Here is a 144,179-nt window from a genome sequence, read left to right on the forward strand (position 1 = left end):
TATTATCGGTCAAAATTATAAAAAAATAAAAATTGAGTTCGGCCAAGCCTAAGCATGAAACGCTTCTCTTCCCCACACTGCCGCCGCTATTTTTTATTCTGGCACATTGTGTTACAGTTGCATAGCAGGTTTAGTCCCTCATGTCTTCCTGCAGTGTTTGCTCCCAGCAGAGTTTGCCAGAACAGAGCCCTAATTGATACAAGACCTGGGCTGGAGCAGTTAAAGACCTTGTCACAGAGCAGAGGCCAATGGCTGCTAGGCCTGCACGTGTAGTCGGAGTGTAAAAGGACACTCTGGAATGAAATGAGAAGAGGGTGGGGGAAAAGAAGCGCTTTGGTGGTGGTTGGGGAATTGAGGGCGGGGGCATCATTTCCAGGCAGGAAGCGGGAGGAGGAAGGCAAGCGGAGAGAATAAGACGTGTGGGAGCAGCATGCTGACTAATAAACCCATTGTCGTGATCTCTGCTGTTGAAGGGATAGGAGACCACAAGCAGTTCCTACAGCTGATCTTTGATACATACAGTAAATGTATGGCATTTTACAGTCTATATTTTATACTGTATCTGTTGTGTTCATTCAAAATTTCCAGTCCTTTCACACATTAAATTGTTAACCCGTCAAAGGGCAACACCTGTCTGGCTTGCAAAAAAGAGCCAGTATTCTAGTCAACAGGACTACCTGTGTGTGAGGAAGGCATGCAGGATCTGACCCAAAGTGTCTGAATCAAATTCAAAGGTGAGTCTGAGGACAGGTCTACACTACCGCTTAAGTTGACCTAACTTAAGTTGGTCAGAGGTGTAAAAAAGACACCTCCCCAAACAATTCTAGTTACAGCGACCTAAGCACTGTCCACATGGTGCTATATTGGCAGGAGACGCTTTCCTGACAGCATAGCTTCTGCCTCTCTTGGAGGTGGAGTAATTATGCCGACGGGAGAGTGCTCTCCCATTGGCATAGAGCGTTTTCACCAGATGTGCTACAGCCAGGAAACCACATCAGTGCAGCTGCTGTGCGCTGCTTCTAGTGTAGACCTGCCCTAAGATAGTGTCATTATACATTCTTCCCTTAACGTTGGCTGCAGCCTCTGGGTGAAATTCACCCCCAGGTACAGGACAAGCACAAGGGCCTATGTACCATTCAATCCCCCTGAAGCCTTGAGGCTCTCAATTCACAATGTGTTGGTTAGATACATAGCTCCTCCAATCACAGATCAGAAACCATACCACACAACTTCTGTATCCAGCCAGCAGCTTGAGAAATTAAGATAATCCCCCTGAAATGTGATGAATGATTTATGGACCAAGAATTATTCTTAGAAGAAATTCAAATAATGAATAAATGTGTACATTTTGCAAACAGGAAAAATGCAAAATTCACAGATTAAATTAATCATTTCAAGTTCTTTACTCAGCTCTGTCTGTAGTGTATTTCCTATTCTTCTTTTAGTTTATTTCTTGGTTCGTTGTGATTTCTTCAGTGTTTCTTGTTATTAGGCACAGCTTTGCCAGAGTCCTGTGAAACGCAGTGGCTAGCCCTAGCCCTAACAAACAGGTCAACTTGCAACTTCATTTAAAACACTTTTTGAGAAACGCCTTTCTTCCTCTCCCTCCAACCCCAGTTTGCTAACAAGCAGAGCCTATTTCTGATAGCAAAGGAGGTAGCCATGAAGCCCTTTTGTAACCCTCCAGATCTGCTTGGATTGCTGCTGCAGATGTATGGAATACTTCCGGCTCCACCCTTTCCTTCTTTTCCCCTCTCTTTTCCTCCACTTCAGCACGTTCCCATGATCCCAGGGACCCAAATGAATTCTAAAACCTAAGTGCTGTATCCTGTTTCCTGCAATAGAACAACATCAGTGTGCTTATATTTTCAGTTCTATTTTAGGTGCAGGTTATGATGCTTTAGTCGTGGGACATATGAATGTGCATGCTATGCCATTAGAACCTCTGCCATGTTGTAAAATTCTGTTAAGGAAATTAGCTGGGTATAACTATTGCATCATCCATGGAATATACCGAAAAATATAAAGAAGAAAATATAGGGGGGAAATATGATGAGGTAGAGAAACTGCCTGCCAGCACGGAAGGGGTTAAAGAGACCCTTTGGGCCTAGCTACCCCTCCCCGTCATACCTGCAGCCAGTGCCAGGCCTGGAGGGGAGAGAAAAGGAGGGAACCTGGTTCAGTTTGGGGCTGACTGGCGAAGAGGCGGGAGCTAGCTGCCTCCCTACCTGGGAGAAGGAGCACTAGCCTGCAAGCCAAGGGAGCCACCAGGAGACAAGCACCATCTCCCGGGCTAAAGGAGAGGGTGTGGAAGAGGCCTAGGAGCACCGGGCCTTAGAGAAACCTGGGTGACGAAAGCATAGAGACCCTGGGAGGTTGTGACCCTGCCAAACCTATGGCTGCCCCACCCAGAGGAAACTGGGGCCTCAACAGGATGCTGTCCAAGGTCCACGAGAGAGCGCAGCTAGAGACAAGCCGCCACAGTGACTTGGACTATACGGGCCAGGCCCCAAACTGAAGGGACAGTGGGAGGAAGTAGCCCAGGGCAGTGGATGTAGACTCCCAGCTGGGAGGTCCCATACTCAGAGATTGACTTACACATAACCCTGGACTGGGACCTGGTGGAGAGGGAAGGCCTGGGCCTCAATTCCCTGCCTCCCCCGCAGGGGCGGCTCTACCAATTTTGCCGCCCCAAGCAGTCGCCGCTGAATTGCCACCGCCGCCAGAAGAGCGGGGGATCTGCCTCCGAATTGCTGCCGCGGGACACGGACTGCTGCCCCTTTCTCAATGCCGCCCCAAGCAGCTGCTTGGAAAGCTGGTCCCTGCTCCCCCACACCTTAAAGGCTGAGGCACCTTGACCAAGCCGGGGGCTGGAAATCAAGCACTCCAACCACTAGGCTACCAGGCCCTCCAAGCCCCCTGTTAGACTGACTGATGTTCTGAAGTTGTGAATCACTTACAAGTCAGGAGCACTAGAATTTAATCTAGAATAGCTCGAATAGCTCAGGATCGTTTTAATTGGGTGATGTATTTAGTCTGAATGATCACAAGATGACTCTGAGCTGTGATTAAATAATGGGATTAACGCTGGAGATGGGTTGAAACCAGAACCATTTCTCTAAACTCCCTACAATCCAGGAAAGTAGACAAAATGAGAACTGCAGCCGCACCATCCTCAGTTTGGGTAGTGTGGAACAAAACCCCACCCGATAAGGTTTTTGCAAAACCCAAACACACACACTCACCTGGCTCCCTGTTTTGTGCATTCATGCAGCACGGGGTCAGGATTTGGGTTTGCCTGTCTGTAGGTCTCTCTGTCATGCTGAATTTCTGGCACTTACTCCCAGTTCTCCTCTCAACGTTCTGTCTTACCAAACAGGCACACAGATTTACTGTCCCTTTGCCAGCATCCCAGAGGAGCTCCAGGGCAAGGCTCAAGCATATCTACCAGCTGGGCCTCTTCCCATTCAATGCTAAGCATACTGTTAGCGTATAGCCTAGTTCCCTTCCCAGATGGAGCTTTCAACTGACAACTGAAAACAATCTACATCATCTGCCTTGCCATCACTGCTCAAGGCTGTCCTGACGTATTTTCAGGATCCAGTACATCTTTGTCCCCACCTGTAATGGCTCTCACCCAGATTTGCTCACACCACTCCACCCAGGCATCTCTGGCTTGCCTGAAACCTTGCCTCATGCTTTGCCAGTTCATGAGGGTCCATGGCCTCTGGCGACCTCCTTCCCCAAATATGAATTGATAGGCTGAGCCAAAGCACAATTTATAGAGTGAGGGAGGAGGTCAGAGTGGGGATTCACTTCCTTCTGTCTGGCAGGTCACAGACAGGGCTACAGCTGGGGAGCTGAAGATGACACATTGACTGGTGAATCAGGCATGTGTGAGATGTGGGGGATTCCTAGAAGAGCAAGACCGCACATGACTGTATGGCTCACCCACTGTAAACCTTAGGCTGCCCACCTGCCTTCTTCTTGTCACTGTCAGTGACATGAAATCAGTGTTCAGTGTGCAAAGTCTTTGCCAAATGTGCTCCATCTACTTTATTGCTAATACAACATATGACTTTGCTCGGCATGCCACTGGTCAGGCCGATGACATCAATGGAAGTAAGCAATGTTATTTGACTAGATATTATCAAACTTACTTCCTCACCAGCACCAAAATCCCCACCTGCAACTGATATATGTTTATTTTCCATAGTCTCCCTTGCACTAAGGAATAAGGAGGGAAACCCTATAGTTATCTGTTCAGAATTTAGGAATGGAAATATCCCCTCCTTGCCCCAAACACCAGGACTTCAGATGGTGGTGTAGTCACTGGAGCTGTCCCGGGAGTAGAGTTGCCAGTTTTGGTTGGACGTATTCCTGGAGGTTTTCTCACATGACATAATCTTTAATTAAAGATTAATCTTTAATTCCTGGAGACTCCAAGATAATCCTGGAGGCCTGGCAACCCTACACATGAGTGACAGGATCAGAAGAGCTGGTGGAAAATGGCTTTTTCAACCAAACGGAAATTTTTGTATAAAATGTCCATCTTCGTTGAGAGATTTTGTTGATAAAAGAGAAAAAACAGAAATGTTTGGTTTTAAACTGGAAAAAAATATATCGGATTTTCAGGTTTTCAATGACACTTTTTTGACAGGAAAAAATATCATGTACCAACCAGCTCTTATAGTAAGACTAGAATTTGGCTTGAGAGTAAATGAAAGAAGAATTTTGTTCCTCTGTAAAGAAGAGCAGAGCAGTTTATAAGAGATACTGACAGAAAATCATCCCATAACCTCATGTATCCAGCCACTTCACCCCTGTTGTTTTCATATGGAAGTCAAGGGGAGTTTTGTCTTAGCAGGTAAGCATTCCCTTCTTCTGCAGGTTGTGGAGGGGAGCAAAGATGTGGAAATGCATTAAGAAGACTATTATTCTGCAAAACTGAGGAGCTAAATATTTCAACCATACCATTGTATTCGTGCTAGGATAATTTTTTGGTGTTTTATAACTATGTTGTATTTCCTTAGGACACTCCAGGAATGAATTATTTCACTGCTATTCCTCCAGGAAAAGCTAGCAGGAAGCTTTTGTTTCCTTTTTCTCTCTGTGATTACAGGGATTTATTTATTACAATTGAGAGGCAGAGCTCCCTGGTGAGAGTAGAAATGAGGGCCCCCGGGGCTCAATTTCTAGCTCTGCAACTGATTCAACATAATAAAAGAATACAAATGTAAAGATAACTGAATATATATTTATGGTGGTGGTGTATGTAACCTAGGAAAAGACTTAGGGTTATATCCAAAAATAATACACATACAATACAGTACCTTACTTTTCAGTCTACCTCTGTACTTGTTGTTAGCACAATAAAGAATAGCTGATTTAAAAGATGATATATATGTGAAGTAACTACAGTGAGACCGTCTGGCTTTACATCCAACATTGTAAAGGCCCAGAATTTAGCTAGATGGGAGGTACACTCATGTCAATGAGGACAAAGCATTTTATTGAAGCTATTTGTTTCTGTAATTGCTCATAGCCAGGGCTGTCCTGATTCACTATTCATTAGCATTTGTCATTCCTTGAGATATCTGTATGAATAAGGTCCAGTTTCCAGGTGAAATGAATATCATGGTGCTTTCTTTTAGACTGAGAAAATATTACAAATCCAAAACAAAGGGGAGAGTAAACCTTGCTTTGAGTAGTCACATTAAGTTTTAGAGTCTCTCTATATATTCAGGATAATCTTATATGGCAGTGAAGAATATGGGCTTGATCCAAAGCCCATTGAAGTCAATGGAAAGGCTCCAGTTAACTTGGATGGGCTTTGTATTAAACGTTATGGTTTAGCTCCTTCATCATTGAAGTCAACGAGGTTTCTCTTCCATGGCTGTAGGATCAAGGTTTCCATGAGGAAATTTGTACTAAGTATTAGTATTTATTTATAAAAGCTCATTTCCTATCAGTAGTAGTTCCATCATATAGTTAGATTTTTTTCAGGGAGTTATAAACTGGACCAATGGATTCTCCTCAGTATTGATACAGTTTGATCTCTTCTTGGATCGGAATGTTCCCTATACATTGCAACGCCTGGGATGCTATAATGTCAAAGACACACTTTCTCTTTCCAGTTCCCTTCTGACATTCATTTGTCTCATAAATTAAATGCATTACTTGTAATTTGGACTGAACGTCAGGCTTCTCCCAAGGCTTTATCCTGCCTGTAGTAAAGCAAAGAAGAAACAGACTGACCTTTGGAAGAGAGCAGCCTATCTAGTATTTTTCCCTTGGGTTGCCACTAGGATATTGATTTGTCATACACATAATTCCTAGAAGTGGAAGTATTTGTTTGTGGGCAGCCCTATTGCTAGGCAGAAAGGCATCGAGTTTTTCACTCGCTTTTGTGGTGACGTAGCAGTCAACATGAATGGGACTGGTGATGTGTTATTTAACTGAAAGCTGCACATGACTGTTTGTGACGGAAGCTGGGTTGGAAGTGTTAAGCCATACTCCTGAGCATTTGTGTTTACCATACTTAGTAATTTATCTCACTTGTGCTCATTGGGAATGCCACTTCTGAAATTGCACAAAACATGCAGGATTTGATTAGGTTTTATTATGAGGGGAGAACAGCCATGGGGCAGATGCTTGTAGGCAGAGGATATATAATTTACCAGCAACCTCAGCTGTGATATGGTCAGTCAACAGTAAAGCCTCAAAGGACCTAAGAATGGCCACAATGTTGCTCAGCCTGCTGATTTCTTTATAGGGAATGTCAGCTGGTTACTAAAATGGTTGGGGGAGAGATAGAAACATGGCAAACTGGGTATAATGATGATTAATTCCAAGGGAAACCAGGAATACATATTTAAAAACTGTTTAAAAATTTAGAATTTCTCATAGCTTCTACTATTATGGTGGTGCAGAGATCAACTGAGATCAGGGCCCCGTTTTGCTAGGTACTGTGCAAACATAGGGTATGTCTACACTACGAAATTAGGTCGAATTTATAGAAGTCGGTTTTGTAGAAAGCGTTTTTATACAGTTGATTGTGTGTGTCCCCACACAAGTGCTCTAAGTGCATGTATCGGCGGAGTGTGTCCACAGTACCGAGGCAACCGTCGACTTCCGGAGTGTTGCACTGTGGGTAGCTATCCCACAGTTCCCGCAGTCTCCACCGCCCATTTGAATTCTGGGTAGAAATCCCACTACCTGATGGGGCTAAAACATTGTCATGGGTGGTTCTGGGTACATATCGTCAGGCCCCCGTTCCCTCCCTCCCTCCGTGAAAGCAAGGGCAGACAATCGTTTTGCGCCTTTTTTCTTGAGTTAACTATGCAGACGCCATACCACGGCAAGCATGGAGCCCGCTCAGCTCACCGTCACCGTATGTCTCCTGGGTGCTGGCAGACGTGGTACTGCATTGCTACACAGCAGCAGTTAATTGCCTTTTGGCAGCAGACAGTGCAGTAGGACTGGTAGCCATCATCGACGTAGTCCTGGGTGCTCTTTTAATCGGGCGCCTGGGCAAACATGGGAGTGACTCAGCCAGGTCATTTCCCTTGTTTCGTCTCGTGGCGATTCACTCCTACCGGCAGTGTGCTGTCTTTTAACCTCCAGCCAGCAGAAGATGATGGCTAGTCGTCATGCTGCACCGTCTTCTGCCGAGCACCCAGAAGATGATGACGGCTAGCGGTCGTACTGCACAGTGTGCTGCCAGCAAGATGTATAAAGATAGATGAAGTGGCTCAAAACAAGAAATAGACCAGATTTGTTTTGTATTCATTTTCTCCTCCCTCCCTCCTTCCCTCTGTGAAATCAATGGCCTGCTAAACCCAGTTTTGAGTTCTATCCTTGAGGTTTCGAGTTCTATCCTTGAGGGAGCCATTCAGTTTCTCGCAAAGCCACCCCCTTTGTTGATTTTAATTCCCTGTAAGCCAACCCTGTAAGCCATGTCTTCAGTCGCCCCTCCCTCCGTCAGGGCAACAGCAGACAATCGTTCCGCGCCTTTTTTCTGTGCAGACGCCATACCATGGAAAGCATGGAGCCCGCTCAGATCACTTTGGCAATTAGGAGCATATTAAACACCACGCGCATTATCCAGCAGTATATGCAGCACCAGAACCTGGCAAAGTGATACCGGGCGAGTAGGCGACATCAGCGCGGTGACGTGAGTGATGAGGACATGGACACAGACTTCTCTCAAAGCAGGGGCCCTGGCAATGTGGGCATCATGGGTCTAATGGGGCAGGTTCATGCGGTGGAAGGCCGATTCTGGGCTTGGGAAACAAGCACAGACTGGTGGGACCGCATAGTGTGGCAGGTCTGGGACAATTCGCAGTGGTTGCGAAACTTTCGCGTGCGTAAGGGCACTTTCATGGAACTTTGTGACTTGCTTTCCCCTGCCATGAGGCGCAAGAATACCAAGATGAGAGCAGCCCTCACAGCTGAGAAGCGAGTGGCAATAGCCCTGTGGAAGCTTTCAATGCCAGACAGCTACTGGTGAGTCAGGAATCAATTTGGAGTGGGCAAATCTACTGTGGGGGCTGCTGTGATGCAAGTAGCCCACGCAATCAAAGATCTGCTGATATCAAGGGTAGTGACCCTGGGAAATGTGCAGGTCATAGTGGATGGCTTTGCTGCAATGGGATTCCCTAACTGTGGTGGGGCCATAGACGGAACCCATATTCCTATCTTGGCACCGGGCACCAAGCCGGCAAGTACATAAACCACAAGGGGTACTTTTCAATAGTGCTGCAAGCTCTGGTGGATCACAAGGGACGTTTCACCAACATCAACGTGGGATGGCCGGGAAAGGTACATGACGCTCGCATCTTAAGGAACTCTGGTCTGTTTCAAAAGCTGCAGGAAGGGACTTTATTCCCACACCAGAAAATAACCATTGGGGACGTTGAAATGCCTATATGTATCCTTGGGGACCCAGCCTACCCCTTAATGCCATGGCTCATGAAGCCATACACAGGCAGCCTGGACAGTAGTCAGGAGCTGTTCAACTACAGGCTGAGCAAGTGCAGAATGGTGATAGAATGTGCATTTGGACATTTAAAAGCGCGCTGGTCGCAGTTTACTGACTCGGTTAGACCTCAGCGAAACCAGTATTCCCACTGTTATTACTGCTTGCTGTACGCTCCACAATATCTGTGAGAGCAAGGGGGAGACGTTTATGGCAGGGTGGGAGGTTGAGGCAAATCGCCTGGCTGCTGGTTTCACACAGCCAGACACCAGGGTGGTTAGAAGAGCACAGGAGGGCGCAGTGCGCATCAGAGAAGCTTTGAAAACCAGTTTCATGACTGGACAGGCTACGGTGTGAAAGTTCTGTTTGTTTCTCCATGATGAAACCCACCGCCCCTTGGTTCACTCTACTTCCCTGTAAGCTAACCACCTCCTCCCTTCGATCACTGCTTGCAGAGGCAATAAAGTCATTGTTGCTTCACATTCATGCATTCTTTATTCATTCATCACACAAATAGGGGGATAACTACCAAGATAGCCCAGGAGGGGTGGTGGAGGAGAGAAGCACCAGGAGGGCTGGTGGAGGAGGGAAGGACAAGGCTACACAGCACTTTAAAAGTTTAAAACTTTAAAACTTATTGAATGCCAGCCTTCTGTTGCTTGGGCAATCCTCTGGGGTGGAGTGGCCGGGTGGCCGGAGGCCCCCCCACCGCATTCTTGGGCGTCTGGTTGAGGAGGCTATAGAACTTGGGGAGGAGGGTGGTTGGTTACACAGGGGCTGTAGTGGCAGTCTGTGCTCCTGCAGCCTTTCCTGCAGCTCAACCATACGCTGGAGCATATTGGTTTGATCCTCCAGCAGCCTCAGCATTGAATCCTACCTCTTCTCATCACGCTGCCGCCACATTTGAGCTTCAGCCCTCTCTTCAGCCTGCCACTTACTCTCTTCAGCCCGCCACCTCTCCTCCCGATCATATTGTGCTTTCCTGCTCTCTGACATTGTCTGCCTCCACGCATTCGTCTGTGCTCTGTCAATGTGGGCGGACAGCATGAGCTCAGAGAACATTTCATCACGAGTGCATTTTTTTTGCCTTCTAATCTTCACTAGCCTCTGGGAAGGAGAAGATCCTGTGATTTTGAAACACATGCAGCTGGTGGAAAAAAAAAAAGGGACAGTGGTATTTAAAAAGACACATTTTCTAGAACAATGGCTACACTCTTTCACAGTAAACCTTGCTGTTAACATTACATAGACAGCACATGTGCTTTCGGTCCAAGGTTGCATTTTGCCTCCCCCCACCACGTGGCTAGCTCCTCCCCCCCTTCCCCCCCATGGCTAACGGCGGGGAACATTTCTGTTCAGCCACAGGCAAACAGCCCAGCAGGAACGGGCACCCCTGAGTGTCCCCTGAAGAAAAGCACCTTATTTCAACCAGGTGACCATGAATGGCATCACTCTCCTGAGGATAACACAGAGAGATAAAGAACAGATGTTGTTTGAATGCCAGCAAACATACAATGCAATGAACTTTGTTCTACAGTGATTCCCAAGTACATGCTACTGGCCTGGTGTGGTAAAGTGTCCTACCATGGTGGGTGGAATAAGGCTGCCCTCCCCAGAAACCTTTTGCAAAGGCTTTGGGAGTACATCCAGGAGAGCAGCAAATGCCAGGGCAAATTAATCATTAAACATGCTTGCTTTTAAACCATGTATAGTATTTTAAAAGGTATACTCACCAGAGGTCCCTTCTCCGCCTGGCAGGTCCGGGAGGCAGCCTTGGATGGGTTCGGGGGGACTGCCTCCAGGTCCTGGGTGAGAAACAGTTTCTGGCTGTCGGGAAAACCGGTTTCTCTGCTTGCTTCCTGTGAGCTATCTACAACTTCATCATCATCATCTTCCTCGTCCCCAAAACCTGCTTCTGTGTTGCCTCCATCTCCATTGAAGGAGTCAAACAACATGGCTGGGGTAGTGGTGGCTGAACCCCCTAAAATGGCATGCAGCTCATCATAGAAGCGGCATGTTTGGGGCTCTGACCCGGAGCGGCCGTTTGCCTCTCTGGTTTTCTGGTAGGCTTGCCTCAGCTCCTTAAGTTTCACGCGGCACTGCTTTGGGTCGCTGTTATGGCCTCTGTCCTTCATGCCCTGGGAGATTTTTACAAATGTTTTGGCATTTCGAAAACTGGAACGGAGTTCTGATAGCATGGATTCCTCTCCCCATACAGCGATCAGATCCCGTACCTCCCATTCGGTCCATGCTGGAGCTCTTTTGCGATTCTGGGATTCCATCATGGTCACCTCTGCTGATGAGCTCTGGCCAGCGTGGCAAGCTGCAGGTGACCATGCAAACAGGAAATTGAAATTCAAAAGTTTGAGGGCCTTTTCCTGTCTACCTGGCCAGTGCATCTGAGTTGAGAGTGCTGTCCAGAGCTGTTACAATAGAGCACTCTGGGATAGCTCCCGGAGGCCAATACCATCTAATTGCGTCCACAGTACCCCAAATTCAACCCGGCAAGGCCGATTTAAGCGCTAATCCACTTGTCAGAGGTGGATTAAGGAAATCAATTTTAAGAGCCCTTTAAGTTGAAAAAAAGGGCTTCATCGTGTGGACGGGAGCAGGTTTACATTGATTTAACGCTGCTAAATTCGACCTAAACTCCAAGTGTAGACAAGGGAATAGAGTATGAGACAGTCCATGCCAGAAGTATAGTTCATGGATGAAATTCCCACAGAGTTCAGTGGGGCCAGGATTTCATCCCACATGTTCAAGTATATTTCACTGAGAACTATGAGGAAAGAAAAATGAAAACACACTGTGAAATATTTGTACATATTATATGTGAGCATAAAGTGAGTGGGGTGTGTGTCTTGTAGTTAGACTATGGAAGGGGTTCTCGAACTATGGGTCCGGACCCCAAAGTGGGTCGCGACCCCATTTTAATGGGGTTGCCAGGGCTGGTGTTAGACTTGCTGGGGTCTGGGGCTGAAACCCGAGCCCCACTGCCCAGGGCAGAAGCCGAAGCCTGAGCCCCACCATCGAAGGCCGAAGCTGAAGCCAGAGGGCTAAAGCCCTGGGCAGTGGGGGCTCAGGCTTCGGCTTTAACCCTGGGTATCGGGGCTCAGGTTACAGGCCCCCTGTCTAGGGCTGAAGCCCTTGGGCTTCTCCCCCGGAGCGGTGGGGCTTGGGCGGGTTCAGGCTTCAGTCCCCCCTCCTGGGGTCATGTAATAGTTTTAGTTGTCAGAAAGGGGTCATAGTGCAATGAAGTCTGAGAACTGCTGGACTATGGGACTGGGAGTCAGGAGTTCTGCGTTTTATTCTGAGCGCTGTCACCAATTTACTGTAGGTAAACCACTTAGGGCCTAATTTCCACATGGACTGAGCTGTACAGCTCCCACTGATTTCAAGTGGAGTTGAGTGTTCAGCCCTTCAAAAATCAGGCCCTTAACCTCAGTTTCCCCATATGTTAAACTGTTGTTCAGATGCTGTGATGATGGGCACACTGGAAAGAAGTTAGATAGAAGTTATATACCTGCTTTGTATGAGTGCTGAGGTTTAACCAAGGTTTGTAAAGTATTTTGAGAGTGTTAGATGAAAGATGCTAAAGAGCCCTAATCCACCAAAGCACTGAAGTGAATGTTTAACTTTAAGCATGTGAATAATCCCATTGAAGTCATGGTAGTGTAATGGTTACGCTGAGGAAAGGTGGGGGAAGAGGACTCAAACTGTTTGACAGATGTTGTTACATTTTTAAAAACCGTGTTTTTAGGAGCGTTGTGGAGGGGGATGTTTGATTATTTTCCCCTCCCTGATGGACTGAGCTGTTGATTGTTTTAGTGGGAAATTATGTGAAATTGTCAATTTTAATTGCTGTAAAGGCACCCACAGCACAGACAGTTAATGAAGTAACATTTTTAATAAATAAAATAACCAAGAAAACTAACAAAACCCACACCCACCCACCCACCCACTCCGGCCTGCATTACAGCCCAGATGTGTAATGACTAGATGTACAGATTGGAACTTCTCAGAGGCTATAGTGGAATATTAACATTTATTATTTAACATTTTATATTTTGATAGTACATAAAGGCCAATCAAATGAAAGCCCTATTGTGCTAGGCATTGTACAAACATTTAGTAAATTACAGCCTCAAATTGCAATGCATTGCAATTTACATATTACAGTTCTGGTTATAATGGGCACTCCCTTACCACATATTACAGTTGTTCTGTTGAAGAACTTGATTTCATGATTTTATGAGTGTTCCACGGGACCATATGCTGTACATTTATGGGATGTGCATTGTGTCTAGAGAGAGATCACTCATACATTCAGTACCAAACCCATATATAGTCTCAGAAATATAGACTTTCTTTATAGGAGTGTATCTCCCTCTGTTTGTCATGCTCAGTGTTACAATTTATGGTGCTATAACAATTTTGAATAATGACAACAAGAGAAGGCAAACATTAAAATGATTGTGTTAACGGGCAGTAACTAGATATGTACAAGTAACAAATACAAGATAAGAAGGAAGGTGCAGAAAAAAATTCAGAGCATAGATGGCATACAGGACCTAATCCTATGAATAATAATACCCATCTCTTATATTGCACTCTTCAGTATTAGATCTCAAACTGCTTTACTCAAGAGGTCAGTATTATTATCCCCATTTTATCCCTCATCTAGTGGGGTCCTGCAGGTGTCTGTCCTGGGTCTATTATTAGTCAATATTTTCATTAATTACTTGGATAGTGGAGTGGAGAGTAAGCTTATAAAATTTACAAACGACACCAAGCTGGGAGGAGTGGCTAGCACTTTGGAGGACAGGATTATGGTTCAAAATGGCCTTGACAAATAGAGGAATTCGTCCAAAATCAACAAGATGAAATTCAATAAAGACAAGTGCAAAGTACTATATTTAGGAAGGAAAAATCAAATGCACAGATACAAAATGGGGAATAACTGTCTAGGCAGTGGTACTGCTGAAAAGGATCCGAGGGTTATAGTAGATCACAAACTGAATAAGTCAACAATGTGATGCAGTTGCCAAAAAGGCTAATCTTATTCTGGGGTGTATTAAGAGGAGTGTTACTTTTAAGATACAAGAGGTAATTATCTCACTCTACTTGGCACTTGTGAGGCCTCATATGAAGTGCTGTGTCCAGCTTTGAGGGCCACATTTTAAGAAAGATGTGAACAAATTGTAGAGAGTCCAAAATAGGGCAACAAAAATGATAATTTTTTTTAGAAAACTTGACTATGAGGAAAGGCAAAAGGTCTTGGCGTGTTTAAATCTTGGGAAAGGAAGACTGAGGGGGGAGTCTGAGGAAGACTGATAACAGTCTTCAAGTATGCTAAGGGCTGTTATAAAGATGATGGTGATCAAGTGTTCTCCACGTCCACTGAAGGTAGGACAAGAAGTAATTTGCTTAATCTGCAGCAAGAGAGCTTGAGTTAGATATGAGGAAAAACTTTCTAACTATAAGGATAGTTATGAACTGGACTAGGCTTGCAAGGGAGGTTGTGGAATCCCCATTATTAGAGGTTTTTAATAACAGGTTAGACAAACAGGGATGATCTAGGTATAGTTGGTCCTGCCTCTGCATGGGGGATGACTAAATGACCTCTCGAGGTCCCTTCCAGTCCTACATTTCTATGATTCTGTGATTTTACAGATGGGGAAACTGAAGCACAGAAAGTGACTTGCCCAACATCACCCACCAGGCTAATAGCAGTGACAGGAACAGACCCCACGTCTTCTAAGTCCCAGTCGAAGGAGTACCGACCGAGTATCTGTTAAGGTTCTCAGCATAATAGAGCCCAATATGTAGGTAGTGGTCAGAATGATTTCTAAAGCAGTTATCAAATAAAATTCTGCTGTAAATAGAATCCCCCTTTGTCCTGCAGCCTGTGGAACAAACATATTTTGTATCCAGCTGTGTAGCATTAATCACAATATGGATTATTTGAGCTGTAGGTCAACCACAGGGTCCAACTATTAACATCTGGGATGTATCTATTATCCCTCCTACATAAAGATACAGTATAATAGATAATTAAGCTTCTGAATGACTGCATGTGCAGTATTCTGGTTTTTCCAGTTCTCTTTGTGATTTGATCCAGAATCATTTCCTTTCACTGAATGCTTAGAAAAAGAGGAAACCAAGGTGGCATCCCGATCTTAATTTCAAATACACAGGAAAACTCTGAGGAAATCCCTTTTATGCCCCAGGCTTTATGTAAAGAAAAAAAGAGAACTAAAATTTCATGTTGTTCATATCCTGTATATATGTGTATAGCAGATGTTTGTTCAGATACAAAACTGATGTCTCTGCTAAGTTGTAGCACAGAAAAATGACCATAGAAACCTACAGTCATATTGTTTTAGTTTATGAAAAGTCTAGACAACCATTTTAAAAATAAACAAATTCGAACACAGAGGACTAGATCCTCATCTGATGTAAATCAGTGTTGCTCCTTTGAACTCAATGGAATGACACTGGTTGACACAAGCAGCGTCTGTTGCAAAAACATGGGGAAGATAAAATACATTATGATTATTTAATATCTTATTGCAGTAGCATGTAGACACCCCAACTGAAACCAGGACCCCATTTTTCTGGGCACTATGCAGACATCCATTAAGAAACAGTTCCCACCCCAAAGATTTTACAGTCTAAATAATATAATATTGTTTTTTATTGTTTCTTTTTAACAAAATATAAACACAAACAGATAAGAAAAATCAAGATATGTAATAGAAACCATTTGATTTATATGGTAACAAGCATGCCAAGTGATCATGTCACATCATGTTTATAAAATGAAATGACCGTGTACTTTTGGCCATAAATGTTAATAAAAAAGAAGGCATATCTTGTTAAATATTTCCAGTGTATCTTTCAGTCTGAGAGATGCTCTGAAGTGCAGCCAGCTCATTCATGGCTGGGATTCCAATAAACTATTTTTGGTAAAAAATGATATCTTACGTTTGTATAGTGCCTTTTACCCAGAAGCGTCCCTAAGAATTTTGCCAGTGCTGTCTAGAGTTCACTACACCCATTACTTCAAGAGGCAGTGTAATTTACTGGAAAAGGCACCAGACGAGGAGTTAGGACAGTAGGGTTTCATTCCTGACTGCTGCTGATGTGCAACCTTGGGAAGTCATTTCACGCCCCGCGCCTCTCTCACCCTTTGTCTGTCTTGTCTATAGAGACAGTGAGAGCTTCATGGAAGGAACTGTCTCTCACTATGTGTTTGTGCAGTGCGTAGCACAATGCAGACTCAATCTTGGGCCTCTAAGTGCTACTGAATTACTAATAATTATATACGAAAATTATGTGAAAAGGATATTAAGGTTGCAAGTCAAGCACTCAAAAGTTAGGAAATGCCACAGTTAGGGTTGCTTGTGCAGCCTTAATTTATTACCCTTGTGCATATGCATTACAAGAGTCTTTAATTACATGATCACATACTATTTTTCCACCGACATCTGCTTCATTCAGTGCTCCTCATTCAGTGTGTGGTCCTACGCCAAGTTTACTGCATACTATCTAAACCCTGCACTCAATACAGAATTGTTAATTTCCTCCTAGACATTTCTATGGTGCTCTCTCTGTAGTGTATGAGTGCTCCAGAAACATTAATAAATTTATCTTCACAATGCATTGGTATTATCAGCCCCCTTTTACAGATGAGGAGCTGAGGCATTGAATGACTGAGGCTGAAATTGTCAGAATTGTCCATTAATTTTGGGTACCCAACCTGAGATGCCTGTGGGCAGATTTTTCAGAGGACATAGTATTTTATAGTACTTTGTTCACAGCACAGCTCCAGTGGACTTCAGTTGTAGTTGTGAGCATTCAGCAGATCTGCAAATCTGATCTTTGGTGTCCTAAGTTCAGGGCACCCAGAAAATAAGGAACACACAATTTCATGGCCACCCACAAAAAATGTTGTTTTTGGTGGCTTGCCCAGCATCACAGCCTTTTCTCTGAGTGAAGACATGGCCTCACAGAAAGTGCCAAGCAATCCTTAATAACCACAAGTGGTCATGGCTTCAGCTTTACATCTTACCCTTGAAAAAACAGTACTGAGGTGGCATGGCTGAGTGCCATAAAGATATCCATAAGAACATAAGAACGGCCACACTGGGTCAGACCAAAGGTCCATCCAGCCCAGTATCCTGTCTACCGACAGTGGCCTATGCCAGGTGCCCCAGAGGGAGTGAACCTAACAGGTAACGATCAATCATCATTTGTATGATTCAAAATTCTGCTGTCATTGCAATCATCCTTCACTGCTATCCAAGTCGTTTGCTAAAGAAAAGTTTCCTTGTAATAAATATACAGAGTGACTGGGTGAATCCAAATATGTAAAACATGCATTCCAATTAACACTTCATCCAAGAAGGCTCATTTATGATTTGTGCATTCTCAAAGTATCCGTACCATTGTTCCAAATTGTCTTTCACTTCTCCTGCATGTCTTACTTGTACTGAAACAGATTTCCATCTGATCTTTTGCAGTTTCAGATACACTATAATGATCAGTTACACCCTCATGCTTCAGTTGGATCTACATGGACGTATAGGTCTGTCCGCAGGGATCCAATGGCAGGACTGGGGCCTCAACTCGCATGTAGTGATTGGCAGAAATATAAATGGGGGATGGGATGGAGTTGTTATGTTTTTGGATAAAGAAAAGAGAAGAAATAAATGGGTGGGGGAAGGGAAATTAAACCAAAAATACAGTTTGAGATTACCCTCTGACAAAGAAAGGAATGAGTCACTTTCTTGGACGAATGAGGTCACCCAAAGGATTTAATGCCTTGATAACTTTAGAAAATATCTACAATTAAAGCAAGCCATGTTTTCCCCCTGCTCTAAGGTTCAATCCACTACAGTTTGATCTGTTTCCTCTTTTAAGAGAGAAACAACCACAAAATTAAGGAGCCCTAAATCACAGCTCTTAACCGGTGAGTGAAACTGGAAAGCCTGGGAATTATACAATTGACATGAAACCCTTTCTTCCATAGCCGCCTCTTTTCCCACTCTCCTTCCTTACCCTTTTTGTTATGCATTATTTGTATTATGGTACTGCCTAAAGCAGTGGTCCCCAAAATTTTTACCTCATGCCCCCCACTTATCCCTGTCCATGCCCCCTCCCTGAGCTGAGGCCAGGAGTGGGGCTGCGGCTCCTGGAGGGCTGGGGCGGGGGAGAAGACATGGGCAGGGGTAAGGGATCTGGGAGCCATGGCCAGCAGCCGTAGCCAGGAGCAGAGCTGGGTGATGCTCCCTCTCCGCCCCCCGAGGGGCTGGCCTGGGCCCAGCTGCGCCTCCCCAAACATTCATCCACACCCCCCGTAGAAGGGCACGCCTCACAGTTTGGGGACCTAGAGACTTGGGCTCTATTGTGCTAGGGGACCATAAAAATACATATTAAGAAACAGCCCTTGCCCTGTCTAAATAGACAAGATAGACAAAGGATGGGAGGGAAAAAAATTAATCCCCATGTTACAGATAGAGAAACTGAAGCACAAAGAGATGAAGGGCATGTCTACACTGCCATGGCAGAGCTACAGCTTCAGCAGCATTGCTGTAGCATTGTAGTGGAGATGCTTCTTACGTTGATGGAAGGAGTTTTTCTGTCGCTGTAGTATGCTACGCCTGGCTCATGAGACAGCTCATGGAACACATCACAGGACATTGACAGTACCACGTCGAGTAACCGAGAACGATGACCAGGGAAATAACCCACTTCCTTCCCTGACGAACCGAGGGACACACCCCACCCATGTACTTATTCTCTACACCAATACTGACTCAGACTCTTAATACATTCCATGGGTGGCATACCCGAGCCCATTTATCCACTGATGCACTAAAAACTCCCGCACCCCAATCTGGATCTATGCTGGTATTGTGATATGTATGTACCTCGTGAACCTTGTAACCGATACTTGCAATCCCCCATAACCCAAGCCAAACCCCAGATGTACAGTACCTTCCCTCTTAACTTGTGTAAATTTGATTTTAAACATTAACTTTAATAACATTTTTAAATCTGCCTCCCTTAGGGTGGGAGGTAGGTCGGCGGAAGAATTCTTCCGTCAAGCTAGCTAGCTGAGCCTGCAGGGGGGATAGGTAGGTCGACCTAACCATGTTGCACAAGGGTGTGACATTTTTCTAGGTCGATCTAATGTTGAGGCGTGGCCCAGGCCTAAGTGATTTCCCCAAGGTCATCAGAGGGTCTGTGGCAGAACCATTCCAGGATCCCATATCACCTGAGTCCCAGTCCAAAACTTTAACCATGCACAACAAAGCCCTCTCCTGGCCTATCACCAACACAACACCTCTCCGACCCAGAGGGGCACTGTGGTGTGGGACAGAGTGGCCCATAGGGTTTTTCTCTCTTAGAATCATAGAATATCAGGATTGGAAGGGACCAGGTCATCTAGTCCAACTCCCTGCTCAAAGCAGGATCCCCAATTTTTGTCCCAAATGGCCCCCTCCAGGATTGAACTCACAACCCTGGGTTTAGCAAGCCAATGCTCAAACCACTGAGCTATCCGTGTGGGGCTCGGGCTCTTCGTCACAACTCCCTCTCATTCGCCCTTCCTCCCAAACACAACCCTCTCTCACCCCCCACTAGCCCCCTTCTTCGGAAACTCACAGCAGCGAGTGAGCCGCCCCCCGACCCACCCCTCTCTGCAGACCCCTTCCCCCCTCCTCCCGGGGACCGTGACAACAAAGGAGGCGCTGGCTGGCTAGGTGCAGAGCCACGGCACAGCCAGCGGGGCGGGGAGCCGAGGAGGAGGAGGAGGAGGAGGAGCAGCAGCTGTGACTCAGCAGCCAGCCCCGTGCAGCTCCCCCCGCCCCCGTGCAGGCAGCAGCCAGGGCTTGCCTGGGTGTGCGGGCAGCGCAGCAGCGGCAGCGCGAGCCGGCGGGGCTGCGCGAGCGCGTGGGGCAGGAGCCGCGGCCAGCGCCGCGCGTGGAAGCCCCTCTCCCCGGGCGGCAGGGCGCAGCGCGGGAGGAAGGTGCCTTTTGTGGCAGCTCAGGGGCAGAGCCGCCCAGAGGGGCGAGGTAGGTGTCTGTGTCTGGGGCTCGCGCTCTCCTTTGCATTGCACACAAAGACGCGCTGCTGGGGGCTGGTTGGGGGTGTGTGTGTGCGCATTGGCGGGGGGGGGGGGGAAATAAAACCCAGGGGTTTTGTTTTCTAAAGGGAGGCTCAGGGCCGGGGGGGGAGGGAAGCCCCCTCCCTTCTCCCAAATTGTTCTAACTTAATGAATAGCAAAGACAGATATTTAAACCGCCCCCCCCCCTCCGCCGCCGCCTTGTGCTGGAAATCTGCTCGTGTGAGTCAGGGAAGCGGCAGCTCCAGGGCTTTCATTGAGGAAAAGTTCCCTCTGGCAGCCCCATGTGGGGTGCAAATGCCGTAGGGTGCGATCAAGGGAGCTGAGCTGGGGGTGGGGGGCAGAGTGAGTGCCCCTTCTCTGCTCCCAGAGAGAAAACGAAGAGGGTCTCTGTGCCTCGGTTGTAGGGTTTTTCGTAAGTGCGATAAAAAGGGAATTAAAAAACAAAAACCTCACGGAGAGTTAATTGTTCCTTTAAAAGGAAGGATGCATCGTGCTCAGTGAATCATGTGGTTCCCTGGACAGATACTGAGCTAAGTCTGGGTCTGAAATCAGGGTTCTTGGCCATGAGGCATTTTTAATCTGGAGCAGAACAGTTATGTGTGTTTCCAGATAATGGTAGGTTTCCTCTGCATTTGGCTACCACGCTTTTTTTGAGCTTGTGGGGTATCTTTGTTCGCCAGCATGTGTCTCCGAAGTAACTTCTTCTCGTGACTATTTCCTGAGTCTCTTTCCAGCGTCTCTTTTCTGTGTTAACAGTTCATTGCTGTGCCATACAGCTTCTGTCTGCTAAAGGAAGGTGTGTGCTGCTTGCATCCTCTTTCCATTATTCACAGACGTCTAACATGTCTAGGAATGTATGTATGTGTCCTTGGATAGACAATCAGAGATACTGTAGGGTGGCAAGACCTATTAGATCATCCTAGCATTGCAGAATTATTCCCTATATTGTCTACCTTTTAAAATGTGAAAATAGTGTTCAGCCTTGAAATTCTGATGGGTAGGAGGATGGGCTGCGAATGTCCTGGGCCAGTCATACCAAACCTATGGTAAAAAATTGTGTAGCAAACCACAGAGATTTGTTCTTTCTTTTTCTCTCTCCTTGGTTCCAACTCTTACAGTTTATGATTTTGTCAAAATTTCCCCTAGTTGCCTTGAGGCTGTAATCTACTAGATTTTCATAGTGCTTTGGGTTAAAACCCTGTACAAAAAGTTAACAGCCCAGATATATTTTTGCTAATAAAATCTTTGTGTTCATTTGATTGAGAGTGTAGGGGGAAGGATATATATATAACTTTACATATAAAGTTTTTACTTCTGTTACATCATTTGATATTGGGTCATCAGATATACGTAGTTTGACTAAAAGAAAAGGAGTACTTGTGGCACCTTAGAGACTAACGAATTTATTTGAGCATGAGCTTTCGTGAGCTACAGCTCACTTCATCAGATGCATACCGTGGAAACTGCAGCAGACTAGTTTGACTAGTATACAGTACATGTGTGCTTGACTGGATTGTTAGAGTTTGTGGGACAAGGCACAGGATCTCAGTTCTGTGTAATGAATCTCATGCCTGAAAGTTTTAGTATACGTGCATATATGTTTGTAGCAAACTCTCAGGAATGGGACAGGAACACATGAACATTTGGTTTCACTGAGACTTTGTATAGTAAAATTAAAACACAGTAAAGAGAGAGGTATTTCTGAATGACATAGCTAGGGCCCTACCAAATTTGTGGCCATGAAAAACATGTCACGGACCATGAAACCTAGTCTTTTGTGTGCTTTTACCCTATACTATACAGATTTCACGGGGGAGACCAGCATTTCTCAAATTGGGAGTCCTGACCAAAAGGGAGTTGCAGGAGGGTTGCAAGGTTATTTTGGGGAAGGGGGGGGTGGGTGTTTCATGGTATTGCCATCCTTACTTCTGCACTGCCTTCAGAGCTGAGCGGTCGGAGAGCGGCAGATACTGGGTGGGCACCCAGCTCTGAAGGCAGTGTCCTGCCCGCAGCAGTGCAGAAGTAAGGGTGGCAATACCGTACCATGCCGCCCTTACTTCTGCACTGCTGCCTTCAGAACTGGGCGGCCGGAGAGTGGCGGCTGCTGACTGAAGGCCCAGCTCTGCAGGCAGCAGCGCAGAAGTAAGGATGAGAATACCATATTATCCTTACTTCTGTGCTGCTGCTGGCAGTGGCTCTGCCTTCAGATCTGGGCTCCTGGCCAGCAGCCACTGCTCTCCAGCCTCCCAGCTCTAAAGGAGGCACTGCCGCCAGCAGAAGTAAGGGTAGCAGTACCGCAACCCCCCCTACAATAACCTTGTGTTCTGCCCCCCCCAACTCAGGTCATTTTGGGGGGGGGGGTCATTTTTGGGTCATGACTCCTACAATTACAACACCATGAAATTTCAGATTTAAATAGTTGAAATCGCAAAATTTGCTATTTTAAAAACCCCGTGACTGTGAAATTGACCAAAATGGACTATGATTTTGGTAGGGCACTAGATATAGCTGCTGTATATAGTCAAGGATTGTTCTTTGAGTCACTTTTGGCAGTAGTGCTATTATACTTTGGGGGGGGGGGCGGGTATTTTTACAAGCTGATACATGTGATAGCAAAGTCTGTGTACATTCGCTAAGGTGGCAGATTTTTAAAATAAAATTGCCTAATGTAACAGCCAGGCTTAGAACAGTTTGGGTGAGTAAGTCAAAGGTGCAATTCAATGTATTTTTGTATAGCATGATGCATATAAGGTATCGATGCTTCTCAGCGAGGTCAAGGAGCAGTATTGGTTTACAGAGTTGGGTACAGTGTTCTTCAGAAGAACAGAGGCAGAAAAGCGATATACAAAGATGGAGCAGAGGAAGAAACAGTCAACAGATATTTTTGTATGTTAGCTACAAGAAGGGGAAGATGGAAGGATGTAACAGTGTGGCTGAGAATCAGTCCTAAGCTAAATGAAAAAGGGCGGTGTAAAACTGAGTTCAAGCAAGCGTCTCTTCTTTAAGGAAGGCCATTCTAGATAGATGGGACGATTTAAGGGAAAGGGGGACTCTATCTTAGGTACTTTTTTGGCCTCCCCTTAGTGAAGAATGTGAGCAGCTCACAATCTTTTAATTTATTGATCCTCACAACATCCCCGTGGAATAGGAAAGTGCTATTTTTTCCCATGGGGAACTGAAAGGCAAAGAAACTAAATGACTTACCCAATGTCACAGAGGAAATTGGTGGCGGAGCAGGTCTCCCAATTCTTAGGCTGATGTCCTAACCACTGGGCCATCCTTTTCTCTCTCTGCAAACCATGAGGAGTGAAGCAAAGAGACATGGACAAGACTGACTGAGCAGAGGGGCATGAAAACGACTTTTTCATTGGGATTTGGTGCCAGTTAATTGTGGTGTATGTAGTTGTTATCTAAGGTACAAATTTATGTGGGCCTTTGGTAGAGAGGCCATAAAACCAGGAGAGACCTGTAGAGTATGAAATGGGTGTATAGATGGGACTCTTACCCTAGTCTCAACACAGAAACCCAATTCTGTTCAAAATCTTAGGAAAAGAGCCGCTCCACTGCCTGGCACTGTGTGTAGTCACTACATGGGTATAAAACAGGACCATTCTCATTGGGTTTTGCACCTGCTTTGTGTCAGTGTTAACGAGCATGCATAGTGCGTGGTAGTGAAGAGCTGAGTCAGTGACTTCCTACATGAGGGAAATAGCATGAAGATTAACTCAGCTTGACAGCAGAAAGTCCTGACATCTGTGAGAGGGGAAGGACGTGGGTTAACCAGACCAAAACTTCCTCTCTAACTGTAATCTTAAAACCCCTCAGAATCTCCCATCTGGGCTCTTTGCTTGCTTAATGACTAGACATTTTATTAAAGCTAATGTTAAAAAATTATATAATACACAGGTTAAGAAAAGAGTATCTGTACATCTGGGTATAGTGCTTAGATTATCCACAAATTACTAACGTCCAAAACAACATTTTCTTACGACATTGAGATTGGTAGTTGGCAGTTCTGTGGGCAAAATTAATGTAATCCTGGATGTATTGTTTTGCACAACCCTACAATAACAAATCTGTGTGTAAATGCAATGCAGAAAAGACTTTTTGATGAGGGAATAGATTTTTACTTTCAGGCTTCCAGCTGGTGATTATAAATGAATAATCCAAAAGGGTTTGGGCTGCTGTGTGTGTAGAACCCCCACTGGGCCATATATATATATATATATATATATATATATATAAGAACATCTCAAATAGGCTATCAAAAATCCAGAGTAGGGTAAAGAAAGTAGTAAGCATGCCAGTGTTTCTAATGGCCTAGTGGAGTTTACATTCTAATACAGAGCCGAATCTGGCTTGCTTTACATTCAGAATGAGGCCTGTAGTCCATCATAAGCCTAGGCAGATGTGTCCAGAATTGTAGTTTCATAACCAGAGCAAGGACTATAAACAGTTTCCTGTATGTCTCGTTTCTTGGTTTTTCATATATTATTTTCTAACACTTCTGGTTTCATGTTGTTAGAGAATGCATAGGTGTATGCTCTCAATGAAAGGGAGAAACAAGGCAGTCAGGAATTGAGGGTGAAATTCGTTTTACCCACATAGTCCAAGAAACCAGGATTCGTGCCGTTGAGGAAGAGAAATTCCCCCCCTCCCCCCGCCATGTCTTTATTCCAACCTATAGGAAGCACCTTTGCTTCCATGATGTATTGCAGATTCTGTATTTCCCTTCCCTTCCCTGGGATATCCTAGCTAGCTACCATTGTTGGCCTTTGGTACAATCCACGTGGGAAACCTCTCTGTGGCATGAAAGGGTGTGGAAGAGGTTCTAACTGTTGGGAGGGTTCAATGGTTTCACCAGTGACTTCTCCCCTATCCCACACTCAGCCTCAAAGTGGGGAGATGGGAATTGTTTTTGTCCTCTGTGCCTGAGTGAATTTTACCCGCAGACAATACAACAAGTTAAGAATCTGAAATCTACAGGACAATTCTGCAGGAGTATCCTCAATGGGTGAGTGTGAAGTGATTGGTCTCTCAGCTTCACGGTCAAAGTATATTTGTTTCAGTGATGTATATTTGATCCTTGAAACAGCTTAATATAATCGTGGGTTTCCCTTTGTGCCCATAACTTTGTTTGTTTGAATATTAAGGGGTTTCCCCCTCTGGTGAAGGACACAGACTTCACCACCCCTGTGCCAGCTGGGGCTAGCTAATACATGGAGTCCAGTTTCATCTGCTCCAGAAGGAGGCTGTGCCACTCAGAGGTAGCTTATAGTGATAACATCCACTAAAGTCTTTTTTGATGAGAGGGAGGGTTCTGGGGAGAGTGTGCTTCTATGAGGGGGAGATAATGGAATGATTCTTTCAGTGCCTTGTGTGTACAATGAATAGGCATTCATGTGACCTCATGTTTATACACTGTCCTTTGTTCTACTGAAAATAATAAATACCCAGGGATGTTAATTCTATTTTAAGAGGACGTGACAAGAAGTGGGTCAAGAATGTTCTGCTGTACATAAATACAACCTAGATCTAGGCTGGCATGTATGTATGATATTTCTATACAAACTTAAATGATTTCTAAGGCGTTAATTTACACTTTTTGATGTGCTGTTGGACCCCTGCTGAGCAAAGCACTTACGTATGGGGATCAAAATTGTTTAGTTACCTTTTGAATTCAGATTCAAAGTAAAGTGGAAATCTTATTGTCAGGTAGCTTAGGAAGGCAAGGAACCTGTTTTGGACCAAGTGAAATTTTATTACTTACTGGCAGGCCAAGGGGCATGGATCAGCGTTCATGTTGCTCTCCCCATCAGTACCCGGCCTGGGTTGGGGAAGTTAATGATCCAACCAGCAGACCAAATTCGGTGATGAATCCTGGTCACGTGCCACCTTAGGCACATTCCGCATATGCTAAGAAGATGACTGGTAGGTTAGGTTATGAGCAGCACTTAAAAGTAAATCCTGTATACGTTGACTTGCTATTTAATTTGAAAATGGGTGACAGGGGATGGATGACTTGATGATGACCTGTTCTGTTCATTCCCTCTGGGGCACCTGGCATTGGCCACTGTCGGAAGACAGGATACTGGGCTACATGGACCTGTGGTCTGACCCAGTATGGCCGTTCTTATGTAAAAATGTCTTTGCTACCTCAGTTTCCTTGTAAGTGTAAGCGCCAGGGAAATGGACGGTTTACTGAACAGTCCTGTTAACTTGCTAAAGTCCTCTTCTAGGTTTTCTCCCTTAGTTGTGCCCCCTGAGGTACTTCAAGAAAGAGTGTATGTGGTTAATCATGTCTGTGCTTTCCCTGAGATGCAGGATGGGATACAGTTGTCTCTTGGAGGTCAGTTCATGAGGTAACTGAGGCAGGAGGCCAATGTTCACTTGCAGCATCAGGATTTTATTTTTTATTTTTTTATTTTGGGTCAGTTTGGATTATGATAATTTTGCATTATATGGTGCCTTTCATTCAGAAGGTTTCCAATGCAACTTGTCCTTGAAGGAGAGCTGTATTGAATAAAGTACTGAAAACAACTTATATTTTAAAAAAACCCTGCTTGCTACCCTCCCACCCCAACACACACAATTGCCCAGAAGAACTGCCAGAAATTTGGAATTCAGGTTTTCTTCTGACAGTTTCAAATACAGGAATACAGAAGATGGAGAAAATTGGTTTTGTTTGCACCTTTTGATTTGCTTCTTTATAATGTATAACAGGGATTGGCAACCATTGGCACACAGCCCGCCACGGTAACTTGTTTACCTGCCGCTTCCGCAGGTTCGGCCAATCGCAGCTCCCACTGGCCACGGTTTGCCGCTCCAGGACAATGGGGGCTTTGGGAAGCTGGGGCCAGCACATCCCTCGGCTCGCGCCACTTCCCGCAGCCCCCATTGGCCTGGAACAGCGAACCGTGGCCAGTGGGAGCTTCGATCAGCCGAACCTGCGGACGCGGCAGGTAAACAAACCGGCCCGGCCTGCCAGGGGGCTTATCCTGGCGGGCTGTGTGCCAAAGTTTGCTGATCCTTGATGTATAAGAAGGCCTGAAAGGTATTTTCAAGGGTGTTTTAAAAATGTTCACTTTTAGAAATATCAGTAACATCAAATCTGGTCATCTCCCATCATGCTGGAAGTGTCTGGAGAATCCAGAGATACCCCTTGCAAGCAATTCTTAGGGTCCGATCCTGCATGGTCGTGCATGAGGATCTTTACTAAAATGAGTACTAAATCCAGTGGGACTACATGCATATGAAAAGTTACTTGTTTTTGTGTTTACAAGATTGGGCCCTATGGCCTTAACTGAAGGGGTGAGAGTGACCTTTAACAAAAGTGCTTTTCTTCTAACGGTTTCTCGGGCTGTTGAGTCAAATGGACGTTAACAGGAATGCAAAATCTCAATAAAAATTACTTCCCTTCTCAATTAACCAGGTTTCACCTTCCTTTGGTGCCTGTGATGTCATAGCCTTACTAGTTCTCCAGTTGTCCCTATATTCTTTCAAGAAAAACAGGCTAGACAAGAGCTAGATTTCTAATGTAAAAGATGACCAATTCTCTCCCCCGCCCCCCCCACCCAACCCCCCAAATTTCAGGCTGCCTTAATAGTAGCAAAAAAACTACAAATCCATTGTTCCCATTTGAATGTCACTTTTGTAAAGGTTGATTGTTTTAAAAAAAACAAAAAACAAACCAATAGCTTACCTAAAATAGTAGAGTGGTAGTAGTCACTTCACAGATAAAGCTGCAAGTGAAGTTGTCCCGCTGAACGCACATGCTTCTTTAAGACCGTTCAGAGAATACTACTCTGTTGCAACTGAGTTGGGGTTGTGGTTTACTTGGGTGTGACTGGCTTTTTGTGGAAGTGCAACCTTAACTCTGAATTTCCTAGGATTCTGTTTTTCTTTCTTAAACTAATATCCTTTAAAAAGTAACATACACCTCAAAAACGGAGGTGCCTGGAGCTGTAGCACCAGGTTTTGTGAAGTAAATTATAGTCATTTAATCATTTCTCTGTTGCATGTTACTTATTTATGGCTGTAAACGTATATGGTGCTTTACAAACACAAAGCAAGACATCGTGCCTGATCTACCAAGGAGCCTGCAATCTACTGTTAGAGAAGACTAGTAATAATAAGATGATTGTGGCCCTACAAAAGCACTTATTTTCTTACAGTTGAGTTGTGTGTTATTCATGTATAATTTGCCTTTGTTTTCTAAAGTTGAAAATACAGTTAACTCATCTCTAGTAGCTTTGAATTCCTTGATATATGTAGAGCTCAGGGGTCAGATAATCTCAGATTGATATTTGCTCATTTGTAGCTCTGAATGAATGGCGTCCAAGGATAACAAGAATAGGAACATACGAACTACCATAACAGATCCGACTATCTAGTTCAGTATCCTGTATAATGTTGGTGCAGTACAGTGTCATAAAATGTATGCTGGCTGCATAGAATTCCCTAATTCCTATTTAACTGACAGAATAATTTTAATTCTCAGTATTTTTTTCCAGTCTGTTCTTGAGCAATTATACAAGTTGAAACTATACGGTGGGACATACAGTTAGCTTCCCACTATTGTTATAGAGATGAAAATGAAGAAGCCTAGCATACGTTTATTTTGGTCCACCCATTCCATACATGCTTTCCTCTCATTTCCTTGTGGGGATCATTGCCGGTGCACCCTTTCTTTCATTGTAATTATATTTTTCAGCAAATACCTTTTTTAAAAAAAAGTGATTGCTGGAACTAAAGAATCCCCGCTCTCTGAAAAGCAGCAACTTGGTGCTCTATAGATAGGGGATTGTTTCCTTACGCATAGTTGAATTGGAAGGATGTGCAAAGATACTTCTGTAAATTTCCAGCAACTAAAAGCAACACTGTTATTGCTTGTAAAATGAAAGAACTAGCTAGATACCACTAAGCTTCGATTCTGGAGGGAATGTCACTTAAGATTTCATACCAACTTCGTGTGTGTGAGGTTTTTTGAAAAACAGCATAGTTTCCTATCATTCATAATACTCCTGCAGATCTTCATAACAAGGTTTTAGGGATGCCACTAGCTGCATTGTGTTATGAGGAACATCCAGCTGAGAAGTGTTCTGGTAAGGTGTGTGTTTCCTCTCTCTGCAATGCACTTGGTGTGTGTGATCAGTCCCTCCTTGTGAGTGATTGAATGAATGAATGAATGCATGCATGTACAGAATGCCAGTAATCCCCCAATTAAATGTGGGGATTGGTGAGCTGCTGGAACCCTGTAATGATTCTGAAAATGTAATGTTGTAGCTTAGTAACATGCCAAGTATAGAGTACACTTGTATTACACATAATACTTTGGTAAGCTATTTTAATATATTGTCTCGTCTATCTTAAATCTTGCAGTCTATTTTGAAAAACTTGGTAAATGTCCCTGTAAATCATTTTGTGTGGAAGGTTTTGTGAAAGGGCTATTAAGCAACAAATCACACATTTGAGATGAGCCTGATCCAAACCCCCCTTCAATTTTGGGAAAGTTAGACCCAAGTCTGCACTCTTCAGCTTGAGTGCATTTCTACTGTCTTACTACATGTGTGGAATTGTGGTTTATCAACAAAAGAGACTTTTGCTGAAAGAAAAGGCAGCCTGTAAGTTCAGGCTGGATGTGTTTTATACTTTCTGTGATACCTTTTTCACTATGGTTGCATAATCCAAAGATTCATACCTCATAAATCCAGGAATTTACTGAGCATTCACTAGACTGTGCTTACATACTAGAATTGTCAGTATGTCAGAATACGTAATAAAACAGATCTCTCTTGCTTTGAGGAAGGTAAAATCAACCAATGCCTTTAACAAAAAAATTTACACGCCAACTGTTAATAATTATTTGCCTTACAGTAGCGTCTAGAGACTTTACCAGCCATCAGGGCCCGATAGTGTTAGACGCTGTTTAAACACTGATAAGAAACAGTCCCTGTCCCAAAGACTTTACAGTGTAACTACACAAGAGGGACAATGTGTGGAGGGGAATCAGAGGCCCTGAGAGGTGAAGTGACATGCCCATGGTAAAAAAGCAGATAAGTGGCAGAGTCAGACATTGAACCCATGTCTCTTGTATCCTAGGCCAGGTCTATACAGTCTTTGTACTGATTTAACTGTTTTGGCGAGGGCTGTGATCCACCCCACACCCCACCAAAATAGTTAAAGTAGTGTAGCCTCTAGTGGGGATGTAGTTACATTGGAATAAAGGTGCCTTGTATCGGTTTAGCTCATTCACTATTCCTTACAGGAATAAGCTATACTTATAGTAAAGCACCTTTATACCAGTGTTACTATGTTCACACTAGGGAGTTGCATTGTTTGAACTATGCTGGTACCATTTTTTGTGTGCAGACAAGCCCATATTCTAGCACCCGCTCCTCTGAACCATGCTTATCACCTCCTCCCCGTCACATGCAACAGTCTCGTTATCAACTTTGAAAATCTGGTATGAGATTTTTAATAGAGCTCAGCACCCAGCAACTGCTGTTCCTTTCTTTGGGCACTTCTGGGAGCTGAACTTCTGTGAAAATCTAGCCCCCTGTTGTGGATTCTATCCATTTGTGCCAAAGCTGAATGAGTAACGCTGTACAGTCCTCATCAGAACTTTGAGAGTAGTTCAGAGATGCTGGGTCTTCTAGATGAAGTATAATGAAGGTGCCGTTCACTGGTTGTCTTTAAAGAGACGATTGCACTGTATGCAATATTACAGGTATTGGAATCCATATCCTGTGATAGAAGAAGGGTTATGTTCAGTGGTTAGGGCATTGTCCTGGGACTCAGGAGACCTGGGTTCAATTTTACTGCTTCACCACAGACTCCTTGCGTGACCTGGGACATGGCACTTAATCTGTCCGTGTCACAGTTCTTCATCTGTGAAATGGAAATAGCAGTATTTCCCTACTCCCAAGGGAAGTTGTGAGGATAACATAGGCCTGGTCTACACTGGGGGGAGGGGACGGATTGATCTAAGATACGTCGACTTCAGCTGCGCTATTCTCGTAGCTGAAATTGCGTATCTTAGATCAACTTAGAATCACTTACTGCACGTCCTCGCGGTGCGGGATCGACAGCGGCCCCTCCCCCGTCAACTCCTGCTTCCGCCTCTCGCCGTGGTGGAGTTCCGGAGTCGACAGCAGAGCGATTGGGGATCGATTTATCGCGTCTACACTAGACGCGATAAATCGATCCCCGATAGATCACTACCCACCGATCCGGCGGGTAGTGTAGACGTTGGCCATACATTAAAGGATGGTGAGATACCCAGATACTATGGTGAGGGGCCATATTAGTATGTCACAGAGAGAGTCAGAGGGATCCTGGCCAAATTGTAATTCAGGTATTTACATTGTGCCTCTCCAAAATCTGCTGCTTATGATTTCCTATTGCTAAGTTGTTGTTCCCTTCCTGAAAGCTGTCCTGGGTGTTGCTGGCATGGAATTGCTTCTGCATTCTACTGCAGAGGTCTTTCATTTTCTGTGGTGTACACATAAAGACCACTTCAGACATTATGCTTCTGGATGGAAAGTGCTAAATAAGTAAGAAAATGCCAAGCTAATGAAGTGCTTCATGTCAGCAATCTGAGAATCCCAATCAGATACGTATTTTACTATTCAGTTGTGGTGGGTGAGGTTTTCTAAGCCGTTTCTCTTGTTGTGCGGAAAACTCTACAATTAAAACTCTTTTGCTGCTGAAGAACAGTTTAACTTATCATGTGTGAATGTCATTTTTCAGTTCATCCTCCAGGAATGGAAAGCTTTGTTATGACTTTCCAACAAATTAAGTGTCAAAACTGAATAACACCCACTTGAATGAAGTAGATGCAGATTTAAAGTACTATTCTGTGCATTGAAACAGATTATTGTTAAATCCTTTAAAGAAATATATACTTAAAATAAGTTTATTTTTCCAAATGCTTAGAGAAATTGAACTGATAAGAGTGCTATCAAACAGAACACATAATCTGTGTAACAAACCATGTTTTGTGAAATGATAGTTTTTAAAGGGATGATCCAACTCTCACTGAAATGTAAGTACAGGTCCATCTGTATGCTGGTGCCCCTTTAGATGTACTATTCATGTTTGAAAACACTATAGATTTCAGAGTTCTTCTTGTTTTATTTACAGAATCAGTCATTGATATAGGATTTTTTCTTTTTTAAAGAAAACTGGCTAGCTTTCTGTCAAAATGACAACAAATATGCAACATTTACTTTCTAAACCCAGACACTGAAAAACAACGTTGTTATATCAGGCAAAGATTGCATTTGGGAAGTACCACACTACCAATACTCGTCAAATTCTGTCATGTATGGATAATTAGGCATCACTATAAGAGGAATGAAATAAAGAATTCCCATTCCTATTGCCACAAAAGGGGGACAAAAGTTACATGCTGTCAGGTACAGTGGTTCAGAATATTTTTAAGATTAAATTTCTTTGTAATCAATGCACAGATTTTCTAATGCACCCTCTTTAAGATGTGCAAACCCAACTTAGAATAACATGGTTATTTCAAATGAGAGACTCAGAAATGTAGTGTTGGAAACCACATATACAGAAAGAAAACAAAAAATATTCAAGGTTTACAAACACCAAATAAATTAATTGACAGAAAAGAATGTAGATCAGAGTATTCATTACTTCGTACTTACATAGAGCTTTCCATATGTTGAAAGCTGCACAAATACAAATTAATCCTCTCAACATCCCTCTGAAGTAGAGAAGTATTTGTTTTTATTTTTCAGATGCGGAAAAGAAGGCAGAGAGCTTGTCCAAGGCCATATATAATTGGAGGCAGAGCTAGCTAGAATTTGAACCCTGGACTTCGTGAATTCAGTAGGATTTTTAAAAGGATTAGACATTTATATGGGAACAGAATGAGATAATATATAAGTAAGATACAGTCTTATGTTTCAGGGCATAAACTAACTGCTAACTGGCAAAAGTGAGGTCGAAACTTACCTAATGGATAGTTTAGGCAGTTATGTGTTTAGAGATCTATCAGTTAGTGAGTTTTTAATGCATTTAATGTATGCTATTTTGATTTTATGTAGTACTAATTTTTAAAATCAGAATGTCAGGTTAGTAGAACATAACAACCATACTGGGTCAGACCAGTGATCTATCTTGCACCTTATTTTGAAACATCTGATACCGACCAGAGGGTGCTGGACTAGATGGATAACTGGTCTGACACAATTTAGTGATTTCTCTGTCAACTCTCTGCATGTTACTCTAGATCATGTCACCTCTACACTGCTTATTGCTGAGTTGAATGCCCAGAAGGGGAAGTTAGTTTGTGCCATTCCTAAATTGCCTCATTTGCTCCAATCTCAAGATTATGCAGACACAGAAAAACAACCTGGGGGTAATTCCACTTTGTCTTGAAAAATTGTAACAATTGCCTGGTGGCAGCAACATAAATAAAGTAAAGGAAACCATCCCGAGTTTCTCCTAGACAGATCCAGTATTTGCGACAGTTGTCCACGGTGGCTTTACTGAACACTGAAATGCAGCCAACTCAGGGGTGTGATGTGGCATTTTTTCATTAGATGTCACACAAGAGTTTTAGGACAGAAAGTGAAGTGAATTCATTAAGTTAAAATTTTCCTTGTTCATTCAAGTACACAGAGTGTAACTACCTATATTAGAATTTGGAGTGGGTGTAGAGGATAAACATGCCTTACTCTTGTGAAAAGTGCCTTGGGGTCAGTAAAGAACACAAGTACTCAGGATGTTGGTTTTTATGACTCATCCCCATAAGTAACACACTTAACACATAAGTAACACATAATGTCCCTACACTATGCTGGGGGCTCAGAGAAAATTCGAACTGGAGTCTGCCACCTGCAGAATTACCAACACCACTTTTTATTTGACCCTGTTTAAGCTTGAGAGATCAGATGTGATCACAGCACCAGAGGCCAGTCCTGAGATGGTACTAAGATTGAGGATTGGTGGTTTTAATCACAGAATGTTTTAGTTACATTTTTAACTCTTCTTTGTTCTTGAGCTCCAAAACCTTTTATACAAGCAGTTCTCAAACTTGAGAACCTGGATTTGTGCAGGAAATGGCCCACCTTGATTATCATACACATTGTGAAGAGAGTTGTCACTTTGGATGGGCTATTACCAGCAGGAGAGTGAGTTTGTGTGGTGGGGGGCGGGGGGGCGGAGGGTGAGAAAACCTGGATTTGTGCTGGAAATGGCCCAACTTGATGATCACTTTAGATAAGCTATTACCAGCAGGACAGTGGGGTGGGAGGAGGTATTGTTTCATGATCTCTGTGTGTATATAATGTTTGCTGCAGTTTCAACGGTATGCATCCGATGAAGTGAGCTGTAGCTCACGAAAACTCATGCTCAAATAAATTGGTTAGTCTCTAAGGTGCCACAAGTACTCCTTTTCTTTTTGCGAATACAGACTAACACGGCTGTTACTCTGAAACCTCTCAAACTTCAGCAACCCTGAGGACCCACATTTTGATTTAAAAATATTCATGGACCTCCAAACCCCCTGCTCAGCCCCAAGACCCACCACTGTCCCTCCTCTTCCCGCGCCTGGTCCACCCTGCCCCTCCTCTTCCCCACCTCTTTCCGCCCCCTCCCTCCAGCACGCCCCGTCCCTGCTTCGCCTCCTGATTGCCAGGGAACAGCTTTTCACCGGCGTGCAGGAGGCACAAGGGAGGGGGAGGAGTTGATCAGTGGGGCCCACGGACCCCCTGGAGGAGGTCCATGGACTCCAGTTTGAGAAATACTGCCTTATACAAACGAAGGGTACTTTCTCTTGCTCTAAATCTGAGTGCAAGTTGAGATCTGGCTCTTAGAAATATGCAAACTTCAAAGTGTAACTTACTTGTTACATGTCAAATAATATAAATAGGAGGGTGAAATCCCAGCCCCTTTGAAGTCAATGGGAACTGCTTGTATTGATTTAAATAGGGTCTGGATTTCACAGTAAGTCACCAGTGCAACTATTCCATTCAAATAATTTGGAGTTCCAAAGTGGTGTGATTGTAACAATCCATTCTGTATTAATTTTGATTAAATCATGAGTCTTGTGGCTTTTGGTACTTAAGAATTTAGCTATAATGTTGTAGTCCTATAATAGGGTTTAGGTTTTTTTCTTTTTTGAAGAAGAAGTTGAAAGGCTTATTCCAGTGGTCTTTTCAGACAGCTTGCTTGAGTAAGATGCTAAAATGAATGGAAAGGGAGTTCCATTTCAACATAATTTTTAGAAATTTCAGCACTGCATAATAAAAGCTGCAGATAACGGTAGGGTTCATTGATACTTTTGCATGAATGGTATGGGAAAGTGTTGGGTGACCCTTGAAAGAAAATGACTGTTGGTGCTTATACCTAGATTTATTGATCTGGTGGAAATTCCTCCTCTTATTTTTCTCAATTAATATATTTTTTACACTATACACTGCTTAAATAATATTCATAACAAAATAATTTAGATTCCTTTGGCCTGACTCTGCTGGACTCTCTCTGTTGCTTGGGCTTCAGCTTAGTAGATGCTAGTCAACACTTCACTAATGGAAAATCTAAGGTAAAAAGTGGATATATGTTGCATCATGAACTGTAGAGCAGTGGTTTTCAAACAGGCACCGCTGACCAGGCCATTAAAAATCCTGTTGGTGGTGCTGCAGAGCCAAGGTAGGCTGGTCCCTACCTGTTCCGACACCGCGCTGCACCCCGGAAGTGGCCAACAGGTCTGGCTCCTAAACGGACGGGGGGAGGGGGGGCAGCATGTGCTGCCCCCACCCTGAGCACTGGCTCCGAACTCCCATTGGCCAGTTGTGGCCAATGGTAGCTGTGGGGTGCGGCGCCTGAGGGTGAGAGCTGTGCAGAGCTGCTTGCATGTCTCCGCCTAGGAGCCAGACCTGCTGCTGGTCGCTTCTGGGGAGCAGCGCAGTCCATGGTACCAGGACAGACGGGAAGCCTGCCTCTGCACCCCGGCTGTGCCTCTGACTGGGAGCCGCTGGAGATAACCCCACGCCACCATCCCCTGCCCCAGCCATGAGCCCGTTCCTGCACCCCTCACCCTAACCCTCTGCCCCAGCCCTGAGCCCCTGCCACACTCCAGACCCTTCATCCGCAGCTCTGTTTGTTTGCGAGCATCAATAATTTTCTTCAACTGGGTTGCCAGAAAAAGTTTGAAAATCACTGCTGTAGAGGACTAAAAGATCCTGCAGTGAAAGTGCGAAACTTTTAAAACATTGCATTAAATGCTTTGAAGAAATTGTTTTTGTTAGTAGAAAATTGGATAGTTGGAATTTCTTGGCAATAGCACCCAAAAGTTGGAATCATTAAAACTTTGGACATTTATAATTCAACTAGTTTTGAATGTAAGGACTTTGAAGCTTATAATGGAGGGGGCAGAGAGTGGAAGGCAAGTATTTTTGTAAAGTGTATTATTGATCTCAATTTAGTTTTTTATGATGGATTGGTTGATCATGCTTATGAAGGGTTAGAGGATGATCTTGGCATCTAGAGCAATAATACATAGGCCAAGTGTAGTGCAGACAGCTTAACTGATAGGATTTTTGTGCTGTCTACCTTTTGTGCTGGGGTTCGGGTGTTTTTTGTGTGTGTGTGTGTGTGTGTGTGTGTGTGACACCCATGTGTTTTCAAGTTCTGCTGTACGGAGGTTTTCGCTTAACTGGGTACTCCCCCTCCCCCCCCCTCCCCCCGGAGTAATTTTTTGAAAGCATATCTTTCTTTTTATACTGGGGCAACACTTTCGAAGTTTAAACACAAGTTTAGAAAGTTAAAGGCTCTGGGCCAAAATCTTGGTAGATGTATATATGTTGACACCCACCATAAAAACAAACAAAAATTTGTCTTGCAGCTGTTGCCCCGCCCCATTCTGGACTCCATATGTTGATTTGATAGGCAAAGCATAAAGCAAAGTAGCCAAGGGCTGCATGTTATGATGCAAACATGTATGCATCTTCCAGGACCAAGCAATGGTTCATACAAACAGACTCTTCTGCATTCTGATCCTACTGTCGGCATCAATAGACTAAACAAGGGGGCTAGGAGTAGTGGAAATTGTAAGGTCTTTTGCAATATAGATATGCAGGCTTTTGGGGATTAGGCTTGATTTAAATAGTTCTCTTTTCAGCAATCAGAATTTGATCTCGTACGGTCCAGTGGAAAGTGATTTTTTTAGATTTATTCACGCACAAATAAAATGTAGAATATATTTCACAGTAATGGTATTGTGTAGCTATGGGTCAAGGTTCAGAAATGTAGAATGATCAAAACCATTCTGGCAAAATCTGAATTAAGTTAATTGATGTAGCATTTAATCAAGGCAGGTAAATATTAACAGATTTTAAACCAAAGTCTCCATAATGGCAATATCTCTCTTCTTTTAAACCGGACTTTTACATTTGAAGCTGGGACACTGAAAATGCTCCAAGAAGCCATAAAAATCACATATAGGAAAAATGTTTTAGGTAGATACAGGAAAGGATATGTTTAAGTAGATACAGGAAAGGATATATTACCACTACTTAGTAAAGAAATGTCAGTTGCTTAAGACTCCCTCTTGTGAGTCTGGAAGGAGCGGGGCATGGTTATAACAGTATGACTGAAATGTGCAAACTTAAAAAAAAAAAAAAAAAGCTATCTTTGTGGTGTGTCTGTATATAGTGCATTTCCTTTTCCAGCTGTACAGGCATGATCTGATAGCCCTGTGAGATCGGTGGGCATGCACGCCCTTCCCACATCAGTTTAATCCCTTTTAAAAGTACACAACTACAAACGTAGATCCTGTTTACACACTCGCCCATGTGCCACTGGGTGAAATGCTTCTCCAGTCTTGCTCCCCCAAAATAGCAATGCGCTCCTAGGAGTTTTGGCTAACATTTAGCCTCCAAATTGACCATAGTGCAGGGGATGATTTACCTACTTCTGAAGAATCTTGCCCCTGCTTTCTTGTTACACTAGATCATTCCCTCTCAGAGATCGTTTATTGCTGGGTGAAGCTCATAAAAATCTCTAGGTAGAGCAAACCTTTTGCATTTGGAATGCACCAAATCACCAAGTGTCAAATTTCTCAGGCGAGTTTATATTTGGAATCCCCTATGAAGTGTGCATAGGCTCTCCAGCCCATACTCAACCCTAGCTACTCAAGCTGAATGTGGAGCTATCCTATTAATGTGGTCAGTATATTTCACCAGAAAAAAGTAAAAACAGTTCCAAGGAAGCACACTTAATATATGGTAAATTTGTCTGCCAAGTGTTGGTGCCTACTCCTGCAAGGTGATGAATACCCTCAGCTCCCATTGGTGTCAGGAGGGCTTTAGAATGCTCAGCACCTTGTAGAGTGGGCAGAATAGGAGAATGTGTCTTGTTTAACTAGAAAAATGAATTCATACATTCTCAGTACCTCATCTTTCTCTTCTGCAAGCAAATACACTCCCCATATGTGGGGTTTATCCCAGACTAAGGGGAGCAATGTAGGAATCCTTGATTAAAATATTAGCAACCCATTGTTTAGAAAATGTCCCTTTGTTTAAATGCATGATTATATCAAACCTTGCTTCTTGGTTATGAAATCCTTCTTGTTTGCTCCTTCTCAGTGTTTGCATGATGCTATATGTTTTATATAGCCTATATTCAGCCACCCAAAGGACTGTCTAATGTGGTTCCGCAATGAACCCTTTAAAGCCCAGTCTGTACTACAACTAGGCAGGTTTAACTAAAATGTGTGCAACTGAACAGTACTCCAGATTCCTTCTCCTCAGTCCCTAAACGCTTTTCAACATGGTTGCTAACTGTAAAAAAAAAAAAAAAAAAAAAAAAAACTGATTGTGAAAGAAAACCACAATAATTTCCTTAACACAGTTTAACTGCCACATGGTGGGTATCTGAGATGGGGAAATAACAGCTACACTTTCATTTTAGTTAACTTTCTAACCTGTAAACCACACATAGAGTTCATGAGGCTCAAAGGAAAAAAATGTGTGTACCTCCACTCTCCTCTCACTCATTACTTACCAAGGTACATTGCTCGTTTAACATTGTCCTTTATAAACTTTGTGTTTATCTGCATGTCTTATTCCTGTACTTCATTGACCTCAGATATCAAAGTCCTGAAACTTAGATGTTAGAAAACTTAGAGGGAATGCACATTGTTACACTCTCACACACAGCAAAGTGCACCTCATTTTGGTTCTTTGGCTTTTAAAAACTAACTACTAAACTAATTAGATAGCCAGATGTTAGCATGATGAAAGTACAGCAGTTTTAGCATAGGGTCTGTCATGGTGTGTGGAATTGGAGTCCTTTTTTAAACTGGAGATATTGATTAAAGAAAACTGCTACAACTTCAGACACAAACAAAACGGTTTTCCCCATAGCTTGAGTTCCAGCTTGGGCATCTCTGCTTACCAGGAACAATACCAGAAAGATACCTGGTAGCTGAATAATATATTGCAAGTAAAGATATCATCACAGGATCTGGGTATACTTGGCCGAGATGGAGACAATTGGCATATTCCTATAAAATAGAGGAATCTAACTTTCCCACCCTCCTCATCTGTTTGAGTCTTATATTTTAAGTTGACCCATTTCTTCCCCGCCCCATCCCCCAGTCACCAACTTTAGTCTTTTGGTGACCAGCTCTGAGGTTCTAAGCACCCTCGACTTGTGTTGGTTTCAGTATAAGCATAAGATGCTTCCCAATTTTCAGGCATAGTCTACACAGGTTTTCTCCTGGTATAACTATGTCGGTTAGCTGTATGACATTTTTATCAGTACAGTACAACTCCTAGTGTGGATGAGGTTATACTTGTAAAAAGATGCGTTATACTGGCATAAGGGAATAAGCTGTAAAAATATTACCATAGTTATACCAGTGTAACGGTGCCCACACTAGGGGTTGTACTGCTTTAACTCTATCAGTCTAGTTAAAATGGCACAATTCTTGTGGGTAGATGAGGTCTCAGAAGGTCCTCATATGCCTGGGCCTTAATCTGACTGATGCTCACGTGTATCTTGCAGGGGTGAAAGTTACATGGATTTATTTATTTATTTATTAATAGTACATCTATAGAGGTCTTAAGGCAATGTTCTCCCAGGAAGACTGGAGCAGTCACGCCACTTAAGACTGTTTCTGATATTGCTTTCAATAAAACTTGATTTAACTAAATGCACTGTCTGGCTCCCTGCCCGTGTGGTAAATAAAAATAGATGTATTTTATTAAGCTGTTATGGCCCATTTTTTTTAAAATAGTGGAATGATAGCTGCTTTCTGAGAATTAAACACTGGGGTGGGGGACATTATACAACAAGGCAAAGATTGTTAGCGAATATTCTCCATTCAGACAAATCGTGGCAATTCATGTCACATTGGTCCTTATTGTTGCTTTTTAAAAAGGGTTCCTCTCTTTCCAAACCCAATGAACATTAAACTTCCCTGTGCCTACAAATGAGAAAACATGCTAGGGTACTTGCATGGAATTTGTTTCAGAGGACTTCGGCACTGTGTATTGTATGTGATGCCATCGTCAGAGTCTGAAAGTAACTTTTTTCTCTCCTGGTTTTGGCCTTTTTTACATTTGGCAAACCTTCCTCCTCCTAGTCCTGTGCAGTTAACGTGGCTATTGTTGATGCAAAGTCCTCCTCAACGTTACTGGGGCCCTACTGGATTTAAAATATCTGAGCTGGTATTGGACAGCTGGAATCCCTCTAGCCAGAACAGGCAGACCTCTGTTTACTCCAGACAGAAACATCTCCTTATTCAACATTTCCTAAAGCTCTTCTGTGGGTGTGAGCCGCCTGTTATACACTGAAGTGGTCCGAGGAAACTGCTTCCGCAGGTCAGGCTCAGCCTTCTGTTGCTTGGAGAATCAACTCTAATGCCGTCTGTCAGGTTATTTTTTCTAGAGCACAGAGTGAACATGATGAATTAACAAAAGGGGAAAGTAATAACTCTCACTTCCTTCCCTGATCCCCTTCCACTGCATCTTGGTTCTATCTTATCTTCAAGCTTATCTTCAGGATAATGGTGTAGTCACAGATCCAAGTACTGAACATCTTCCTCGTGACTGTTGCAGAGATCTTGGAGAGATGAAATGGATAGAAGTCCTCAAAAGAAGCGGGTGAGGCTTGTGCCTGGTCTCCGCTTGAAATGGAGCAGCATTTGTTTCGCCCCTGAGTGGTTTCTTTTTTTAGGGAGATTTAAGAATTTTATTAAGATGATAAAATAAAAAGAAAATGGTACAGAATTTAAGCATAGAAGTTTCTGGTTATCAGGGAATAATGTACAGATTATCAAGGGGTACAAAGTTTGGTTTAGGATTGGATGGCATAAGGAGTACATAATCTGCAATATCCCCAATTGGGGGTAAAAGATTAACAGATCAAAGTATAGATATTGAGATATGAGGGTTTGTTGTTCATATAATGGCTATGTTCAGGTGTGGAATATAATGAGTGGATACGATGATGAGGATGGATTTACCTCATTTGGTGAGATTTAATGTTCAGTGAGTTTATTTAATACACTACAATGATGTTGCTGCCTTAAGCCCCCCGACAGCAATTATGGGCCCCAGGGCCCTGGCCATCCCTGGGGGGGTGGGGCTCAGATCAGAAGTGATGAATCCACCGCTTCTGGGACCAATTGCAGTGCCCCGCGGGGACCCCCAAAGCACGGGGCCCAGAGTGGTCACATGTGCCTAGGAGCCCTGTGGCTCGCCTGTGCGATTTAAAAGGGCCTGGGGCTGCCGCTGCCATGCCCTTTTAAATCGCCTGGGCCGCAGGGCAATTGCCCCCTTTGCCCCCCCCCCCCCAATCAGTGGGCCTGTGCTGCCTTGATTCAGAATGAACGGTACCAAGTCACTCCAGGGGATACTTCAGAATGGCAAAGATGAAGAAAAGATGGCCAAGAATTAGAAGCACGTGAGGTATTTCCCATGTATGTATAAGGGTCCCCGTTGCCACACAGGTGCACAAGGCTATGGCACAGTGTCCCCCTCTTCTGCCCTAATCTAGATTCTCCCACACAACTCCCTCCATCGCCCCACCCCACCCTTCTGATATTGGATTGGGGCAGGCAGAGCTCCACTCCTGGCTGGGTGCCTGCAGTCACCTATGCCTGGGAACCTGGGCTGTCTTCTTTTCCTACCATATTTCCCACCTGTAATCCATGAAGGACGGCAGAGTGAACCTAAATGGCTATGGGAGTGCAGGCTGAAGGAGCCCCCCGGCTCACCCAGTGTACCATCGCCTGGACTCTGCAGAAGTGGGTGCTAGTGCACAGAGTGTCTGTCTTGCAACTCCATCCCCATCCCCGGAACACACCTGCAAGTGCCGCTGATGATTGCTGGCCTGAAATTGGAGCCACGGGTTCCTGCTGTGCAAAGTCCAGAGTACTAGGAACTGCTCAGGTAGTACATGAAGAATGCTACGCTCCCACGAGCATCTAGCTCCCTTCTCTCTGTAGTAACTCATTCCCATCAGCGTGCAGTCATCCTCAACCTTCGAAGAGGAGCATAATAGGATACAGAATCCCTGCTGGCTTGTCTTTAAAGGAAAAGTCGTGCCTCTAATTCACTAGACTTCTTTGAGCGTGTCAGTAAAGCCATGCATAAAGGAGAACTAGATTATAATTTAATTGGACTTTCAGAGAACCTTTGTCAGAGACCACGTGGCATTTGTGACCTGCAAAATGGCTGTTGTGCAGTGAAATCTATGATGGTTAGACTTAAGAGGCAGGGACAGAAGAAAGGAAACATCACATGGAAGTCCCACTGTACAGTATAGCAATCCTCCACCCAGACCCTGGCAACTGAAATTTAATTGGGACTCTACTTTTAACTTTATCACACTACAGAAAGTGGGAACTTCAGCTGAGCGGTCAGCCCAGGGACAGAGGAAATATCCCTTTCTTTGCTCAAGCTCACTTTTTAATTTCCTGGCTTGCCTCTGAGTTAATTTTTATTTAAATATTGTTTTGATTTGTAGCCTTTAAAATGAGGAAATGTTTTTTTCAAGAGGCTGTTTTGAAAAAAAAAAAGTCTGAGATTATTTAAGGAGTGGCCACTATGTCTCCTTTTGTTTTCTCATCCCCTTGACCCACCCTGGTATGAGTAAATTATTGTCTAGTTGCAAATTGCCATTCCTTTGCTGCAGTCATTTGCTAATTGTGGCATGGCGAGCAGTGAGCTCATACAGAGTTACTGTGCTCAAATTACTGTTGAACCAGTTTAGACCTCTTTAATGAAAACCTTCCTCCTTCAATCCCTTTTGCAGTTGTCCTACACAAGCAATAAAACTTCTTGCATCTGAGACTTTTTAAAATAAAATCTTCAGTGTTAATTTCATTGCAAAATGCTTTTGATCCCTTACCTATTTTATTTAATATTGTTACCTTAGTTCTGGAGGGATAGTTTCTGAGGAGGAAAAAACTTCTACTTTATGAAAAATTAAAATGGTTTAGCTAAGGGAGACTTTATTTATAACTTAACTCATTTTACAATGAGTTAAATGTCCATTTCAGCTTAAGATTTAATGTGGAAGCGTGGATCATTCCAAAAGCCAGCAAAGTTTTCTGCATGTAATAGCATATGGATGGGATAATATTTTATAGTGGCTGTGCAATAAAGGGACACATCAGACTGGTTATGGCAAAACTTGCATAATTTATCTAGGGGTGCATAGACTTGATCTCATGACACAGAGCAAACTCCCACAACCACATATAGCAATGAGTGGTGTGTGAGAACTTTGAGATAAAATGTCAACCAGTTCTCACAAAATCACATGATCAGTGTCACTTCACCACCATCTTTTCAAATGTGACTTTTTTTCTCCTGAGATTGAGATGTCAGGATCTACTGTAGACTTTGCTAAAGTAAATTGAATCTTTGTTTGGCTTTGCATGATATTGAAAGGTCTATAAACTGTATTTTATTTAGGGAGTGCCTTTGTTGCGTAAGTACTCATATGGGCATTTTTCTGTGCCTCTGTTCATATTGGTTGCCCATTTCTTGGTGACCTTACATTTCTGCTATCTTTTGAGTTGGGGTGACGTCATTCTAGGGCATTGCTGTCAAAAAGAGAGATTTTTCCCCCTCCTCCCCCCCCACCCTAGGATGACAACACCCAACACCCAAAACAGTACATTTTGGTGTCATCTGATGTCTCTTCTCTTCAGAACTTCAGTGCAAATCCCAGTGTCATGATAGAAGTAAACATTCTTTCTGGCCGTTTTGTTTGACTTTTCTCATAGGCAACCTTACTGCCTTTATAATAATTTCAGTTCTAAAAAAATCCATTACTCTCTGCACTGCTTAGTAAATTACACTTTAAAAAAAAAAAATCAAATACCTGCTTGTTGTCTTGTTGCTTTTTCCACTCTCCCTTTTCAGGTGACTTTATATTCTTGCATTTCCTTGCATTCCTTAGGACAGGTCTGGGAGATGTAGCTATTTAATAAGGGACAGGGCCCAAAAAAACCAGTTTAAGTTTCTCTTAATATAATAAAGCTGGCAGACTTGTTTAGGCTTTTGTTAGTTGTGCTTATGTAAACTGCTCACTTATGAATTTGTACCTCAAGACGCAGCCAGTCTCCTGTACCTGGCTTATTTGTTTGTTTGTTATATAAGTGCTCTCTTTGATTACTTCTGCCTTAATTTATTCTAATACACACACATCATCTGTGTGTATGTGGAGAGCCTAGGAAATTGGAAAATCTTTGAAAAATCCATCCCATAGTTTTGACGACATTGTCGTACTGACAGTTTTGGGGTGAATCTTCCCTGGGAGGCAGCCACAAGAGGGTGTACTTCATATCCCTGTGTCTGTGACAACTTTGATTTTGTCCTTCTAGGTGTGAAATACCCATCCTTAGGTTGGATTGCTCAGTAAGTCAGTCAGTCTCTTCACACTGCCCTACCTACCTCCTGCTTCTAAAGCCCTTCGTAAGGCATTTTATTGAATGTACTCAATGGGTTCGTCTCTAGAATGTAAATTTAATGCCAGCTACAACTCCTGCGGTGTATCAACTTGCTTCCTTTTTAATTGAGATTGAATAATGAGGGTGGGAGGGAATTAAATACCGCCAAATCATTTGCTTGTGATGTAAAACATTGAAACTCACAGAGCTTGGGGAACCTCGATTTACAGAAGTTCCTTCTAGGTCTGTATCTGGATATATGTACACCCAAACGCTAAACTGCTTCTCCCTTCTCCCAAGGAAGAATCACTCAGCCTAAAGTGCAATATGAAAGCTCATTGTGACTCCTTCAGAGGAGCTGAGTGCTTTTGGTCTAATAGATGCTTAGATAAAGGACATCAATTAAGGTTTAAGGTTTAAAACTGTGCTCTGGGTCAAATTTCAGAGGTGACTAAAGAATATTTTAATGCTTTAAAACCTTAGCTCTACTGATGGAGACAAATCCAGCAAGTTATACTGTAATTTATGATTCTGATAGATTTCCTTTCATTCATGACTTGATTTACAAGTTACAGCATCTGTATTGTTGAAGTATTTTAGGTGCATATGTGGAAGCTTTTTAATAGGTGTACCAATGGCAGGTGAAGGAATAACAGAAGTCAGAGATTGAAATGACCTGACAGGTCATTTCTATCTAGTCTGTCCCTAGTACCAATGCAGGATTGTTTTTGTACCACGCTATATCCTTCAGTTCATTTTTAAGTGACTGTCCAAGATCTATATATGCAATGGTTCTAATGCCTCCTGATCTTGGCCTGTTAGCCTTCTTTCTCCAGTCCCTCTGCGACACAGCTTGGTTACTGTCAGATTGCCATTAACTGAACTCCAAGCCCTCTCGCCTATATCTTTAGTTTGAAAGAGTCCCTCTGAGCTCTCCTACCACTTTATAAGTCTGTCAGCCACGGATTCCCTGGCTGCTTCTGGGCATTGCAGACCTTTAATCCTCTTTGTCATTTGTTAGCTCAAGACAGCAGTGCAAAAATTATCATAAACTATGGCTGCCCTGAGAGGAGAGCATGCGGTGTAGAACAGCTGTTTTCCTGACTCCACTGTAGTCCTTGCCACTGCAGCCATGGATGGACGAGAGGTGGATAAACGGGGGAGGAAGGAAGCTCTTCTGCTCACATTAGCACAGTGGAGATGAATTTACGCCCTTTGGTGTTTGTTTATTCTCCGGTATAGAACTGTTGGAAATATGTTTCTAGTAGATTTTCCCCCCCCTTTGAAATAGTTGAAGGATTTCTCTCCCGCCCGCACCCCCCCTTTATATCTATCTAAATATCAGTTTTGAAGTAAAAGTGCGGGGGTTAGGGAAGGGGTTGACAGTGGTTGTATTTAGTGCATTGTACTATTCTTTGTAAATTTGCTTCTCTAGTCACTGCCGGGCAGGGTTCTGAATCCGAGGCGTTTCTACTTCAATAGAAAATCTAACCAGTGAGAGAGAGTGAACATTGATGAGATAATGGAAAATATTAACAAATGGAAAGGTCTGGCATTGAACGGGGAGGAAGAGGCAGATATGCAAAAACAACAAAAGAAAGGCCTTAGTTTGCATGTTAATTATGGATTAAAAATTTACAATTTAAATTATGAGATTTAATCTGGTAGCTAAATAACAGTTTTATAACCAAAGTGTAGGAAATAGACTTTGGGTGATAATCTATTAAAAACGGAGCCAAGATGATGCAAGGGGGCCTGATTCTAAAAGGCCTCAAGCCTCCAACTCCCATTGCAGAATCAGGCCCATGTTGTTGGATTTCTAGGATAATTCTCCCCCCCCAAAGTATGTAGTCAGAAAGATGATCTGAGAAGGCTGTAATGCAGGTATTGAAAAGTGCTTGATTCAAAAATTGAGGCCTAGATTCCATTGAAATGCCAGTGGAGTGTAAAAATCAGAGGAGGTTGAGGAGAAATGTCCTATTTGTCCATAAGACCTGTTGAATCTGTGTACTGGTAATGAATATGGATTATTGCTTAAAGTTATTAGTAAGAATGTACATTTACTGTCCAAAAAAAAAAAAAAATGTACAGCACCAGAAAGAAATAGAGGGCCAGAACCTCAGCTGTTTAGAATTGACATAAACCTGTGGAAATTAATGGGAATTAAACATGTACTTAAAGAAAAGTGATATCTTTTGATTATCTTCCTGTTTTTCATGCCTTCTTTATACTGAAAAGCTAAGAGAAATATGAATTAAAACGAGAGGGGGAGTTATGACACAAAGTACTATATATATTGAATTAATTGGGACAAACCAAGAGGAAAACTGTAAATACTGTATTATGAATCTGCATTTACACTTCAGAAGCACTCGGCTTGTGATAAATGCAGTGAAGGCCTGTGGTCTTGTCTACATGTTATCTGATGAAACTAAGGTGTATGTACTATATTAAATCTACAAGCCAAAATAAATATTGCTATTAGGAAGTCTAAAAGTAACGTACATGGAAATGTACTTTCTTTATTATTCAAATAATAATAAAAATACATATATTTTTGGATACAGAAATAAAAAATGAATATACAAAAGATAAACCTCACATTTTCAGATGCATGTTCTAGAGATAGCAAGTCTCTGGAAATACGTGAGCAGATCAAATATGCTGGTGGCTCTTTTGTAACAAGAGTGGTAAAGTCAGAATGAGAACCTTGGGTTCATATGGACATCTAAAACAAAAACAAGCTTGGATCAAAGGTAGTAGTGGGGAATGTATCAGCCATAGACCTACATTTAATGGAGCCCTCTCAGGCCACGGCACTGAGAATGCTCTCTGGAAACATCGCTTGCGTGATTTGAGAGTCGGCTAATCTAAACTAGTGGTTTTTCAACCTGAGGTCCGCAGACTATGTCTAAGGGTCTGCAAAAGGCAGCTGTTAAAATAAAGTTTCAGATCCCAGCAAAGGCATTACGTTTTTCTGATCAATCATAAGTATGTGAATGCCCCCACTTCCATGTCAAAGCCTGAAAGTGTAGTCATTACTATAAAAGCCCAGTTTAGCACTCTTTCTCATGATGCGTCAGATGTCGTGCTGAACATATGCAACGTTAATAGTTGAATTCTGTTCAGTCAGTTTTCAGTCTGACTTCTATGGTAGGGGTCGACGGACCACAGGTTGAATTTTCAAAGGGGTCCGCAAATGAAAAACCACTGGCCTAAACTAAGCCACATATAATGCACTCTAATAGAATAATGATATGCTCTATATGGACACAATATAATAAACAAACCTTGACAACCGCAGACATAACTCATAAGGGAATGGTGCAAACTTGTTACTACTAGTTTTTATTAGATAGACCACCTAATGTAGTTCCTAAGCACCAGAAGTGTGAGGAGAGGATCTTTCATAGATTCATAGAAGGTTAGGGTTGGAAGGGACCTCAGGAGGTCATCTAGTCCAACCCCCTGCTGCCAATGTTGAATGTGAAATGGCTTAACCAATAAGTCTTCTAGATGGGTATTGAATCAACAGACATGCAAGATGCATGGCTTTCTAATCTCCATAGCCTAGAACCTCCATCAATATCTAGATTTGCACTAGCTTTTCTGCACCTGGTATCCAGAGACCTTTCCTTTAGACTGGCTGTCTCCTCAAGGATCTGTATGACAGCCAGGGGGGTCATTAGAGCAGCCCTACAGAACAACTGTTCATGGTTATGCTGGATGTTGGAGTTTCTGTTAGTTTCTTCAGTCAGTATAAAGGATTAAATTTGGTTGCCAAGTCTGATTTTTAGACCTGGAATCTTGCAAAAATACATGATCTTTTTAACTTGGAAATATGAATTTATTTCTAGCATGGGATTGCTTCAATACAGCCAGCATTTGGTGTTTGTCTTTACAGTGAGTTAATACAGAAGATAAAGGGTCTGATCCAAAGCCCAAAGAAGTCGGTGGAAAGATGCCTGTTGATTTCAGTGGACTGTAGATTGGACCCATAGGTACACTTGGTGAACAACTCATCCAGGAAATGCTTTTGTTGTCTTTAGAAGTTCCTGGAAGGATGATTAATAATGGGCATGCTTACTCCTTTGAATTATAGGCTCATTGATGCAAAAATAACAATGCTTATCAACTGAGAAACTGCTCTAATCTTGTTTGCAATTAAATTAGCATACTACTCCAGCATCTGTAGTACCCAGCTCCCATTAATGGTCTTTGAAAATAAAAGGACTTTCTGTGGATTAGCTCCTTTTGTTACATGTGATCATAGTTTTTCTGTAGTTTTGGATCTTGTATTCTACATTTAGCTGTAGCCTGTGATGAGTCTCTATCACAAAGGACCTATGCATGCTTCTGTTGTTTCTTGTCCATATATTTATAATCATGCTAGTGTCTCTGTGACTCCAAGTAGTTTTAAGAATCTCTCTTCCTGCCAGGGTTCGGGTGTGAGAAGAGGTGTTTTGGTTTTTTCCATCCTTAAGAGGCTCCTAAGCAGCCAATAGCCTTGGAAATGTTTTTTGCATTTATACACAATTCTCATTTCTTCCATGTATTTCTGATAACCAATCTTGAATAGATTATTTTCTTCTTTTGGAACGCTATATGGATGAGATATGCAGGCGCTCCTCCTGTCACATATGAAGAAGCTCATTCAGTAAAAAATATTCTTTCCATCTATAGGCAGGTAAAAATTTGAACAGTGAAATAAAATTCTATTAACAATACCAGCTTGACTGTTCACTTTCACCATAAGCACCTTATTATTTTTTCCGTCACCTCTTTTACATGGAGTGGAGGGCAAAACTCCCAGTCAAAATCTATAAAGTCGCCATATTATAGTCCTTCCAAGTTCATCTATAAAACTCATCTCTTCTGTAATAACTATAGTAAATGTCATCCGATGAAGGCCACATGAGTTGTGAATTGTGGTTATAGCTACTAACTGTGCAAGAACTGTGCACCCAGCTAGCCTGTGCTAAAACATCCTTTTTTTGTTACCCCGTCCTCTCTTCCAATCCACCCATCCCACCTGCTTGTTTGTTTTATCCTCTTGCAGTCTTTGAGGCATGGACTGTCATGTACTGTATGTTTGCATAATGTAGCCCTGACTTGTTGAAGCCTTCTGCTACTACAGTATAAACATTAAATATCTATGTAATAGATTAAGCTTTACATGCAGTCTTTAAAGTACAGTTTTAATAATAAATTCCATCTTGCATGAACGAAGTAATTTGGAAACCTGGAGACGTATCTCTGTAATAGCATACCTAGAAACAGGACAAATCTTGCTCGTGCAAGTAGCCTCATTAACTGTAAGCCTATGTCTACACTACAGACCTTACAGCGGCACAGCTGTACCGATGCAGCTATGCTGCTCTAAGGTCTCCTGTGTAGCGCTCTGTGCCAATGGGAGAGAGCTCTCCCGTCGGCATAACTAAACCACCCCCAACGAGCAACAGTAGCTATGTCCGCGGGAGAGCATCTCCCGCTGACGTAGCACTGTCCACACCAGCGGTTCTGTCGGTGAAACTTATGTTAGTCGGGGGGTGTTTTTTTCACACCCCTGACTGACAAAAGTTTTACCGACCAAAGTACTAGTAGAGACATAGCCTAAGGTTTACTAAGGTGAACAAGATTTAGTCTGTCTACAATAATTCCTTGATTTTTGCATGGAATATATAAATCATATTTTTACACTGCTTTTAAACCTGTGTGTACAGATATGGTTGCAGTTGGATTTTTTAAGCTGAAAAGCAACTCTTGCAAACTTACCATACTCTATGTTCATTCAAAAACAACTACATCGTTTGCAAAAAGCTGCTGCTGGTGTTCATTAAATGCTGTGGGGCCTGCTTCGGAGCCCACTGAAGTCAAGGCAAAGCCTTTCATTGACTGCAATCTCTAAATCTAGAACAGGATCCATATATTGTCTGTAAAATGTTTCTATGGCCCAGTCCAAACCAACAGAAACCTACGGTGCTCAGCAGCTTGCATGCTGAACCGTTAGTTACTACAATATGATGGAGTACTTGTGGCACCTTAGAGACTAACCAATTTATTTGAGCATAAGCTTTTGTGAGCATAAGCTTTTTCATCGATGAAGTGAGCTGTAGCTCACAAAAGCTTATGCTCAAATAAATTGGTTAGTCTCTAAGGTGCCACAAGTACTCCTTTTCTTTTTGCGAATACAGACTAACACGGCTGTTACTCTGAAACCTACAATATGATGGTCTTTCCACAACATGTGTGGCTAGAATTTTCAGGAAATGGCCATGAAGAAAGAATCACTGATAGCATGACAAAGACAAAAGGGGGTGGGGGATGAGAAAGCGCTGGTTGTCAGAGGAAGGGTAGGTTGCAAAAGTAAGCAATGGGTAACTGTGTGTGAAATAGACGGAGGCAGGAAACACTCAACTCCGTCTGAACTGGTAGCACAAGTAACATTAAAGAATGTTTCTATTGCTATGGATTCTGCTGTCCTAATATGTTCAATGGGAAAAATCAAGGCTAATTTAGAGCAGATTCTTTTATTTTCCCACCATGCCAGCTCACATCTCACTTTGTTATTGTCTTGGTGACGGACACAGCTGCAGATGATAATGGGACCACATACTGTACTGGTGTCTTTTGAGACTGTAGTTCACTGACACCATAAAAAGTCACACTTAAGGAAGATCTTCCTAAGAGTACATACGTAGTGCATGTTTTTATTATTATTATTTTGTAAAGACTAATCAGTCTGAAACCCATTTCTCTTCCATTAGAATGACAGCAAAGTGTTTTCATGAAGCTGTACGCTGTAGTTAAGGTTACATCAACATTTCCATTATAAACCCCTCATTTCCTATAACTCTGCTATATAATACTGATACATTACAAAGTTCTTAGTGTAAAATCGTTTTATCGAGACTAAAGATGTCTGCTTTTTTTTTCTTTTTTTCCAAACCACCCCCTGTCCCTCTGCATCTGATTAACATGGGCTTAAATGTAGCTTAAGGCCCCTTTATGCTGCCAGAGCAGTGTAAAGGGGACATGGTGTAAATGAGAAGCAGGTGCCTTGTGTTACAGTTGGAATGTAGGGATGGCTGAATGTAAACAGAACAATGTTTTCCAGTAATTGGGAGCTGTTGAAGGTTAAGAGTATTAACCTACAGTAGTAGATATTAACATTCACAAGGTTTGCACACTGAGGAGGGAAGCTTTTGGGAGTGAGTGCAGAAGAAACACAGGGGGCTGTTTTCTTGGAGGGTGTAAATTGGCACAGTGCCATGTCTTCGCCGGCACTGCGCCAGTTTATGCTAGTGGAGAATTCTGACCCACATCATGGAAGAATCAACGGATAGGATTTTGCATGATGAAAATAATAGAACCCAAGTGATATATGACTTGAAATAGACTAGCTGTTCTGCTTTTCAAACCCACAGTGGTAGGTATTGTACGTTTAGGGGAGCTGGGAGGATGGATGGAAAACCATTTACTTCCTTTAGGGCAGAGAAGCAAATAGCTGCTGCTTATTATCCTTAAGTTTGATGGTTTGGAATGTAGACCGTGAGGAAATGTGCAAGCTGCCATTTTTAAAACTGGTGCTGACGCAGATGCATGTTGTTCTGGGTTTTGTTTTATTAACTGCTCCATGGGTCAGTCATCTCTAGCATCCTCTTGTTCGGCAGTTGAACTCTGAGTTTGTACCACCTGCATGTGATCTGTGATAGATTTTCTGTGACCTTGGACCACCTAATTCAGACAGCATCAGAGGAAATTAACAGAATCGATGAACCTGTTCTTTAAAGGTCAAACTTGTATTTTTAAACAAAGTTTTCAGGACCTCCGAGTATTAATCCCAGTGGCCGTGACTCTTGCATGAAAGTGAAATGTTAACTTTCTTTTTCCAATTTTAAAATATTTGCTTTCCCTGATACACATGTAATTCATTGATGCTGTGGAGTATAGTCTTTGGTTCCTCATTTATTCAGATTTGCATTTATAAAAGTTGTGAACAGCTTTCTATGTGGAGTTTATTGGTTGAGGAAGCCTTTAGGAATCGGGTATGTTATCTTTAGTAAACAGAAACTTAACAGTGTTACATAAAATCTTCTAGGGCTGGGCATATGGACTGTGTCATTGAGAACTGCTGAACCGCTAAAAGACCACGCATAGCTGAAAGTGTAGTTAAAAGTTAATTGCTGTCGCGTAAGTTCAGTTCTATGTGTTCTATTACTTTCCAGCTTCATACTTTTTTAACACGAGTGAAATGAATAATTGGGTGAGGACTTATACAAAAATGGAATATTAGACTTCACAGCACATGAGGGAGGAAAAGGTGATCTCATGATGTAAATGTTGAGTTAGGAGTCTCATGGTATTGTAGCAGGTCAACTAATTTTATTCTTAAGTTCTGATCTGAAAAGAATAAATTCACATCTGATATTATTAGGAGGGGTATAATTCTTTTTACAGTAGAGTACTGAAAATCCTAATGAAAGGCAATCATTGCAGACTGAAGAGAAATGAACTCTTTCAGTTAATAGTCTTAAAAAGTAGTCTTCTGTTCTTCAGGATTTAAGTAGATGCACAATTTACTCACACAGGTTGTCCCAATGACTAGTTGTCATGAGTACAACTGTACTGAATGTGGAAGGAGAGGAAAAATACAGTGATCTAAAATAGTTTTATTGCACATGAAACTGAAAACATAATTAGGGCCTACCAAATTCATGGCCATGAAAAACATGTCATGGACCATGAAATCTGATGTCCCCCGTGAAATCTGGACTCACCCGTGAAATCTGGCTAGTGTAGGAGAGGAACAGGGCTGGGGCCTCTTACTGCGCGTCAGTCTCCAGATGATAGTCCCGGCTGGACTAGGGAGGGACGGGACTTCCTCTTCCCTACAGGGGCTGCTCCCAGGGCCGAGTCAGACCCATCTCTGGGAACCTCCCCCAGCTGCAGGTAGCTCCGTGGCTGCTGGCTGGGAGGCCAGCTCTGAAGGCAGTGCCGCTGCCAGCAGCGGCACAGAAATAAGGGGGACAATACTGCAATCCCCCTACAATAGCCTTGTGATCCCCTTACTGCTCCCTTTTGGATCAGGATCCCCATGGTTACAACGCTGTGAAATTTCAGATTTAAATACCTGAAATTGTGAAATGTATGATTTAAAAAATCCTATGCTCGTGAAATTGACCAAAATGGACCATGAATTTGGTAGGGCCCTAAACATAATTGTCCAAAATATCTAGGCGCTTCAGGACTACAAGCAAATATTGTACATGCCAATTCAAAGCTAGTAATTTTCCTTTTTTCCCCAATAGCCTAAAATACTTGGAAAAAATGCAAGATATTGGACTTAAATCTGTGACAGGTCCAGGATTGGATGTTGCCCACCCTGGGCCTTAGGCCAGTATAATTATTTTAGGCCAGTATAAATTCCATGTTTGGTGGAAAAGAAGGAAATATTTCCCTGGCAGGTTGATTAAAAATTTAACCAAAAGATGGCATGTGTAGCTTTCTCTCAGGCTTGGAATGTTATAAGTCAACTCTGTGGAGATGTGTTGGTGGTCAGGGTGTAGGTGATGTGGTTAAATGCAAGAAGGACGACATTATGGTAGTGGACTCGGGCTTGGGAGATCTGGCTGCAGTTCCTGGCTATGCCACAAATTCTTATGTATCTTTGGGCAAGTAGCTTAATTTCTCTGGCTCTCTGTTTCCCAGTCTGTGAAATGGGGATCATACGTCTCAACTTCACAGGAGTGCTATCAAGATAAACTGAGTGTTAAACACTCAGATACTATGGCAATGGGAGTCACACAAGTAACTAGACAGGTGCTGCATTTTTCCTGTGTGATGGTAATATCTATGTGATCTGTCTAATGTAGAATATTTCTACTAAAGTTTTCTGTATTGATAGCAGGTATCATACACATTTTTATTTGAGGAATTTTCCTTTCTAATGTCTTGGCATTTAGATAATGTACTTTAACATTTAAAATTAAATTTGTCATTGTTCCAGTCTTTTGGAAGTGACACATGTCTAAGTCTAGGCAGAACCGTCTAAAGAAGTAAGGGCAATCAAGTTTTATCTGTACTGCAACCTTCAGGTAGGATGTTGTGGGACACTTTATCCTGTAATATGCAGAAGAATGTTGAGCAGCAACTTGGTACTACCAGGAAAAGGTCAAATGCTGACCAATTGGACAGGTTTTTTCCTTTCTTTATGGCTACGTGATGGAGTGTGTGTACCTTACGCAGGCCGTGAATCGATTAATGTAGGCCTGAGAGTCTAGGTATGTTATCTGGCTGCACCTGGAGGGAGTGCCAGGCTTAACTGATCTTGTAGGCCAGTGGGGCAGGAGCAGGCTGGCTAGTATAAAGAGAGGAAGTTTGTCACAAAAGGAGGTTGCAGAGTGTAAGTCTGAATGAAAAATAGCGTACACAATAACTCCTGCCAGAGCAGTGTATAAGAGAGATGTCATCCTTCTAGTGTACAAGACAAGAAAGGTAACTGAGCTTCAACAAAACAGTGAAATTGACTCTGTTCTGAGTTATCAGTGCGCAAAGTAAACAGAAACAATCTATATGTAAATATATGGTCTCTCTAATCTTTCAAAAAGAAAAGGAGTACTTGTGGCACCTTAGAGACTAACAAATTTATTTGAGCATAAGCTTTCATGAGCTACAGCTCACTTCATTGGATGCCACAAGTCCTCCTTTTCTTTTTGCGAATACAGACTAACACGGCTGCTACTCTGAAATCTAATCTTTCAGTCAGTCATCTGGGGGGTTACTTGGAGTAATAGTAGATACAAAATTTTCAGTTGGAATTGTGATTTTCTTTTTTTTCTTCAGGCTAATTGTGCCATTTTATCTCCTTTAATTGCACTGTTGGGGCACAGCAGTGATCCAGGTTGACCACAGCTTTTCTGATTTTTTCTCTATAGAGGCCATATTTTTTTTAGGTATCTTATCACTTGATTCATGCTAATTTAAAGTGTTCAGTTTTCTGAAGCCGCATGGTGATAGAACATTTTTCATGTTAACACTAGATTCTCTACAATAGTTTCATGACAAAGTATTATGTATGGAAACTATAGAATTTCTTGCACCTTCCTCTAAAGCACCTGGTGTTTGAGATAAGATACAGAACAAGATAGAACTCGGGTCTTCTACAGAATGGTAATTTCTGTCTGTCTTCCTATTTTCCTTATTGGATGTTTTGTTCCTATGATGGATTCTGCGGGGAAAAGCTGAGCTTGTCTTTTGTTCTACATAGCATTGATTTCATTTGTGCATTACCTGTAAAAGCACAGATCTGACAAATCATTGTTTTTGAAATAATTTGTAGTTCGTATGTGGTTTTTTTCCCCTTCAAATAAATTGAATTTATCAATTTTTTTGCTCAACTATTTCAGTTGAAATGGGGCATTGTATTGGGACTTTTTCTTTTACATTTCATGGACCAAATGAAATGGTTTAACATAATGTTGAAATATGAGGGGAAATGTCACTATTTGGGGATTAGAGATCTGCTGTTCAATAGTATCCAGCAAGACAACTGGCAGATGTGTGTGCAGCAAACCTGGTATCAATATAATGCAGGTCATTTGAATTATTAGATATTGTAGTCTGACAGCATGGGCAAGCTTTGCAGAGCGTATCTCCACTATAACATTAACTTGCTGCTATTCTGAAGGCACAGCCTTCTTCATTTGACAGCTGTATTTTGTGCTTCTTTCTAACAAAAATGAAACGTTAGTGGTTAGTCATAAAACATCCTTAAAGTAAAATTGCTTTGCTAAATGTAACCTTCATTAAGTCTTGTGCCATTTTGTGCACTCATTTTATATTCCTACAAAATGATAGTTTAAAAATGCGCCTCCACTGAAAATTAGAACAGTAGCTCTTCCTAGTTAAACTACCAACACTGTGGTGCTAGTAATAATACCAAGCAATTACTTTAGAGCCAGCTTTCCTTCTAATTCCCAGTATATTGCGTATGGCAGCTGTTATTGCATTAGAATTTCCTCCTACCTTGCTTTGGATAGCATAATTGTTTTAAATAGTGTTGGTCACTAGTAGACTCTGATGCCTTACTGCTCTATTTTTAAGCCAATGGCACACTATGACCATGTGTTTTTAAGTGTATTCTGTCATTTTTCATTATGCACCTTAGCCTCATTTCTGGAGAAGAACTTAATTATCAAACAGATATTTCATAAACATATGCTGACTTTTTCCTGATGATTTTCATCAGATATTTGGCGACATAAATGCATAACACCAGTGAAAGCAGCTACGCTGACTTAATGCCAGCTGAAGATCTGGGCCACAATTTTCATCTCTCTCTGGATTTTGATTTACTCAGAACGTGGACAATAAGTATCTAAACCAATATGGAAAATTATTTTCACCATGTTAAAAATTTGTATTCACTTCCCTTCATTTTTTACCTTAAGGGGTATATCTAGTTAAATGATTTTTTAACTTTTTCTTTGCAGGGAGGCAATCTGTGCATGATCATTCATTTATTGGGTGGAGGAATTAGAGAAGTGTGGAAAAATAATCACACCCAAGGTGAAACTGGGGAAATTTAAGTAACTTTTGTGGATGAATACTTTGCTTTCTGGCCTGGAATACCTTGAGGGCCTCAGTCCTGAAGCAAATAACCCAAAGAAAGGCAAGCCCTTTCTTATTATTTTGCTCACTAGGAAATCTAGGAACTAATAAGATGTTCACAGGCACTTTTTTTCAGCCTGTAGTTTCAACACCAATAGCTGACGAGACTTGGATTTTACAACTCTGTCGGTAAAAGCTTCTGGCTGGAAGGACATGATGTCCGGGTCTGTGATGCTGAGCAATGTGAATGAAGGATGTGTACAATAATTGTACCTGGGTGTACACAGTACAATGTCCCAAATCCCTAGTTTTTCCCCCCAATTACTGTTAGATGTTTTTGGAAATAACTGGTAAAGAAATATAGTTAAAACTAGAAAAGTTGTATACGTGGAACATATCTCAGTCTCTGTTCAGTGATGTACATCCATGGCTGTCCAGGCTACTCCCACTTGAAGAACTTGGCCATATCCATCAGGAATGTGTGTCTGTGGAAATCCATTCTGAAGTAAACACTAACATATGATCTGCTGGCTGAGAGGTGAACTCCAGCAACTGAATTTTCTTACGACTCTGGCCCTATTAGGTTGAATTTATGCTGCCCGTCTTCTCTTGTGATTATAACTCTGAAGCTCTGGGTGGGCTGTTGGCACCAAGGATTGAATCTGGGATCTCCTATCTCTAAAAGTGTGGCCTTCTGCCTAAGTTAAAGGGCCTACCCCTCTGAGCTAGGGCTGTGGCAGGCTTATCCTCTACCTAGCCACCTCTTGAGGGGGACGTGTATCACACTGCGTGAGTGTGGGTTACATGCAAGGGTGCCACAACAGGTGGGGTGGAGAGGGTCGAAGCCCCCTACCACCCCCAATTTATTTGGTAAAATTTTGTCCCCTGGCTGGTAGTTCTGCTGCTGTGGCCTCAGAAGCAACGCGATATTGAGCTGGCGGATCTCCTTCCCCTGCCCATGGGGAACGGCAGTGACGGAGGAACTCGGGCTGCTGCTAGCTGGCAGGGTCAGCGCCGCCTATGGGAAGGGAGGATGCCGAGGAGCTGGAGGTGCTGATTCTGGGGAGGGGGCGCTGGTTGCCTGGTGAATGGCGGTGCTGCTGTGAGGTCTCTTATTGTGCAGCCTGTTGTGGCTCCACCCAGCAGCTTGAACTTCCCTGCTGTCTCCTAGTAATGCTTGGGTCAGGGCTGGACTGGCTCAGTCCCAGGCATCGGCCAGAGTGAAGGGCCCAGCCCAACTTCTGGGGGGGGACGCTAGCACAGAAAAGCACCAACCCTACTCAGCAATTCAGCTCCATGGTGAAGGATCACATCTGCTAAGGTCCATCCTCCCTCACCCACCCAATTCTACCCCAATATCTTCCCTCTGCCGCTGTTACTATGGGGTAAATTTTTGTGAAATGTTCAGTAAATTGTTTTTTTTAGGTTTCACTTTCCTCCTGCTTGAGACCTCAGCAAACTAGTAGTTACTCCAGCTCTAAGCCTAAGCTTTCCCATCAGGTCTCACAAAGACAGAGGAACAAGGCGGACACACCTACCTAGCTAACCAGTGACGCATGGAAGAGCTCACCAGTGAAATAACAGCCATGACCCCTTTTTAAGACTTCTCTGACTAACATAAGGACATACCACCATCACACTCTTTCATCAGTTGGGGAAGAACTGGTTGTCATAGCAGCACTCTTGGGCGCTCTCATTCTGAAAGTGGAAAACTCCCAGTTCACCTCGATTTCATGATCTCAGCTGCCCTGTTAGGCTGGTTGGAGTCAGTGATTCCTTTCTAAAGAGGGGAGGTGATGGCACAGAATGCTCAGCATGCTGCACTAAGGTCAGTGATAAGTGGCGGTGCTCCTCTATCTTGCACAGAATGCCAATGGAGACCAAAAAGCTCATTGACTCATGGGCTAGCAGATGTGGGAACAAATTCTCAGTGAACTTTAACCCTAAACTATCAAGCTGGAAAACTGCCAGTCTATAAACTCTCTCATCATCATCATTTCTGCATCTCTAATATGGTTCACAGAAAGGAACCCCCGTTTTATCATGGGAAATATTTTACATGTCTGTGGTTCATAAAGGAATAGAGTAATTAGGCTACACCACACATTAAGGAGTATTTCTCTCTTACTGGTTACTGGGACATGGTTACTGAGGATTTTTAATACGGAGAACGAAGAGGTTCCCAGAAAACTTGACTTTTTTTTTTTTCAAAACAGATATTTTGCATCTCAGAAGTAAACTATTTTAACTTCCTTAATTAAAAGTAATGATCAGCGCATGCAGACTAATAATAGAAATTAATTCTATTACACTTAATGTGAGAGTTACAATAATGGATTTATATCTTATTAAAATGGTTATCTCTTAGTGTGGTCATTTGCTGTAGCTCAAAATTTTCTTAACAAATGAAATTAATTTTCATACAGTGTTTGGAAAAAGGGCGAGAAACCAGATATGTATTTATAATTGCTACCAGTCAGGAATAAGGCATGTCTGTAATCCAGGATAGATTTATTATGAGATGAAATGGAAATGTCAAAGCACAAAAATAAGCAATAAAGTTGTTGGGGGGAAGAGAAGTTTTTCCATAACTGAAAAAGGGAAAATCCCCCAAAATAACTTTGCCTCAAAAACAGTAAAATCCGATGAAAGCTTCAGTTATCAGAATAAACTGGGACCCATACATGTTGAGTTGTATGATTTGTTTGCATAATTGCATGCAAAGACATATATGGAAAAGTACAAGAAATATGAAAAGGAGTACTTGTGGCACCTTAGAGACTAACGAATTTATTTGAGCATGAGCTTTTGTGAGCTACAGCTCACTTCATCAGATGCATACCGTGGAAACTGCAGCAGACTTTATATATACACAGAGAATATGAAACAATACCTCCTCCCACCCCACTGTCCTGCTGGTAATAGCTTATCTAAAAGCCATTTCCAGCACAAATCCAGGTTTTCTCACCCTCCACCCCCCCACACAAATTCACTCTCCTGCTGGTGATAGCCCATCCAAAGTGACAACTCTTTACACAATGTGCATGATAATGAAGTTAGGCCATTTCCTAAATGCAGCAGGACAGTGGGGTGGGAGGAGGTATTGTTTCATATTCTCTGTGTATATATAAAGTCTGCTGCAGTTTCCACGGTATGCATCTGATGAAGTGAGCTGTAGCTCACGAAAGCTCATGCTCAAATAAATTCGTTAGTCTCTAAGGTGCCACAAGTACTCCTTTTCTTTTTGCGAATACAGACTAACACGGCTGTTACTCTGAAACCTACAAGAAATATGTTATATACCATTTAGAATCTAGAGGATAAGCGTGAGTATGTGTTTCACACACTTAATGTGGTCCAGATTGTCCGTTCCACTTATGCAGAGGTGACGAAAACCTATAGGACTGTGAGCTGGTTGATCCACTGGCCTGGGGCTGTGGGAGAGTGCTGCCTTTGCAGCATCATGCCGTGCATCACTGGACCCCATGAGTGCTCCCCCTTCTGGATCTGTGCTTCCTGGAAGTTTGGAGGTAGAGCTGGAGGCAGGAAATGATGGAGCAGGGGAACTAGCCACTGTCTGTGGTGTCTTCGTCTTCCGTACCCATGGATTTCTGGTGTGAAATCTGAGTGGGAGTTACTGCTTCTTGAAGTCACATTAATTCCTGCCTGTCTCATCAGTGACTGTGACTGTGGAGTTGCAAGAGGACTCTGGTAAGATCATTTAAAGGCCAGGAAAGAGCCCTACTCTCTGCTGGGAGTTGATTTGACTGGAGTAACAGTGTGGAGGGAATAACCCTGCATGGGAACTGGGTGTCCCCCGATCTCTGCATTCTGGGATGTGGATTTGGAAGAATGCAAATCCTGCTTCCTCTATCAGCTCCCTAACACCTTCCCTTAAAGAGGACGATTTGAGAGGAACTCTGTGAAGAGAAACTTGCAAAGTTTCCTGTGGCCTCTGTATTCTCATCTGGGTATACCATAAAAATTTTAAACTTTAAACAGTGTCCACTGAAAATACATATGTCAGGGTTTTTTGGTATCCTGTTTAATTCTAGTTCTCTAAAGAAGAAAGTCCCTTCCCCTCATCTCCTGCAAATTTAGCAATGGCACAGTTCTGGGTTAAGCACTGTTCATGTGCAAGTGTATCCCACACACACTTCTTGGGTGTGGTGCTCTGTCTCATCTAGTGGCACTGAGACCACTCAGAGATTAATGAGTCTGCTCTTTAGCTCATGCAGTAGAGGCTCATGAACTAAGCTCCAGGGGTCTTAGGTTCGATCCTGCCCACTGATGACCATGGTCTGTTGGTGTTACACAAGGATTCAACATTCAGTAGCTTTTAGTTGTCGTCATTAAAAGCACAATACCTGGCAGTTAGGACAAGGTGGGGTTTTACCACACAGTCTCCTAACCCTGAAAAGGCTGAATAACAATTTTGGGGTTTTCATGTTCATTTTTTTTTTTTTTTCCTTTTGGATTGAGACCAAGCATGAAACATTTCTACCCAAAACCTTCTGGGGATTGCAGTAGACATTAGTGGTGCAAATTTATCTATAGCAGTCACCATAGGCAATTGCTACAACAGAAATGTTTTTATGACTTTTAAAAAATTCAATAGATGGGTTCATACGGGCAAAGGGGTGGGGGGCTGTGGGTGCATTTCTTTTTTTTTTTTTTTAAATAAAGATACACCTGTGCGACATTGTGCTACTCCAGCACATGCTAACTAGCGTCCCCAGTCCTCCAAGCACTTATGGATGTGCTTATCTTTACATATGTGAGTCCATGGGGAATTACAGTATTAAAAAGTAGAGGTCAGATCTTCAGCTGGTGTAAATTGAGGAAGAGCCATTAATTTTAATGGTCCTGTGCCAATTTACACTAGCTGAGGATCCCATCCTGTAGTATTTTAAAGTGTGTGCCAGAAATCTTGATCATGTAATCAGTCTGAATTTCACGCTTCTTGAACTTAAGAATATATGTCCAAAAGATCAATGCAACTAGTGATTTTTTTATTTTTGAGTGCCTTGCCCAATTGAGCCACATTAAAGGGGCCTGATTTTAAGAAGGCAGTTGCTTGGCACATTCTAAAAGTCAGACTTTTAAAGGGTTTCAGGCTAGGCAACCAGAAATTGAGGTGTCCAAAATCATTAGTTTCTCTTGAAAATCTTTACTATAATGTGATTAAGTGGAATGTTCAAATTTCGTGTCAACAGCTACAATTGGACCTCTGGAAGTATCAGTGAAGACACTGCTATCATTTTTCAGACAGCCACATCTGTGTCAAATTTAGCGTGGTAGAAACTAAACATATAGAGAACATTTTTGAGCCAGATTTATCCCTAATGTAACTCCACTGAAGTCAATGGAATTACATCAGTGATGAATTTGGCTCATTGTATTTTATTTATTATCCAGGATGTATATGTAGCTACAGCACATCCTTGCCCCGGGTCTGGTACACGAGAGGAAAACATGCATGATTCCATCAGTACTTTGTTAATTTAATTATAACAACAGATGCAGCATTTAATCTATTTGACTTCTGTTATTGGGTTACTAAATCGTACTCCGAGAACACTTTCATTTAATTATCCCCATCTATCGCTCTGAGTAATAATAAGCCTTACAGCTTTTCAAAATGTTAAGCAGCTTTGTATCTTCCTCTATACTCTACTACATCAATAAGCTAATATTTTTGCTGATAGTACTTTGTTTTGAAATAGGAGATGTAAATCTTTCTTCCGCTTAGCAATACCTATTTCCTGCTACAGTGGTTTAAAAAATAGATGTATTTTTCTCTGTGACATTTTCCCCCCCAGGGCCAATGAGCTCAAAGTTTTTAATGAAAAAGTAAGCCCCCTTCAGGACAGCACTTAAGCACTTGCTTAAAGTTAACGTGCTATTTGAGGCAGTGGCCTGAAAATAACAGCAGGGTTTCCACTTGTATTTCCAGTGGTGCAATTTTTGTAGCCTTTTTAAAAAGAAATGTGTGCATTCCACTGCTCATGATGTGATTAAGTGGAGGTTTCCTACTGAATGGTTAAGCCCAACTGTTAATGGGGACAGTAATTCCACTCTAGGAATGTCTGCAGTTGATTTAGCGGTTCTTAGGTCTCTGTGTGTCTCAGTTCCATGTGGGTTTTGTCTCCTTTTCTTCTTAGAGCTGTGATATGTGCAATGAGCGTCTTGCCTTCTTGTGATTGCTGACTTGCTCTTTCCATTCCAGTGATACACTTTTGACCACTGTGTCAGATACCTCACAGCTGCACTGGTTACTGGTGCCTCCTAAGTCCATGGACCTGACTGGTAACTGTGTGGGCAGTCAGCTGCAAAGCAGTGTTACTACGGAAAGAGGAATTCTGCATTATTGGAATGAAAAGCACCCCAATTAAGTGGATTTCACTGTATAACATTTACAGCGTACTAATTTAACATAAATAATGCTTTGTCTCTTCATTTGGTTTCAGGTGAACAGTCTTTGCTTTTAAACTTCATGTCCTTTTGCTCTGTTCCTGTTAATTTTGAATACTTCTTCCCTCCAAATACGTAGGCATATTTCTCCCTTCTCCCCGTCCTACACATTGGAACTTCTTCTAATTGTGTGAGTGCTTATTTCACCTGTTTACATAATGTTTCTGCAATATGTTTCTGCAATATCAGGAAAGGGGCTTTGCAACATATGTCATATTTGGTAGGAAATTCTGGTGCAAGAAAATTGAACTGAGGCAGAACCCCATCTATTTTGACAGTGTTCATAACAGATAACAAGAACATGTAGCTTCTGATTCTTTAGCTGATTACTACAGACCGATGATAATAATGCTACTTACATTCATTTTATTATCATGTGATTAGTGTAAAACAGGGGCTCTCAATCTTTTCAGACTGCTGTACCCCTTTCGGGAGTCTAATATGTCTTGCGTAGTCCCAGGTTTCATCTCACTTAAAAACTACTTGCTTACAAAATCAGACCTAAAAATACAAAAGTGTCACAGCACACAGTTATTGAACAATTTCTGACTCTAATAATATGCTAAAAATGATAAAATAAATCAATTGGAATATAAATGTTGTACTTACATTTCAGTGTATCGTTTATAAAGCAGGATAAACAAGTCATTGTCTGTATGAAATTTTAGTTCGTACTGACTTCGCTAGTGCTTTTTATGTAACCTGTTGTAAAACTAGGCAATATCTAGATGAGTTGATGTACTCCCTGGAAGACCTCTGCATACCCCCAGAGGTATGTGTACCCTTGGTTAAGCGTCACTGATGTAAAAAGTATGGTAGACAGTGTGACGAGTAATACAGGAAATGATTCAAAGGATACTTTCCATGATTTCCTGTTCCCTGGTGTATGACACTGGAAGCAACTGGCACACTGGAAATATTGTTGAAAACATGGGCAGGTTAGACTTATCAGGTGCAAGTAATTTAAGAAACTTGGGGTGAAATCCTGACACTGCTGAAGTGTAGACCCTATTGAAATCTCACAAGGTGCCTATTTCCATCTTTAGGCACCTAAATACCTTTAAACATTTGGCCCCCTAAGTGCCTACCTCACTTTTGAACTGGGGACCTAGGAACTTCTGAAAATTTTAACCCAAGTCCATGAGTTATTTTCAGTTAGTCAAATGGCAGGTAAATGTATCAAAAAATATACACCCTTATCTAAATTCTGATGATTCTTGAAGGTTTTAACAAGATAATGTAAAGTTATGTGGTGCCTGATACGATTCTTAGCCCTACCTTCTGTAAGTTCATTTTACCTTTTCTCTGCCATCATGAGAACATGTTCCACATTAAAAGGGCACCCACTGTGTCGCTACAGATGCTCGCAGTCACATAGAGTTCTGAATGGCTGTCAGACAGTGGCTGATTGACTACAGCAGCGGTTTCCATTGAGCCAGTGATCTAGCAGCCCAAAGCTCCGTATCCCATGAGTTCTTTTTTTCTTTTTTTTTAAGCAATAATTTAATGTTTAAGACCTAATAATCAAGAGGTGGGATATATCATGAAGAATAACAAAGTGTTCGGAGGAGCCGATTGTCATTAGCTTGGCTTCAGGCTGTTGGTCCCAGCTGCTCTTCGGTGCCCAAAGAATCCCTGCCATGCTGTCGTCATTGCTAATATCATGGAAACTTTTTTTTAAAGGTTCTGTGAGAGCTGTTGCATTGTGCACAGTCTAGGATATTACTATTGAGCCCCCCAACCAGTCAGGTCTTTGGGATAATTTTCAATCTTTCAGTGGAAATTATACTGACTAGATAGTGGATTTTTTTTTTTAATGAATCAAGAAATCTGGCAAGCGGGGGGAAGATATTGAGCATTTCTATTATCTCAACAATTCTCTTTGGCAGAGAGGGGACGGTGGTCAGGAATCTCTTTCTCTCACACACACATACGCACATGTATGGGTGTTATACATTTGTATTTTTCAGTATCCTCAGAAAAATGCTAGTTTTAGTAGTAGAAGTTGTTTCTCCATTAAAACTAATAGGCATGATCCCTCTATTTTCCTATATGCAAAACACTTGTTGGAGTCGCTGGAAATACTGTGTCCACCTTTACTTCCTTATATAGCACCCAAAGTGCACTAAGCAGGATTGCAGAAATAGTAGGTTGTGGTGGTCTACAGTAGTAACTTAGTTCCTTGAAAGGAAACTTCAGATTCAGCAAGTCCAGGTTCACTTCCTAGCTTTGCTACAGACTTGTGTAATGTAGGGCATCACTTAATCTCTGTGTGTTTTGTGTATTTAGATTTAGTTTTTGGGGCAGGGACACTATGCTGACTGTGTGTGTATGCATAGCACCTAACACAATAGAATCACTGTCTCAGCTGGGACACTAGGCACTTTTGTAATATAAAATAATATATCTTACATGGCTTTCATTTGAGTTTTTTGTCTTGTGTATTTCAATCAGCCTGCTATAATTCTTTACTCGCAAGTTGTCATAAAAGACAAGCAAAGCAGCAGTTTCCTTCCTAAAGTTTCTTTAAAAGAAATCTTCTTGATTTTTTCCTTCTGGCACACTCCAATTTTATCCTGAAGTGTTGCCAACATAATTTACTGCAATCTTGTCTGCGCTAAAAAGTTGTACCACCTTACACCAGTATGGTTAAAGCGGTACAATCCACACAGTGTGGACACAGTTATACTGGTATAAAGGTACTCTATGCTAGTAAAGCTATTCCCATACAGGAAGGGGTATAAGCTATAATAGTATATGGCGCCTTTATACTGGCATAACAGTGTCCACATGAGGATTTTTACTGGTCTATCTGTAAAAAATCACAACTCTAACTGACATAGTTTTACTGGTACAAGTTTCAAGTGTAGAACAGGACTTAGTCCAATACCACTAATGCCACCAATGGCACTACCATTGGTGCGGCTGTAATGCTGTAGGTGAAGAGAAGACACAAGGAGTAATAAACACTGAAGGGCTGTCAATGCTGGGAAAATTTTCTGTGTTGCTTCTGGTGGCCTGATCCCTTTTTACTGAATGGTTTTCAAAACCTCAGGTCAGGCTGCCTTAAACCACGTAACACCACATCTTTGCTGTGGTTATATCCAGTTTTTAAATTGCTTTAGCTGGACCACTTTTTAAGAGGGTTAGTAAATGTCCCTTGTTGTAGATAGGGTTTTAGATGTAAGAATGGTGCCTGGTGGAATGGCAGGGAGGGCTTAGTCAAGTTGGTATTTGAAATGGTCTCCAGAAAATATTCAGTACAAAAAAAACACGAAGGAGAAACTTGTTAATATTTCATATCAAAATTATAGGATTACTGCACATTTTCTTGATGGAATGGTAAATTAGCTGTTCCTAGTAATCGATGCAGTCTGAAAAATCTAATGTGTAAAAACCAAAAGTCACACTGAAACACTGTCTGAAACTGGCGTATTTTCTCCCTTTTGTGCTTTGAGACATTTGAAGAGCCCATGCTGTTTTAGGGGAGGACCGTTTTTGATAAATGATTGTTATTGCTAAGACACTCTTGAGGACAGTGCTATATGCACTAGGAAGGGCTTAAACCCTCAGGCTTTTGGCCTTTTATTCATGGTTTTTTCAATGTGGACCTTAAGCTCTAAGAAGCTGAGTTTTCTTTAAATTTATATATTTATTAGTGCAGCTTGATGGATATCTTTTTTTTATTATGTGTTTGTATTTCTGCGTGAAAAATTGTGGACAAAAAATAAAAATCAGAAAAGAATAAGAGTGCTATAATGACTGAAATAAAGAAAATGCATAAAAGTACATGAAAAGCAAAATATCGGCATCCCCAGGCTTTCAAGCCATAAAACTAAGGTATTTTATTCCTCCAACACTGAAAAGAGGTTTCACAACCATTATGATGATTCCAATCCATTTTCTTAAATTTCCACTGTTATTTTATTAACCCCTATTTTTTAGCTTGCTTTTCAGTACTACCAATACGATTTCTCTCCAACGTAATATACAAGTGAAAATTATTTACTGGTTTAGTAGAATTTGGGTTTTGCCTTTTGAACAGAACATTTGTTTTTAGAAGCAATAATATTCCTTGTTTAAAAAAACAGATATTCATAATGAAATTGTTCTGTATCTCTTCCAGAAGTTTAGTCAAGGTGCTGCTTATCCTAAAATAAAGTGTAAGATTGTTCTAATGAATTTGTACGCCTTCTGTAGAGGCTTTCATCCTAAGATCTCAAAGCACTTTAATAAAGTAGGCTTCACTGCTCCTATAAGGAAGGGAGTGGTGGTCCCATTTTATAAATAGGGCAATTGAGCTCAAAGAGTTTGAGGCCTGTATTTTCAAAAGTGACCACTATTTTTTGCTATCTCAATTTTAAGGTGCCCAACTTAGTGTCTCATGTTGGGCACCCAAAAATTGAAGCACGCAAAATTAATGGACGCTTTTTGAAAACAGAGCTCAGTGACTTGCCCAGAGTCACAAAGCAAGTCTGTGGTATCGTAGAGTAGAATCTCTCTCTCTCGACTCTTGGCCCTACACTCTAATTACTAGGCCACACGCTAGCCACATGATAGAATTTGTGTGGTTGTATCTACTGGAATGTACAGATCCAATTTTATAAAAGTTACTTAATTCATGGAAAGTGTGCCCTTTCCTCGGCGCTGCAGGCCGTTCACTTTGCAAGTAAATTTTAAAACCTGGTCAAATGAAGTGTCTGAGTCTGACCTAAAAGGGAAGTGTTAAGTTTCTGTTTGGCAATTCATTGTTGCTTGGTGCTGTTACAATACCTTTAAGTAAATGGGTTGGGAAACTGTTGATACTGCAAGTAGAAAGATGATTGGAACTTGAGCAATTTTAGTGGAAATGTTTGCAGGGACTGGGGAGAACTAGTTCCTCTTATTTGGATTAATGGGATTGGTACTAGGCCAGGAATTTGACAAAGAGTAAAGAACTACCCCCGCATACACTCTCTAAAATTACTCTGCTTGCATTTCAGGATCATGGAGCAACTTCAATAGCTGAAGAATGTTTTAGGCCAGGGATTTCACAGGGTGAGCTACATCTGCAGAGAGAAAGGTGTGACTCAGTTCCCTCTTCCATTCACAATTTCATAGACCACATCCACTCTGTCTTGATTGCAAGGACCAGTTCCCTCTCTTTCAAAATTGTGTAATATCCCTGTGGCATCTACAGCAATTGCTTATGTGAAAAATTAGTAGCCAGGAGGTATTTAGAGTGGGATTTCTAAATCTCTGAGCAATGGCCGATCTCTGATCCCAGTGAAGTCGATGAAAGTTTTACCATTGATTTCAAGGGAAGCAGAGTTGGGCCATCTCTGAAAATCCCTGCCTTAATGTATATGGTTAGTTCTTTTAATGCAGTTTAGCATCTGGAAGGGAGGGGCCGGTATCTTGTGACTATCCACCTAAACCGGGGCTGTCAGCTTAGGCTCCGCAGATCACCAGTGGTCCATGAACAATAGTATGAATACAGTTGTTTTAGGCTCTGAGAGGAAGTCCATAGTGCCTCTGTTTGGTAAAGAAAGAGAGGGCTCCATAAGAAGAGCTTCAGAGGATGAGGAATTTAGATGAGGATTCATTTCAGATGAGATTCATTTCAGGGGGTGAAATGAATTTGTTACAGGATCTTAATTAAATGCGTCAACCCATTCTTTCTGCATTATCATCCCCTTGCTTTTTTAAAAAACAAATGGGCTGTTTTTACCATTAAAAGAGTGCAGGCATCAGGTCACAGGCTCTTCCTCTCCCTTTCTTCCTACCTCCTACAAGTAACTGGAAGGTAACACTGCGGTCTCATTCCAGGTGGCCTCAATATGGTAACTCTCCCCATACCTCCTTAGCAGCTGCTTGCTGCCAGGCTGGGGAGCAGGGATATCTGTTGGCTTGCAGGTTTCTCCTTGAGGGTAGCAGAAGCTGGGCCTAACAGACAGCCCACTGAGTTGCCTATTCATCTGGTGAGTAAAGATCAGAGATGACTTCAGAAATGAAGTGGTACAGCTGGCAACTGACCGTTACTGTTACAAATGAATAGGTATTTATCCTATTAATTAGGCAGCTATTGTCAAAATCTGAGATAGGGACATCTTTTCAGCCTGTCTGCCTTAAAGATAATCTGGGGCACAGAGACAGTGTTTGTAAGGGGACTCTAATGTAAGGTGAATGGAAGTGAAGAAGGGTTTCTTCAGATTCCCCTTCTCTTTTCCTCTGTCCTGAGTGTAGGCTGTAGAAGAGCCGGCTGTAACCTCTTTCAGAGCCATTTGTTGTGTTGGCTGGCCATATTTGAGTGCTTTAGGGCAGTGGTTCTCAACCAGGAGTACACAGAAGTTTTCCAGGGGGTACATCAACTCATCTAGATATTTGCATAGTTTTACAACAGGTTACATAAAAAAATCACTAGTGAAGTCAGTCCAAACTGAAATTTCCTCCAGACAATGACTTGTTTATACTGCTTTATCTATGGTACACTGAAATGTAAGTACAATATTTATATTCCGATTGATTTATTTTATAGTGTTCAGTAATAGTGGGCTGTGACCCTTTTTTGTGTGTATTTTTATGTCTGATTTTGTAAGCAAGTAGTTTTTAAGTGAGGTGAAACTTGGGGTACGCAAGACAAATCAGACTCCTAAAAGGGGTATGGTAGTCTGGAAAGGTTGAGAATCACTGCTTTAGGGTACCTCCGCACAGCAGCTGGGAGGTGTCATTCCCAGTTTGAGTAGACGTACACATGCTAGCTGCGTTTGAGCTAGCTCCTAAAACAGCAAAGTGTGGCTAGCCACCCCTGTATGTGCCCAGGGGGTCAGGCAGAATGCTCTTGGGCAGCTAGCCTGAGCTGCTGCCTCTGCCCCTGCGGTCACACTGCTATTTTTAGGTGCTAGCTCAAGCAGAGCTAGCATGTGTATGTCTACCCCCACTGGGAATTATACCTCCCAGCTGCTGTGTGACAAATGGCACGCCCTTCTTTGGTAGCTGCGTGTGCTGCTTCCTCCCAGTCTGACGAGCAAAGAACCAGACACTGACCTGGGTGCTGATTTTCTTGCTGCTGCTGCAGTCTGGCTAGTCAGCAGGAGGCTAGGAGCCCAAGACCTCCCACATCCCATTCCTGTCTTTGCCCAGGGCTCGGTGTGTGGCCTTGAAGTCACCTAACCTCTCTGTGCCTCAGTATCTTTTTCCATAAGATTGAGAGGACTGTGATGCTTTTTTCCTTGGAGGAAGAGCGTGAAGATTGATTAGGTCATGTGTGTAATGTGCTGAAAGCCCCCCAAGTGCACTGGGGGGGAACTTAAAATCCCAGAATTGGCTGGCCCAGTTGGAGCAGAGGTAGACAAAGAGTAGCTTTTAAGTTCACCTCTTCAGAGCAGAGCTCAAGTGAGCCATCGCTTGAAGGCTCCAGGAAAGGAGGATGGGGTGGGGGAGGGTTCTGCCACTTCCAAGGGGGCTGCTGGACACCCCCTGAATGTTTGAGGGTGGACAGTCTCTGGATTACTGCCCTGATCCCTTGGTCTCCAAGGGCTTGACAGCAGATAAACTGTGTAGGGGAATGATAACTCTAATATTCCCTTACATGCCTTCTCACCCCCAAGCTATCTCAGCTGTCCTCTGGTACACAGATTGTAACTAGTCTATAGCAGTGGCCCCTTCATTTTCCCTCCAACTATCTGTAATGAAAAGCAGCTTCCAGTTTTGCACACTACATCCTGAAAGGAGACCAACATTCATGTAGCTTCTAATCTGTGCTCCTGGAGGATACATTTTATCTGTGTGTGTGCAAAACTTTCTGCATATGTTTGGTTTTTATTTTAAAATCATGCCATTCTGACTCCTCTGTGAAAGGGAGATGAAAGGTCCAAAGGATGCTCAACTTTGTGAGGAAAAGATCTACAGGTTGTTTGGTCAGAGATGCATTTCTTTAGAAAACGATGCCCCTCCGTCTGGGGGGAGGTGCAGTCTCCGTTGCCTGTATCTCCTGTAGGCTGGCTGCTGCTTAGTCTTGCTCTGGTGTCTTTGCTTCCTGATTTGTGAGGCTGTGATGGGATCTGCTCATTGTAACTATCCATAGAGCAGAAAAGGGGCCATACCTGTCAAGGCTGGTAGCTTGGAAACTGATCTATCTTGAGGATACTGTTCTCTGTTAATTTCTGGTTTTGGAGCCATTCCTGCCGCTAGACAAAATTTTAAAAATGCATCTTTTGACTCTCAGGGCTGCTCTACACTACAGGGGGGATCAATCTAAGTTACGCAACTTCAGCTACATGAATAACGTAGCTGAAGTCGACGTACTTAAATCTACTTACCATGGTGTCTTCACTGCGGTGTGTCGACGGGACATGCTCTCCCATCGATTCCCCTTGCGCTTCTCGTTGAGGTGGAGTACCAGAGTCTACGCTAGAGCGATGGGCAGTTGATTTATCATGCATATACTAGACACGTTAAATCGACCCCCGCTGGATTGATCGCTGCCCGTCGATCTGGCCAGTAGCGTAGACAAGCCCTCAGTAAATGCACTAGTGCACGCAGGCATCTCTACTGTATCTTGCCACCTCATATAACTACTGTTTACAAGCTTTGCAGACTTATTCATCTTGACTGTCCTTATTCCCCTAATGGCATAGGCCCTAGCTTTATTAAGATATTTCCCTGAGCCTTGCTGTGACTAGTATCTGTGCTCACCCCACCTGTCAGGGATCCCACTGTTGCAGTTTAAATCTACAGGGCACTGTGCCTTTGCTGTGGTGAGCCCTAGGATCTGCTTGACCCCCTTCTTTCTGTCTCTCGCTCCACTTATAAGACCATGCTGTCACATGATGTCTTATTAGTATAACTATTATTGGTCCCTTATATACTGCCATCTCCCGCAAACCCTCCTCCTCCTCCTCTTTGTATTCGATTCTCTTTTGCTTTATGTACTTAATTTTTTAAAAAGAAAAGGAGTATTTGTGGCACCTTAGAGACTAACAAATTTATTTGAGCATAAGCTTTCGTGAGCTACAGCTCACTTCATCGGATGCATTGAATTCCACTGAATGCATCCGATGAAGTGAGCTGTAGCTCACGAAAGCTTATGCTCAAATAAATTGGTTAGTCTCTAAGGTGCCACAAGTCCTCCTGTTCTTTTTGCGAATACAGACTAACACGGCTGCTACTCTGAAACCTTAATTTTTTAAGAGTGCCACACCTAACAATATCTCAGAAAACAAAGACTTAATAAAACAGGTTGGGGCAGGAGAGCGAGTCTCTGTCTTTGAACACAGCATGGGGATGGATCTTTGATAATGAGGCCAGAGCCAAGACTTGCAGTTTGGGAAAGTAAAATTTTAGTTTCTTTTCTGTCTCTAAGGACGAGTGTGTGTCTGGCTGATGGCAGGACTAAACCTTGGTATGTTAAGCCACCATTTCTTTTATTCCATTCCCCTTCCCCCCTCCAGTTTTGAATAAATCTAGTTTTATGGAATTCTTCTAGTGCAGTGGTGGACAAACTTTTTGGCCCGAGGGCCACATCTGGGTATGGAAATCGTATGGTGGGCCATGAATGCTCACAAAATTGGGGTTGGGGTGCGTGAGGGCTCCAGCTGGAGGTGTGGGCTCTGAGGTGGTGCTGAGGATGAGGGGTTTGGGGTGCAGGAGGGTGCTCTGGGCTGGGACTGAGGGGTTCGGAAGGCAGGAGGGGGATCAGGGCTGGGGCAGGGGGTTGGGGCGCCGGAGAAGAGGACTCTGGGGTGGTGCTGAGGATGAGGGGTTTGGGGTGCAGGAGGAGGATCAGGGCTGGGGTCGAGGGGTTTGGAAGGTGAGAGCGGGATCAGGGCAGGGGGTCAGGGCCCGGGAGGGGTGCAGGCTCCAGGCGGTGCTTACCTCAAGCAGCTCCTGGAAGCAGCGGCATGTCCCCGCTCCGGCTCCTATGTGGAGGTGCAGCCAGGCAGCTCTGCATGCTTCCCCGTCCGCAGGTGCTGCCGCTGCAGCTCCCATTACCTGCAGTTCCCGGCCAATGGGAGCTGCAGAAGCGGTGCTTATGGTAGGGCAGCGTGCAGAGCTCCCTGGCTGCCCCTACACCTAGGAGCCGGAGAGGGGACGTGCCGCTGCTTCCAGGAGCCGGGCGGAGCCACAGCACACGCGGAGCAGGGCAAGCCCCCAACCCCACTTCTGTTTAGGCACCTAAATGAAGTGGTCATGTTTTTAAAAGCTCTCAGTACTTCCCAACTCCATTTGTTCTTAATAAGAACTGCCGAGTGCTAAGCACTCTTACAAAATCTGGTCCTAGTTGTGCATGCTTTTAGCAATGTTGAAAATCTTGCCCTGTATTAAAAAATAAAATAAAATAATATGGGCCCTATTTAAATAAAGTAGACATTATGAAGTATGTTAAACTGAAGAACTGCTGGGACATGGGTTTTTTTAGTAAAAAAAAAACAAACAAACCCCAAACAAACCAGATTTGGGATCATGAGTAAGATTTCCAATGCCATAATTTTTTAGTTGTAACCATTTTGCATAAAATCCTCTTTGTCAAGGTTTTTTTTCTTCTGCTCCTTTCCATGGTAATTTCTGCTACTGTCTGTAGGAAGTCCTTTACCACTGGGTGACACTGTTTGACAGTATTCTTGATGTTCACTACAGTAAAGCCTGAAGAAGCTGTCCTTGAACTTCTGATTTTCATACTGAAACGCCTAGAATTTATATTAGGTATGCTGTCTTCATATGTAATCCCAAAATGTGATTTATCTGACTCTGCCATAATCTGTCCAGTGTTTGAATTCATTCCTGGTGAAACACTGTTGATGTCAATGGAGTTACATGAGGGACAAATCAGGTCTGATTCTGACCTTTCTTCCCCCCTGGCCTGCCCCGTAATCATATTTTAAAGTAATTTAAGGTTTGAAGAAAATTTACAGTTGCTCTGGGTTGTGTATGGATTAATGATGAACTGCATATTAATGAATTGCTAATTCCTTTTTGGGGGAACAATATTAATGCAAATTATGCTGTCACGTTTATTTCCCAGGACGCAATAATTTGAATGATCTGATTCTACTAAAAGTCAAATTTGATGCAGTAGGCACAGATTAACATTATAACTCTTCAGTGAGAACCAGATTTCATATACTTGGTTACATATTTTTAGTAAATCTTGCTTAATCCCTGTAAAATGAATTGTGTGTGTATACCCCTAAACAATATTTCTTTTATTACTGCAGAAGCAAATGTGGTTCATCCGTATGCATGCGTTCTTTGGAACAAGCCCAGGGTAGGATCAGATTGTTCCCTTGTCCCCAGCATGTTCTCTTCCCCCCCCCGCCCCCACAAGGCTGTCCCATATATAGGTTTGAACACCGACAAGACCATGGTGTTACCCTTAATATAAAGGACGTAGAGAAATTGATAAACGTATTTCTAAAGAGGCAGAAAATCGAAGCCAAAAGGTGTACCTGAGCCTTTATAGCCTGATTTGATTCTCGTCAGTCTCTATTGAGAGTCAGCATTGGTTAGTGGATTGGGCACTGGACAGGGAATTAGGAGAGCTGGGTTCTGTTCCCAGCTGTGCCATTGTTGTATGTGGGGAGACCTTGGGCAAGTCACATACCTTCCCTGTGCCTCAGTTTTCCCATATGTAAAATGGAGCTAATGATACTTATCTTTTCTCAAGGGTTTTGAGGGCTACTGATGAAAAGCTCTGTATAATAGCTAGGTGGTATTATCATTGACCGGCTGAGAGGTCATGGGCAAGTCTCTTCACTTTTCTGCGCCTTCCCGCCGCCCCCCCCCCCACACACACCTTTTTATCTATTTTGTCAATTTGGACTATTTGCTCTGTGGAGCAGGACCTGTCTCTTACTATGTGTATGTACCGTGCCTGGCATGCACAATATGACCCCCAGGAGTCTCCAAGTGCTGCTGTAATAAGTATTAATTAATGGTGCTAGTGTCTCTTCTGCACCTTTGATTCCACCTCAGTCTACCCTACAGTTTGAACAACTCCTCTAGTATGGAAATCTGGCTCATTACATCCTGGAAGGGATATTCTTCCTTCTTCCCTTCCCTGCCCCCAATTCAACAATGCTATTTGTGACTGGAGCTTTTCACCATTTTAATCTAGCAGCTTCCTTTAACTATAATTCTAAGCAGGAATGTAACTATGTATATCTTATAATTCACCTCTTCACCCTCTGAAGCAGCAATTCTGAGTTTTCCATAGGATCTTGCAGCCACAGTGTGAAACCTTTAGGAGAACTAAATACAGTGTCTGTCCACCAACCCTTCCCAGTGTCTTTGGAAAGTGTAAAAATTCTCAGAGCCATGTGTCTGTTGCTGCCCATTGTTATTCCATGCAGATTACAGAACTGTGGTTCACTCCTCAGTGTAACTGCTCTGTTGGGAATTGTTCAGACCCAAGGAGGTTCATTTATCCAGCATATCCCTCAATATATCTGATTGATTTTCTCTTGGAAGCACTGGGATGTAGAATGAGTCTGGTGGTGTTCGAAAAAGAGATGCTAGCTTATGAATATGAAGCGAGAAGCACTAATGTGGTGGCAATTGAAGACGCAAACACTGCCACGTTTAGTCTGTTCTTCTTCCTTTGGGTGTCCGTAAACCTTCCAATGCAAACATCTTTAAGCAGATATTGCCTATTCTGGCTGCTCCATCTGTGTTCGGTTGATGTTACAGTCACTGTAGTATTTTGAGCGGGTTGGGGAAACAAACTTTAAATATTTAATTGGATTTCCTGGAGGTTTTGAGTGGTTTAACTAGTTTAATACCCACTCAAGTCACAACAGAAGTAGTTGTAGCTAGCAATGCCTGCTGCTTTCTGGATTCCAAATCCCCAACATTATTGCAGTATCTTAGGCTATGTCTACGCTACAGCAGGGATTGACCCTCTGAGATCGATCCACCGGTGGTCAATTTATAGGGTCTAGTGAATCTAGTAGATCTAGCAGATCGCTCTCTAGTTAACCCCTGTACTCTACCCCCAACGAGAAGAGTAAGGTAAGTCAATGGGACCCCCTGTGGTGTAGACCCCGCAGTAACTTGACCTAAGGTACATCAACTCCAGCTACGTTATTCACATAGCTGGAGTTGCGTAGTGTATCTCGACTTACCGCGGTAGTGTAGACATAGCCTTAGGACTGGATCCTGCACCACTTAAATCACTGGTAGCCTTGCTGTTGTCACCAATGGGAATAGGATCAGGTTTGTAGTCTCTTGGCAGGTAGCTGATTAATGAATCCATTAAATGCTGTTAGTAGTATCTTATTTCTTAGGTTTAACACTGGTCTCCAGCTAACCCCATTCAATACCATTCTAATCAACAAAACATTCCAAGATAATGTTATGGAGTTTGTCTCAGGCATGGCTGGCCTAATTTCACATCACTTACCAGGCTCACAACTTTCAAGTTCATACTTCCTATCTCCCATTATCACATAGCTTGCGATTCCAGGGGGAAAGACTGCAGCTGTTTTAGAGACGAGATTAACAATAATTAACCATAACTATTTGCATTTAAACACAATGTTAAAACAATGGGCTCTTTATTACTGCCTTCTCTCAACACAGTAACCAGGGCTTTCAAATCTATATGCCATGGACGAAGAGTTAGGTGGTTACTCCTAGTCTAAGGGAAGTTTTATGTCGGGCTGTTCTGGGTATGGTAGAGATCCAGATATTCCAGATTTGCTACCTTTGCTGTCCCCTGGCATTGAAAACCACTTACTTTCTAACACTAAATAGTCTTTGGTCTTAATATAGGGGAATCTGGGTGAAAATTAATGGTTTGTGATACACAGGAAGTCAGACTAGACGATGTAACGGTCTCCTTCTGACTTTAAACTCTATATACCACCCTGCTGGGCTCACCTTGTACCAGTTCCCTCCTTTCCCTGATGTTAGATTCACCATAAACTATCTCTTATTCTAGATCAGAGGTTCTCAAACTGTGGCCCGTGAGCTCCATTCAGGTGCTTCACACATAGTTCCCTCTAAGGTGCGTGCCTGGGTGGCCACACACGAGAGAATGAAGGGCCACCCACCTAATTAGTGAAGCCGTGAACTAATTAGGTGCCTGGACCCTGGAGAAGACGTTCATGTAAGGTGAGGTGGTGACCTTGGGGAAATAGGGGGTTCGTGGGAGGGGGCAGTGGGGGGATTTTGGGATGTGCAGGGCCGCAGTGGCCAGAAAAAGAGGCAACTTGCTCCAGCTCCAGGGCTGCAGCTGCCAGGGGGAGACCCCCCTCCCCCCCCGGGCCCCAGCTCGGGGGCTGCTGTGGCAGGAGAGACCCCCCTTTCCCCCCAAGCCCCAGCTCAGGGGCTGCCATGGAGGGGGAGAGAGGACACATCCATTGCATTAGAAAGGAAAGACTATTGATATTAAAATATGAGTTGTGTGCTTTTATTTGTAGAACAAAAAAAGTTTTTTATTATGTTTTTCTTTATATAGTGCTTTTATCCAAAGTGCTTTACAATAGTTAGCTAATGGTGCAAACAGCATTTGGAAATATCATTAAGTGGTCTGCCGAGACCCTCAGCAATTTTCAAGTGGTCTGTGGAAAAAAAAGTTTGAGAACCACTGCCCTAGATTATAAACTGGCCACAAATAGAATCATGAATACGCTGAAAGCTGATTATCTTGCCAACTTACGCTTGGTGTGTAAGCGCAAATCTTGGGTGGAATGACTGGGAAGGTAGAACTCCTCCTACCAAGGGCTGTCCACTGCTTGCCAACTGTTAAATAACCTATGAAGGAGGAGTGTCTAACTCCAACCAAGACTGGGTAAAAAGTTTTCCACAAATTGCTCTGGAGTACAAGCATATAGGGTGATACTGCATTCTGGAAGGAGGACGTTAACAGTCTTAATGACTCAGTGGACTATATAGGTACTGCTTGTTCTTTCCCACTCGCTACAAGCGGATTTAGCTTTCCAGAAAAAAATATCCATCCATATGAAAACAGTTTTTCATTCATGTGTTATAGCATCTTTGACCAGTCTAGTGCTTTACACTGAAACACTCACACACAACCTTGTATAATACATTATACTTGGATTGCTCCTTCCATCAGAGTATTTTGAAATGCTTTGCAAACAATAGTGAAGTTGAGCTTCCAATGCTCCTGGGAGATAGCTAAATTATCCCCATTTTGCAGATGGAAAAATGGAGACACGCAGAGGTTCTGTGATTTGCTCAAGGTCACCTAGGAAGTCTGAGTTGGAGCCAGGAACAGAAGCCAGGTCTCCAGATTCCTAGACCTGTGCCAAAAGTGTGCCCTTCACCTGGTGTAAATAGCATATGTGGTAGTGTATTACTATGAGACTATTAAAACAATCACTACAATATGTTTATCATTTATGTACTGCCATAGGTGTATCCCTATGTATGCCTTATGTATTCCTTGTGTATGCCATAGGGACAGGTAATGGCCACAAGGTCCCTGACCCTTGCCTTTTATAATCTAGAGCCAAAATTCTTGCCATCTTTAAATGGCACATGCCTAGAACAAGAGCACGATCGGGCACTGACACATCATTTACCTCTCTCTACCACAGCTCCCAGCCAGCAGCACCAGAACCCGCCTCTTGCCAGCACCACCCGCCCTCCCGTCCCCCAAAACAAATGTCTGATTCTTGCCTTGACCTAAATCCCATAATCCCATGGGACCCCCAAAGGATTCTTGGATTAAGAGTCAGGCTAATAAATCACGGCTGGTTTTGGGATCCCAGGTGGGTAAAGTATGAGAACTCTTTCCCTAGATTAGAAAGAGAACGAACAGTAACTGGAGAGTTAGTTCTTAAAGGGGAGTTAATATGAACATTCCTTATCTGGGATCTCTTGAATTCCTCATGAACAGATATTTTAAAAAAAAATTATAGTGGTGCTTAGTTGATACACGCGAACAATGTGCACAGTTCGGAAGGGAAGTGGGAAAACTTGTGCAGCATGGATTTAAGCGGCCTTTTCCACCCAAGAGTGGCTGTGCAAGGCTGCGCTAGTTATGTAACTTCTGATCAGAGGCATGCTGAAGTATTTTCATTCTAATGCCCCTGGAAAGCAGAAAGTGAGAGTGGAATCATATTTCTCCTAAAAGACTGCTTTAAGGTTACTTGTTACAAACCACAAGTCTATGCAGTAGTTTTAAAGATCTAAAAATGTAAGCCTTTCAAAAATAGTGTTTGATGGGTTATAGTATGCTCAGAACAGATGTTCAAGCTCTTTAAAGAATAAAATTTCACGTCCGGAGACATTAAGCGATTGAGTGAACGCTTCTGGGCAAGATTGATTTCAAAGTTTATCTAGGCAAAAACTAAAAATTAAGTGAATAGTCCTAGTTGCTTGCTTCAGTGTAACACTCTGAGGCCTGGATAAGTTTATTATTTATTGATATATATGTATAGGCCTTGATTTTTTTTTTTTTTTTTTAAAAGGGGCCTCAACTCTGCCTCTGCTTTCACAGCTGGAGATAATTGTGTGCACAACTTAAAATGTGTAAATGCTCCATATGCATACATTTATAGTGTTTTTGTTCTCTCAAGAAAATTTTGAAATTCAAATTCTATATTAGTTCTGTTAGGAAAACACCACATTTAAGGTGTTTTCCACTGTAAAGCAATTAAAGCAAAATATTGAGACTTCCCAAGGGGCTTGTGACCACTAGGGTGTTTTGGCATACATTTCCCATTGTTGCAAGAACCAGTAGGAACACTAGTGTAGTGAAGACTCCTGCAGCTGCCATGTTATAAAGACCTGCCTTGGAGAAGGGTCAGATGACGCTGTTAAAAATGCTAGTGGTGACCTGTAGCCCTTTTTATGCTAATGCTCGCACTGTTGCTAACACCGGTAGACCTTGCCAAAAAATCCTAGTGTAAACACAATAAAATGTGTAATATGAAGAACATTTAAAACCAAAAATGTACACTGGAGTGTATTTATGGATAGACTCTCCACAATTCAGTTTGTAAGTTCTCAGACCATAGTGTTCTATCTGCATGTATAAAATAATAAAGATTAATGGATCGCTTCTGATTCTGCTCAATTTATTGGCAAAACTCCCATTGAGTTCAATGGAAACAGGCAGGATCTGGTCCTGACTTCTGATTTACTGAAGTGCTGATAGGATAGCTTTGAATGACTCTGAAAATAGCTTTCATACCTCTGAAAATATAAAATTTGTAGCTGATTGGATCATTTTAGCATATGGCTTTAGTATGAGGTAGACATTTTCCTTGGCTATTTGGATACCCAAATATCCATGCTGCTATGTTTGAAAAGTCAAAACTTTTTTGTTTCTGTTTAGTATGGCATATTAAATTGATCTAGAGTACACCCATGGTAAATAAGGGGTGCATACAAAATTCATGTGAATCTACTTGTATACATAGACTTGGAAGAATTAGATTTTTATCAGTAAATATCAATAAACATCAATTTCACTGCACACACATACACACACACCAATGAAAAAATATTTCCATTGATGATGATAGAAATTTAGAGATAGGAAAAGTAAGAAAAATGCTGTTTGAGAATTTATTAGAGTTTGATTTAAGGATATTTACTTTGTATATTTTGACATGTCATTGACAATTTGTGCTTTAATGGTTATAAAACTTTAACTTTTTGAATCTCAACATCTGCTGTTATTAAATAACCATTGTCTAATTCCCCCATTGTCTGATGCCCCCATAATTTCCCACTATTGTGAAAACGTCAATAAACATCTAAAAATAAACATTGATATATTATCTGTCGGAATTATAAAAAAAAAAAAAAAAAAAATTGAATTCTGCCAAACCCCCGTCTGCAGTACTAGACACAGCAGATAAGTGCTTTTATGTTGCTGCTGGGGCAGCTTGTTACAAAATACACTGAGAAAACTAATATGCTACTGCTTTGGCCCAGAGTTTCAAACTCAGCCAAACATGTCCAACATCTGTATAAAAGGTTTCTTAGCCTTGAATTAAGGTACCAATAGTATAGTGAAGTGAACTATGCACCAGCAGTAGATTTAAATACTGCTAACAGAAATTTAGTGGAGCCTCTCAAATGCTTGCAAAACAAAATATTTGTGTTTAATTCTTTGTACCAAAACCCACACAGTACTGCTACAGAACTGAAGCCATGACACCTATCTGGGATATCCAAATACTAGCTTTGTACAAGGACTCTCTTTGCTTCAGAGACTTTTGTATAAAAGACAAAAGGTCTTTAGGACCTAAGCTGCTTTTCTATATCCCTCAAGAACAGGGCTTGGGAAATTTTTAATGTTAGGCCCTAGCTTCTCTATATCCAAACCATCCCTCAAGAAAATACCAACCTAAAATGTTTAACATGATTCTTCGTAAGTTTCACTGCTGCCCATTAGGGTTCTGAATAGCAGCAGTGAAAACTGACAGGGCGCTATTCGGCTTTCATTTTGCTGCAGCTTGACAAAGCTGTTTGCAGCAGCAGAGGCACCTGTGTGTAGACTCAGGAAGATAATGCTGCATCCTTTTACATTCACTTCACTTATGGAAGGTTTTTTCTCAATCCTGAGGACTAGAAACTGAAATTTATTTTCTTTTTAAATAGGGAATTTTACATATTTTAAAGAAACTGTTGGCACACACCTGGGAAATAATTGCAACAATATGAAAACTGATCAGTGTCTTGGCAGTTTTTATTGCTGCTGTTCAGAATTCCATGGACAGCTGGGAAACTAACAAGAACAGAGCACTTTCCTCCCTTCACCACATACTGGTTGTAGGCTATGCTTTGTTACCAGGGTATTAATTTTTGGCTAATAAGTTTAGTCCTCTGGCTGTTGTCTGGTAAAATACTCAAGCCCTCTATGTGTCTAGGAATTTGCCTTTAGTAATCTGCATATTAGCAAGATTCCATATTCAGTTCTGCTTTTCCACTACTGGTAAATGGCATGTGCAGTCAGTGAGAATTGTATGGCCCCAGACAATGGCTCAGTCTTTTACAAGCTAATGCAGACAAAGACAGTTATGTGTACTTAAACTTTTTAAGGACAAAATGGGGAAGAAACCTAGTGAGAGGAAAAAAACGAAACAAAAAAACCCCTTTCATTGCTTCCAGTGAGATCTAAAGTGTTATATATCGGTGTCATCAAGAAGACCCGCCTGCCCTACAACTAAGAATATTCAAGTAAAATGAACAATATGGGAAAAGTAATTGAAATCTGTTTTTGCTACTTGTTCAGGGGAGAGAGAGTGTATTAGGTTGAAAAGCAGTAGGAAAAGGAAATGATTACTGTATGTAGTACTGGTACGTTTCTAAACTGAGCAAGTGTATTTACTGACTAGTTTACATGCTGTAGATAAGCGTTTGGTGAACATTTAATCTAGTGTTGTGCAATGGAGGCATTTTTGTTGGGACATTAATTGTGTGCATGTTGTGACTTGAGAAAGGATTTTATCAATGTGGGAGTAGTCTGAATTCATCTGAGCCAGAGTTTGGTTCTACTCCCAGTTCTGCCACTGTGTCGCTGTGTGACATTGGGCAAATTGCTTCTGTGCCTCAGTTTTTCCATCTGTGAAATGGGGATAATACATTGTGAATGTATGAATGGAAATCATGTTAGTTCTGCTCAAATATTGTCACTGATTATTTATTTACTTAGATTGTAACCTCTTTGGCGTAGGGACTGACTTTTTGTTCCATGTTCATACAGCACCTCGCACGACGGGTTCCTAGTCCATGGCTGTGGCTCCTAGGCGCTATGATAGTACAAATAATTAATATTAATAATCATTGTGTAGGGAAATGCAGGATTGGGCCCACAGTTTGTGATTAAGGCTGGGATTTTGCAAAGGCACCAAAGGGAATGACTTGAATGGGAGTTGGGTGTCTCGCTTCCTTATGTCCAGTTGGAAATCCCAGCTGGAGTAATTGACAGCTAAGGTCCTTTGTTTTGTTACTAGTTCTTCTCCAAAAAATGTGTGTGTTTTGAAAAAGTCAGTATTTGGGCTTTACTAGTGTCAGGGTTCCTTCCCCACTCTGAACTCTAGGGTACAGATGTGGGGACGAGGCTTTCTTCCGGCAACTAACGGAAGTTACTAGATCGCAGGCCCTGGTTCTCATGGGAGACTTCAATCACCCTAATATCTGCTGGGAGAGTAATACAGCGGTGCACAGACAATCCAGGAAGTCTTTGGAAAGGGTAGGGGACAATTTCCTGGTGCAAGTGCTGGAGGAACCAACTAGGGGCAGAGCTCTTCTTGATCTGCTGCTCACAAACCGGGAAGAATTAGTAGGGGAAGCTAAAGTGGATGGGAACCTGGGAGGCAGTGACGATGAGATGGTCGAGTTCAGGATCCTGACACAGGGAAGAAAGGAGAGCAGCAGAATACGGACCCTGGACTTCAGAAAAGCAGACTTTGACTCCCTCCGGGAACTGATGGGCAGGATCCCCTGGGAGAATAACATGAGGGGGAAAGGAGTCCAGGAGAGCTGGCTGTATTTTAAAGAATCGTCATTGAGGTTACAGGGACAAACCATCCCAATGTGTAGAAAGAATAGTAAATATGGCAGGCGACTAACTTGGCTTAACAGTGAAATCCTTGCTGATCTTGAACACAAAAAAGCTTACAAGAAGTGGAAGATTGGACAAATGACGAGGGAAGAGTACAAAAATATTGCTTGGGGATGCAGGAGTGAAATCAGGAAGGCCAAATCACACCTGGAGTTGCAGCTAGCAAGAGATGTTAAGAGTAACAAGAAGGGTTTCTTCAGGTATGTTAGCAACAAGAAGAAAGTCAAGGAAAGTGTGGGCCCCTTACTGAATGAGGGAGGCAACCTAGTGACAAAGGATGTGGAAAAAGCTAATGTACTCAATGCTTTTTTTGCCTCTGTCTTCACGAACAAGGTCAGCTCCCAGACTACTGCACTGGGCAGCACAGCATGGGGAGGAGGTAACCAGCCCTCTGTGGAGAAAGAAGTGGTTCGGGACTATTTAGAAAAGCTGGACGAGCACAAGTCCATGGGGCCGGATGCGCTGCTATGGAGAGTGCCAAAGGAGTTGGCGGATGTGATTGCAGAGCCATTGGCCATTATCTTTGAAAACTCATGGCAATCCGGGGAAGTCCCGGACGACTGGAAAAAGGCTAATGTAGTGCCCATCTTTAAAAAAGGGAAGAAGGAGGATCCTGGGAACTACAGGCCAGTCAGCCTCACCTCAGTCCCTGGAAAAATCATGGAGCAGGTCCTCCAGGAATCAATTCTGAAGCACTTAGAGGAGAGGAAAGTGATCAGGAACAGTCAGCATGCATTCACCAAGGGCAAGTCATGCCTGACTAATCTAATTGCCTTCTTTGACGAGATAACTGGCTCTGTGGATGAGGGGAAAGCGGTGGACGTGTTGTTCCTTGACTTTAGCAAAGCTTTTGACACGGTCTCCCACAGTATTCGTGCCAGCAAGTTGAAGTATGGGCTGGATGAATGGACTATAAGGTGGATAGAAAGCTGGCTAGATTTCGGGCTCAACGGGTAGTGATCAATGGCTCCATGTTTAGTTGGCAGCTGGTATCAAGTGGAGTGCCCCAAGGGTCGGTCCTGGGGCCGGTTTTGTTCAATATCTTCATAAATGATCCGGAGGATGGTGTAGATTGCACCCCCAGCAAATTTGCAGGTGACCCTAAACTGGGAGGAGAGGTAGATACGCTGGAGGATAGGGATAGGATACAGAGGGACCTAGACAAATTGGAGGATTGGGCCAAAAGAAATCTGATGAGGTTCAACAAGGACAAGTGCAGAGTCCTGCACTTAGGACGGAAGAATCCCATGCACCGCTACAGACTAGGGACCGAATGGCTCGGCAGCAGTTCTGCAGAAAAGGACCTAGGGGTTACAGTGGACGAGAAGCTGGATATGAGTCAACAGTGTGCCCTTGTTGCCAAGAAGGCCAATGGCATTTTGGGATGTATAGGTAGGGGCATTGCCAGCAGATCGAGGGACGTGATCGTTCCCCTCTATTCGACATTGGTGAGGCCTCATCTGGAGTACTGTGTCCAGTTTTGGGCCCCACACTACAAGAAGGATGTGGGAAAATTGGAAAGAGTCCAGCGGAGGGCAACAAAAATGATTTGGGGACTGGAACACATGACTTACGAGGAGAGGCTGAAGGGAATGGGATTGTTTAGTCTGCGGAAGAGAAGAATGAGTGGGGATTTGATAGCTGCTTTCAACTACCTGAAAGGGGGTTCCAAAGAGGAGGGATCTAGACTGTTCTCAGTGGTAGCTGATGACAGAAGAAGGAGTAATGGTCTCAAGTTGCAGTGGGGGAGGTTTAGGTTGGATATTAGGAAAAACTTTTTCTCTAGGAGGGTGGTGAAACACTGGAATCTGTTACCTAGGGAGGTGGTGGAATCTCCCTCCTTAAATATTTTTAAGGTCAGGCTTGACAAAGCCCTGGCTGGGATGATTTAGTTGGGGATTGGTCCTGCTTTGAGCAGGGGGTTGGACTAGATGACCTCCTGAGGTCTCTTCCAACCCTGATATTCTATGATTCTATGAAAGATCCCCCTAAGCTTATTTTTATTAGCTTAAGTTAAAAACTTTCCCAAGGCACAAACTTCGCCTTGTCTTTGAACAGTATGCTGCCACCACCTAGTGATTTAGACAAAGAACAGGGAAAGGACCACTTGGAGTTCCAGTTTCCCCAAAATATCCCCCCAAGCCCTTACACCCCCTTTCCTGGGGAGGCTTGAGAATAAACAAGATGAGCACAGACCAGCCTTGGATTTTTAACACCCAAAAACCCCAATCAGATTCTTAAAAAACAGAACTTTATTAGAAGAACAAAAAAAGGTAAGAGAACAACTCTGTAAGATCAGAATGGAAGATAATCTTACAGGCAGTCAGATTCAAAACACAGAGAATCCCTCTAGGCAAAACCTTAAGTTACAAAAAGACACAAAAACAGGAATACACATTTCCTCCAGCACAGCAAATTTCACAAGCCAAAACAAAGAAAACCTAATGCATTTTCTAGCTAGATTACTTACTAACTTTTCAGGAGTTGGAGGCCTTGCATCCTTGATCTGTTCCCGGCAAAGGTATCACACAGACAGTCAAAAGCCTTTCCCCCCCCACTCCAGATTTGAAAGTATCTTGTCCCCTCACTGGTCATTTTGGGTCAGGTGCCAGCCAGGTTATCTGAGGTTCTTAACCCTTTACAGGTAAAAGGATTTTGCCTCTGGCCAGGAGGGATTTTATAGCACTGTATACAGAAAAGTGGTTACCCTTCCCTTTATATTTATGACAACTGGTTTTGTTGTTTTTCTTCTACCTGAATATTGGTGAGCTAGGACCTCTATTCCTTCCCCGCCCCCCACCCGCAACAGCAGGGAGCGAAACAGGCAGGGAGCAAGGTCTGGCAGCTGAGACCACCCGACCACCGACAAGGAGCAGGTGGTTTCCTAAGGGCTATGTCGTGTGTACCGGGCACCTCCCCCCTCCTGCTGCCCTTTATTTGTGATTTTTGTTACGTTTTCACTCTTTTTAAAAAATTTGGAATAAACACTGGTAAGTTCCTGGCAAATTTTAGACAAAACTAAAAACCAAAAGGGCCTTGTGGCCAGATTTTCAGCTCCTGAGCAAGCTGTTATCAACTCAAGTCTGTCACCAGTCGTTCTTTTTACAAAGGGAGACCTCAATTCCTGACACAAATGATCAAGATTACAATGGTGGATAAATCTTTTTTATATGTTTTTAAAAAAGAAATGGAGAACAGTATTTGAGCAATATTTAAAATAAACCCTATGAAATTTCAGACGGATCCTTTCTGATGCCTTCCAAAGTAGACTTACGTTCTGCAAAATGCTTTATCAAACATTCCCAGACAAAGAGACTGATTCATATTCTATTTCCCGGGGCTCTTGTGTTACAAAAATGATCCCACAGTTGTGGTGTACCTGCTGTAGGTAATTCTGCATTGGCTATCTCTGTGTGAAAGCGGCAATGTGTGTTGCTGGTTTATTTTTGTGATCATAAATGCTTTTAAAAATACAATATGTTTACCCTCCACCTATAATAAGCCTGCATTGTACATATTTGATTCTGTTTGAGCTGACAGACCTTGTGTTAACGCTGAGAGAATCTGAATTGTCCTGTCCCTTAAAAACAAACAGGTATAAAGCTGTGTAGCAGAGTCTGTTCAAAGGCTGCAATAAAGAGAATGGACCCTGGCATAAACCAATGGTGGGGTGCACAGTATGGTCCTTCCAGTCAGAAATGTACCTTTTTATTTTGTATGTGGCAACTTGATAATATACTGAGAGACATGCGATAAATTGTTAGTCGCAGCATATGAGAAAATGTTGATAACCCTGTGATGATAAAGATGCATTAAAAAATGGGGAGAAGTGGTGGGTTTTGTTTTGTTTTTTTTAAACATCTCTGTATTTTTGATGTCGATAAAAGATTTTCATGACATGTCTTGAACCCTGTAATAGCCAAGTCTTGAGCCAAGTCTGATATTTACATTAGCACCCAAAGGTCCTAACCAGGATTGGGGGGCTATTGAGTTCGTCACAGGGCACATGCCTACAAAAACAAAGTCCCTGCCTTGAAGGGTTAACAGGCTAAGGCCTAGAGTGAACCTCTTACCGTGGAGAACAGGTACTCCCAGGAGTAGTTCCAGTGAAGTCCACAGCTGATGTGTGATGGGTAAGGGAAGAAATTGTATGATTCAGATAAATTATTAAAATGGAGACGCCAAAGGGCCTGATTTATTTCAGAGGTAGAAATGCAGAGTAATTCCATTGACTCCATTGAAAAAAATATGGCAGTACTCTGGATCTGTGGTCTCCCTCTATACCACACTCACCTCTATGCTTTGGGAATGTTACTGGCATAACAAAAAAACCTGACCTAAAGGTCATTAAAGCCAATGGATTTGGGATTCTTTCCATTGACTCCAGAGGGCTTTGGATTGGGCCCGTAGAACAGATGTGGGACCCAAGCTCTGAGCTCTTTTATATGGGAGTAAGTAAACAGTCCCTGTCTAATGATTAACTGGAGTGAAACTGCTGGTTTTGTACTCCACTGAGTAACAAAGTAAGGGAGATCACAGTTCAGATTTGGTTAAAGCGTGGATTCAGTTTTCGCTCTGGAAAAAAACGAAGAGGTCTTTGAGTTTCTCTCAGTAGCTCTATATTAAAAGGTCTGCAATGTTCAGCTGTTCCATCAACCATGAGGATCAAGGTCTGTATTTTTTTATGCAACGTCATATCAGTTTATCTCTGAAACACAGCATGCTGTGAGGCATTTTTTGTCTTTGAAATGAGTTGTTGGTTGTCTCCTGTGAGTGTTTAGTTGTAGTGTGCCACCTTCTACTGGTGGGGCTCCGTGATAGTAAATGAAGGCAGAATTTGGCTCAAAATGTTTAATTTCAGGTGCAGGAGTTCTGTGTGGTATGACTGCTAATAAACGTAATTAATAAATGTAACTAGATATTAAATGCTGCAAACAGATAATTTCAAAACTTATTTGTGGATTAGCTGCTAATAGAAATCTCTCTTTTATTGTGATTTATGTATGATAAGAGTACGCTTTTTACAGCTTGACGTAAATGTGAATTCAATGTAGTTTCATTGACTCAAATCACTGGAGCTGTGCCGATTTACACAAGCTAAAAATATGGCCCTTAATTGTTAAAGTTCCCAGGTCAAAGTTTGGATGTTTTATTCAAAATCTAACTGTAATCAAGATGTGAATTCTCATTGTGCATTTTGGGAAATATTTTCCAAATTAAATTATTCTTTTTTCTAAGTAACAACAAACAAAAAAAAGAGGGTAAAATGATTTGTTAAAACACATGATTCCATTGGTTAGTAGTGCTTCATTACAATACTGGACGTACTTAAGAGAGATCATATTTTCCACTGTCGTTATTAAATGGGGTTACTGGTAGTGGGAAATGAAATCCTAATGGACTCAATGTATTAATTTTCTTTTTTTTCAGAACTACAAGATACTGAGGTTATGCTCTTAGGTCCCAATGAAGCAAAACAGACTTAAGCATATGAGAAGTCTCATTAAAGTCAATGGGACAATTCACATGCTTGAGTTTAGGCATGTGCTTAGTTATTTTGCTGAACTTAGTCCTCAGTGTTAAGATTTGATAACTAAGAAGGTCTAGTTTATTGAAGTCCATAGCCTGAAGAATTTTGAGGAGGAAATTGTTCCTCAGTCTCCCATCCACCCAAGAATACTGTGATTTTTAGGAAAAATTAAGAAGCTAAAGTAAACTGCTCTAGAGCCTTGTCTGTACTTACTGTCAAATGTATCTATATCTATCTATATATAAAAAGGTAAATGTTACCAACATAACATATTTTAGCTGTGTGGACACAGCCACCAATTCTGTATTCCTTTATGAAAAAAGGTCTTTAAATGTTGTTTTAACGTGATTGTTCCTTGTGTTTTACAGAGAACTTGAGTGAGGACACTGAACTCAAAGATCCATATCTTATTCCAAGAAATATCATGGCTGAACCAGACTACATAGATGAAGAGAACCCTGAACTAATTAGACCTCAGAAACTAATCAATCCTGTGAAATCATCCCGGAATCATCAGGACCTTCACAGAGAGCTCCTTATGAACCAGAAAAGGTGAATTTGACTGAACTTTTACTCCGTAATCAAAGGGCTCGTCTTCATGTACAGCGATACAGCAGCACGGCTGCACCGATGTCGCTGTGCTGCTGTCGTGCTTTGGTGAAGACGCTATTACGCAGATGGGAGAGCTTACCGAGAGGCGGTAGCTTCTCCCATCAACAGCGCTGTCTACAGCAGGGGTGAGCTTGGTATAACTATGTCGTTTGAGGGGGTGGATTTTTCACACCCCATACCAATGTAGTTGTACGGATTTAGGTCTGTAGTGTAGACCTGGCCAAAGTGTCTCACTACCCAAAACCTGACTAATATTTTACGTAGCTCTAAAGATTCAGTGTTGGGAAGACTTAGGGCTTGTCTTCACAAACATTAAATTTGCAGAAAGCTGGGGTGTGAATTGACTCCACACTCGCTTGCTTCCTTGTGTGGACCCTGCTGCTGCACATTAACAGGTCATTAGTTCAGTTTGATGTAGTCACCTTTGAAATGAGACTAGATCAAAGTGAACTAATGACCTGTTAATGCACAGCGGCAGGGTCCACAGGGAACAATGAGTCTGCAGCGGGCTAGTGCAGGGTTCATTCACACCCCAGTTTGCTTCAAACTAAAAGTTTGTGTAGACAAACCCTAAATTACAATTGCTACCCATAGCATTTAATTCTATTTCAGGAGTGTGCTGGATTGAGTTGACTAGTCCTTTTTCCTTGGTAGCTGTATCTTGTGTTCCAGAACCTAATCTTGTGTTTCTTTTTTAAAATATTTATTATTATTATTATTAATTTAATTAATAAATAAATATTTATATTGCAGTAGCACCTAAAAACCTCAACCAGGTTGCGTCTTGTTGTGCTAGGTGGTGTGCAAATATGTAGGACAGACTCTGTCCAAAAATATTTCTTAGTCTATGTCTATGCTAGGTACCTTTTTAGTTTGTGCTTACTGCATTCACACTGGGGAGTTACAATGCAGCACACTGGTGTGCGTTGCAATTCACACCCCCGTAGTCTGAACTGTGGGGCCATGTATACAAGCCCTTAGATAATCTTCAGAATCTGAACTGTATATACATAGGGCGGGTCTAGTATAGACCCGCCAAATCGACTGCAGATCGCTCTCCAGTTGACCCCTTTACTCTACCCCCAACAGGAAGAGTAAGGTAAGTTGACAGGAGATTTTCTCCCATCGACCCCCTGCGGTAACTCGACCTAAGGTACCTCGACTCCAGCTACATTATTCACGTAGCTGGAGTTGCGTAGCGTAGGTCGACTTACCACGGTAGACATAGCCATAAACTGATTCACTCTACAAACAGCCTAGAACAATATATTTCTGAGAAAAGTGCAAGCTTGCCCCATTTATCTCAATGGGATGATGACTTGGAACCTAGTGATGGTAATTCATTAGCTGTCTCACGGCTGATCAGAGATCACAGTAAAGAAGAAGCTTGATCATATCATGAAGTGCTGCAAAATCTGCTGTAAATGGCATTTCATTTGGCCTCACAAGTAGGCAGAGTTTGAGTTGTGGGCACGGTTGGAAAAACGCTACTGCTGGTTTTTGCCACTTCCAGCCTGACTCTTTATTTATAAAGATACCTTTAGGTCACATTTATTATTGAAGATAAAATTTCTCATCAGTTCTATAGTCTTCTTTACAACTAAGTTAGGTGTATATTTGGCATCTGCTTTCCTGATACATATGTATTACTATACATTATGCAAGTGTTACTTCCTTCATGCTGGTAGATGATACAAAGCATGCTGCTTTGTTTATGTACTGCTTAAGAGCTAAGGGCTCAGATCCTGATTCTATTGACATCTGTAGGCCCAGGACTCAGCTCAAAGTTAGCTTGGATTCTGTTTTAAATTAGTCAGCAATGGAGGGGAATAATTTTGAAAAATTTAAAAATAATGCACACAACCAGACTGTAAAATGAGCCAGATTACTTGAAAGAATTGTCAATTTAAATGGTATTAAAGATTTGGCCAATTGGAGACGATATCCCTTTGCCAATACTTTGCTGAGAAACTTGGTATCCTCTTGTGCTGTTCAGTCCATGCTGTGTCAGATTAACTAATGTTTCCAACTTGACTCCCTTCTTTTTCATTGATGTATTAGTAAAATCCCTGGTCTGAGCTTTAACACAGAGACCTGGCAACTGGTATGTTCTTAACGAGGACACTTATTAGCTCTGCAGCCTTGGGCAAACCATTTAACCTCAGTTTTCACATCTGTTAATTGGAAATTATACCTGCCGACCTTGCAGGAGTGTTTGTGAAAGTTTCAGTATATTACTCCTGGGGAATTCTTCACCAAAAAATTAAAAATTCTGTGCACAATATTTAAAATTCTACATATTTTATTTGTCAGTAAATAAATGTGGATGTTCCAGCATGGCAGTGGGGAGCACAGGCCACTGGCTGCACAGAGGTGGGAGATCACCCTGCAATCTTGCCCCCTTTCCCCCCAACCTCCTCCACCCCGCAACATGGACTTGGCAGTGAGGCTGCATCCGACCCTGATTCAGGGCAAGGGCTGGGCCTGCCCCAGAAATACTCTGGGGCCCTGTCCCTCCATGCCAGACACGCTAAAATAGCAAGCAAGAGGGACAGAGTCTTGGACATATACCCAGCCCGGGCCCCTGATCCAGGTGTGGGGCAGTCAGGCTCAGCCCAGCAAGATCCAAGTGTCGGGTGAGAAGGTTCTGTGTGAGGCAATCTGGATGCGGGCAGCTCAGTGAGGGGTCTGGGTATGGAGAGGATCTGTATGCACAGGGGCTCATTGGGGAGTTCCCAGTGCAGGGGGAATGGGACTTTGCAGGGGGGTTCAATTGAAGGTGGTTGGGGCTTGAGAGGGGGTTTGGCGGAGAGGCGTGGGTGTGAGAGGTTCATCATGGGGGTCCAGTTGCTGGGGAAGTGGGGCTTGGTGGGGTCGGGGTCTGAGTGCAGCTGGTTGGGGCTCAGTAGTGTGGGGATCTGGGTGTGGGCGGCTTGTTGGAGTGGTCCAGGTGCAGCGGGGATAGGGGTAGCGAGCTCAACGGGGATGGGTGTCTGGATGCAGGGGTGGGGGCCCAGATGCAAGGGAGGGGTCCAGGTGCGGGGAGGATGTGGCTCGGCGGAAGTGTCTGGGTGCAGGGGGGCTTTGGTGTGGGGGTTCTCAGTGCAGGGTGAATGAGGCTTGGTTGGGAAGATCTGGGTATGGTGGGATCCGGATGCACAGGAGTTGGACAGACTGGGACGCAGCTCCCTGTACAGTGACCCCTCCCCCCTGCAGCTGAGGAGCAATGGGGGCAGAAAGCGGTGGAGGGGGTGCGGAGCTTCCTGCAGCTGAGGAAGTTTCTGGGGATAGATCTGACCCACCACCAGACCCCACCCCAGTCCCAACCACTCCTTCCAGAGAAAAGAAAGTTCTGTCACCCCCTGCTCCCAGTCCAGGCAGGGTATCCCCTGCTCTGCTTCCCCCGCCCCAGTGATGAATTACCTCTCCGGCAACTTCTCCGGGTGCCTGAAATGACGTGCCTGCATTGCTGGGGAGAAGTGCATGACGGCTTTTGCGGCTTCCCTATGCTTCCATGTCAGAAGTCATTTTTCTGTGGGGAAGCAAAGAAATCTGCAGGGGCCGTGAATTCTGTGCATGCACAGTTCTGTAGAATTCCCCCAGGAGTAAGTATGTACAAGCAGGTGAAAGGTCATTGCTACTTGGGTCAATAAGAACTACTCGCATGAGTAAAGGTTTGTAGACTTGGACCCCAACTCCTTGAGAGATGAAAAAAGGATTGTTTTTAGTTGCTGTGTCAGAATATACCCCTGCTGTTTCCACAAGCTGTTGTAATAATCTTTGTACATGGTATGCCTTGTGTGGTATCATTTATCATAATTTGCTGATCAATAATGTCATGGCAAAATGCAGGTAGCAGCGTTAGATGTGAAGTTATAAACGTAAGCTGAAATCGTGACTAAAAGAATGTTTTCCAGATCAGTCTGGGGAGTGGCCAAACCACTTCCTTAGAGACCAAGGGCGAGCTGATGCCTCAGCAAGGTGTCAACAAGGCTAGTGCATCATTACCTGCTAAGTGGCAGTTCACTGGCGGGAAAGGGGACAGGGGCAAAAAAAAAAAAAAAGAAGGCTACATCTTAGCAAGAAACAGCATGGAGTTTTTTCTCCACATCTTGCTCCCAGCTGGAAATGTTTTTTCAAGAGGGGAACTGAAACTATAAAAACAGGGGCAAATGCACCAAGACACACACACACCCCGGCCCATTCTCCCTCATTCTCTGCACCTGAAAAGACACAGGAAGCAGCTGTTGGATTCTAGGGGGAGAGGTCCTGAATGCTGAAAGCATGTGGTGAGAAAACTTTGCTTTGAACCTAATATAGTTTGTTAAATTAGGCATCAGTAAGCATTTTATCTTTATTTTTCTTGCAACCATTTTTGACTTTGATGCCTCATTACTTGTACTCACTCAAAAGCTATCTCTTTGTAGTTAATAAACTTGGTTTACTGTTTTATATAATCCAGTGTGTTTAAATTGGAGTGTCTGGGTACTCTATTTAAAATAATAAAAAGGTACATTCTTCCATTTTGGAATAACAGACTTATTATATTTGTACTGTCCAGGAAAGGGCTGAGGAGTACAGGATCTAAATTACGGGGAGAAGATCTGGGATGGGGATGGGGTTGGGGTGCGGGGAATCACTCTGCAGCATAACCAAGGCTGGTAAAAGCCACCATGTGGCTGGTTGGCTGCAGTACACATAGACACAGCTGCGAGTGACTTGCATGCAGGAGGCTTTTTGTGAGCAGTCCAGGTTGGAGGCTTCAGGAAACCCCGGTTACAGGGCAGGGCTGACACAGCTACTCATTAGTCAGGATTGTGCCCCAGTATGTCACAGTTATAGATAATCCATGGTCAGGTAAATTGATATGGTTACAGACAGCTAGGATTTTTGTCTGATAATTTGTTCTTCATTCCTGTCTTTGTCAATGACGTTCATGGATATGTCAACTCCAGAGGATCTGGAATGGGTTCAAGTAGATTGTTTTAGATTATAGGACTGCTGTGGGTACCATTGCTTGGGGTCTTTGGCCAGTGTTGGCATGACTCTCTGATTATAAAGCTCTTCTACGTTAGAGTATTGTCCAAGTCCCAGCCAAGTTTTGGATTCATATCCTTAGTTTGAGAGGTTTTGAATTCTTTTCTGGGACTGGGAGGAAAGGGGGTAAACACCAAAATCCTTTGGCAGGTTTTAAGCATTCCAATCCCTATATATTTTCCTTTTTGTTTGTAATGAGTAAATATCTCAGTTGGCTTTGCCTGGGAGCATGGATTTTTCTAAAATCAGAAATGTATTCTCACAATTGCAGAAGACTACATGCTTTGGAGTATGGTTTTAAAGTGTGTGTGTGTGTATAATATGTATATATACACACACATATGCGTGTGTGTGTGTATATAAACACATATACACACACACTTTACATAATTTTAATGTTAATTACAAAATGTTACATATATACCCACTATATCAATATAAAATTAGTATGACGAAATGACAGTTTTTTTAATGATCGTTTTTTAGAAGTAGTGGAAAAAACCTGAACATGAATGGGTATCCTCAGTCATTTTAGAACACAGTATATAAGTGTTTTTCAGTGGATCGGCCCTGTTCATTTAAATATTATCTTAATATTTTGCATTTGTCCAGTACATTCCATTTGATCAGCATCCTGAGGTTTAATGAGTGTGATATTTGGAATCCTGCTCCTTCCACAGCAAGATCACATTGATAGAGGGGAGGCTCTTCACTTCGCATCCATTGCTCAGGAACATTTAACTTTGTCCATTGCTTTAAGGGGGCAGGATGACAAAGTTTCAGAGCCCACTCTCTTTTATTGTCCTTGCTCCTTTCTGTCTATATCTGTTTATCAAACTTTCTACGTACAATGTTTATGGCACCCATGTCATATTGACTGAGCACATAATAGTATCTCCCTCACCCTGCAGTGTGTTTGCAAATACAAGGCACAGCTGTTGGATGAATGTCTCAGATGTAGCTATTCCTAAGGTAAGAGATGGGCGGGTGACACAGGAAATTGAAGGGGAACAGCGTAGCTCAGAATTAACTTGTGGTTTCAAATACCATGAACAGCCAAACAGTCTTTATTAGACTGACTGAGACATTTCTCCATGTAGGAGAGACAGGAGTGTCATCGCTTTATGACATCCAAACTGCCTAGATTTCCACGTATTAATCTTCCTGCCTAGTTCTGAATGTTCTTCCTTTTGTATTTAGTGTGATAAGATATTGACGGGGGACATGAAGAGGGAAGGGTCCTTTTGCGTATCTAATGCTGAAATTCTCCCAAATGCCAGGGGTCAGCTATCTAAAGCTAAATGAATCCTGTACACAGTATAATAGCTCTCCAATGAAATGGATACATTGCACAGAGGCCAAGCGGATTAGAGAAAGTTGGCAGTTTGGTGTGTGTGCGTCCTATTTTGTGTTAATGGGATTAAACATCAAAGACTAACTTCTAGCACCAAAACATTTAAAGGCATTGAGAGACACTTGGAGTTTCCTTTCTTACGCTTTTAATCTAAAGCATGTTTAGGCTGCCCTGAATTAAATCTGCTTTTTCCCTTTAAGGTTTATAAAAGCATAAAGCACCTTAATGTAGTCTGGAATTTTTCTTTTCTTGTGTAGAGGAATATCCTATTACACGAAGAGCTGTGCTGCCCGCAATATCCACACTGCTATAATTGTCATTTTGATTAGCAGCAGTATTTAATTTTAGAACCTCATTTGTTTCTAGTGAAGTGAAGTATGCCTGTGGTGCAGAGTTTTACTAAGAGAGAGAGATAGGGGCTGCTACATTTTTAATTCTTTTCTGGGATTGGGAGGAAGGGAGTAAACACCAAAATCCTTTGGCAGGTTTTAAGCAATCAAATCCCTATATCTTTTCCAGGAAGTACTGAAGCTTCTTGTTGGGAATTGGCTACTCTGGTCTCTGGCGCGATCGCAATGTTGTTGCGGAGGTCTGCTCTCTTTTAGCTTCCCATGGAGCTCTGGCTTTCACGTGGGAGCTCTCAATGTTTTCAGTGAAAATGGTTCAACTGTTGACCGTCACAGCCACCAACATGTAAAACTCCCAAATGTTGAGAAAATGGCAGAAACCGCAATTCCCAAGAGTAATGTGACAAAAAGTCCAGATGGGGAAAAACGTTCAGCTCCACTGTCACAGACGCCTCTGGACAGACCGTTCTATGCAGAGCTGACTGGATAAAATCTGTGTGGTCTGTTAGTTAAAACAGGGAGGCAGGAGTCCCAAGTTCTGTTCCTAGCTCTGTCCCTGACTTGACATGTGACCATTGTTACATGATTTCCTCTGAAATGGAGAGAGCTCCGTGAAGATTACCGCTGAGAGTGTGAATTAGTCAAGAGGAAAACTGATATGTATATTAAAAGGAGATGTTTTTAGTGGTAATGCGGCACTCCTCTCTAACTTTTGTTCATTTGTTAGGTTAATACTGTTGCATATTAATACAGAGATATTTATCTTAATCTGAGGGAGACGTGCATACGTTTCTGTGCGAATATACAATTTATTAAAAGCTCTATCTCTGATTTTTTCCCCAAAGGGGTCTTGCACCTCAGAATAAACCAGAGTTGCAAAAGGTGATGGAGAAAAGGAAACGAGATCAAGTTATTAAACAACAAAAGGAAGAGGAAGCGCAAAAGAAGAAATCAGACCTGGAAATAGAGTTAATGAAACGACAGCAGAAGCTGGAGCAGGTGAGAAAGGCAATGGCGTTAAGAATAGGCGGAGAAGATCACTGGGCTAGAGATTAGAATGGACTGGGATTGATGGGGGAATTACAGGAGCCTTCTGTCTATGTAAGTATTTGTGTGTTCTCTGTGTGCAACTAAACAATCCTTAATGGATTTTATCCTCGCAACATTCCTGTGAGGTAGAAGTATTATCCCCATTGTACAGATAGAGAACTGAGACTCAGGATAGGTTAAGGCCTGCCTACCGTATGAGGATTCATAGCTGTAGTACAGCATATAGACGCAGAACAGAAGTGATTTTGCTGGTATAGTATATATCAGTAAAACAAGTAAAGTAGGCTATACCAGCATATACACTTTTATGCCAGTTTAACTTCATCTACGCTGCGGGTTTTGCTGGCATAGCTATGCTGCAAAAAAAAAATCCCATCTCAAGCCAATATAGCTATGCCAGCAAAACTTTTAAGTGTACACCAAGCCTAAGCAGCTCGCTTAGGGAAGTGCATGACTGAGCCTGGAACTGAACCCAGAGTCCTGATTCTCAGCCCAGTGCTCTATCCACTAGACCATCCTTCCTACCCCTCCCTTAACAAACGTTTGTTTTAAAGGCATGCAGTGTTATCGTGTATTCGCTTTTAACACAGCCAAATGCAAGGTCACACATCTAGGAACAAAGAATGTAGGTCACATTTATAAGATGGAGGAATGTCTCCTGGAAAGCCGTGACTCTGAAAAGGACTTAGGGGTCATGGTAGAAAACTAGTTGAACATGAGCTCCCAATGCAGTGATGTAACTAATGGGATTCTTGGATGTATAAACAAGAGTATCTCAAGTAGGAGTAGGAGAGTGGCATTGCTTGTGTATACATTGTAACATGACCATTACTGGAATCCTGTGTCCAGTTCTGGTGCCCACACTTCAAAATGGAATGTTGAAAAATTGGAAAGGTTTAGAAAATAGCTACAAGCGGGATTTGATATCTGGAAAATACGCCTTAAAGTGAGCTGCTCTCATTCTATTTACAGGTTTCAGAGTAGCAGCCATTTTAGTCTATATCCACAAAAAGAAAAGGAGGACTTGTGGCACTTTAGGGACTAACAAATTTATTTGAGCATAAGCTTTCGTGAGCTACAGCTCACTTCATCGGATGTAGCTCGTGAAAGCTTATGCTCAGATAAATTTGTTAGTCTCTAAGGTGCCACAAGTCATTCTATTTAGTTGATCCAAGAAAAGGTTAAGAGGTGATTTAATCATGGTTTACAAGTACCTATATGAGGAAGAGATTTCTGATAGTAGACGGCTCTTTAACCCAGCAAAAAAAGTCATAATGGATGCCGAAGCTAGACAAATTCAGACTAGCAATAAGGTGCCAGTTTTTAACAATGAGTGTGATTAACCTTTGGAACAACATATCTAGGGATGTAGTGGATTCATCATCCATTGCAGTTTTTAAATCAGGTTTGACTCTCTCTTGTGGTGAAATTTCACTCTGATGCAAAGGGCCAGCCAAAGGTCTGTGTGTTCCTTAACGAGGTTTGTTGTTTGCATTAAGACAATCCAACACACACCAACGTGCCTTCAAACAACGAAATAACTTACTCAAAAGCATTATTTTTTTAATTTAAAAAATCCATTTAAATAAAAAAATCAGTTAAAAATTATCATAATTAAAATACAATTAATCCTGCTAATTGTCTAGCTAAATATTAATTAATTATATTCCAAGCCCCATACAAAAAATTTAGAAATTAGAAATTTTGGGGGGTGAGAGATTCTGTTTTTTAAAATCCTCGCCCCCATGAAGAGCCCAGTCTCAAAACAATCACTACTTGGAAGCTCCCTAAAATGTCCTTGATTGGCTCAAGTTAAATCTGGAAAAATAAATCCTGTTGCAACAGGGAAAACCTGCCCATAGCAAATAGTGTTGCGACTCTGCATGTGTGGCAGGAGTGAAGTGACATCAATTGACAAAATAATTCATTGTGGAATGGAGCCATTCTTTATTATAATCAGATGAGTCCCTTGTCACAGAGCCAGAAAAAGGAGAGCTTGTTTGAGTGGTATGTGGTCCACATTAATCATCAGGAAGACCCTAATATATTCAAATGAACAATTCCTCTCAGGACTGTATTTACTGTTCGCTTTCCGGAGAGTTGCTTCTTCCTGCCTACTGGCTCATAGGTTTGCACTCAGGACTTCCAGAGTAATTGTTGTTCAAAGCAATTCATAAACAGAGTTTCTTTACTAGCACTATATGACCACACCTCATGGTGCACAGTAAGCAACTACATGCCCTAATGTTTTTTGACCGCTGCCATGTATGGGCAGGAACGCCACGTGCTTTAAAAATGTTCGTAATTGGACACTCAAAATGTCTGCAACAGATGGGGTTGGGGGAACTGTTGTTTTACTCTTCTTCCACTCAAGATAAGCAAAGCAATTGGAGATGTCTCCATTAGATACCTAAATCCATATTGAGATCCTACAACCATGCATGTTAATAATTCTGATCTCCTGTATTCTTTCTTTGGGCATGATTGTTCTCCTCCTGCACTGAAAGCCAGAGGAGAGGACTTTATTTATTTTTAAATTGCAAGGAAATTCTCATGGATATCTCCAAAGACTTAATCCATTGTCCCATCATGTGAGTATGGTTTGCCCCACATGGCAAAGCTATTTCCAAGCTGGGTGGATCTTCCAGGAGAGACTGATTAGAGGATATTGTGTCTCGTCTAAATGCCACTTCACCTCTGTTTGTTAAAGTACGTTCTGGTACTTCTAAGTCTTTGAGGCTAAATTTCCTTTTGTATGAAATCATAGCTTTAATTTTGGCCTGTGACTTTTCATTCGCTAATGCAGGTATTTTATCTTTTTATAAACGTGACTCTCATTTCAGCTGGAACTTGAAAAACAGAAGGTCCAGGAGGAGCAGGAAAATGCACCTGAATTTGTTAAAGTCAAAGGCAACTTGAGGAGGACAGCCCAAGAATCGGCAGAAGCTCCAGACTCATAAAGGAAATACCTGCTAAGACTGTCAACATTCCAGCAGTGGCTGCAGAGAAAGGCTTCTGCAAATTGTCTGACCCCTTTGCCCTTGGGAGGGTAGATATATGGCATCCAGGTGGTGTTTACCGAAGATGGGTTTTGAATTCCTGGAACCTGTGTGGATTAAAAGTCTGCAACATAAACAGATCAAACTCGCCAAACACAGTACTGAGACCTGTTTTCAGGTCAGGATTATTGACATGTCTGAAGTGCTTAATGAGAGACTTAAATCAGGGACAGTAGAGAAACCCTTTGAGTGTTGCACTGCTTGGTTTCTTCTGATCCCAGTTTAGTGGAGACATCAAGCTTATATTCTGCTTTTAAAAAAAATAAAATAAAATCTGTGGTCATATTTTATGGAACTTTGCTCTGTAGGGAAGTTCTCACTTTCTGTCCCTTCAGTCTATGTAAACTCCATTTTGAAAATGTGGATTCCTCAATTTAATTTTCATGGGGGTTAAATGAGTGGTGTGTCCTGGTCATTGCTGGGCATCTGCACTGGCTGTTACCACTGGGCAAACTGGTGCACAGATATAGGAATGTTTAAAATTCCAGGGCACTGAAAAAGCTAAAAAAGTTTTTAGGACCAAATTCTGTCTTTGGCAGTGCATGTAGAATTTGGCTCTTGGGAGCGCAAAAATTGGAATATTTCCTCTGCTGGGCAAAAATCAAAGGCTGGTTTCCCCTCTCTCCTCAAATGCTTCCCTTGCTCCTCCCCTGCCCCCCCAATAGAGCAATTACACCGTACAGGCCCATGTAGCTCCACTGGTGTACCTTTTTCCTGTCAGCTGTTAGTGGGAAATGATGCATCCTCTAGTTTTTATGTTCTGCTTGGTTTGCTGGCATGGTCTTTCTCCTCTGAGACCTACAGATCTAAACTCAGTGTTAACAGATCAGTAGCATTAAACTCACAGGACTGACTGTGAGCATTTGAACTAGGGGCCTTGCTCAGAGCACCGTGAAGACAATGGGAATGCTGTGCATGGATCAGCTACAGAATCAGGTTTAAATGAGACCAAACTAGTTCTCCAAGGCTACTGAAATGAGAAACTTTCCCTAACGTTAGGTAAGCTCTGACTTCTCCCATCTTTTCTCGTCTCATAAGTTGATTCCCTTATTTCATCACTGAGTCTTAGGGCGATATTCTGTCCCCTACACGTAGCCCTGTTGACTTGCCACCAAGTAAGATGGAACTCGGTCTGAGTAAGGGTGACAGAATCTGACCCTTAGTGCTTGTGACTACTACTTTCCCCCTGTCAGGAAAGCCTGGAGTTGGAGAGGAGACTGCTCATGAAGGGTGAGAGCCCCCGCTCGGTTAGGTGTGCACGCTACCAATGCCTTCATGGGAGGGATGTTTATCCACACCCGCTCATCGTTTTTGCCCTAGAGCGCTAAAGAGAAATAAATGCTCCTTTGTAATTACATCTGAGCTAACTGCTTGAGAATATTTTCTCTTAACATCAGGGGTGGGTGGGTGTGGGGGTGTGTGTGTAACATGCTGTTTTTCTCTCTTGCTTTTCCCAGGGTACTAGAAGTTTCAATACAATTTCAGTATTGGATTTGGGACATAGCGTTCACAATTAACAGGGTTTCTTAGGCATATCCTTCAAGTTGTCAAGATCAAGCTTTTTTTTTTTTTTTTTAAAATGAGGACACAATTAGATTAGAAGTAAATTAAATATTGGGAAACTTATTACCATTAACTTCGATTGACAGTGCAGTTCACATTTAGAAGATTAAATGTTAGAAGTGGTTTACAGAGCCGTTCAGTCTGTGGTCATACAAAACGCAAAGGCAAAATGTAAGACACCACATTTTGTCAACTCTACCATATTGTATTTTTGGGAAACAGGACCGTAACTGCTGCAGTTTTTTTCCCCTGTGCCTTTCTTGCTTTGGAAGAAGGTCTTCCTTTCTAGCAACCAGTCATTCAAACACACGCTCTGACTGGATTTGCCTCCTGTCTTCTGTTCAGACAGCCCTATGCTCCAATTTTCTGTGCTGCATCCCCCAGAACAAGGGCAGTTGAAAATACTCCTTTAGAAATCGTACCTTGATGCTTAGCCACTGCTGTTTATCTTTCTCACCCACTCCCTGCCTTGTGAACTCCTTCAGGTCTGCTGGATTCCACTTCCACAGGCAGTCTGAAGTCTTCATAAATTGAAGAGACAACCTCATTTTGCTTGACCAGTACATTGCTTCAGACGAAGCTCAGCCTCTGCCATTTCACCTCAACGTACGTGGCAACCCTACTACTCAAACTCAAATATAAAAGAAATAGGGCCTAATCCAAAGCGTGCTGAAGTCAGTGGAGAAGGCTTCCCATTGACTTCAGTGGACTTTGGCTCAGGCCTTACTGGGAATACTGGATGGACATTTTCCACTTCCCATTCGTGTTGGTGTAACCAGTTGACTTGTGGTTAAAGGTAGAGTTTCTCTTTCTAAAAGATGGAAGGCCTGAATACTTCTTGCATGTACAGTGTGAAGTAGTTTAAAAAAAAAAATCCAATTCTGCATTACTAGACTAAATATCAGTAGAATGACTATGTTTTTTGTTTTTTTTTAAATATCTTAGAATTCTGCTGCACTTTTGTCTAGGAACCCAAAAGTCAATTTCATGTGGATTTGGCAGGCAAAACTCTGTTTTTTTTAAATCAAGTCCAACATTGGTTTAGATGATGCAGCCCTTAGATAGGTGACCAATTTGTCACACCAGAAATCCCATTAAGTCCAGAGGCTACTTGTGTGAATATCTGCTCACCAATGTGAGGAAAGGGATTTATGATCTGGCCCTTAGTTATGTGAAATTTTAAGCAATCCTCTGTGTTTTCATTGAGCTATCTTCTTGAATTAAAAGTGGCTTGCTTTTACCACTTTCTGTCTGTAATAGGGCAAGACTGTTTGTTTGTTTGTTTTAAAAAAAAAAAACCTTGCTTTTTGTTAGTAAATTTAGGATTTCTTTCTAGCTCTGAAAGCTGACCTTAACCTTCTGTTAATATCTGTACTTGTTTGAGTGTACATATATAAATATATATAAATATAAAATGGGAGCCTTAATAGGTGTGTTTTCATAATTTAATATTTTTTGTATTTGCTCTTGTATAATTGTTTTTAACTAAAGGTATTACAAAAATGATGGTGGAATACTTAGAACCAAAGTTATGCTTAATAAAATCTACTACATGCTTGGAATATGCAACTGTCTCTGTCCTGACCTACTGAAAACGGAGCTTTGGAGCTCTGCTGAAAGTTATCCAGGTCATTTTAAAATTATATTCTGTCTTTCTTTTTGCAAGCAACGATTTCAAGGCCACACTGACTTGATTCCTGTAACTTGCCTCCATATTTATATGCATGTAACATAATGGGCTAATTAGTTTGGCAGAGGCAGCTAAATCTTGCTGTTTTTTGCATTTTATTTTCACTGAGAATTTTTTAAAGACACTTAAAATCCAGGCAGCATGGAGAAGTGATTTAAGAAAGGAAAGGACTGCTGAGCTATTCAGCTAGTACAAGTGAACAAGGGGGTGGAAAGTATTAGGAAAGTTTTTGATGGGATTAAATAATTCCTGGAAGCTATTGTGTATATATTTTTGCTGACCTTATTAAAGCACATGGGGCAAAATTCATTGCAGAAATCAGCTGATTAACAACCAGGCTACTACATTTGGCCCATTTAAAAAAAAGTATCGAGGAAAAAGCACTGAGCCTGGCCCTGGGCTCAGTTCTGCAATGTGCTCCTGGTCCAGCAAAGCATTTAAGCATATTGATTCCCATGGGGACTACTTGGGTTTAAAGTAAAGCACATGCTTAAATAATCTGCTGGGTTGGGGGTCAGTGTGCTCAGCACCTTCAAGGATTGAGGCCTCTAAGAGCAAGATAACGATCTGTAAAGGCAGACTGGAAAAATACAGAGGGAAGAAGATAGGCCAGGGGAAGATGTGGGTGTACAATTCACTCCTCCCCGCCTAAGTCCTTAAAGAGAATGAAAATGTCAGCCTGGGTGCTAATGGCAGCGTAGTACAGATGGTGATAGGAGATTCAAAGGCCAATAATGGGGTGGAGGTAGGGGAGGAGAAGAGCCGTGAATTCAGACCAGATGTCAGGAAATGCTTTTTTCCTTCAGAAAATACTCAGCATGTGGAATGGATCCTGGCAATGCTGCTGAAGCAGAAACTGGAGCCACTCCAGGAGCCGTCAGATGTGGGGGAGGTAGGAGGGAATGGAGTTCTTTAAAAAGGGATAAGTTTCTATGGCCTGTTAGAAGCATTGCCACTTCCCATCCCCCCAACCCCAAACGTATAGAAATGTGTTTCAAATTATCTTCTAGATATTTCATTCCATTTTCAGAAAGAAATAAAACAAAGAGCGTGGGATGTTTGATCTGCTTTTGTATCAAGTCCAGCAAAAACAAAAACAAAATTGTCCTCCTTTGTATGTATGTAGATTGCACCATGTTAAATGGCTTTACACTTACATATCGGTTGTAAGCTCACTACAGGGTGAAAGCCCCTTCAGCTTTGCTCCTGCTGTCGTGTGCAAACTGGTGATGGCATGACATACTGTGTGGGGAGACAGCGTGGTCACTGCAAAGGTTGAGCAGACCATAGATTTTCATCCCTGATTAAAAATTACTTCATTAGACTTGATGCCATAAATCCAACTGATGTAATGATTGCTGACCTGGAGTGGGGAGGAAGCAGACTAGGCAGTGCAACTTTCGATGGGTCAAAACCAGTATAATCAAGGTTGGTAATGGGAGGGCGTCAGATTAGGTGCGATTCCCAAGCAGTCTTACTACTGAGGATCCTCAAAGGCAAGATGTCCTATTAGTAGAAAGTCAATATGCCCGGATAATGGACAAGATCTGGAAACCTGAAGATTGTTTGCTTTAAGTTCTTTTCACTTTAACAGCCTTTCATCTGAGGAGATCAAGACTTGCCAGCCCCCCGTGATGCAGGTAGGGGGAATGTGGGGGAACTGTGGCACAGAGAAGGGGAGAGAATTGTCTGAGGTCACGCAAAAGTATGTAGGAGCAATGCTAACAAAACAGGGAACTCATGATCTCCATTACCATGGTCCAGCCACTGGACCATGCTCCCTTCCCCAAGTTTTTGCCATTGCTTTAGGCCAAGTTAAAAGCCAGGGGTGTCTTACAGGGATGGGAATGCAAAGAGTAGACAATAAACCACTGGTGGGGTTTGTGATGGGTTCCCCCAGGGGTGCCACTGAGCCCTCTGACCCACCAGCCTGAGCTCACACGGTGCTGCTGTGACAAGCAGCAAAGCCCTCCAGCGTGCACTTTCACCAGCGTTAACACAGGGACACACCCAGCTAAAGTTACACACAGGCTCTTTAACTAGCAGCTTCCCAGCCTAGGACCCCAGAGCAGTACCGTCCTGCCCTGGTCAAATCTGGCCAGTATATGGGTTTAATACCCAGTCTGCCTCTCCTTCAAAGTGAAGAGAACAATGCACACTTGTAACCAAGCAGAGATTTTCCCCAAGCACTCCAGTCAAAGCTCACTGGTTTAGATTGAAACAAAACAAGTTTATTAACTATAAAAAATAGATTAAGTGATAGCAAACAGATCAAAGCAGATTACCTAGCAAATAAACAACAAATGCAAACTAAGCTTAATAAACTAAATAGATTAGATCTGAATAGGCAGATTCTCACCCTGAGAAATGATACAAGCAGATTCTTAAGGGGAAAGCTACACTTGCTTTACAGTTTGGAATCTCCAGGTCTTCCATACACAGGCTAGAAATCCCTTTAGCCTGGGCTCAGCACTTCCCCCCTTTCAGTCTTTGTTCCTCAGGTGTTTCCAGGAGTCTTCTTGTGTGGGGAGTGAAGAATCCCGTATGATGGCACTCCGTGCCCCATAGAGCTTTAGCATATGGTGGAAACCCTTTGTTTCAAAGCTTGGTTCTCAGACCAGTTTGTGGAGAAATACTGGCATCTCAAGGTGGAGTCCAGCGTCATGTGGCCTGGTCACATGTCCTTGTAGTGTCATAGCAGCCATTATTTACAGGCTGTCTGTAGCATTCTCAGGAAGGCTCACTTCTATGGCCTACTATTTTTCCTAATGGCCCATTACCCTGAATAGGCCCTTCCACACCCACTATCTAGACAGAAAGCATCTTGTCTAGTGGGCGTTACCCAGGTGCGACTACATTTAAAATACAGATACAAAGTCAGCATTTATAACTTTAGATACAAAAATAATACACGCATACCAATAGGATAATCCTATTCAGCAAATCATAATCTTTCTTTACACAACCTTACATAATCCTTACACAACCCATCTTGCAAAAAATGCAACATAATTATTCCATAATCATATCATCATCATATCACTGCGAAGAATATGGTGTGCAGTGTCACAGGGCTGGCCATGCTTTAGAAACCGTCAGGGATTGAACTCGCATACATTAGCGATGGGTCATTCTAAGAACCTGGGCGTAGGTAAATAGGAAACTATGCTGCCTGTGACGCTTGTATGTGAGTGACAGGGAGGAGGACTCCCCAAGCCTATAGATGGGCTTCATCTGCTCCATTAAAATAAATAGCAGCAAGATCAAGCCCTTAAAAGCCTTTCAGTATGACATTGCCTCACAGACTGACTAGTTTACAAGCAGCTTTCGGAGCCAGCCTGAGGGGCAGACTATATAGGCCATCTTGGGGGCTGATGTGGTAGGAGAAGCTCCAGCCAGACTAACCCACCACCAGGTGGGACAGCATTAGAGTGGGGAGCCTCTCCACTGCACCGGCTGGCAGCAGCAGCCTGGCACCTCAAACTGTCCAGCACCAGCCTTGCTTTGGCCTTATTAGAGTTGGTTCTGGGAGCGCCAGTCGGGAGCAGTTCTAACCAGAAGCCATGTCAAGTAGATGTGTCACCTTGACATGTGAGTTTAGGGACAGTGGCTTTGTCATAGGGCAGGCATGCCTGGAGCACACTTCTATGGCTGGCAGGGGCACAGCAAGTGGGCCTATCTCTGGTTCCCTCCTTCAGAATCCTCAGGAATAGTCCGAACAGTCTGAGTACAAATATAGCCCTTGTGGGGTTCATTATAAACATCCCCTGCACATAAACCATAAGAAAACAAGTCCCAGTACCAAGCCCCACAGCCATAACCTATACAGTACATCAAATAAAGCCCTTGCAGGCCTGCCCTGTCTCTCCCAGCTCCCAAGAACCAGCAGGCAGCTCCCCCTGCTCCTCTCTCAGCCTTCAGCCCTCTCTAGCCTTCTCTGGCCATGGCTTTCTGTCTTAGGAAGGATAGCTAGCTGTCTCCTCCACTGGTTTCCTAGCCGTAAGCCCTTCTTAGCTTCCTGGTGTTGGCTTTGGCTCTTTCATAGATTCCTAGGCCAGAAGGGACCATTGTGATCAGCTGGTCTGACCTCCTGTATAGCACGGGCCATAGAACTGCCACAGAATAACTCCTAGGGCAGATCTTTCAGAAAAAACATCCGCTTTTGATTTAAAAATAGTCAGTGATAAAGAACCCACCATGACCCCTTGGTAAATTGTTCCAATGGTTAACTGCTCTCACTGTTAAAAATGTACACCCTCTGGAAGCTCAGCAGGCTAGCACCTCCGCTGGCTTCCTGCAAAGTCCCCCTCTTTCCTTTCCTTTGCAGATTGTTTTCTGCAGCTTGTCCAAGATACCTCCCTGTGACAGTCAGCCCTAACTCACTGGGCCTCTCTTCCTCTCAAATTCTCCCTGGACTTTTATAACCCTCCACACCAGGCTGCCCCATCCCCTTAATTAACCAAACTGGGAGCTCCTGTTCTGGCACCAGAGGCTGAACCTGCTTCATTGACAGAGGCCAACCACCCAGTGAGAAGCTTCCTTTCAGCCATGAGTCTGCACTGGAGAGAGGTGCTCTGACTACAACCGTAGGAAAAGCAGGGACCCGAACAGAGGTGGCCTAGCATGCAGAAGCTTTGAGCAGGAGTACGTATAGTCCTTTGCTGACATGTTCATTAGTGCTGCTGTTTGGGGGCTGGTTCCTTAGTGTAGGTGAGTGATTGTGAATGTGTTGCCCAGTGTCTCCATGTCGCCACACAGTTTGTTTGGTCAGAGGGGGTCACTATCTAGGGAGGTTGTGGAATCCCTGTCATTGAAAGTTTTTAAGAACAGGTTGGACAAACACTTGTCAGGGATGGTCTAGGTTTATTTTCTGTGACTCTAATAAAGTAAGTATTGGCAGAACTGGTGGGATTTTTAAATCCCCACTTTTTCATTTAATACAGTGTTCTGAGTGATCAACTTCTTTATTAATATTAATTTCCTTGCCTTCGAATGGTAAGCTCAAGCACTTTGATAAATACACACAGACACACACAATAATATTAAGTCTTTACCTAGTGCCGTACATCAATGCACATCAAAGCATGAATATTAATGATCACAGAACTGCTCTCAGACACTGTACCATGTATGTATTATGCACATTTCACAGATGGGAGTAGCTAGGCAGAGCAGCTTGCCCCAGGCCACAGAATAGTTTGGTGTCAGAGCCAGGATTAGACTTGCGGTCCTGGCCCCCAGTCCTATGCTTGGATCATTAGGTGTCTAGGTACCTATACAGTGATTGGCACTGTAATCTTTAGAGGAGCCTAAGGGAGTCAGGTGCCTAACTGACTGAAATTCAACTCCTTTGAAAATCGCAGCCTAAATACCTAAGGCAGAAAAGCCTTCATCTGCCTTCCAACCACCATGACTTGGAGTGCAGCGGAGAAGGCCTAGGAAGTGTGTAAACTTTGCTGCTGCAGGCTTCTCTGGTACCATTCCCTTTCAGGAATTCCCTAGAACACTCTGCTGTCTTTGGTGTCCCAGCTGGTACTGCTCGCTCTATCAACAAGGAGGCAGCATGCATGCAAGATTAATTAAAGATGCACCTGACTGGAGAACAAAGGCATGACCGCTACAAGATTCAGGTGTATAGGAAATCTGCAGTTTCCTATTTGCTTACAGGACAAGAGTGTCTACCTGTCATTGAAAAGTCACTCTAGCAGAGCTGTGTTCAGAGCGTAGCAGAACATCTCCGTGCTCGGGGTCTGCACATTCACCATTTGAAGGCTTACACACTTTGACAACAAACGGAACATCTGGGTTTTATTTCCCGGCTCTGCTGCTTATTATATGTAATCTTGGGCAAGTCACGTAGGCCTAGATCTACAAAGATATTTAGGGTCCTAATATCCATTGATTTAAGTAAATTAGGATCCTAAAAGCCTTTGACAATCTAGGCCTTAATCTCTCTCTGTGCTTCAGTTAAACAGGGTTAATAATGCTTCCTATGTCCCACCTTTGTCTGTCTTGGTCAGGGACTGTCTTGCAGTGGGTGCAGTACTTACTGCAGTGTTGACCTACTCTAAGCTGAGGTCTCTGGATGCTACAATAATACAAATAGTAGTAACTTTTCCTTCTGGGTGCTATTTACTGTATAAGCAGAGTGTAATATCCCCAGCTGATGGTCCAAGCACCATAGCTCAAAGATTGAGTGTGGTGTGGAGGAACCCCCAGCATCTGACTCTACAACAAGAAGAAATGTATCTCCTGCCAGTTTTCTCTTCTTCACATGTAGAGAGGTGAACGCTTCCTACAACAACTGGAGTTCTGAGCACTTTTCATGGTGCTGGAATATCAAGGAGCGTCCAACAAACCCAAGCCCCTTATGTGGTACAACTGTGACAGCTTAGATCACCTTGTGTAAAGATAAAGATGTTCCAGGTGAATCACAAACCGTAAGTGGGGGTATGTTAGCAAATCAGCCTGCCTGCTCTTGCCCATTTGGAAAAAGGAGGAAGGGCTGAGCAGGGGTGGGTTTGGTACGGTGTGTAACGGTGGTGTCTGTCACAGGGGCCTTGTGTTGAACGGGGCCGCCCCCCCTTGGCTCAGTGCAGGGTTGGTACACCCAGTCACACAGCTGCTGGGACTCCCTGTTGGATCAAGCAATTTCAATTAGGAGGACTCAGGGCTCCTGATGGGGCCCAGTAAACACTCCATCCATGCCTCCCAGCTGGGGCAAACAATCATAGCTGGGCTTTGACCCTCTGGGCAGGGTAAAACCAATAGTCTTCAGACCCTGGGAAGGGCAAAGCAAATACCCAGTCTCTAGTCTCCTGAGCCTCCTGGCTGGGACACACAATAGCAATTGGGGGGACTCTGGCCCTCTGGGCAGGGCAGAGCAAACAGTCTGTAGCTGGAATCCTCAGTAGCCACCCCTAGTGGCAAGTGGGTGGGGGGTAGGGAACCTGGGCTCAACCCTACTCCACCAAGTTCCTACCCAGGGCCCTCTGAAGCCAAGAAATTCCCCTTTAAGGGTTCAAGAATTGGCTTCTAATACATTCCCTTGGTCACTTCCTACTGCAAAGCTCATCTCGAGTATCTCCTTGGCTGGCAGCGGCTCGGCATCCCGGTCAGTCTCCACAGCCAGCTGGTCATCTGCAGCATAGTCCGGGTCCACGGTTCGCATCACTTGGAGAGTTGCAGGCAGCTCTCTGCAGAAGCCTGCAACATACATCCTTCCGCCTCCTCAGCCAGCCCAGACTGAGCTGATCTGCCTCCTTTTATCTCTCCCTTCCACCTGGAGCATGCACAGCAGGGACAAGGTAGCGTGGTCTCCTGGGCTCACAGTGTTTGGTCCGGGCCTGTTGGCCCCATGCAGAATTGGTACACCGTGTCACAGAGTCCACAGAGAGACGTCCTTTGGCGAATGGTGTCGGGACAAAAAGATCATTTACTGATGGAAAGTTGAACAGGAATTAGCTTTCTCATTAGTAACAGAGGAGGCAAGAGACTTTCTTTAAACTGCCAGACCCTGAAGTCCTTATTCAGGCTTTCATTGGGGAAAATTTTAATTAAAGTCCATCTCTGTTTTTCCTGATCAGTTACTTCAGGATTTGGTCTGTGATCAACAGGATTTCATTGTTTAAAATCTGTTGATAGATCAGTTTCCCTACATCTGCAGCAGTGGGATTTAGGGTCAAATTTTCAGGACCACCTCAGGCCTGGTCTACATTAAAAAAATATAGGTCAACCCAGCGACATCATTCAGTGACATGAAAAATCCACATCCCTGAGTGGCTTAGCTAAGTGGACCTAATTCCCAGTGTGGATAGTGCTAGGTCAACAGGAGAATTCTTCCTTTACATTGCTGATTTCTCAGGATCAGTTTGTAATGAAGGACACTTACTAGACATGAGCCCTATGGCTCATTTGTAAAATGAGTATTTTGGACTGCAAACTGCATTGCTATTCATCCTAAAAAGAAACCCCATCTCACTACTTATAGGGAGAGAGGAAAAAGAAAGAAAGAGACTTATACACAGGGAAAAATGTCAATTATAACTGCAAAGAGCCCTACTAGGGACAGAATGGATAGGCAAAGCACCGCACTCAGGAATTCGGAATTCTTTTCCATGCTCTACTGCAGATATTCTATGTGATCATGCACAAGTCACTCAATCTCTAAGAGCTAGACGAGTTCAGACTGGAAATAAGGTGTACGTTTTTGACATGGAGGGTAATTAACCATTGGAACAAATTACCAAGGTCATGGTGAATTCTTCGTCACTGGCAATTGTTAAAGCAAAATTGGATGTTTTTCTAAAAGATCTGCCCTAGGAATTATTTTGGGGAAGTTCTATGGCCTGTGTTATATACAGAAGATCAGACTAGATGATCCCTTTGAGCAGGGGGTTGGACTAGATGACCTCCTGAGGTCCCTTCCAACCCTGATATTCTATGATTCTATGATCCCAATTTCTGGCCTTAGACTGTACAAATCTATGTGCAAGTCACTCCGTCTCTCTGTGCTGCTGATCCCAAGCTGTACAATGGGAGCAATAATACTTCCTGGCCTGACGGGTGGCATGAGAGTAAATGCATTAAAGACTGTGAGGTGGCCAGAGACTATGAGCACTAAAATACACAAAGAAAATTGATCATATGACAAATTCACACCTTGCTATTATGTTTCCCTGTTTAAGCTATAAAAGGTGTATTTTCTCCTTTTTATTATCGACATAATATACTTGTAATAGAATCCAGAATAAATGTTTCTGATTAGTAGTATTTGAAATTTAAAAAAAAATAACACTAATACCTTCCCCTGAGGCTTTGAGTGTCTATGGAGGCTTCTAGCTGGCCTACCCTCAGCTATGCTTGTGGCTGGGTTTTCGTCTTTAAAAATGATAATTCATTTCAACTTGTACATAATGCTGCCGTCTAGTGGTTGAAAGCGATACCAAAACAGGCATTTTCCAGCGCGGGTACTTATTTTATTAATACAAGGCCAGGAGCAGAATTTTGGAACAAGGATTTTCATGGGCAGTATGTTTTTCCTTAGTATAGAATTTAGGGGCCGATCCTGCCAAGAGCTGGGTGCTCAGCTCCTATTAAATTTAATGGGAATTGAAGGTACTCAGCACCTGTTTGGAAGTGCAGGATTGGGCCCTGGGTACAGTTCTTGTTTATTTAATGTTTACACCTAAAGACCACAACAAGGGTGGGCCCCATTGTGCAAGGTACTGTGCAAACCTATGGAGGCAAGACTAGGATTCAGGAGTTCTTGGCTCTGAGACTCTTGCTCAATCTACTAGACAAAGCTGCTCCTCTCACAATTTCACGTAGCAGTAAATAAAGTGGGGAGAAAATGTTGAAAAATGAGACTTTTGGAGATTTGTTGCTGCTGTGTAATGTAATGTGACTTTTCAGTGCTTGGGGATGTTTCAGTGATGGGCATTAAAGCAAAACCTGTGATAGGACCCCTGCATCCGCTGCTATTCTAACCCAGAGCTTTCCAGGACCAGAAGGTCAATCTCTTCCCTCCCAGCTCGACTGACCAGGGAAACTACCACTTCTGCTATAGATCCGTATCCATTTGTCAACAATTCAGCCTTGATGAATGTTAGGAAAATCACACCTAAGCATCAGAGATCAGCCACTTCCTTATAGGCTGTGGATGTGCTTTCCTCTTTGACCCTTTGCAATACAAGATTGTGTTTTCCTTTCACACCCCCTTGTGCCTAGGCTGCCTTTGTCTTCCTCTGCTAGAGTTAAAATAGTCAAATTGAGCCTGTCAAGTAGTTTAAACCACAAAATGTAGGGGACATTGTTTTTTATTAATTACAAAAAATCTAATAATAGAATCATAGAACATCAGGGTTGGAAGAGCCCTCAGGAGGTCATCTAGTCCAATCCCCTGCTCAAAGCAGGACCAACCCCAACTAAATCATCCCAGCCAGGGCTTTGTCAAGCCTGACCGTAAAAACCTCTAAGGAAGGAACTTCCACCGCTTCCCTAGGTAACCCATTCCAGTGAACAGGAATATTTTCATGTAATAAAAATGAGGGAAAATCTCCGTAGAAAACATTTTCTACCTGCAGCATTGGGAACCCAAACTCAACAGCATGGTGCTAAGGCACTGACTGGTGTAGTTTTAGTGTCCAAGCTAACTGAAATTCAGGGAATTAAACAGCATAAAGAGTGGAAAAAGAGATTTAAACCTTGCACTGCAAGCATGGGTTGAGATTTTTAAAAGCCAGATGGGAGCTTTAGCCAGGCAGCTCTGTATTAACATCGTTCAGTGTGCACTACCAGCATGGATATTCCTGTGTTTATACAGCGTGTTATACAATGGACCCCCCAATACTGATTGGGGCTTGTAGCCACTGCTTTAAACAAATAATAAGGGATAATAAGAATTGCACTGTCATTACTCTGGATTCTTGCGTCCCAAGTTAGGAAGATGCAAGCTGCCCCGAATCCTGTCAGATGGGGAGGGAAGGCTTGGAATTGCTGCTTTAGGACCGGCTGCATGGAGGTAATCCTATTTCACCTCTTTAAAAAAACCAAAAAAACCCCTCCCTCTGGACTTTCAACTGAATACAGTAGTCCACGCTTCCTGTCCTAAGCTGCTGTGTGCTGCTGCTGTCCCAAAACAAGTGCTCCCTGAATTGTCTGTTTTTAGGTGGGGGAAGAAGTGATGACTGCAGACACTAGTGTAGTTGGTTTGTGGAACATTTTGAGATGACGGACACTGGGCCAGATTTTCAGAATGGCTCACTGCCCTCCATGCTGAGTTCTTTCAAAAGTCTGTCCCTATTTAGAGTGTATTTTTGGTACACACACACACAGTCTGACTGATTGTGGTTTGTGTAACGTTCGTAACTGCCGTATCAATGCTGATTTTCAGCCAGTCATAGGTGGATATTTTTATAAGTAATTAGAAACAAGATCTTTGTTATTCCAATGAAAGCTAATTTATTGGACTGACTAAAATTTCCTATTTTTGACCAGCTTACTGACATTGTTTATTTAAATTAAGACAATATTTCATTAGTGACGAAAGACTGTAAATTTAAAGCTAGGGTAGGTATTCCACTACTGAGTCTGAATATTCTAGGGGGATTTTGTTGGTGTATGTCAGATGTATTTTATTTAGGTTTCATGTTTTGTTGTTGTGATAGCCTGCCCCTTTAAATGGTTGGGCGTTCTGTACGCAGTGCAGAGCCTCACTTCCATTGGTTCCAGTTTGTTGCTGGAACAATAAAGTCACCACAGCAGATAGACACATAGGGGGCTGATTTAAACACAGCTGTGTCCAAATATAACCGCTATGCTCTCAGTTAGGCACATTGCTTCAGTGTATTTCAGTTCCATTGTTTAAAACAAAGCCCTGCACCGTCAGTACTAAAATCTATCTAACCTAGCTATCTGATCAATCTGGTGTATTGCAGTATCACTGAGAGGCCCCAGTTGGGGATTACAGCCGCCCCAAAGAGCTTACAATCTACGTATAAGGCAAAATACAGCAGGTGTGGGGGTTTGGGCTGGGGAAAAGGTACACAAAGGAATAGTGAGACAATTATGATAAGTTTTATGTGCTGTGACCACTGCTAACAAACTAACTATTGTTTTGTAGGCATCTATCTACTACCTATGCGATGGACAAATCTTTAAATACAGGCCACCAAACAGCCATCAGGCTGTAAAAGCTTTCATAACCTGAAGGAGAACATTTCAATAATGCTGAGGTGGAAATAATGAAGCCCCTATAGGCAATTTGTTCGCCCCAGCGGTCCTGCTGCAGAAAAAAAATCCTGTTCAGTCAGGATTCTATGTGGACTACAGAAGATTGAATGTGATCACAGAAGACGATTCTTAGATGATGTATCAGACTTTCCGGTACAGACAAAATGAATTAGGACCTTAATCTTGCAGCAACAGCTATCATTTTTCAATTAACAAATATTCTAAACCCACAGGTTTAAAACAAACAAACAAAAAAACCCTCCTAAGATTGTTTTAGCAACTGCAGCCTCTGGGCTTTTTGTTCTCATACCAGCAACCTTCCAAAAGTTGCTAAACTCTTTGCCGACAAGCCAGAACTTCAAATACTGGTTGTTTCATGGACCATGTGCAGGGTGGGAACATGGAGGCCACTTGTGTTATTAAAACTAAACTGGCTTTTTAGTAAAAGAGGTGCTGCAACAACAGCTAACATTCTAGACATGTGCACACAGACTGACTTCCTAGTGCTACCTCCAAACTCTTCCTACCTGCAACCTATGGTCCTCCCTCCAAGTTCCATGCAGGTTGCTGCACTGGTGATATTTCATGGTAATTAAAATATTCCACTTTGAGCTCTATCTTGCTGACCATAAAGAGATTGTGCTGTTACATTTAGGGTGGAGTGGTCGTATTCTCATGCAACACTAGTATTAAAGACCCAACAGAATGGAGATAGAGTCAGATTTTTGCAGCAGATCGAGTGAAATAAACCATAAAGCCAGATCCTCCACTGGTGTAAATGAATCAGTGTAGTACCATCTAAGTCAGTGGAGCAAGGCTTATTTGCACCAGCAGAGAATCTGGCCCACAATGTTTTCCCTTAACTCAGCTTGGCTACTGACCACCATGCATTAAGTTTATTCTTCCTACAACTGTGGCACCTAGAATCCAGCGCTCACAAGCAAAGCTGGGTAAAACAGGGTTAGCCCTAGAATGGGAGCCCTCCATAGAACATCTGCTTAAGGCTAATGAGGCAAATTCAATCAGGGTGGCTGTGGCCCATTCCCAACAGTTGACAAGAAGGTGGGAGTATCAACAGAGGGAAAATTACTTTTTGTAGTGAGCCATCCACTCCCAGTCTTCATTCAGGCCTAATTTGATGGTGTCCAGTTTGCAAATTAATTCCAGTTCTGCAGTTTCTCATTGAAGTCTGTTTTGAAGATTTTTGTTGAAGAATTGCCACGTTTAAGTCTGTTATTGAGTTGTCTAGGGAGATTGAAGTGTTCTCCTACTGATTTTTGAATGTTACAATTCTTGATGACAGATTTGTGTCCATTTATTCTTTTGCATAGAGACTGTCCAGTTTGGCCAAAGTAATTTTTCCTCTGTTGATATTCACCCCTTCTTGTCAACTGTTAAGAATAGACCACTTCCACCTTAATTGAATTGGCCTTGTTAGCACTGACCACCCACTTGGTAAGGCAACTCCCATCTTTTCATGTGCTGTAATATATATACACTACTTACTGTATTTTTCACTCCATGCATCTGATGAAGTGGGTTTTAGCCCACGAAAGCTTATGCCCAAATAAATGTGTTAGTCTGTAAGGTGCCATAAGGACTCCTCGTTGTTTTTGCTGATACAGACTAACATGGCTACCACTCTGAAGCTTGGATATATTTGTTATTTGTTATAGAGATGCCTCATCCACTTTCTCTTCCTGATTTAGTGATCTAAAGTAGACCCTGCCATGATGTTACCTCTATTTTTTACCCATCTTATCTTTGTCCACAGACTCTCAACTGGTCTGCTTCCCACCTTGTTCTGGACCTCAGAACAAAAATACATATTATGGATGTAAAATTCAACCCCTCCTCCCAAGCTATCCCACCTGTATTGATATTCCAGTCATGCAACTTAACTCACCAAGTCTCTGTGATTCCAGTTAATGGCATGCTGCCCCCCTCACCCTTCCAAACTGTATTGCAATTATATATTTTGCAATTTTTAGAGCTTAATTTTCGATCTGGGCTTCTGTTCATAAAGCACAAATTTTTGCTTGGAATGAATTGCATTCACAGTTTAGTGCCCAAGAGAAATATTTGCATGTACAGCTTGTAGGAGACAAAATTTATTGTGAGTGCAAAAATGTGCCTACAAAAATGGTAGCCTTGCTGAACCCCCACCCCATATTTCCCCCTAGTTTTATTTACTGCTCTTATGTGCAATCATGGGGTGAGGGAGAGAGAGACAGCCTGGCCTTGTGGACTGAATGAGTTTCTAGGAACCCAAAACTCCTGCGTTTTAATTGTGGCTCTAATTCTAACATATTGGCCTAGGCATTTAAGTTTAGTACTATACTCAGTATTGGCTTAAAGTCAGATCTGCCTGCAATGAAAAGCCTGAGATTTTCCTGTTCTTCTTCACCTTTTGCAACAGAAAATTGGCTCAAAGGGATTAATGCGGCTAAATCCAGTAAATACAATAACCCCCACTGCAAAAGAACTTGAACAATGTTGAGGTCAAGAATGATCATCTTTGTTGTCTGCAGAAACCGAGCCCATCACTCTATTTCTCCTCCTATTGTCAATGTCCCCCCCCCCAAAAGAGTAAGTGTCACTGGGTGATTATTGCCCTTTAAGAGGGAGCAGGGACAGCACCTGTGCCTCATCAGTTCAGTCCAATTTGAGATTAAAAGGGGGCACCTGAGTCCTGGAGAGGGCAGAGATGCAGTGAGCGAGGGTTGCTTTAGAGCAGTGGTTCCTGGGAGAAGGCTGAAGAGGAAGTTGACTGCTGTCTGTAAGCCAGAGAGCTGGAGCTAAGGGTTAGAGAGGGCTGAAGGCAGGGAAGTAGAGGAGGGGCTTACCTGCTGACATCTCCACACTGGGCCCAGGAGAACAGTGAGGAGCCAGGGAGAGTGGAGGATACTGCCATGGTAACGATGATCTCCCAGCAGAGGGGGAAGAATGGGGTTGAATTCTAGATGTGCTGGCAGAGAGATGGAAGAGGACCAACAAAGAACCCACGTGTGGTATGGAAGGGAGTATGGTATGGAAGGGCCCCTAGCAGAGAGGTTGGTAGGGATGCCTGCTGGGAAGAGCGGGGTTTTAAGGACTATGCACACTGGGTGTGGGAAATGGACAATGTTTGGGACTTTTGTAGGGGATTCAATGAACTGTGATTTGGGAATAACCAGTCCCAAGGAGGGGAATTGTTTAACCAAGAGAGCCTGATGTGGAGTGTCTGGGGACTCTGAAAGGGGAAACTGAGGCAGTGGGGCCTTTTATGTCATGGCCTGCTGCAGGAGGGCACTCCAGGGGTGGTCGCCTTCTTACAGTAAGTGTCAGGGCAAAAGCCTGATGTGAAGCATCACGCATCTCCCTAATGGGACATAGAATTTCCCGCTCTTTAGAATGGGTTTAAGAATTTACCTACCTTTCATGAGTGCTGTGGGGCTTATTTCATTATTTTTCACAGTGCTTTGAAAAGGTTGGATTCAATTCAGCCCTGTGCAGAGGCTCAGGACAAGGCCTGGGCATGAGTTAAGCTGCCATCTTGTTTTGAAAACTTAGATGGTGCATGGTTTCGGAGTAGCAGCCGTGTTAGTCTGTATCTGCAAAAAGAACAGGAGAACTTGTGGCACCTTAGAGACTAACAAATTTATTAGAGCATAAGCTTTTGTGGGCTACAGCCCACTTTATCGGATGCATAGAATGGAACATATAGTAAGAAGATATATGTACACATACAGATAAATTGGAAGTTGCCATACAAACTGTGAAAGGCTAATTAATTAAATGAGCTATTATCAGCAGGAGAAAAACACTTTTGTAGTGATAATCAAGATGGTCCCTTTAGACAGTTGACAAGAAGGTGTGAGGATACCTAACTTAGGGAAATAGATTCAATGTGGTGCGTGTGACTCATGGGGACCTGCAGAGTTAAAAGCAGTAGCTGCTACAGCTTAAGTTAAAGACCGTGTAGCTGCGAGCTGTAACAACTCATGCTCTTTGGATTGGCACAGTGGGGAAACTTGTAACACATACTCACTGGTGGGTTACACACAGACCTTGTGCTGGCCCTGTGGGCACAGGTGAACATCCTTCATGAAGCACTGAGCATGACAGAGGAGACTGTGTGACCTCATGGACAGTGCACCAGATTAGGACCTGGAGATCTGGCTTCTATTCCCAGCTGCACCATCGGCCTGCTGGGAGGCCTTGCGCAAGCCACCACATGTCTCTGTGCCTTAGTTTCCCCATCTGTATAATAGGGATAACAATACTGACCTTCTTTTGTAAAGTGCTTTGAGATCTACTGATGAAAAGTGCTAATTAAGAACATTAGAACACAAAAATGGCCCTACTGGATCAGACCAAAGGTCCATCTAGTGCAGTATCCTGTCTTCTAACAGTGGCCAGTGCCAGGTGCCCCAGAGGGAATGAACAGAACAGGTAATCATCAAGTGATCCATCCCATGTTGTTCATTCCCAGCTTCTGGCTAGGATAGGTATTATTATTAAGTCCTCTTATATCTTCAAAAGTCTATGATATTTCCTAAACACATGCAAAGAAAGTTGGTTCCCTAAGTAGAAAACTGCAGACTAGCTCCTTCTCTCATGGACCTACTCTCTCAGGGTTGTACCTTGCTTAGTATCTTGGATTTAGGCCTAGGCAGAAAACTGGGGCCTCTCAAGGCAACAATTCAAAGTTGTGCATAGGGATTTAGAGACAGAAATCCTATTAAAATTCAACAGGATTTGTGTGCATCTAAACTCTGAGTGCTACTTTGAAAATGTACCTCCTCATGATTACAGTTGACTAGATAAGCTGGTATAAAGCAAATGGTGCTCAATGTTTCTGAGCTCTTATATTTGGGAGGTTGCCTTGATATATTTCCAAGTTTCAGAGAATGCTTTCAGAGAAATATAATTCACACTTTAAAAGGAAGAAGACTGTATAGGTGATGTGGATTATTTATATGCCCTAACCAAGGAAAATCCAATAAATATTCATGTTCTTAATTTTCAGAGTGTAACTGCATTTTATCTATAAAAATGGCACTACAGGGTTCCATGTTCCAGATTCAGTTTGCTTGGTTGATGGATCATTTTTCTAACTTCAAGCCCAGCCAATTTACCCTGGAATCTGAAAGTTGAGCTCAGGTTTTTTTGGCTTATGCATTACCCCGAGTATTACAATCCAGATTCTGCCATTGGAACTCAGTTACTAATTCTGGCCAAGGTTTTCAAAAGTGACTAGCAACTTTGGGAACCTCAGTGTTTGAGTGCCCACCCTGAAATATCATAAAAGGGTCTAATTTTCAGAGTGGATCTACACTCAGAAAAAGAGGCTGTTGAAAGGTGTCCTGGCTCGAGCACCTAAAATCACTAGTCACTTTTTGATACTTTATTATAGAGCTGGCTGGGATAAAAAATTCCCATGGAAAATGTAGATGAAACAATATAGTTTTGTAGAAATTGAGTGGAAAATTTCAACTTTTCATTAAAAAAACTAAAAGCCTAAAGTGGAAATGTTTATGGCTGAAAACAGAAAAGTTTGGGTTTTCTTAGTTTTTTCTATGAAAAATTTAAATTTTTGAGGACAGCAGTCACTTTCCGTGGAAATTTTCATTCAGCTGAAAACCCAATTTACTATTTTAAAAAAAAGGTGGTGGAACATTTTTGAGCAGCCCTAGTTTATTACATGTGAGACTGAAGAGAGAGTAACTCTTACTTCCATGCTCTTTACTGTGCCTCCTGATGAGCACACAGCTTAGTGCCCTCAGTAGTTTAGAAGAGGATGTGCCAAAGACTCTGCCCAGTCCTCAAGTGGCATAAATTGGCATGGCTCCATTAATGGAGCTATGCCGATTGTTACCAGTGCAAGGTCTGGCCCACTGTATGGAACTGAAATTGTGAGGCATTTAACTAGACAGAATGTAATTTGACCAGGTCAGGAATAACTAACTTACTCTTACAAACAGTGCTAGGAATTTTATATGCCCACTATTTTCTACACAGGGTATTGGATTTACAGATCATCTGAAAGGTGGCATCTCCAGCCACACCCTGTGGAATGATAAGATGAAGGCGGTGGTCTGTTTCCTATGTGCTTTAAATGAAGAAAGGATTTTGATAATACTAAAGATTCAGCTCCATAGAGACACCAACATATTAGTGCAATAGCGAGTTGACAGAACTGAGGATTCAGCAGGCTCAAACATTTTTATGCTTCTTAAGGCAGCAGCTGGATAGGGAATCTTTCACCCTGTAGTGTGCAAATGAAAAGGTGTAACAGACACACTGATTGAATGGGTTGTATCAATAATCAAAGACACCATGCTGCACCTGGGTCTTCAAAGGGGCTCTAGTATATTGAAGATTTTCTAAATATGCTCATTAGAGTTTTCATTTTTAAGCTTCCAAAGTTCTGAAGCCCCAGAGGCACTAAAGAAAAGAAATATACAAACAGAATTTTAAATATAGTTCTCTCCAGAAAGAAAAGACTGAAAAATAATGACTTAATTCCAATATGAGAGCAAACTAGCTGAACACAAGAAGTCCTTTGTTCCATTAGAGTCCCTCTCCATATCTACAAGGTCCTACCATTTGCAGTGTCTTTGGCCTTATAACAAAGATATTCGACAACAAAACATCACAAAAAGCAACATGCATCTCTATTAGTCAACTTTATTTCTTGGCTGCATTTACACAATTGGGCTGTATAGATAAGCAGCAATAAGTTTTTCAGGCAATAAAAAGTCCAACAAGTTATTTAAATATTTCTTTTTATGTTTTCCTTAAGAAACATTGTAACTAGAGTTGCATGAAAAATCCATAACCAATAATTAATTGAATGGAATCACTTATGTACTTCTCAGTTTGTAAAGAGACTACAAACACATCCTGGTTTTCTTGAACTATGTGAAATTATTTGCTAAGGAGCTTTTGGAAACAATTCTTTGCCAGCAGCCTGATTGCAAGCAGTTCCTATGCAAAATTTGCGCTGTTTTGCTTGATCGTATGGAAAGTCGATTCTTGATCGGACGCCTACAATTCTTAGCTTCCAGGCGCGAATACTAGTACTTGTCATTACAAACCTGAAATTCACTGTTGGTGAATATTCTGCAATATTTGCTCAATTTTTTTTTTTTTTTTTACTTCAGTGAACATTCTGGTCTGTAGATTCATTTGCTACAAAAGCTATAGAAAGCAAGACAAAAGAACTGTGAACCTAGGTGAAGTGAAAATTGTTTTAACTATTAAGATAGGGAGTCAACGTCTCTCAGTCTAGCTGGGCAGCACGTTTTTTTAAAAAGCTCTGATAACTTTTCCTCATTCCTCAGGTGCAATTTCTTGACCTGCAATGTGGTGTCTGTGGTGAAAACAGGGATACCTGAAACTAGTTTTTACTCTCCTTCTCTATGGCAGAGAGAACCAGCAGGAATCACTCCGAGTGGGATTTTTGTAAGTGCTCAGTATTGGTGTAACTCATGGTCCCACTGAAATCAAACTCCTGTTTGTACTCCTGACATGCTGAGTGCTTTGAAAAATCCCACCCTATATTTCTCTGCGGTAATGGAGTCAATGGAGTTGCCAGTGATCACCAATGAGTCTCTGTGAGTAGTTGGATAGAGTGAGGTGATGGCTGTTCCACGAGCAACTGGTTGGCAGCCCTGTGCCAGATTAGTCAACTTTGACTTCTACTGTACTTTGACAATACTGGACTTAACTGGATAGAATGGTACTTAGGACCTGTCTTTAGTATCCAAGTCTCCTGCCCACACTCTTTGCTCATTGGCAACGTAAGATGGCAACGGCATTTTGTTTAGCTTGCTTCCTACAGACAGATCCTTGAAGGTCCAGTTTTAGGAGACCCAGTCAATGAAAACTTCCTCCAAAAATATACAGTGCCTGATCAATGCTGCTATGTGGACACAGAACTTTGAGAAATTTGGGGTTCACTCCTGCAAACCCCTATGCTCATGAGTAGTCTGCTCCGTTCATGTCAGTGGGATGGCTTACATAAGCAATTGCAGGATTGAGCTCCCGGTTGCTAGAGTGATTTGGGATCTTCAGTATAGGAGGATGCCGAATATACATGTACAAAAGGCTGATCTTTTCTAAAGTCACTTAAAACTTCTGACCTATTTTCTGGTTACTTCTGATGTAAATAAGAAGAGAAGGGAGGACAATACCAGATGAGCCAAGAAAGCCCAGAATGCTTAGCTCTGCTAAATCCTACAGCACTGTAAGCACTAAGACAGGATGTGTTTAGACTCAACATAAACTCCTTGTTGTCATCTTATTACATTTGAAAGAGCTATAGGAAGGCACATGCCCTTGACAGTTAGTGAGCTCCATGGAAAGATGTGTAGCAGATGTAGGTTGTGACCAGCTGTGATGTGTTCGCAGCTCAAGGATTCTAACTGAAGCCTGGTTTAAAACCAAACCAAAGCCCAGAGTCAAAATGGTGTCACAATAAATAAGGCATGTTGCTGTAGAGTCCAATTTAAAAAGGACAAGATTCAAACTGCTGTCTGTGGATAATGTTCTGCATCATTGTATGTACATGCAGAAGAAATGCATAGATATGATGGTTACTCCTGGGGCAATTCTATGCCAAAAAATTAAAAATTCTGTGCACCATATTTTAAAATTCTGCCAAATTTTGCACATTTTATTTGTCAAAATAACACAATATAATCACACCAGTTTCAATTATTTTGGTAATTTATTTCAGAATAGCGGTTAGCAAGTCTATCTGTAACAATACAGACCAAAAAAATCAGGAATTTTTTTTTTAACAAATCGGTTCCTTATGTGACAGGATCCCCAGGGTGCAGTCTGGTTTGATGAACTTTTGCCAAATCATCGGCAAGATTCTGATGGAACCCTGTCTGCCAGGAAACCTGCCTGTCTTCCTGCTAGCTTGCCTGGGAGCCACTCTGGACCCTCAATTTCCATTGTCTGCAGCACCAGGGCAGCCCTGTAATGTGGACTTCCCCGGGAACCAGGGGCTGGTAGGGTCTGTGGCTCTGGGGCATTCAGTGTTTCCTGGATCCCTGCTAGGGAGCTGGGAGACTGGCAGCCCTGGTTCTAGTCAGGTCTTTCAGAGTCTAGGCTCCTGACTTGGTAGCATGGAACCTTGACATCCGGAGAATCCTGGCTTGGAGTGGCACTGTTGTGTGAAATTGACAAGAATGTCAGTTTCAAATTAAAATTTCTGGTTCCTGAGAAATTTCAAAACATTTGGTTTTGGTCCAAACTGGAATGAACCCAAATTCTGAAACATCAAAACTTCTCATCAGCTGGAAATCCTGAGTTTCAGTGAGCTCTACTCCAGTTATAATGGCTCCAGCTGCGGAGAGCAAGGAACGCATGGGCCTAAGAATATTCCCGTTGGAAAAGCCTAGTACTATGATGATCAAGAGGTCATCTGCACCACGAAAGTGACCCATCATTGACATTGACCGTGGCTGTGGACTATCCCCACCCAACAGTCTTTTCAGCTGACTGCTAGTGTAAATGGGATCAGATCACATTCAGCATAATCGCTGTACCTGTGTCTATGCTTGGAAATTGAATTGTGGCTGAAAATGGTTTCCTCCTGACCTGGTCTTGAATATGGCTTCATCCTTAGCCTAGACCAAATGGAAATGTCCTGCAAATTCGCTGCTGGTGATTCTCCTGGAATGGGAGGGAAGTCTCCCGTGGTGATAAAACAGGTTTTTATGCCTCCTTCCCTCATTCCCTGGCACAGGGACCAGGGAAGGGAAGTAGCTGCAGTGCAGTGCACTCCAGATATCCACAGCTGGTCTTTGGTGCCTAGAAAATACTGCCAGATACCGAAAGTTAGAGCAGGCCCAGGAGCCATCCTTTGCTAATTGCTCTACCAGAAATAGGATAGTCAAGTGTCTACCCTTTTCTCAGCACCACCAACTCCAAGTATTCAAAAATCATGATTCAGGCCCCTAGAATAATGAGATTTTTTTTAAATTACTATTGGACTTCTTTTCTTTTCTCTCTGGTGGTTGAGCCTTTAGGGCTCACATTTTTTAAGCTTTTCTTCACAGCCATCTGGGCTAGAAACTTTCTTTTTGCTTTAAAATGAAGGCTGATATTCCCACATAATCATTTGACTCCAGGAGTAGGTGCTTTAAACAAGTCTTACCAAATATTCCAAGATCCATGAGCTGGCAACATTGAACTCTCCCTGAGACTCCCCTAAGCTAGCAGGGGAGAAGGCAATGGAACAACTAATGTTATTCTCTTCTCTCCCCAGCAATTAATTGAGCAGCCAGCAGGGGAGCAGCTGATCAGGGAAAGGACAGCAGTAGTTCAGAGCACTCCGTTGGCTTACGGCTCATTTGTTGCCAGATGCGGTACAGAGAGAGAGAGAGAGAGAGAGAGATCTTCCCAAAGAGCATACAGTATTCTATTCTATTCTACTCCGTTCCCCACACTGCATCCACTCCAGGGGTATCTGAGCACCTTCCAAGGGGACCTTAAGCAACATGGCTAGCATCTGTCACATGTGATTATTGCGATGTCACTTCCCTTTTACTGTATTTTGTCGATAGTTCCACTATGAACTTATCTTCAGAGCTTGCTGTGATTGAATAAAATGCTCTTGAAGACTATTTAAAAATCATTCTCCCCTTTAAATTCTGTTAGCTGCAGAAATAACACATTGCTTACAAGTAGAGCAGGCATCCCTTCTCTCTCAGCACTTGTATTCCCTCTTCTTTTTGATGGCTCACAAGCTACTGCGGAGCATCAACCAGAGGGACACTGGATCTTGGGGGAGGATAAATTTGGTGCCTAATCCAAAACTCATTGAAGTCAACAGAAAGACTTCCATTAACTTCAGTGAGCTTTGGATCAGGCCCTTGAAGATCTAATTTACATCTCCAATAACTGTGATCCTTTTCTGTCTTTTTTTTTTTAATTCCTCCTTGTGGCCCCCGATCTTCAGGAGAGTCCCAATCAGAAAAGATCTAAATGCCAAGCTAAACAGCGAATAATGGATTGCTCAGCACAGATACATGGCCCGAGCAGTAAATGTAACCGCTCAGACCCTTCTTTATTACAAATGATGGTTCATTGAGTGACTAACAGTGTAAGGCACTCTGTGCAAATGTGAAATGTTCTTATGAACTGCCTCGTTTGCTGTGTCGCTTGCCGTATCAACCCCAACAAGGCAAATCTTCCCATGTTGTGGTGAACCCTTTCCCAGCTCCTCCTCATTTATTTATGCAATTATTTAAAAAAAAAAAAAGCAAAACTAGGAATAACAAGAACCAGAAGGAGAAATAGAAGGAAAAATCCAAGGTAGCTAAACTTCAAAACTATTTCTTCCTGGCTGGCTGCTATTAAAAGCATTTCATAGTTATGAAATGCCAATGCTTTATTAACTTTATGCCCACTAGCAAAGCATGACCTTCAAGCAATTATTCTGGATGGTAAAAATGCACCTGTATCTCAAAGAAGGGATGATGGGAGATCAAGTGTTACACTGATATCACCACAGGGATCAAATACCAGAAGGGGGATTCTGAGTTAAATCTTGGATGTGTTTTGCATAGTGATTGTATTCTCTATTTTCCCTGTTGTGCATCATGATACCTGTTAGCAGTGGTTTCATGACATAATCACTGTTTATATAACTGAGCAAGTCTGGTAAAATGCTCTTACTGTGTGCACATTGCTGTGACTAATTTCATTACTTATTCTGAGCGCTCATCCAGTTAGCATGATGCTGAAATTACTCGGCTCCTGTCAGGATCAGGTCTGTGGCTTATGTATTTATGGCGGAAGTGACAAAGTAGACATTGCATTGGTTTGATTATAGTTTTACTAAAGCCCATTGATCTTACTAAAATGGAAGTACTGAATTACTTCAATGAACATTGCGATCAGTAACTAAACCGTTTCTTATTGCAAGGTTATGATGGAACACTGATTCATGGAAGAGAATTCCTAAGAAAAACGTAGGGCCAAATTCTCTCTATAGACTTCAAGAGAGGATCCAGTGATTAGGTAGTAGCCAGGGACTTGGGAGCCTGTTAGTTTGGTTTTCAACAGTGGTTTTCAAACTGTGGGTCGTGACTCAGTATTGGGTCGCAGAATGTAAGACACTGGATTGCGGCGACTGCTCAGTACCACTGACAGGCTGTTAAAAGTCCCATCGGCAATGCTGCCCGGCTAAGGCAGGCTTGTCCCTATCTATTCTGACACCGCACTGTGCTCTGGAAGTTGCCAGCAGCAGGTTTGGCTCCTAGGCGGGGGGACCACAGGGCTCCATGTGCTGCCCCTGCCCTGAGCACTGGCTCTACACTCCCATTGGCCAGTTCCTGGACAATGGGAGCTGGGGGGCAGGTGCCTGTGGGCGAGAGCCGCTGAGCTGTGGAGAGGACACACACTAGCCTTTATAAACTGAGCTGAGATTTCCTAAGCACTTCAACCAAAACTCACTGTTTTAGGTAAAATATAAAATAGATTTATTCACTAAAGAAAGATAGATTTTAAGTGATTGTAAGTTGCAAGCATAGAGGTCAAAGTTGGTTACCTAAGAAATAAAAGTAAAGTCGCAGTCTGAGTTCTGCAAAGTAAATCGGATTTGAATCAAGCAGTCTCTCACCCTGACAGATGGTATAGTTCCTCAGTACACAGGCTGGGACTCTTTTCCAGCCTTGGACTACCCTTCTCAGTTAAAAGTCTTTGTCCTCCCAATGCGTTTGTAGGTGTTGAGTTGTGGGGGTGTAACCCGGGGTTCTTTCAACCCAAAGCTCTTGATAACTTTTACTCTGTGCAAGGTGATGTCAGGAAAGAAATCAGGGGAGACACGGCCATCCGACCGATAGATGGCTGGCACAAACAGGACAACACGAGTGTTTTCACTTAAAGCTAAACTTTACTTAGTCTCAAGCACTAACACATGTCCGCAAAAGGTTAGTAAAACACCCCTAACCCTTGATAATTACCAAAGCTGAGTGTGGCTCTTGAGTGGCACAGCGGCAGGCTTCCGGTGGCCAAATCTTCCGTCTGCCGGTGGGGACTGCAAGAGGTATCCAGAGGGAGAGTCCAAAAAGAGTCCAACTACCTCAAACTTTTCCCCCTTATTTACACATGAGTAATAGAATGACATGTCCCTTAAAGAAAACTTAAGTAAGCAGTTTCAATAGTCAAGCAAGAGGTTCCTTCTGATTATCGATTAACCAAGTGTGGGTTTTTCCAGAGTTTGCAGCCTTGAGGCCCCAATAGACATTCCTGGGGCACATTCTGCTCTTTGAAAATGTATGTATCAGCCACTTCAAACAATTCTAATCAGGAAGGATGGGGGTCAAGCTGCCCTTTCTGTGGCACCCAAAACTCCCCCCCCCCATGCCTTGGTCAAACTGAGAGTGCTGACTTGGCTAATTTACAGCCTGCTGACTTGGCTGCTTTTAGCAATAAGCCATAGTGGTTTCAGACACTTTACTGGTTTGCCAAAGTCTCCCCGTACAGGGGGAGTGAGACCACATCACTTTTTTATAGTTTCTTTCAGCTTGTTGGAAAGATCTTTTGATATGGGGATCAGGCAGTCCCCATTGGTCAAGCAATCTCCATTGTCCACGTGTTCTCTCTGAGAAGACTTCTGGGATGGCTGTTGGGAGTGGACTCCCTTTAATGGGCCATCAGTGCATCTGGCTGGTCCTTTAAAGACTTTTAAAATGATGCCTCACAAGGCATATTTCATACAAAACATATAATAATTATATGACAATGGGGAATATAGGGGTTCCAGGGTGCTACTTTGAGGTACAGAGTGTCACAGAATTACACTGACAAAAAGTTTATTTTAGGTCGGTCCCTCTGGATACAGAAGGCTCATGGGATCTGACTTCAGGGAGCTCCTATTTACATTGTTTTGAAGTGAGATGTTTTCATAGGGGATGCAGGCATTAAGGTCAGTTCTGGGTTGGAGTGACTACTGTTGTAGCTTGCTATGTGGGGGTCCTTATTTGCAGTTGCATCCCTTTAGCATGGCCGCACATTCTCTGAGGTACTGGAGATGATGGAGGATCTTTGTAGTCTGGAGCCACATTCTTCCTGGCTAGTGAATTGTCATTGCCTCCCTGAAGGAAAAGACAAGTAACTAGCAAGTGACACTAACAAACTGGCCAACTATTATCCTGTGTCTGCTATCCCCGGTTTGTTGAGGAGAGACAACACTCACCATATTGAGATGTTTTGGAGTTCCTTGGTCTTTCTCAATCTGGATACCAATCTGTCTATGCAGGAGCTACTGCAGCAGTCATAGCAACTGATGATTTCTTAATAGTGGTGGAAGAAAACCAAGAGTGAAATTCCGGACTCACTGAAGTCAATGGCAAAACCCCCATTGACTTCAGTGGGGTCAGGATTTCACCTAAATATCTGTGCTGATAGGATTAAATCTGCTAGATGCCCTTTATGTTGGTGTGCATGAAGACAAAGAGGGGTTTGATGTGAATGGGGTGCTACTGAGCTTAGTTTTTATCCTGATCCCAGAGGATGGTGATCTCTATGCCAGGACACTTATGTGGAGTTCTACAGAGTTCCGTCTAGTTCACCCCTTTGTTCAATCTGCATGTGAGACTGCTGGCTGGATTAGTATGGAAACCTGGATCATGTGTCTTCATTAGTAGAATGACCCCCAGAATTATGTCTTTGTCTCTCCTGATTCAGCTGGCAAAGGTGAGTGCCTTCCCCAGTGCTGGGTGGAGATTGGGGTATGGGTGAAAGCTGGTTGAATGAGCTGGCTGGTGAGCCTCAATTCAGGTGAGACAGATGTTAGTGACTAGGGACAGCAAGTGACTGAAAATTACAGCTGGGATTTTAGCACCCAACTCTCTTAGGCGGCTTTGAAAATCACATCTGACGTGTTCCTTTAAATGTTCCTAAAGCAAGTACAGTTGCCATTTCCCTACAGTCTATCTGCATGTGGGAGTGAGGCTACCCTTAATAAATGTGGCTGCCACCTCCCACTGTCTTCAGCTCACAGGCAACATGGCTGCCACTCTATGGTTCAGGGGGCTGGACAGGACACTCGGACTGTGAGGAGCAGCAGACACATTATGAAAAGTGGAGGGGAAGGGGGAACAAGGCACTGGTGGGAGCTGGAGGCTAGGGGGCAAAGGGGGACCTGAGGGCTGTAGGGGGATGTGGGGACAGGCGAGGTTGATGACGGGGCAGGAGATGGAAGGGATAAAATGGCAGCTCCTCAATCTTGAAGGTGGTGGTTGTGGGTCGGGGTGCCCCATTCTATCAGCCAAGGGAAGGCAGTGTTGCAGTAATGTCAACTCTCTCAAATCATGGGATTTTGCACCTGCAGGAGGAGCTGTCATGATTCTGCAAGAAGCTCCTCCGATCCCATGATTTTCAGGGCTGGGCACAGCTCTGTGTGAGAGCCTTGGGGCTGAGGACACAGACCAGGGCCCTGAGCCCAGAGAAACAATTCCCTCCTCTTGATGCCTTGGGATCTCTCCAGTTGGGATCTGAGCAAAGGAGAAGCTGCAGGAGGAGTCAGGGAGTTGGTGCTGAAAGGTCCAAAGAAAGGGGGAGAATTGCAGGGGGTAGTAAGGCAGTGCACGGGCAGGAATGGCAACCCTCTCCTCACCCCTAAAATAGGGGAAGTGGAATCTTCATCTGAGCAGCCAGGGAGAGGTATGCATTTTTGTGCATTGAAGGTTGATTTTTCAATCTGAAAGGATCACACTTACATAGCCAGAGGAATAGAGGGGAGTTAAAAAGTCAAAAGTCAGTCTAAAAAAACATCGATTTTAAAATCTCATGATTTGTGGGGACAATCTCATGACTTCGGGGGATCTGAATCATGATTTTTGAGCTCTTGAGGTTGGCAATGCTGGATATAAGGCCAGATCCTTAGCTGGTCTATGCTGACATAACTTCATTGACGTCAGTGGAACAACATTGATTTACACTAGCTGAGGATCTGACCCACCATATCAAAGTCTAATCTCATTCTGATGGGTGCAAGGGCCTGTTCCTGGGAGACGATGAGAGCCTTCTGGGAGTTGAGGATTCAGAACCTTACAAGCAGTGCTCAGCATGCTGAAGTACAGTATTGGGTTTCTGATCTGGAGTAACTCCACTGAAGTCAATGGAGTTATACTGGGTTACATTCAGAATACCTAAGAGAGGAATTGGGCAAATATTCTTTATAATACAAAATCTGTGTGGATCTGTTATGCTATCTGCCATGACTAAATAAATACATATCAGAGCTTCTCCCGTACCAATCCCCAAATCCTCAGAGTTTATTCTTCAAAACCCTTGATTAGAACAGTGGGGGATTCCACAAAGCACCTTTTTCATCACCTACAAATTATACCTTCTATGCACAATTCCCATGAAAGCAAATGATTAAGTGAGAATTGGCTTCCGGAAAATGTTTAATGAACTCCTGAAAAAATCAGCAAGAAGAGTCCCACAGTTTTCAGAAAAGCGCGTTCAGTACTAAGATCCTTGGAATATAATTATGTTGCTCTGCTGACTTATAACCCCTGCTGCTTGTGAAAATTAGACGCTTTTGGAAAAAGTCATTTATGTAGACAGGAAGTGAACCATGCAGGTTCAGATTTCTTGTTTTCCATGTTAAGTCCTTATGATACTTGAAGATGAAACAAGAGTTTGCTTGGTGTCAAAGGTCTGTTAAATAATTTTTGGGTCCTGATCCCAGCTGAGTTTTACAGTTCAGTTGGTCTACAGCTATCTCTAGTGGGCTGTCAGATCTCTGGAATGCTGCTGGTTACTTAGGAAACCTATTTTCTGGTACAAATATCAGCAATGTGTAAAAGACAATATTACTAGCTCCGTTATTTAAGTGTTTTGCCTCATTAAGAACTGATACAGTATAAGTCTATGTGCCTATCTACCTCTCCTCACTCACACTTGTAGCTCATATGTGTTTCATAAAGGCATAGGTGGCAAACTTTGTTATATATTATGCAAAGCACATCTGGCTCCTGCTCCATTGTCAGTGAGAGCTTTTCCATTGACTTAGCAAGCAGGGCTGGGTTCAATATCTAGGGGTCCTTTTCAACAATACAACACAGAACTAGCTCAAGCCCCAACCCCGTAACCTGGGAAAATTACACACCAGTCCCTGGGTGCCTCTGAAGGGGAATACTTCCCCTCTAGCAAGCACAGAGTCTGAGTGTAGAAAAGAAACTTTTAATGAAAGTTAATCACCCAACATTCATTAGGGAAAATGCCACAAGTAGGATTCATAATCATAAAACTGTGAGCAGGACACCCACCCCAGAATGCATGGGGCAGGGTCTTCTGCCTCATGTTCTTGAGTTCTACAACCAAAACTTCATTTTCTGTATTCCTCTCTGCTCCCTCACCATACCCCACTCAGAGTGGTTGTCCTTGGTTAGTGAGGACCCAGGGTTCAGAGATGCAGCTATAGGCGTTCACCTCCCACCCGGGGAAGAAGGCACCTTGCTTGTGCCACCATCTGAGCACGTGTGCTGGCTGGCTGACCCACCATAGAATCATAGAAGATTAGGGTTGAAAGAGACCTCAGGAGGTCATCTAGTCCAACCCCCTGCTCAAAGCAGGAGCAATCCCCAATTAAATCATCCCAGTCAGGGCTTTGTCACGCCGGGCCTTAAAAACCTCTAAGGATGGAGATTCTACCACCTCCCTAGGTAACCCAGTCCAGTACTTCACCACCCTCCTAATGAAATAGTGTTTCCTAATATCCAACCTAGACCTCCCCCACTGCAACTTGAGACCATTGCTCCTTGTTCAGTCATCTGTCACCACTGAGAACAGCCGAGCTCCATCCTCTTTGGGACCCCCTTTCAGGTAGTTGAAGGCTGCTATCAAATCCCCCCACACTCTTCTCTTCTGCAGACTAAACAAGCCCAGTTCCTTCAGCCTCTCCTCATAAGTCATGTGCCCCAGCCCCCTAATCATTTTTGTTGCCCTCTGCTGGACTCTCTCCAATTTGTCTACATCCTTTCTGTAGTGGGGGGCCCAAAACTGGACGCAATACTCCAGATGTGGCCTCACCAGTGCCGAATAGAGGGGAATAATCACTTCCCTCGATCTGCTGGCAATGCTCCTACTAATGCAGCCCAATATGCCATTAGCCTTCTTGGCAACAAGGGCACACTGCTGACTCCTATCCAGCCTCTCATCCACTGTAATCCCCAGGTCATTTTCTGCAGAACTGCTGCTTAGCCAGTCAGTCCCCAGCCTGTAGCGGTGCATGGGATTCTTCCATCCTAAGCGCAGGACTCTGCATTTGTCCTTGTTGAACCTCATCAGATTTCTTTTGGCCCAACCCTCCAATTTGTCTAGATCACTCTGGACCTTGTCCCTACCCTCCAGCATATCTATCTCTCCCCCCAGCTTAGTGTCATCTTCAAACTTGCTGAGGGTGCAATCCATCCCATCATCCTGATCATTAATAAAGATGTTGAACAAAACCAGCCCAGGACCGACCCCTGGGGCACTCCACTTGATACCTGCTGCCATCTAGACATGGAGCCATTGATCACTACCCTTTGAGCCCAACAATCTAGCCAGCTTTCTATCCACCTTATAGTCCATTCATCCAATCCATATTTTTTTAACTTGCTGCAAGAATACTGTGGGAGACCGTATCAAAAGCTTTGCTAAAGTCAAGATATATCACGTCCACTGCTTTCCCTATATCTACAGAGCCAGTTATCTCATCATAGTAGGCAATCAGGTTGGTCAGGTTGAAGGGGGAGGGATAGCTCACTGGTTTGAGCATTGGCCTGCTAAACTCAGGGTTGTGAGCTCAATCCTTGAGGGGGCCATTTAGGGATCTGGAGCAAAAATTGGGGATTGGTCCTGCTTTGAGCAGGGGGTTGGACTAGATGACCTGCTGAGGTTCCTTCCAACCCTGATATTCTATTATTCTATGACTTGTCCTTGGTGAATCAATGTTGACTGTTCCTGATCACCTTGCTCTCCTACAAGTGTTTCAAAATGATTTCCTTCAGGAGCTGCTCCATGATTTTTCCAGGGACTGAGGTGAGGCTGACCAGTCTGTAGTTCCCCAGGTTCTCCTTCTTTCCTTTTTTAAAGATGGGAACTATATTTGCCTTTTTCCAGTCATCCAGGACCTCCCCTGATCGCCATGAGTTTTCAGAGATAATGGCCAATGGCTCTGCAATCACATCAGCCAATTCCCTCAGCACCCTCAGATGCATTAGATCTGGACCCATGGACTTGTGCATGTCCAGCTTTTCTAAATAGTCCTTAATCTGTTCTTTCACCACTGAGGGCTGCTCACCTCCTCCTCATACTGTGTTGCCCAGGACAGCAGTGTGGGAGCTGACCTTGTCTGTGAAGACTGAGGCAAAAAAAGCATTGAGTACTTCAGCTTTTTCCACATCATCTGTCACTAGGTTGCCTCCCAGATTCATTAAGGGTCTCACACTTTCCCTCACATTTTTCTTGATGCTAACATACCTGTAGAAACCGTTCTTGTTACCCTTCACATCCCTTGCTAGCTGTAACTCCAGTTGTGTTTTGGCCTTCCTGATTACACCCCTGCATGCTCAAACAATATTTTTATACTGCTCCCTAGTCATCTGTCCAAGTTTCCACTTCTTGTAAGCTTCCTTTTTGTGTTTAAATTCACCGAAGATTTCACTGTTAAGCCAAGCTGGTCGTCTGCCATATTTGCTATTCTTTCTTTCTGCACATTGGGATGGTTTGTTCCTGTGCCCACAATAAGGCTTCTTTAAAATACAGCCAGCTTTCCTGGACTCCTTTTCCCCCTCATATTCACCTCCCAGGGAATCCTGCCCATCAGTTCCCTAAGGGAGTCTAAGTCTGCTTCTCTGAAGTCCAGGGTCCGTATTTTGCTACTCTCCTTTCTTCCTTTTGTGGGGATCCTAAACTCAACCATCTCGTGGTCACTGCTGCCCAGGCTGCCACCCACTTCTATTTCCCCTACCAATTCTTCCCTGTTTGTAAGCAGCAGACCAAGAGGAGAATGGCCCCTGTTGTAACCCAACATCAGCCAAAGTTGATCACTTTGAGCAACACAGCTCCATCTGCTGGATATTTTGACAGAGTAGGAGTGTTCATGTAAATACAGTTTGCTCCTGAAGTCTCTCCCCCTCCCAGCTAGCTGTCAGGGGAGAACTCATTGAGACCCTTCTTACATTTGTAACTTCCATCTATTACTGGACATTGATGGAGTCAGGATACAGGAGTTGATAGACAAACTGGCAGCTCAGGTGTGACAAAATCTGTTCTCCTTTGAACATGAATGAGAGAGGCACGTGGGGCATAAATGCAGAATATGGAGACGTGCACTGCAGGCTGGAGAGGATAATTTTGCTTATAACATAACATCTGCTCTCTGGAGGACCGGCATCCCTTATGTTATGTTGAGGGCAGGCTTGGAATTGTACAAATAGAAAAGACATGGTCTCTGCTCCAGCAAGTTTACCATATAATTTAGACACCACCAGTTCAAATACAGAATGAAATAGGTGTATGCAATGCATCCCTTATGCTACAGCTCAGTGAATAATAGAGCTGATAAAGCAACACAGTTCTTTGTACAAAAAGAAAGAAAGAAAGAAAGAAAGAAAGAAAGAAAGAAAGAAAGAAATTAAACCCCTCCAAGAACTGGTTGTCCATTGTTTGTTTGTTTTTTTTAAAAAAAATTGCTTTAGATTTTAAGTGAAAACAACAAAATTAGGTGAAGACAGGAATTTTCTTGTTTCTTCTCTTTTTTGACAAAAAAATTTGCAAGTAACGTTTTATAAATAATTTTAAAATTGTGTACAGATTTTCATTTAAAATGAAATTAGTTAAACAATTTAATTGATTTGACTAACTTTGGTGCTTTTTCTGTTTGCTATTTCTGCATGTCATTGAAGGGTTTGTTTTCAATTATTCTACAGAGTTGTTTATGAATTTACTCTACATTCTCCAGTTTGAAATGGATTGCTTGTTTGCCACTGGCCACATAAGTTGCATGGTATTATTCCTCTTCACTGACTGCATTAGTTACTCTAGTCAGCTTTCTTAATTTAAAACAGCTCTTGTGGATATTTGACCTTTGAGAGTAAAGATGAAAACTTGGGAGCATTTGGGTTAGTAAAAACTCAGTTGTGTGAATGTTCATGAAAAGGGGATACATGCAGGTACAGTTAATTTGTTTAAAAATTCTAGCATAGAGTAATATTTATAAAATGTGCCCAGATTATAGAGCAGCTATGAATACATTATGCTTCACTTTCATTAGCCTAGGAAGCAGAGACTAGAAGTAGTGCAGGGTACCCCAGCCACACCACCAACTGCCCCCAGCACCAGAGGTTGGGAACAGAGCCAGGATAAAGGCCTAAGCCAAATTGACATGAATTGGGAAGGTCTCCTGCTCAGGGCCATTCTCATAGATTTATTTCCGCTCACTTTAAGGCCTCTTTACACTGCTGGAATGGCATAAAGGGGCCTTAGTGTAACTAAAAGACTCTGGCCCATTCAGTATATTGCTAGGGCCAGCCTGTGAAACTGGAAGTGGAAATAGAGGAAGGCCTTGTACTATGTGCAGGGGTATTTTCAAAGCTACCTAACACTAAGAGGAATCTGATGCATTCCCAAGGCAAAAAATAAAAATACAAGCTCCTATTTTCATAAGCCCCAGGGAAAAGTCATCTCTGGTGGGAATGACCAAGCAGCATCTGGGAAAAGGGTGGACTCCTTTAGCATCTGGGACATCACCCCAATCCTCCTACCAAATTAACAGTGGAGTTTTAACAAAGGGCTCCTGTAATCCCCTACAACCCCTCATCTGTACATTGTTGCACCTAAGCTACCTGGCAGCATCCCTTAAGATCCAGCCAAATTTGTCCATGCTGCACTCTCTGATAATAAAAATACTGAAGAGTGGTGGGGGCAGAAAAAAAAGCCCCAATTGATGGGAGTGAAAAAAGTCAATTACAGAGATAAAAGAGGTGTATGTTTCTGAGCTTCAGAGCTGGCAGGTCTGATGATCTAATTATTTTCTAGCAAGCCTCACTTTTCTCCTTTACAAGAGGCTCCAGCTGAATAAATCTCACGCCTGCCTCGCTCACCTGAGCCAGTGTTAGCAAAAACAGGCTAGATGCCGTGTAGTGGAAGGTAGCAACATGCATGTGAAATTTTTAGAGGGAAGAAAGATAGCCAAAGAGTGAGAGGCGGGGGAAGGAAGCATAAAAAAAGAGGCCTAGGTGAATGAGGTAATCGAAACCTCCGCGTTAAGTAAAAGGCCCCACTAATAACTGAGGAAGTGAGACAACACAGAATGCCATGGAGGGAGATCTCATTTGTCTGAGGAATGAAAGGGGCAAGGGTGAGTGAAGCGGGTACAAAGGTTGCAGTTTTCTTCATTCAACATCCACAAGCTTCTTACTCTCGAGAAGTGTTGTCAGATCTGTCTCAGTGTCTGACTGCACACCACTTCTCAGCTTTAGCTAATTCCCCCATGATCCGTCGCTGGGCACTGAGTGGCAGATTTCCCCAAAGGGAGGAGGGTAGGACTCTGTGTGCTGCATCTTTTTAATCTATAACTGATTTATATGTGTGGCTTGTGCAGAGAACACACACATACGTGATAGATGTACATACAATATGTCTGCATGCACCCAATATATCTTATATATAAAAAGCTAGATTAAAAGAACATTATTAAAGTTGCAAAGTCAAGTACTCAGCTGTTAGGAAATGCCAGAATTAAGGTTGCCTGTGAAACCTTAATCCATCCCCCTTGTGCATATACATTATGATACAGTCTTTAATTGCATGACCACATACTTATTTTTTCCATATCTCATTCAGTGCACAGAAGAGACGTGCTCTGGAAATGAATCTGGGCTCTGTAGTGAAAGAGGCTGACGGCTCTAGGTCTCCTGCCTCAAGTGCTGCAGAAGTTGGAATGTGTGCAGTGAATGAGGGAGGCTGGTGGCTGGAAGAGACCAGGATGACCTCAGGATTAAGGCAGTTGAGTGCTGCCCTAGGGAACTGGCTTCGATCCCTGCCCCTGCCACAGAGTTCTTACGTGATGCTGGGCAAATCACTTACGCCAAACGTGGTCCCCAATTATGGGTGCCTCATTTTCTGTGTGCCCAACCCGAAACCGTGGTCTGATTTGTGGAAGTGCTGAACACTCACAGCTGCAATTGAAGTCAACAGGAGTGGCACTTTGAACATACGAAGTGCTATATAATGTTAAGCACTCTGAAAAGTCAGACCAGAAGGGTTTCAAATTGGGCACCCAGAATTAGTAGACACTTTTGAGCCTAATCTCTCTGTGCTTCAGCTCCCCATCTGTAAAATGAGGATAATACCAGCCCCTTCTCTCATACATTTGTTGAGTATAAATTAAGGTTTGTAAAGCACTCAGGTAACTCTAATGATGAGCATCATAGAAAAGCCCAGGGGGGAATTAATAATTATATCTTCATAACAGGATTTGACTGGCATGCAGTCAATATAGTCTAGGGACACTTTAAACAGTGAGCATAAAACAAAATATTGAATAGCTGCTCAGTCACTGAACACCAGCCATCATGTACACTGAACGAGACGGGGTTCTGTGGAAAAAGTGGTTTGTAATCATATAATTAAAGACTATATCATAATTCATGCACACCAGAGAGCCAAATTAAGGTTACACAGGCGATCTTAATTCTGGCATTTCCTAAATTTTGAGTGCTTAACTTTGCAACCTTAGCAGTGTTCTTTTAACATAGCTTTCTGCATGTAATACAAACACTGTCATAAGTATATTAGACCAGGGTGAACTCTGGAAAAGCTTTCTGTGACTATGCCCTCACCATTTACACCCAGGGATTGTCAGTGTCCATTTCACGATCGCTTTTTGTGAACAGTCATTCAATTGCATGTAAGCTCAGTCCTTCCTGCCTCTGACTTGAGTTTCTTTAGCCAAATGAGCCAGGAAAAGTGAATTGAAATGTAGGGATGTCTGTCATCCTCACCTTCTAGTTCTGTTGTACTTGATTTGGCACATGTCCAAATAGTGGCACCAGCAAGAAACAAGAAAATCCAAAGAGACATGAGTGAAATCTCAGAATGAAGATTGGATTTAGTGTCTGCCTTCAAAAAGAATAAACGTACGCTCATGGACGAGCAGCTTAGACCTTTCTCCCATGCTGTGGCCATACCACTGCTGGGTGCGGGTAGGGTTGGCAGAGTAGTTCCCGTTCCCAAGTCCTCGGTTACATGTGTCTAATTAAACCCCAATCCTTTCTGGTGTGGCAGGGGACTAACCCCTTGGCACAGACTGCATGCAATCATAGGAGCAATAAAGTTCGGTAAGTAGGGGCAAGCCTTTAGTCAGTACCAGGGGTGATCCCCGGCGGAGACTCCAAAGGGAGTTATATATATACTTTCACCAGCAAGAGGGCAGCCTGCCCAGTCCCCAGTGCCTAAATATACAGATTATTGCTCTCCGACCTGATCCAGTGTCCATACAGTCCAATAGCCAGCCTCTCAGTGCTGGAAAAAGGTATGGTTAGTTCCCTTTGTGGTGCTCTCTAGAGGGCACTGTGAGCTCAGAGGGATGAGACCTTGTTCCTGTGGCATAGGCTGACTCTGGCCTCCTTGCTGCTGGCTTGGTCTCTGCTTCTCAGCTGCAGCCTGCTGCTCCCAGCTGTGATGTTCTCTGCTCTCCTGGCTCAACACCTCCACCACTGTATAAGCGGGGAAATGGTCCCGCTATTGTGGGGAATTTTCCTGGCTTCTATACTACCCCGGTGGAATTGGCCAATTAAGGATTCAAGTCCCCGCCCCAATTCCTGTACCCGGATGCCTGCCTGACCTCGAGGGCTCCTATTCCACTTTCCTGTGCAGCAGAGTCCTCATAACCCCAATCAGGCTGGGCCCAGGATCCCCCAGAAGGTTTAATCCCCAGGCTCATCATGGGTCACTCAGGACAGGGGCTAGGGTGTCTCCACTCCAGGGTGCTCTGTCTTCACCCAGGGATTGCTACATTGAGTTTAAACCACATACAATTTATTAAACAGCCATTGTCAACAAATAAGGGAAAAATGGAAAAGATTAAAGGATCCGGGAACCCACACGATGGGCATGGGAACACCGTAACCAGTCGTCTCTGAGACTCAGGAAAATTCAGTCTATTCCTCACATGTCCCAGGGCCTTGCTGCGCTGCGGTGATATCCCAGGTGAGACACCTACTCTGGTGGCAGCAACACACCCGCAGGCTCTCGGTGGTGGGACCCTTCTTCCCAGTATCAGCCCTCCCGTCAGATTTGCATCCCAACCTCGCGCCCAGTCTGCAAGGCCATCGTCTGGCGATGCCTCCCAGCCCATCTCTGCCCAGGGCCCCACCTTGCTTTCCCCAGCCGCTTGCCACACTCAGCTCCAGTGTTATGTGTGGCATTGCCAGCATCCACTACCCTGGCTCTGGCTCCCACTGCAGCTCGGCCCTGGCTTCCCGTTGGTGGGGCTCATTTCCACTATTCCAGCTCAGCTCTGCTGCTTGGCTGCTGCTCCGGCAGGTCTGGATCTGGCTGCTGCTCTCTCCTTGGCTCTCCCTTACTCTGCCCAGGCAGCTCCAGCTCACATGGAGGATGGGCCCTGGGCTCTTGACTCCCTCATTGGACTGCCCTGTCTAGCCAGCTGACTTGGAGCTCTGGTCTCTCCCCATTCACCCTGGGGACTGTCAGTTTCAGGATCCTGATTCCTCTACTGCCCTCCCCCTTTCTCCTGCTATTGGGAGAGGGAAAACCAAAACCCCACTAAGTTTCAATATGGGATCAACAGCCCCATTACAGCTGCACTTCTCTCTACTCTCCTTCTCTCTACTCTCCCAGCACAAAGTGAAAATGGAGGCAGCCACAGTAGCTTTTTTCCTGCCTCTGAGCCTTGGGCCAACTGAGTGGCCCAGCATCAAGGAGGTGACCTATAGCCAACCACTCTTTGCCCTGGTCTACACTAGGACTTTAGGTCGAATTTAGCAGCGTTAAATCGATGTAAACTGCACCCATCCACACTATGAAGCCCTTTATTTTGACTTAAAGGGCTCTTAAAATTGATTTCCTTAATCCACCTCTGACAAGTGGATTAGCGCTTAAATCGGCCTTGCCGGGTCGAATTTGGGGTACTGTGGACGCAATTAGACGGTATTGGCCTCTTGGAGCTATCCCAGAGTGCTCCATTGTGACCGCTCTGGACAGCACTCTCAACTCAGATGCACCGGCCAGGTAGACAGAAAAGAACCACGAACTTTTGAATCTCATTTCCTGTTTGGCCAGCGTGGCAAGCTGCAGGTGACCATGCAGAGCTCATCAGCAGAGGTGACCATGATGGAGTCCCAGAATCGCAAAAGAGCTCCAGCATGAACTGAACGGGAGGTACGGGATCTGATCGCTATATGGGGAAAGGAATCCATGCTATCAGAACTCTGTTCCAGTTTTCGAAATGCCAAAACCTTTGTCAAAATCTCCCAGGGCATGAAGGACAGAGGCCATAACAGGGACCTGAAGCAGTGCCGCGTGAAACTTAAGGAGCTGAGACAAGCCTACCAGAAAACCAGAGAGGTGAACGGCCGCTCCGGGTCAGAGCCCCAAACATGCCGCTTCTATGATGAGCTGCATGCCATTTTAGGGGGTTCAGCCACCACTACCCCCGCCATGTTGTTTGACTCCTTCAATGGAGATGGAGGCAACACGGAAGCAGGGTTTGGGGACAAAGAACATGATGATGAGGAGGAGGAGGTTGTAGATAGCTCACAGCAAGCAAGCAGAGAAACCAGTTTTCCCAACAGCCAGGAACTGTTTCTCACCCTGGACATGGAGTCAGTACCCCCCAAACCCACCCAAGACTGCCTCCTGGACCCGGAAGGCGGAGAAGGGACCTCCGGTGAGTGTACCTTTTAAAATACTATACATGGTTTAAAAGCAAGCATATGAAAGGATTAATTTGCCCTGGCATTCGCAGCTCTCCTGGATGTACTCCCAAACTCTTTGCAAAAGGTTTCTGGGGAGGGCAGCCTTATTGCGTCCTTCATGGTAGGACACTTTACCACTCCAGGCCAGTAACACATACTCGGGAATCATTGTACAACACAGCATTGCAGTGTATGTTTGCTGGCATTCAAACAACATCCGTTCTTTATCTCTCTGTGTTATCCTCAGGAGAGTGAGATATCATTCATGGTCACCTGGTTGAAATAGGGTGCTTTTCTTCAGGGGACACTCAAAGGAGCCCGTTCCTGCTGGGCTGTTTGCCTGTGGCTGAACAGAAATGTTCCCCGCTGTTAGCCACGGGGAGGGGGGAGGGTTGAGGGGGTAGCCATGCGGTGGGGGGAGGCAAAATGCGACCTTGTAACGAAAGCACATGTACTATGTATGTAATGTTAACAGCAAGGTTTACCCTGAAAGAGTGTAGCCACTGTTTTATAAAATGTGTCTTTTTAAATACCGCTGTCCCTTTTTTTTTCTCCACCAGCTGCATGTGTTTCAATGATCACAGGATCTTCT

The 144,179-nt window shown here is 43.0% G+C and overlaps 1 protein-coding gene across 1 annotated transcript; it reads left to right on the forward strand.

Annotated features, from left to right (window-relative positions):
* Positions 1-19,890: 19,890 nt before the first annotated feature.
* On the forward strand, positions 19,891-103,035 carry FAM107B (family with sequence similarity 107 member B). Its single transcript, XM_077836329.1, has 4 exons — positions 19,891-20,061; positions 90,566-90,749; positions 98,393-98,546; positions 101,441-103,035. The coding sequence occupies exons 2-4, from the start codon at positions 90,622-90,624 to the stop codon at positions 101,555-101,557; spliced, it is 399 nt and encodes a 132-aa protein (XP_077692455.1). The 5' UTR covers positions 19,891-20,061; positions 90,566-90,621; the 3' UTR covers positions 101,558-103,035.
* The last annotated feature ends 41,144 nt before the right edge of the window (positions 103,036-144,179 follow it).

Source organism: Eretmochelys imbricata, chromosome 1 (assembly GCF_965152235.1).
Source record: "Eretmochelys imbricata isolate rEreImb1 chromosome 1, rEreImb1.hap1, whole genome shotgun sequence".
NCBI lineage: Eukaryota > Metazoa > Chordata > Testudines > Cheloniidae > Eretmochelys > Eretmochelys imbricata.

Coding starts and splice junctions, on each gene's coding strand:
- FAM107B (XM_077836329.1), top strand. CDS start 90,622: ATGGCTGAACCAGACTACATAGATGAAGAGAACCCTGAACTAATTAGA. Junction 90,750..98,392: donor CTCCTTATGAACCAGAAAAG/GTGAATTTGACT, acceptor TTTTCCCCAAAG/GGGTCTTGCACCTCAGAATA. Junction 98,547..101,440: donor GACAGCAGAAGCTGGAGCAG/GTGAGAAAGGCA, acceptor CTCTCATTTCAG/CTGGAACTTGAAAAACAGAA.